Source organism: Sphaerodactylus townsendi, linkage group LG06, assembly GCF_021028975.2.
Source record: "Sphaerodactylus townsendi isolate TG3544 linkage group LG06, MPM_Stown_v2.3, whole genome shotgun sequence".
NCBI classification, from domain to species: domain Eukaryota; kingdom Metazoa; phylum Chordata; class Lepidosauria; order Squamata; family Sphaerodactylidae; genus Sphaerodactylus; species Sphaerodactylus townsendi.
Genome location: NC_059430.1, coordinates 60,925,209 through 61,047,104, shown reverse-complemented (window position 1 = coordinate 61,047,104; position 121,896 = coordinate 60,925,209). Strand labels below are relative to the sequence as shown.

At 40.9% G+C, this 121,896-nt stretch overlaps 1 protein-coding gene across 8 annotated transcripts; it reads left to right on the top strand.

The window, feature by feature from the left end:
• Positions 1–821: 821 nt before the first annotated feature.
• MSRB3 (methionine sulfoxide reductase B3) lies at positions 822–81,609 on the top strand. Of its 8 annotated transcripts, none has more exons than XM_048500167.1 (8): positions 919–1,051; positions 9,787–9,930; positions 28,575–28,683; positions 30,369–30,446; positions 38,128–38,154; positions 51,326–51,354; positions 77,613–77,710; positions 79,504–81,609. In XM_048500167.1, the coding sequence occupies exons 2-8, from the start codon at positions 9,819–9,821 to the stop codon at positions 79,666–79,668; spliced, it is 618 nt and encodes a 205-aa protein (XP_048356124.1). In that variant the 5' UTR covers positions 919–1,051; positions 9,787–9,818; the 3' UTR covers positions 79,669–81,609. The 8 variants fall into 8 exon arrangements, with proteins under 8 accessions (XP_048356123.1, XP_048356122.1, XP_048356124.1 ...); XM_048500169.1 differs by lacking the exon at positions 919–1,051 and adding an exon at positions 1,193–1,321; XM_048500168.1 differs by lacking the exon at positions 919–1,051 and adding an exon at positions 1,453–1,551.
• Positions 81,610–121,896: the final 40,287 nt, after the last annotated feature.

Below are 121,896 nucleotides of genomic sequence, written 5' to 3'. Positions count from 1 at the left end.
CTGAATGTGCCCAAATTTGCCCAGATTCTGGCCGAATCTGGTATTTGTTTCATCTGAATCTCCAACCCTCAAAAGTGATGCTGTTTCAGGGTGGGGGAGAATCCACCCCCAAACAGCAGCACTTTCAATTTTGTTTTAACTGGGGACCCCAGATTCTCCCTTTAAGGTGGATTTAAAAGAAGAATCTGGGCTCCCTAGTTTAAACACCATTGAAAGTGATGCTGTTTGGGGGTGGATTCCACTAGAGGTGTTTTGTGAGAGATGATGCTGACATTTGTTTGGTAAATTTTTTGCTGGGGGTGATTTTTGAGAGATTTACATGCTTAATACCCACTTGCACTGGCTTAGAGTTGTTTCTCAGGCTAACAACCTACCTCATAGGGTTGTTGTGATTAGGAAATTAGGAAAAGAGTTGGTGGGGAGAAAGCCATGTATGTTTTGATGGGAGTGGGAGGTGTTTTGTGAGCTGGTGCAAAAAATCATTGTTTGTTCATGGTGGGGGAGGGTGGCGACCCATACGCCAGGGGGGCACCAAACTCAGGTTTTGTCCCGGGGCTCCAGTTTGCCTAGGTACACCCCTGCTAAGACCAGACGACTGGAAATGGCCACAATGGCTTCTATGTCTGCTTTGGCAGCCAGGTTATTGATGTGGTCGTAGAGACTATTCTGAATTTGTCCAGGGCAAAGGAGGACAAGTGCATAGTTTGCTCTGCAGCCCCTACACTCGTAAGGCAGCTCTCTCTACTCCCCCCACCTATTTTGGAAATGGTTCCGGCCTGCCAAACGGCGGGCTATCAGCTGGCCAGACATGGAGCTGGCGGCTTCTCCGTCGCTGTGTCCATGCTCATATTTGGAGCTGCCTGGGCAGCCGGTGCCCAGGAATTTCCCGTCATGCCTCCCTGGGAGGGTGCTGGGCCTGTCACTTTGGTCGACCGTGAGACGGCTTGCCCCGCTGGCTTTTTGCTTGTCCTCCTGCTGCCCATACGCCTCCAGCTTTTCCTGCTTCTGCTGTTCGCCTTGTGCTTGCCGGCAGCCGCTTCCCTGGGAGCAGGTAAGAGGAACCCTTGTGTCAATCAGGCACTTTGCCTGCACGCCCGAGCCCTTTGGCTTCTGGAGCCTTCTCTCTGGCCCACACAGCTCGTTGCCTCCTCCCTCTCCGAGTTCCAGAATTTGGGGGCGGAAAGCGAAGGAGACATTCCCGGAGCAGCTACCTCGCCTTCCTTCTTGCAAGGCTTTGGGTTCCCCAGCAGAGTTTTTGATGGAGCATAGAAGGTGGAGGGGCCACGATTGTGGGATTTAGAAGGAACTGGGATGAAAGCGGGTGGGTCTGCGCAGCCCTCTGCAAAAGCAACGGGTCAGAATTCGCCTCTGTCAGCGCCGGCGCATGACATACAAACGTGGAGCTGAGGTCTGCAGTTATGGGTCAAGTGTTTTATTCGGCTTGCTTGCCTGCCAACGCCGGCACTGGTAGCGGCATTTCAGAATAACTCCCCGCCGAGGTGGGATGCTTTCCGCACAGGATTGCCTTGGGATCCTCTTTGTCAGCAGCCGGTACTGAAGGAGATCGCGTTTCTTTTCTTCTACAGTGGGGCGGTGGGAAACTTCAGGATTCTCTCTCTCTCTCTCTCTCTCTCTCTCTCTCTCTCTCTCTCTCTCTCTCCCCCTTCTCAGATAAACTGAATAATTTTATTTGTTGATGTTGAAGGTTATATGAACTGTGGCTCTTTTAAGATTTTGATTTCTCCTCCTCTGGGTGTCATTCTTCTTTGTGCTCATATTGAAACCAAACGCCAGGGAGGCTGAGGCATTGCATAAGATGAGTGGTAAAACTGGAACAGGGAATATATGTTTAAATCCCCCCCCCCGCCTTTTCATGATATTGAAGCAAGGAGACAAGTTTAGAGTGTCAAGAAAATATTGTGTAGATTACCATTTCCATAACTTTGTATTACAAAGGGAAAGCTCCAAGCTATGCAAGTACTTTCTTGTTCAGCACTCCAAAACAGGTATCTTTAACTACAATCCAAAGATCTTAGGTTCCTCTTTTCCCAAACAGGTGAAGACACTGCTATCTGGTAATATCCCAGGGATATTTTAAATGCCTGTAATCTATTTCAGGGAATCGCAATATTCCTTTACTCTTTTCCTTGGAATAGTATTACTTCCTTTGCTTTCCAGGGGGGGGGGGGGGGGCACATAATGATAATGTATATTTTTTTAAAGTCACATTTGAAGGCTCTTTTGCCAGTATACAATAGTACATGGTTTGAAGAGAACAGCAGTTTGAGTGCTGTTGTTAAACAAACCATGCTGTTAATGTTAAAATGCCTACTTGATTATCATGCGTGGACCACTGTCGATCAAAGAACTGCCCTTAATGTCCCTAATAATAAACTGTTTCCTTTAAGGAAACAGCACCTACTACTGAAGGTAAAGATCCAAAGAGGTGAAGCTACAGGGGATGCCCCCGTCCCCCATTGTTTCCAATGGGAGCTAATAGATGGGGGTTACACCTTTGAGGGTCTATAACTTTGGACCCACTGAACCAAACTTTACCAAACCTGAGTGGTATAATCAGGAGAGTCTCCTAAAGATACCCTGAAATTTTGGTGCTGCTAGCCTACAAACTGCATCCCCTGCACGCCAAAAACTGAACAAACACAAAAAATACAAAAAATCACAAACATGTCCCCCCCCCCACCCCAAAACTCAGATTTTGCACCGGACTCCATTTTCCCTAGCTACGCCTATGGTTGTATATTATTATTCATTCATCCAAGTTATAACTTCGTAGTCATGGAAATGCACAAAAATATTAGAGTTTATAAGCAGTCATTGAAATAGTTGTTTTACTGCAAAAACAAAAACAAAACATGTTAGTTTAAATTATGTTCAGCTGATGTGGACCATGAAGTGATAGGCATGTTGACTTGGAAGTATGTCCCACATATTTGAATGGAGCCTATTCAAAGATGAATGAATAATCACTGGAATTTATGGTGAAGATCCAGGCTAAAATTCCCATCTTGGTTATGGATGACATTCATAACATTAGGATACCGGCATCTCTCTTTATCTCTCTCACACATACTCTCCCTTTACCCTTGTGCCATAGCAATTTTGTTAAGAGGCTTAAAAAGTTCCTTGGAGGAAGAGCAGAATAAAAATATAACCAATAAAATGGCCCAGGTTAACCTGATCTCATCAGATCTTGGTAGCTAAGCAGGATAGGCCTTGGTTAGTACTTGCATGGAAAATCACCAAGGAAGCTCAGGGTTGTTTCACAGAAGCAGGTAAAACCCCCTGAACGTCCATCTCCTTGAAAACCATAAAGGAGTTACATAAGTTGGCTCTGGTTTGATGGCACTTTCCACCACCAAAATTGTAAGAAGCTGTTGCCCTGCTTGAGAATGCACAATGTATATATATAGAGCTGATACAAAAGTGGACTGCTTTGTTTGTGAAGTAGAGCCCAAATAAAGAAGTGTTTGTTTTAGGCATTATCTTGGTTTGTCAGTTGTGTAAAACCTGTTCTGTATTATTAGGACTCTTTAAAATGGCTACAGCCTATAGAGGTGGATGCGAATGAGATACTATGCTTTATCTAGCATCCATTTGTGTGCTTTTGCTTTTCTCTGTAGTGATGTGATGATCTCTCTGTGGCCCACAGTCCACCTCTTCACAGTGGAAGTGGATTCAGATCCAGTGTTTGACCCATGCAAGGGAGAGAGGAATCCACCTGGGTGGTGACATATTGTCAACTACTTTGACTCCAGGTCAAAGCCAAGGAAATTCTCTGAATGTGTTCTATTGGTGTTGACATGGGGCAGATAGTATATTTGACTACTGTGTATTTTCTGTTTTGACAGTGCTTTTCTGCCTGTTATTTGGCTAGTTAGGAGAACCTTTCAGATCTGTCTTTGGGTTGTTATGAAGATAAAAACACATCTAGAATTTTCTAGAATGCAGTTCAACCAGCATAAGAGGAAAATATCTGGATTCATTTCCCACCAATCTGCCAATAGTCTTCATACATTATTATTGATCTTTTCTTTTAGGGAGTATAACATTAAGTCTTTGTTTTGAAGAATAGAGATATTCTGTATTTTAGTATTTGATGTGGCATGTTTATATCTAACCAGCAAAATACAGGTTGTTGTGATGGCAATGCTTCAAGTGGAGAAGGTACAAAACCTTGTTGGCTGCTCTGTGCACAGATCTACATCATGCGACTCCCCCACTGAGATTCCTGTCAATGAGGCAATACATCAAGTATCACAAAAGTGGGGCAGTTTTTGCTCTCGTCTTCAAGTGCAGTGCTTTGTTCTTCCTTGCAGGAGTGAATTGAACCATTTGTTTGTGCGGTCAAAATGGAAGCAGGCTCATTCAGGGACATTGTTGAAATGGGACTACCTTTATTCTCTGACCTCAACCCATGTAATTTAAGCTTACTGCTGTTCCATCTGCACAACTTCTCTCTACAGTGTTGCAAAGGATAACATACCCAAAGTGTCTTTGCTTTTCTGTTTTGTTGCAGTTATTTACCAACACAGAGGCCACTTCCGCACACGCAAAATAATGCGTTTTCAAACCACTTTCACAACTGTTTGCAAGTGGATTTTGCCATTCCACACAGCTTCAAAGAGCACTGAAAGCAGTTTGAAATGCATTATTCTGCATGTGCGGAATGAGCCAGACTGAAAATCATTATTTATACTGAATTAATTGTACAGATTAAACTTAAAGAGCAGAATGAGTTTTGTGAATGGGTGCTTAAATCAGTTTTACTCTAATCTTACCTAAAATGGTAAGCAATTAGATTATGTAAAGTAATTAAGGCAGCCACAAAGCAAAAATAATTGCCACTAACTTTATAAAAACAAACTCTTATTTAAAATCATTTGAGATTACAAAAAGATCTTAGTTTAATCTAGGCTGTAACTATTGTTTTAAACATAGCATTAGTCCATGCCTTAGGTTATAGAAACTGAGATCCAGAAGATCAGAAACAGATCCTGTATTACCTTGTAGCAACTCCTATTATTCAATGGTATCAAACAAGGAGGGAGTATCCCACATCTTTGGTTTCAAACAAATACACATTTCAAATCCAAAAGTGCACAGGTAAACTAGCATCCCTAGCACACTTTGTGTAATTTCTTCCACCCTCTACTCCCTGTTTCTGCAACAAAACAGTTGCAAGTCACTGCAAATCCTTTCTACAGTTGTGACTTCTGTATGCTTTTACTTTTCTACTAGTTGTGGGTCTGCTTTTTGTTACACTGACAGCAAATGTGCTCCTTTTTGAGCCTCTGCCTGCTCTTCCTATACCAAGGGGCCTTCATCCTGAAAGAATGGAGGTTGAAATCTTGGTCTCTCTCAAATTCATCTCTAAAATGGTGGCACTATCACTGGCTCAGACATGTGAATGTCTTAGTGTCTACTTTGGCCCAATGAAGGGGAAGCAGGAAAGCAAAACTAGAAGAAGACCTAGACCTAGTAAATCTTCTGCTTCCTTTCCTACAGTTTAATTTTGGTTGTAACACAGAAAACTCTTTCCTGACTTTTACAAGGCATTTGTTGTTTCTTAGGAAATTTCAGATGCAGCTGGAGTTCCAACTTTCCTTGTAGTAAGAAGATACGACATCAATAATCGGGCTTTAAAAATATCCTCCATAACTGCAATGTCATTAGAGGACAAAAACAGCATTTCTTATGCATGAGTTTGTACTTTAGTATGCAATTTTAAATCCGCAGTGGAAGACATGAATTCTGATATTTGGCAAAAATGAGAGAAGACTATCCAGGGAACTGGTTTAGGTCATTGCCTAGAGTGTGAACTATGTGAGATGTTCTTAGTGCAAGTCCTTCTTCAGGCACACTTTGTTAGAGAACCCTAGAATTGTTCTCTTAGTTCCATCTGCAAAATGAGAACATTATTAAGCATTGCTGTGAAGGTTGCTAAGATACCAAATGTTTTGTACAAACACCAAAACACTACATAAGTGCTAGGTAGTACCATGTTATGAAAGTTTTTAATGTAATTACTTGCCAGAGTTGACATGGGAGTACTTTCCAGAACATTTCCTACAACTAAAAATCAAGACAGGTATTTTGTTTCTGTGGAAATGTTATGGACTGTTGCCTCCTAATATGTTGTCTCTGTACTTTAATTTACTTGATAATTTGCTGCAGCTTTGAGTGATGGTCATTTTTTTTGTTCTAATTGATCATTAACAAAGACATCTAAAAAGTTCAGAATTCTTAGAAACAATTTTCCATGCTGACATACACATATCTTGTCCAGACATTCCATTTCTGTGTTTTTCTATATAACCACTCGATGTGCAAGATGACTTTACAAAGCACGCTAGATAGCTAAACTTCTTAGGGATTTAATCTACCTCTTCCTGGTAATTTATCAGTCTCCTTTAAATGATAACACATCTTCAATTTTGACCATTCCATCAATTTAACACAATGTGTAAATCAAGTCTAATCTAAATGGCACCAAAGAGGTTGTAGAAAGGAAGCAACCCATACGAGAAGTTTAAGCCATAATACATCTTTAGTTTTTGAGGTTCCTTTATGTCTTTACTAAATTAGGAGAGAGTAAGTGGGCTTCCTGAATGTAGAGCCTTGGTCAAATATAGTTTCTTCCCACTATATGTCCCCAGCATTCTTGTAACACTCTTCTCTCTTTAGAAATGAGTGGCAAAGTTCTCTAGTTCCGAGGATAGGAAGGTCACATGGGAGTGACTACTCCCTGACCTAGATAGCACCAAGCTAGCCTGATCTTGTCAGATTTTATTTATTTGATTGATTGATTTTTAGCCCACCCTTTCCTGACAAAGTCAGACTCAGGGCAGCTAACAACAAATAAAATATACAATTAAAATAGAATATACTCTCAAAGATCCATTTCAGGCGCCCTTATACTAGATATAATAATAATGGGGAGGCACAATCAAGGTGGGGGGGGGGGAAGAAAAAGGAAGAGAAAAGGGAAAACAAGGAGAAAAGGGATGGGAGTAGGGAGGCTGAACTGTTTCTGTCCTCAGACATGGGCCTGGTGGAACATCTGTTTTCCAGGTCTCATGGCCCAGTTTCATTTGATAGGATGTTCCATTAGTCTGGTGTCAGAGCCACAAAGACTGCTTTGGTTGAAGAGAGCTAAGCAGGGTCAGTCCTGGTTGATATTTGGATGGGCTACCTTCAAGATACATAACAGTCCTGACATGGAGACAGGCAATGGCAAACTACTTCTGAACATCTCTTCCCTTGAAAACCCTACGGGGTTTCAACAAGTCAGCTGTGATTGGCAGCACACACACAAAGAGTCACTGTCTGTAGAGCTGTTGTAATTATTTTCTTATTGTTCCCTTTCAAGTGACCACAGCAATTTTCCACTTTTTCTTTCATCTCTTCCTCCTTCATACATGCATACACATACCCCATCCTTGCTTTGAATGGGAAAGAAGTGTCCTTTTTACCATTTTCACCATTTCCCCCAAAGCTGTTGTTTGCCACAAACACACACACTTTTTGTAGAAGCTGCCATTTTGTGAATGGCTCTACCCACTGAGCTGCCATCTTATGACTATTAGCTCCCAAGGCTTTTGAAAAGATTAAGTAGCTCTGAGAAACATAAATGTGCCTTCTCCTGCTACAGTCATTCAAAACTGCCCACCATGTATAGGAACCATGTGTTGGTATCCCACACAGCCTTCTGAAGACTATTCCAGGACAGCTAACATATCTGTTTTTAGAAATTCATGGTGCTTGGGGAGGATGGAATTTGGTGAGGGAAGGAGCATTATGGGGATGTGATGCCATAGATCTTGCCTTTTGAAGCCGCCATTTACTCCAGAGAAACCGTTATGTAGTGTTGATATCAATTTTAATTTTGGGAGAACTCCCAAGTTCCAGCGGGAGGTCGGCAACTGCAGGGAAAGATTCTCTGAACATTTCCACCCCCCAATTTAAAAGCATTCTCCTGATTGCAGTTGTGGGGTTCTAATTCCTGTGACAGAACCTAGAGACCATGTATCTCAGAATCATTAGGCTGATCTTGATTTTTGCTGTGCCTATAGCAGCTAACTTAGTAAAGAATGGGATAGTGGGAAACCACAACTTCAGAAGTAAAACAGTGCAGTATGTGTGAGTACGTGGTTGGGAATCAGGGTTAGAGCTGTCTATTAAGCTTGAGCAATACAAAAAAAATGGTAAAATTCATATTCGGCTTTATTGTGCTTTTAAATTATCGCTAAAGCCGAATAAGCCAAATATCTGATTTGGTAAATGTGAATATTTTTGGATTTTCCAAGAAATCTGGAAAAATTCAGGTCAGTTTGAATTTTTAGGTATTTTTTTAGTGTTTTAATGGTTTTCGGTCTGTAGGGGGTGCATTTTTAACCTAGCAGCAGGGTATCTCCAGGAAACTCTCTTGATGATACCACCCGGGTTTGGTGAAGTTTGGTCCAGGAGGTGTCCTTATTGTTTCCAAAGGGAGCTAATTAGAGTTGGGGGCTACCGCTTTGAAGGTCTAATAAAATTGCACCCCCTGAACTAAACTTCACCAAACCTGGGTGGTATCATCAAGAGAATCTCCTGAAGATACCCTGAAATTTTAGTGCCACTAGCTTAACCAATGAGCCCCTGACAAGCACTCCAAGAAATTTCAACCAATATCCAATGGTGTGTAGTGGATAAGTTCCAAAAACTCTGAGACCTAAGTAACTAGTGTCTAAGTCAGCCCACCTTCACCTGTGGCAAAGGTGGGACTGAATCCAAAATGGTCTGAATGGTAGATTTCCTCCGATTCTTACTTGTTCTGCTTCAAGTGTGCTTATTCTGCTACATTATGTGTAAGATGTACCCTGAGGTTCCCAGGCATGAGAGGCCTGACAGCCAGTGGGAGATGGGGGGCAGGGAAATGTGGGTGAGGGGCGTTGTCAGCAATGGTGTGACATTATTTCAATAGGAAACATGGAAGTGATGCCACACCTTTCCAGCCATTTCTTGAAAATCTGTGGTGATGACAGTGACAGTGGCTATGTGGTGCTCCTACCATCCAGGGTCATGTTTACCTTAAAATGGAGAGGCCCAAGCAATCGAGTTTAGAATATGTATCTTCGCCATTGTTTTTGCAATGCGGGATACCACTCAGTCTGCAGAACACAGGAGGGCATTGATGGGTTGTAAAAAACATTCACTACATATATGTATACTTCATACACACTACACATGTGCTTTTCCCCTTTTTTCTTTTGTGACATCTGGTCTAATGAAGAGTTCGGGGGAATTTGAAAGCTGATACTGTGTTATGTATCATTGGGTTGGTCCTAATAAAATGTATTACATGGATTGTGTTCTTGGCTTTTTGAATTTTTGTTTTGCACCAACATTGCAATAAATAACTTGCTCTACAGACATATGTTATTGCAAAAGAACTGATGCAGTTATGTGGGGATAAAGCATTTAGTTGTTTACTTCTTAAAATTTTGGAAAGTTAAATAGTTTATTGTCTAGTTTTTGCAACAATAGTTTTACCTCCTTTTTGCTTTCTCTTGATTTTCCTTGTAACCTTTTTGCTGAGCTATCCACACGGTGGTGCTCTGCCACTTAGCTAATAGGAAGAATCACATTAACCATAAATTACCAAGTAAATACATGTGTGAGGCCTCCATGGCTGGGGCACCTGGCTTTTTAAATGGTAGAATGCATCTTTGTTCTTTGCCTGACCTGAAGAGTGACATCACTGCCTTTCTTCCTGTTGCACTGTAGCTGCTTGACTCTCAGGCTCTGACACAAGCCAGATGGCTGCGATTGATAGGCGCACAGGCTCCCTGGTACTACAGTTGATGAAACAGAATAGGAAGACGTTTTACGATCAGCTGCGGGAGCACAATAAGACTGCAGCTTTGCTAGGTAATTACATTTTCACTGCACACTTTTGTTCCTTGAGGTGAAGGTTACTAGGGGAGAAAATATCTATTTTTTTATTTGTGGTGTTGAGTATGCATAGACCTTTGATCTTTTATTAGTCAGTAGTCTGCGCCAGAGGAATGTTCCTTTCCTTTTTCCTTTTTTAAAAAAAGGAAACAAAAATGCTGTTCTGCAGTCACTCGTGAAAATGACATGTTTATTTATGTTTAATGGTTCTCTGAGTAGTGCTTACCTCCCCGCCCCCCCGCCCCCTCCCCATCTCCATTTAGTAACTTGCAAATGTTTTGGTTTTTTAGTTGGATGAAGCCAGTGTTCAGGCATGCTAATACAACCAGTTTTTCTGTCAGACACACTCTAGAATGATTTAATAACACATGTACTGATACTTGCTATGCCTTAATATTCAGGGGACCAGAAGAGAGAACTCATGACTTCCTCTCTGCTTGAGGGGAGAAAAATGCAAGAAATAATTATCTGAGTATTCTTTTATGTGCATTTGCATTGGATCTCATGTATGTACATCTGTGCACCCATATATACACACTCATAGTTTTTCCAGATGGGCCACAAAAATCCACTACTATCCATTAGGATCTTGTTTTTCTCTTAGTTCAGCAGAAGTTCCACTGCAGAAACAAGTCTGAAACAAACTCACTAATCTGATTGCTGTTATCTTTTCCTTCATTCTTTTGAATGTAGTGAGATAATCAGGTTTGTGTCAAGCCATGCTCTCTTTTGGTGGCAGATGCTGATGATCAGAATCACCAAACTGGTTTGTATTTGCCCCAAAAATAAAATTTCAAGTTATGGATTATTTCCTGTTGATAATTGTGTTTTACAGGGCACATACCATATGCAGGTTGCTGACTTAGGTGTAAATGCAAGCTATGTTTTTCTACAAACCTGGTAGTATTTAGTGATCTCCCTGCTGGAGAAGGGAAAGGAGGAATTGTGTAAGAGCCAAGTCCCTGACTTCCCAGTGCTTACAGCAGCAAACCATGGTTTGTTGTTAAGTTTGAACCAAACATAGCATGTAGGTGCTTGCAGGCAGCACATTTCTTGAACCAGAGAATTTGTACTTCAAACCAGAGAATTTGTACTTCTTTAAATTATTTCCTGCAATTCTAGTTTGGCTTTGAATCATGCAGAAACCAGTGCAGCTTTATAAACATTTCTGTTGCTTTCAGGAAAAGATATGAGGTATGTGTGCATGAGCAATCCTGTGACTCTTCCAGCACAGACTTTCTGTGTCAAGAAAAGTAATTTTTGGTCCCTATTGAGAGAAGACTTCACAGAAGACAGTCATAGGATCCAACTCAAAGGGAGTTGTATAGGATTGCCAGCCAGGAGCCTTTTCAGGGCAACAGCACTAGGGGGTGGGAACTTGGAAAAATGATATTGCTGATTGGGGGAATCCCTGGAGCATAAAACCCACAGAGATTAGGACAATTTCTAGAGTGTCATGCAATCCCTGTCCCCTCATGTAGTTTTGCTTCCTCTTCTCTGCTGAGTGGGTGAGGTGAGGTGAGGTGAGGATGAGGTGAGGTGAGGTGAGGTGAGGTGAGGAGCTGTGGTACCCAGACTCTAGACTCATGTGAAGCAGCCGCATTTCATCTACTTTGCTACTGTCTCCACTTCATTGATCTTTGATAACTGCAGTTTATCCCTCTCTTTTCCCTTCCCCATGAACTCAGGGCAATAAACAGGGTGTGAGTCCACTTGTGTTTGAAGGTGCATTTTGCCACACAACTATTCTGTGTTGGGGGGAACTATTAAAGTAATCAACAGTTAAGCTACCAGTTGTCTTTGCAATGCTAGCTGCTCCATTATTTTGATAGTATCTTTTGCGCAATTCATATCCTACCACAAAATGACAGATCTCTTGTTTTCTTTTTGGGTTTTTCATTTAGTCCTTTTCAGTCATTGATCAATTACCATTTTTTGGTGGTTCTGTTTGGAGTAAGATATTCCCTTGTGGGCTAAAGTTCATATTTGTTGACTGTTTCAAACCATTTTACATTGTTTGTCCTATTAATTTAGTAAAGCATAAAGTTAATGTCAAGGAGTTAAGTCAACTTTGTTATAAATGTGTGTATGAAACATTAGTTTTGTATTTTTTTCAGTTAAAAACCCCCATAACCATTAGTTTTGTAATGAATTTTTCTAACATTTTTGGTATTTTAATTTTGTTTTCATCTTTTCTTTTCTTCCTACTCAGCTCTTGCCCCTGTTCTTTGCCTCTGTTGGTGAGGACATTACAGTGATGTCTGCATTCAACTTACTGCATTTGGTGACCAAGAGCCAGCCAGTGGCCCTGCGAGCCTGTGGGCTTCCCTCAGGTTGAAGGGGGGCTGCTTGTTGTGGTCATTCATATGGAAGGCCTGTTGAGGAGAGATGGTGCTTCTGCTACAGTAAATTAAATGAGATGGTTTGCTAAACATTTACATTTCTGAAAAAAAAAACTTTTTTGAGCAGAGAGTCCTTGTTTGTTAACTGTACTAACAAATACAGCTTTGTTAACCAAAGAAATGAAAAGAACAGAAACCTGGGAGGCGTTTTTAAGAATCTTATTGGCTTCAGTAACTTTCTAAAATTTGATGCTATCTTTCATTTTCCAAAATGGAAAACAAAGTAGTTAATCAGTAATTTATAACTGTTTGGATTAGATCCCATAACTCTATATTTCTATTAAGTAATTTTATATTTTAAAAGCACAGGGGCACCACAATAGCATGAGGGCCACAACCTAACAAAGATTTTGCGGGGCAGAGAAGAACTACAAGGGGATCTTGAAAGCTTCTCTGCTTTTATCCTTCTTTTGCTCACGGAGCTCAAGGCACTGTACTTTGAGCTCCAAAGTAGTGTAACCTGTAGATACTAATTTCAAATGGCAACAGTTCTCCATGTAACTTTCATTGCTGCAAATACAGAGGCTTTTGCTGTGGCAGCAAAGCATCCACACAATGGTTGGTTTGTTTGACTCAATACCCTTCAACACTTCAAAGGACTTTTTCAGTTTTATGAGAAAGTTGTAATTTACCTGATATGTCAGTTACTCAGTTGATGGTTAAACTTGGTAGTCAACATATTTCTGTAGTCTAGACCTCGTCATTATAGTTTAAATAGAGGTCTTTTTTAGGACTCTAGTGCCATCAGGGAATGCTGAGGCAAGGGAAATGGTGCTGAGTTGGTTGGGACCTGTAAAAATGTGCACCTTCCTATTCCCACAGTTGGCAGGCACACATTGATTGTGGTCTTTCTGGAAAGCTGATATCAAATCTTGTTTGGCAAGGGTCATAGCAAAGCTGACAGACACCTGGATAGTGGACAATTGGGAGATGATTTTGTGTTGATTATTTTCAGACAAAGTGAACAAAAATACTCCAGTTTGCATATGGAAGTGATCCCACTCTACTCTGGGCCTTTCCCCACTTACCTTCTGCTGTGCACTACTCGGGCCAAGTAGTGCGGGGTCCTGGGACGGCGACAACGCAGGGGCGGCAACAATGCAGCCGCCCCGACGCTTCCGCTGTCACGCCCCCTCAGCGTGCGTCATTCCTGGCGCTGGAGAAAACGCGGGGAAGCCAGGGCACGCGCCAGAAATGACGTGTGCAGTGAGTAGCACGCATCAACGGTGGTAGAGGGAAAAGTGGGGAAAGGCCCTTAGTTTCAGTGTGGTTGCAGTTTCACATGCCATCACGCCATGCCCTGGGATTTAAAATAATAAAAATGTTTACATAGGAATTAATAATAAAAGGAACAGAAAAAGTGTGGTACCATTGACCTTTTTGAAGGAAAATGTTGGAAGAAAGTTTAATCAGTTCATCTCAGAAAACCTAGCAGTGGTTTTACTAAAACTGTGCCTGCATGGGATGGCAAAACCTCTAAATGAAGAATGACACTGGGTTGGATCCTGCCAAGGATTTCTTTCTGCAAAAGTGCAACTTCCTTCCTTCTGTTGCAGCATTTACTTATGTAACTACCTTACCTTTCTTCTCAATGGGAACCCAAAGTAGCTTACAGCATTCTGCTGTTCTCCATTTTATTTTTATAACAGCCCTATGAGATAGTTTAGACTGAGAGCGTATGACTTGCTCAAGGTTACCCAGCAATTGTCCTTAGCACAAGATGGGATTCAAACCTGGGTATTTCAGATTGCAGTTCAACACTGTTAGCCACTATGCCACGCTGACTCTCCTTTGTGGTGGATAACCTCCAACCTTTCTGGATAATATACTTGTAGCTATTACAATGTTAGTCTTGTTGTCATTGCTGAGTATAGAAACTGGCCTATTACTACTCTGTACTTCTATTTTTCTGTCCATTCTAATAACAGAGATCAGCCTGGTCCTGTCTGAACAACATTTTGTTTCACTTGCCATTCCAGGTGGTAGTTATCTGAATCCTTTTCTGAAGTATGCAGAATCTACAACCCCCTGTGGTTGTTGCATGCATAAATCTTCCTCTCTTTCACCAGTAGAAATTCACTTTTTATATCTAAGTGCTCTGTCTGCATATGTTGTGGTCCTTTTATGCTCAGGAACATTCTAATTATGGAAAATTTTACAACTGGTGCTAAAGTTTGGTTCTGATTTGATGCTTCCCCTCCCCCATGCTGGTCCTGGGAGAGAGGAAATCCCCCAGGAAAAGCTTGGTGGGGGAATCAAGGAACATGTTGTGGTATGAGAGAATTGGTTACCCCCCCCCCCACTTGCACAAGCAGACATTTTGGAAGCCATTCAACCTAATATTTCTTAATATTTCAAGCTTAAATTCAATACACACAAACTGTTCTAAAATGTAAAAATCCAGAAAAGATCTACATCTGAGTTAAAAATGATTGAACGACTGTATTAAATCCATATTCCAAGTGCCATAAACACATTGGGCTACAATGGTGTCCTAGATGTTTACCATGTTAACCTCTTTACTACAATCCTAGTGACTTCTTTGTTTTTCCTTCATTGCAAAATGTGAAAAATTGGGAGGTTGTTGCTGGACAAAATGGAGGTGGGTGTATGAATTCACTAGTTGTAGGAAGACCATGAGAAGTGCAAGGGCAGACAAGGATGCTCTGGGGCAGGATGAATTAAGTGCAGAAGCACTATAGGGGCTGTTTGACTTGGACAGTGCATTGGCTTATACCCCAATAGTTGATTGGCATATCCTGCTTCTGGGGGCCGGCAGCCCTAGAGTATTAGCTTTCCTGAATATCCCCAGTAAGTTAAAAGACAATGCATCCCTAAAGAAGCAGCTTGCTACTTTTTGCACACTTGTGCTTGGACCTCTACTTTCTTCTGTAGACATGCACTTGTAACCAAATTATAAGTGCACATTCATTATATAATTAACAAGATTGAATGGCTAGTCTGTCAAGTTGGTTTATTCAAAAACACAAGTGTTTGAGCATATGCCAGTTTCTGTTGGGTAAGTAAGTCTAAATACTTTTTTGTCCTTTTTTTGTTTTATAAATTTACAATTTTGATAGCATATACATCAGAACTATTTTCTTTATGTCTCAGATAAGACCCAGGAGTTTCTGTGGTATAACAGTGAAAGTGTTGAAAGTCAAGTTCAAATCCCTACAGAAAAGTTTTTGATTTTTTTTTAGACTAGCCTACTTTACAGGGTGGTTTAACTATGCCAGGGGAGAAAGGTTATGTGACCCCCCCCCCCCTCGAGCTCCTGGCAAGAAGACCAGGGTAAAAAAATATTTTTTTTACAATGGCAGTCTGTGCCCCTTTTAATTCTCCCAGTGTTGTCAATAGTCTGCATTATATATGATTACTTCCATACTAAATTAATGGCCATTTGCATGTACATTTTATTCTGTAAGTGATTTTGATGGATACTTTTAAAATACAAATTAATTTGTTTTGAATTATGGCACAGTCTGTACATTTACAGCCCAATAGTTATATGAAACCGTTATTCTGAATTTCCAGTAGATGGCACTAACTGTGTATTCTTCTGCTTAAATTGAACTAACCCTGCATACTAAGAGTCAGTTGTGTGTAGGGAAAATGATGTTTAACTGTACAATCTGATATGAAAAGCAAATTTATTATGTAAATAATATCACTCTCTGGCAATTTAAAATAATTTCCAATTATATTTATATATTCACTGTAATTTTGTGCTTCAATCTTTTCTTGAAAATGTTGGCTAAATGTTTTCAAAATGTGAAATATGTACGGGAGGAGACAACTCTTAATTCCATAAATATTCTCCTTTCCGTCAAGTATCTAATGCAGACCATATTTATACAAAATTGAAAAAATATTTTCTGTAGCAGAGCACCAACTTGTTTATGGGGGCTGGGGGTGGGGACTTTGCTTTGCTGTGCTTTTGCATTGTGTGAACTCACATCTTTGAGAAATGTATTTTTAGCTTTAACACTTTGACTATTGTTGGGTTGCTTGCATCACTATTTTGCATGAGGTAGAAAGCTCTTTCTCTTCTGCTCAGCCTAGAAAAGTAGACTTGTGTGATTTAATTATATTCATGCTGAAGGTTCTAAAAATATGGCTGCTGTTAATGCTGAAGTGTTTGCTTTCCAAATAAAATTTTAGATAAAATATTGTGCAGCATTTTATTACTAGGGTTCTTAAATACCATTCATACAAATATTCCACTAAGTTCAGAATAGTAATTACAGTACATCTATATTACGGCATTGGGCATGTAATGTTTATTCTTTGTGTATATTTAATTCTAAATTTTGTTAACTAATTTTCGTAATAGTTTAATGTTAATTCTAAATTTTGTTAACTAATTTTCGTAATAGTTTAATGTTAACTATACAGTTATAATGTGAAAATTTGGTATCACATAATGGATACCCTGTAAATATTAATGAATGTCACTAATATGATTCAAAGCGTATAATTTAGTGCTTTTTCCTGACCTCTGAGTAGTGGGAATAGTAATAGTGTGAACAACTGGTACACATAATCTTAAGCAGATATATGTTCATGTACAAAGAATAGGTGTAAATGAACATTTTGATATTCACTTTCTAGCAATTAAAATTCCAATGTACTCCTTTTTTAGATCATTTGAATTAATTTCTCACTGAAAATTTGAATTAATTTCTCACTTTGTGGGGGCTTAGAGGTGTCTCATACCTTAAGATGCATATTATACTTGTTTTGTATTAGAGACCCTACAGAAAATTACTGTCTACTTGCAAAATTATTTAGATTAATGAGACAAATATTTGGTGTTCTCCATTGCAGCCAATTATGATGTCTTTCAGTTCTTAGAATGTGTCCTGTCCCTACTTTATTTAAATTTGAGATTCTATGCTATTATGCACTATTATATTTAGAATAAAGCTTAATTGTCTCCTAGGCCCAAACCAGATGAGATTTTGAGAGTTCTGTGGAGATTCTAGTATTTTTTAAAAATCCATTATCTGTAGCATTCTAGTCACATTTTGAGAGAGAACCTTTCCCTTCTGTGCCATTTTCCCAAAGTACAATAGTCTGAAGGTGCTGCTGTTTCTCTCATTGGACACGTAGTCATGTGTTTCCCAATGGCCAACTTGCAGTTCTCCAGGACTGTCTTAAACTGGAAAATAGCACAATTAAGAGGACTTAACTTATCCCTTGTACCATGGTCCCAATTGAAATAGATACATGAAACTGAAAACTATGTTGTATCTGAAAAACAAACTATTCTTCAGGTATATGGAACAAATATATCTGATCAACTTGGGTCAGAAGTGTGCATTTAGCTGTCCTTCAGAAAAATGTAGTTGATGGTGCGGTGATAGAAAGTTGGAAAATGACACAAAATTGTTGCATGCAGTGTCTTTCAACCAAGCAGAATGGGAATGCTGAAGCTACAGTAGCTATTGTGCACTTCCTTCTGTGAAGATTTTTCAGTGCTGGATGCAGTAGCAGCTGCTAGTGTTATCATGCAATGGATGGGAATCTTCTGTCTCATTGAATGTAGCTTACCTAGCTCTCCAGAACAATAGTAGTTGTGATTACCCATTAATGTAGCTGGTTTTAAGTGTAGATTAGGACAAATTAATGGAGGCCAGATTCATCATAAGAACATAAGAAAGAGCCTGCTGTCCAGAGTCAGACCAGAGTCCACACTCTGCTACTTGCAGTGGTCCATCACATGCAGGATGCAGAGGCATAGCTGGGCCATACTGCGCCCAGTGCACACTCTGTGTTTTCCGCCCCCCCCCCCGTGGCGCCCTCCCCCCATTTATCTTAATGAAACAGTGCAGGATGGAGAAGTGGCCTGTTCCGTTCAGGCTGAAAACAGCCTGGTGGGAACTACACTTCCCAGGAGACTATTCCTAATATTAGACTATACTTGATACCTGGTATTGATATCTACAGTGCTTCTGTAGGGGAATCAGCTCCCCTTGCATTGTTTATTTTATGTGACACTAGGCTCTCTTTGATGTAGAGGGCAACACCACCCCCAATACGCCCTGTCCTATCCTTCCTGTAGAGCCTGTAACCTGGGATAATAGTGTCCCACTGGTTCTCCTCATTCCACCATGTCTCTGTGATGCCCACTATATCAATGTCCTCCTTCAAAACCCTGCACTCCAGCTCTCCCATTTTAGGTCAAAAGCTTCTACTATTAGAATAGAGATACCTTGTATACCCTGTCTCTGTCCCTAACCTGGAATTTATGTGCTTTGCCCTCTAGCCCTTTGTAGGCACTATCACTTATCACATGCACATTGCTATGTTCCATGCTTGTATGTGCTTGATTTAGAAAAACCTCCCTCTCTGTCTGCATCCCCATAGATACTGTATTCCGAACTGAAGTCACCTCAGCTCCTGTCAGCTTTCCTCCAGGGATCAATTTAAAAGCTGTTCTGCCACCTTTTTAATGTTGAGTGCCAGCAGCCTGGTTCCTTTTTGGTTAAGATGAAGCCCATCCCTTTTGTACAGACCTGCCTTGTTCCAGTAGGTTTCCCAGTTCCTAACAAATCTGAAACCCTCTGCCTTACACCACCTTCTCATCCACGCATTGAGACCCTGTATCTCCGCTTGCCTAGCTGGCCCTGTGCGTGGAACAGGTAGCATTTCTGAGAATGCCACCTTGGGGGTCCTGGACTTCAACCTGTTACCTAGCAGCCTAAATTTAGCCTCCAGAACCTCCCAGCTACATTTCCCAATGTTGTTGGTGCCAATGTGAACCACAACAGCTGATTTCACCCCAGCACTGTCTAACAGCCTATCTAGATGAAGCGTGACATCCGCAACCTTCGCACCAGGCAGGCAAGTCACCATGCAATCATCATGCCTCTCACAAACCCAACTCTCTACATTTCGAATCGCCTACTACGAGGAGCCCCCCCTCTCCTCAAGGGGTATTCTCGGTGTGAGAGGATTGCTAATCACCAGCTAAGGAAGGGGTTCCATCTAAGGGAGCATCTTCCACCACCACAGACTGGCACCCTCTGTCCCCCAGACCCTCATTTTCCATGACTTCTGAAGAGATGTCACCCTGGGAGTGGGACCCAACTGTTGGGTCCCTGAAAGCCTCGTCTGTCACACTCTTCCTCTCATCTTCTCCAAGTATGCCACCTTGGCTTCAAGTTTCCTGAGTGCCAGGAGCTCATTGCAGTAGAACAACTTCTGTTCTAGTGGCAGATAGTCGTACATGTGACACTCAGTGTAAAACACTAGAAAGCCCCACACCCCTGCTGGCTTCCTGCTTTCATATCTAACTCTGTTTAGATATTCAAATATTAAACTTTTAATGAACGCCTCCCCCTTGAGCTCTTCATACCTTCTACTATCCCAAGATATGTCCTTATTCAGTAAAACACCTGCACGAGCAATAGAGGTAATAGCAAGCCCCACCTCTCAGAAGCCTGGAGCAAGCACATAATCAGAACAAAGAAAACAAGAAAAAAAGTCCCTGCTAAAAACACACTGTTGAAAGATTAAAAGATTTGGATTTGAGAAAAGCCCTCCAGAAAGAAAAACCAGAGCTCACCTAGTGCTGTCTGTCCCACTTCTCCTCTCCCTGCTACTCCTCTCCTCTGCTACTCCTCTCCACTGCTTCCAGAGAGTGAGCGACAGAGCTAATAGCAAGCCCCACCTCTCAGAAGGCTATCATCATCAGAGAGCCATAGAGACTAACCGGAATCTCCATGTTCAGAGGCAGTATTCCTCTGACATCCAATAGGGAGAGACTTTGACCTCCTTGCCCTGCTTGTAGGCCGTCAGGAAGCCTACGTGTGTGTGTTCTGAATTTTTATTTGTTATTTAAGATAGTTATGTAACCCTCTATTACACTTGGATCCCAGAGTGGTATCATTAAATATAACATGGTGCAGTTAATAGAGAGTTGGCTTAGGATAAGAGAAAGTACCATGGAAGCTTGTTGGGTAACCTTGGGCCAGTCGCTCTCTCAGATTAAACTATCTCACAGGGTTGCTGTGAGAATAAAATAGAGAATAGTATGATGTAAGCTGGTTTGGGTCCCCATTGGGGAGAAAAGTGGAATATAAGTATTTAAATAAATACATAATTATTTGCTGGTGTACCACAACAGTAATTTTACTATAGCTGTGCTGGTTTATTTGCCCAGAATATTGCCTCAAATCAACTCTCCAAGCTCTTTGTATTTGCCCCATTTTTGTTAGATGCTGATGGTAGAGAGTGATCCCCCCCCCCCCCCAGTCTGCCTGCTTAAAAGTTGGCTCTGGGGGAAGCTTAGTGGAGGAAGCTGAAACAAGGTTACTGGAAGGGAGAGAGTAATAGCAGTGTGGTTCAGCTAGTAGCATTTTTCAATCTGTGGTCAATCACTCAACAGGTCATCTAGGGATGATTTATCCATTGCCTTCCAAAGTCTGGAGTTGGTTTGTACCTGAAAGGTTAAAATGGTCAAGTGTAGCACCCACAACGTCTGAAGTACAGTTTTGTCCCTACTTCAGAAATCTTATGCTGGACGTCAACTGCATGTCCTGCTGCCATCCTTTCTCCTCCCCCCCCCCAATTGATAGTGGTTGAGTGAGGTATCTCTTTGCAGTTCATGATAATTCTGAGCAATATTTTCAGATCCATATAAGTTTGGTTTATGATAAAAAGGATACCAGTTCTCTTTTTAATATTCTATTAATTGCAGACTCAGACTTCTCTATGGTGTCTCAAAGTATCTTCCTCCAACTTCTTAGTTGGAGAAAAAGTTTTGAGGCAAATTAAAAATATGGTATTTTCAATTATGAAAGAGACTTATATGATAGTGACATTTGGAATCCATGTGATGAAAATATGGTGCCTTTCCCTAGCTATACAACCTATCAGGTATTATGCATGGATTTAACAAATCTGATCTGCTATGACACACTTTATATTATTCTGCCCTTGATTAAGAAATTTCAGTTGACCAGTAGTATTCATCATATATGTACCAGTTCAGGGCTTGCACAGATGTAGTCTTGATCATTGAATTCCTTTCTTCTGGAGATTTGGCAAATGTAAATGGTTTTTGGTTTCCAGAGATAAGGAAGGATAAGACAATAGCCTGAGAATATAATTCTTCACCACTTGACTTCTTAAAATAAGAACAGAATGTTATAAAGCATAAACCAAACTTACAGTCTGGAAACAGTATTTACATTTAAGTTTGAGAAGTCAGGATGTAGGAAAATCTTTCTAATTTGGAAGGTGACCTTTAAGTGCACCAAAGCCAAATAATTTGTCAGTTACGACATGGGGCACATTCCTGCAAAATTTCTGTGAGTATTCCTTTAGTGATTCTTGAAAGACAAAGAAACCTGAAATGAAAACTTTATACACCTCCAAAATAAAGTGTAGTGATGTAGAGGAGAGTGACCATGGTCATTCAAAGCCTCCTATTAAAATAAGGTCTCTGCCATAGTTAATGAGAACTTGCAATAAAAAATGGTGGTTTTTAAGAATACTTAGATCAAAAGTAATTTCTAATCTGTGCAATATAATTTTTTCAGTACTATGCATTCAACAGCTAAGCTTTTAATGTCTGCAGTATTTATTTCAATCATGTGGTTTTGATTTTGCTTTTTTCTGCCTGCAAATACTTAACAGGGTTAGTTGGTAGTGACCAGCAGTATGTTTTTTTCTGAAATAAAAAGATGGAGTTGGAATAAAGGGGGAAACATCTTGGGTTAAATTATTTTCAAGCATCTGTTCTTTAAGCTACTTTTTATGAACACTCTATAGTAATGACTGTAGGTAAAAAAGCAGAAAAATATCCAATGTTAGGAAATTGCAATCCAATACCATGTAATTTAAACCTGCCGTTTCTCCTCCTATACTAAATGACATACAGATGGATAGCTCTGGTCAGTCTACCTTGATATATGTCTATTTCTACTAAACTTTTAAAGTTAAGACTGTTTATTTCTAAACAAAAACGATTTTATCAGTATTTTTAAAAAACCCTCACTACTGAAAAAATGCTAATTTTTCAGACCCCGTTAGGAAAGAAAAACATGTTATAGTAATCTGTAGACAGAGTTATAGTTTTCTAAGCTCATTGACTTCAATGACCTTAGAAGGGGTAACTGCTTAGGATGGTTCTGTTGGGGAATCTGACCCTCCTGAATGCATTTCCACCACCACCACCCCAAAAATTTGTAACATCTGTTTTACACAGTGCAAAATTTATGCACTTGGCTTTGCTTCCTTATTCTTTTGGCCTATTTGCCTATTTGTATCAGTAGTAATTTTTAAATATTTTTGTCAGTTTTTTTTCATGTGATCAATTCTTGCAGAGTGAGCAACAGTGTCTGAAAGAGAGAAATGTTTGGATTAAGATTTTAAAATGTGATTAAGCTGGTACTAAGAGCAAGAAACAAATTATGTTCCAATCACATTTTATCCTGAGCTTAATAGCTTGCAAATATGGAGGTCACTATAAGAGAAGGAAGGAAGGAAGGAAGGAAGGAAGGAAGGAAGGAAGGAAGGAAGGAAGGAAGGAACGAAGGAAGGAACGAAGGAAGGAAGGAAGGAAGGTAGGTAGGTAGGTAGGTAGGTATAGTCCAGTTTTCAAGAAAAGGACTAGGCTGTTAAAGAACAAAATTATTTTTAAAGACAAACCCTATTTGTTTACTTAAATCACTTTATAACTCCCTGAGCTCAAGGATAGTTTACAATGAGCTACGAACTGTTACTGGAAAATCTCTACAACCCTAAAACAACAGATTGAAAGGAAATGTTTGGATGCTGCTGATGAGCAGGCCACCACTTGGATTTGTTCTCTTGTGTGAAAGTATTTTAGGTGCTATCACTGTAGAATAGTGCTGTATGGGTGTAAAATACATTCTGTAAAATAAATTACATGTTAAGGTATTAAACCTTGTTCAGATTTTGGCCTCCAGTTGTATGTAATGAGAGGCAGTAAATAGAGCAATGAGCCTATTTTCCAGGTTCAGTATGCAAAAACATCTATCCTCAAAACTCTGGGAATCTGATTGATTCTTTGGTGACAATCACCAAAATCATGTCTGACAAAGGCTATGACAAAGGTGTTGCTGTGAGACATACCACTTATCATATTTCACAGAGATGCAATATTTTATCCATCCTTCATGGAGCAAAAACACCCAATAGTATTTGGCTTTTGTGGATGTACATTGGAGTTCAGTCACAAGCCTTTATTGGCATAAAATAAACATACAAAATCAGCATACAAAATTTGCCCATTATTGCTCACAATTATAGACACTGGTACTAAAATACTAAATACTAAAATATATACATGGTCCTTCTGTAACTATAGGACATTCCTTCAGCTAAGTTAACTCACTTAAACGTCATCGGATACTGACAGAAGCTAGAAAAATTACTGCTGGCTATATGTGGTCATAATACATAGACATTGGTTGGTATTCATCTAGACTTACGTCTATTATTGTTAGCAGAAATTTTGCTACATTCTCACACACTGTGGGATCCATGTTGTTCAAAAGCATAGGTATCTTAAGAGCATCAGTTAGATTGTTATACAGAAATGGGATAAGTGCAGATTGTGACATTCTGATTTTGCAAACCTTACACAATGAAAGAGGGTATGATCGAGTGTCTCCACCTGACCCATATTGCATGGACATAGCCTCCTCTGTTTATCAATTTGTTGATATCTGCCATAGAGCAGCATAGAAGGCATTAGATTGAATCTGGCCAGTGTTAAAGCTCTTCTTAATTTAGGGTTGGTGATCCACTGTAAATAATTGGCCATGTGTCCTTGTTCAATTGGAATAAGCAGGGTCAGGGGGGAACACGTTTTCCTCGCAGCTGTTATCATATCCCGATACTCTTGTTCTAATAGCTTAGTTTTCAAGCAGCTATATGCTTCTGATAGGGAAAGAGGGACTAGCGACTCTAATGAAAAGCCAAGAGTGTTGATTTTTCCCTCAACTAGTTTCAGCCACCTAGAATTTGCATAGTCGGAAAGCATGAGGTGTAACAAACTGGAGTGATCCTGCAGATAGTGGATACGTAAGCCAGTATCTGACAGTTCTCAGCCAGGCCATCGTGGCATATGATATTTGCCCGAGTTCTACACATAGGGCTGCATATGAAGCACAATTTGGTAAGCCCATAATTTTGTGGGAGAAACGGGGCTGGGCTGTGTTTATATTTTGTTTATAGCTCCGATCCAAATAGGTGCTCCATAGAGGAGCTGAGAGTCAGCATTTAGCATTGAACACCTTCAATGCGGATGGTATATACTGGTGGCCCACAGTGAAAAAAAGAAACGCTGAATTGCTAGGGCACTGTTGTTAGCTGCAGCGAAAAGCACTTCCTATGTACTGCCCAATTAAGGTTGCTAGTAAGAGTTATGCCCAAATATTTGAACTGGTTAACTTGTTCTATGGGTCTGTTATTGATGGTCCATGTATGACTAGGGGTCTTCTAGCCAAGACCAATATTTTGGTTTTTTTCATAGTTAATTACCAGTTCGCTCCTCTTACAATATTCAGCACAGCAATTTAAGAGAGACGAGTGAGACCAACTTTAGTGTGGGAAAGAAGAACAGTGTCGTCAGCATATAGTAACGCTGGCACGTGTTTAGTGCTTAGTTTGGGAACATGCCCATTGGCCTTCTGGAGGGTTGGCACTAGATCACTAAGGAATATATTGAACAAAGTGGGGGCCAATGTACAGCCTTGTTTGACCCCTCTGGTTGTGATGATATTTTCTGTGAGCGGTCCTTTGTTGCGGCTCTTATTCTGCAGCTAGTGCAAGTGTGTAGCTGTTTTATAAGAAACAGTAGTCTGGGGTCCATGTGTAACGGCGTCAATTTTCTCCACAGTAGGGCTCTAGATATGGAGTCAAATGCCCCTTTTAAATCCAGGAAGGCTGCAAACAGTTTACGGTTATTATGAGTTATACTTTTGTTAGCTAAGTGTGCTAAAACTGTTACATGATCCAGTGTTGATTTATTTTTAGTGAATCCAATTTGCTCCGGTCCTATTACTTCTGCTTGCTTGACCCAATCTTCCACTCTCCTAAGGAGTAGTTTTGCATATAGTTTGCCAATTACAGATAATAGGCTTATAGGGCGATAGTTTGAAGGATTAGTAAAATCACCCTTTTGTAGATTGGGACAACTATAGACGCCAGCCACATCTTTGGGATGCGGCCCGTGTTATTTACATGGGTAAATAAGGAAGCCAGAGTTGTAGCCCACCACTCGGGTGAGGATTTAAGTATTTCTGGTATTATTGCATCAGGACCTGGGGCCTTACCGCTTTCAAACCACTGGATTTGTTTACTCACTTCTTGAGGATTAACCTCAGGCCAATCTGGTAGCTCCTCTGGTATTGAAGTGGAATCAGGGTATTCAGTTAGGCTAGCATTGAACAGATTAGAAAAATAACTGAACCATCGGTCTAGTGAAATATGGGGCAACTGGATACTGCACGTTTGGGCCCTTCTATTTATGATCTGCCAGAATTGCTTAATGTTATTTGTTAAAGTGGCTTGATATAGTTGTTCCCACTGCTGTTCGAATTGATTTTTTCGTTTCCATTGTACCATAATTTGAAAATCCTTTTTTCAGTTGGGTTATATTGCTGAGTAGCTTTTCCTCACCTGTGCTGCGGTAACTTCTATATAGTGATCGTATTAAGTTGTTAAATTCAATACAGTAGCGATCAAACCATTCTCTATGACCGTTTACAGCCTTAGATTTGGTCGAGGAGACGGCTTGAAGTTCCCCTGCTAAATTTGAAACTAGTTGTTCAAAGTGATGTATTCCACGCTCTGGTGTGTCAGCCTGTAATATATTCTCTTTTAATTTATTAAATGTAAAAGAGCTAAGTAGTGTTTCTGTAGCAGCTGCCACCTGAGGTGACCATGTTATTTTCTGATGCCTAAAGTTGGTGGGGTCCTCTGTATTAGTCTTTACCTCAAATGAAAAAGTTACATTGAGTGGAAGATGATCACTTAGCAATAAGTCCCCAACGCTAAAAGATGTGACACACTGGTGTAGATAGGGGGATATTAAGATGTAATCGATCACGCTAGCACCGAGCGAGTTTACCAAGGTAAAGCTATCTGCATTGCTATAGCGCGTGAGGCAGTTTAAACGTAGTTTGTGAAATTTGATGGCAAATTTGATTAACTGAATTCCTGCCGCATTCACGAGAGAGTCCTTTGAGGAGCGAAGAGCTGGGGTTAGAAGAAGCTGTACGAGATCGTCCTCCTGATTCAAATGGGCCAAAGTGGTAGAAAGGTCCGTACCCACTCTGGCATTAAAATCGCCTACCAGGATCACCTCCGTAGATGGTTGTTTATTTTCTAAATTTTCTACAAATGATGATATCCTACTCCATGTGTTGATTAAGGAGTCTCGTGTCAATCCAGCAGGTATATACAAGTTCACTATAATCATGTGAAGAGCTTCCCCCTCTACCAAAACAGCCTGTGCAAGAGGGGGACATGAGTCGAGAGGAGTTGCTTTGATGCTGTTGGCTACAAATAGTGAAAGTCCTCCAGAATAACGACCAAACTTGGATACTCTTGTAGCAGGAAGAGAGTATTGTTGGTAGCCATTTAAGGCAAGCTCTGAATTGGACCAAGTTTCTTGTAAGGCTATAAACGTAAATTTTTGTAGATAAGTGAGGAAATCACGATTATCGTGATTGGAGTTGATGTACATTGGTTATAAGAGAGTCTGCCATACAGGTGCTGACCAGATGAAGGTCTGCCCAAGCAAGATGGGAATGCATCATGTGCCTTCATAACTTGGTTATTCAATTCATGTAGCAGTTGCTCAGCTATATTCCTTCACAATCGTTGCAATGAAATGGGTACACTAGCTCCCACATTATGAAATAATCTGCCTGAGGATATTCGGAAGGCTCCCCACACTTCAGTTATTTCTCAAAATGTGCAACACATAATTGTTCAGGAAGGCATTCTTATATAGAAAGGAATAGAGCTGGGAGCTGTGGTGTAATACATCCGCTCAGGAGGCAATATCTATTAGTGATAAATAATTTATTTCTCCCTTTTAGTGGTTAAATTCCAACTCCACTGAATTATGTTGTTTTACTAGGAATATTGATGGTAGCCTCAAACTTAACCTGTTTGATGATTGTCTGAATGGCTAGGTGGACTACAAATGAAAATAAAATCAAGCATCTAGGATAAAAATTCTGTTTCCTCAAGTACAGATATCTAGTGCTGATAAAATGCTAATGGACCTGATCCAGCTATGGTTGCAGGCTGTTAATTTATAATTACATGTGCGGGAATGTCAGTGGCTATAATGAAGACTTATGACATCTTCATTCAGATGTGCATACAACGTGCATACAATGTATGCCTATTCTTTCCGGTCTAAAATGGGATAAGCACCATTCACAGTGATAAGAACACATTCAGGGTTACTACGTTGTTTTAAATATTTTGCATAAGAATTTTGTGCACCTTAAATAAAAAAAAATTGGACTAATAATAATCACTTGAAAGTGGATATTTATGCTGACGATATTTTAAAAATCACAATAGTTGTCAAATAACATATTTGTTACAACTCATTTTTTGTTTCTCAGGATGTTCTTTGATACACTGCCTTCTAAATGCAGGAAAATCCCATTTTGAATTAATTTTTAGTAAATTCTGATTTTCAGAATGATACTTTCTAAGGATGGACCAAGTCCAAAGGACTGTTTGATCTTAAATGACAATAACCAATTTACAATGTTTTCTGTCAGTGTTATTTCTTATCCTCGTGTTTTGGTTAAACATCACATGCCCATTAACTTATGTCTGCAATATAGATGTCTTGTATCTGTTAAATCCTAAACATATTTACAGAGAAGGTACGATTAAACATGTTTAAGATTATGATTGCCACTTACTGTGATCATTTGAATCCTAAAAAGGGTTTCATTTTTTTTCTGCATAGAGAAGGCTTTGGCTGTATCACATTATCACTATGCCAGCAAAGTCATGTGCTTTGTGAACCTCAGACTTGTTGGATCTGAAGAAGCAATCAGCTGAGCCACTCTAAATGCATTAGAACTGGACCTGTCCTTGGAAAAGCTAATGTAGAAGCTGTGCTTAGGCTGCCCACCAAAGTAATGATTCAGGTTTTGAACTTTTAAAAAGTTCCTTCTTCCATATGCTTTCCTTTTTCAGGGTCATGTAAGGATAAAAAGACCTATAAAGTGGTCTTCTCCCAACAAGATTTGAAGAAACGACTGACACCTTTGCAGTACCATGTTACTCAGGAAAAAGGGACTGAAAGGTAAGCAAGATGAGAGAAATATGGTCAGTATCAAATAAATAAGTCTTCCCAGTGCTGCTGTTTCATCTCCTCTCCAAACACAGTTTTGTGGAGTTCTTCACTTGTTTGGTAACTCACACAAATTAGCACCACTGAACAGACAGGAATTTGCTGCACGGAAAGTCACGGACTTTATAAATGAACACTCTTCTGTTCTAAAACTTCTCAGTTTACATTTAGGGTCTGTTTTCAGTTTGCTACAAAGTGTGTGGAAATATGAAATTTTGGGGTTTTTGTTTGTGTGTTTGTTTGTTTGGAAGATACCATATTAACCAGAACCACAAGGGAAATAAGCTGAAATTTTAGATGACATCATAGCAAGTACAGACATTTTGCTTGCATAAAGAAGGTAGCTTAATTTAGCTCCTTGTGATTTGGTCTCTTTTTAAAAAAGTTCATGTAGAGAAAGTATTTATTGGCTCATTTGTGCCTGGAATGTCAAATATTTTCAATAACTGCCCTGAGATGACTTTAACCCTAGAATGTGAGCTCTAAATCTTGGAGGAGAGTGAAAAGGAGGCAGGACAGACAGCTCACCAAGACTGTTCTAGGGAACATAACTTTTCTCAGCTGTTCTCAGCCGCATCTTTGTCTAAACCTGCATACCCTTTGGTGTTTTACTCATGTTTAACCATAGAGGTTGGTATCAGACTGTTGTTTCTACTTCAGAACCAATAGTATTAATGACATAACTTCTTGGCTCCCTTCCAGACTCCAAAAAGACATCTTCCTACATGTGGGGTCCAACTTAATCAGCAACACTCTTCCTGAAACTTGACTTTTAACTGGACTTTGTCAATAAGGATCACTTGCATATAGCTTATAACCTGACAAGAAACTGATGGTGAACTGCTCCTCCCAATTCAGGAAGCCTTTCAGCTAAACTGTTGTGTACAAGATTAGCAAAAATGATTTAGTACACATGAACAACCATAGATTAGGTCATTTTAAAAAATCCTATTTTATAAAAAAAATTTGGACCCCATAAAAAGGGTGAAAGGATAATAAAAACAAGCTGCAGAACACACGGACTTTTTGTTGGAGTAGCACAGCTGATTTGTATTAGATATATGACCTCCTAGCCTTTAAGATTGTTAACTGAGAAAAATATTCCCTTAAAGCAGTAATATTCTTCTTCAAATAAAAATGCGGAGCTCACACAGCTTGAAATCAGAGGTCATTTATTTCAATTTCAGTTGGATTCTTTCAGTATTCAAATATATTTTGGTGCCCTGTCTGGGACCAACAAGCAAATACTAACGCCATGATCTTGCACTTGTACTTTACCTGGTGTTACATGTAAGAAATCAGGAGGACTAACAAACAGGATCTGAAGAAGTAATATTAGAAAGATGTTTAGGGTACATTCTAAAGTATAGTCTTAATAGCAGTTGCTAATTGAAGGGTTAAACTAGGCAAATCTAGCATATCTGTAAAATATTTCAATTTTTTGCACTTAATATTTTTTCCAGTTGCTTCTTGTTTCATGTTGAGAATGATTATGTGAATTATTTTGGTTTTATTTTATAAAGAGCAGTGACGCTTAAATTATGAAATGTAGGAAATGCTAAGCTCTCATTAAGCCAATTCAATGTTAGTAGAAATATGACTAAAGTAACGCTCATTGCTTTATTATTTTTCTCTAGTGCCTTTGAGGGAGAATACACATATCACAAAGCTCATGGAGTATACAAATGTGTGGTTTGTGGAACCCCTTTGTTCAAGTGAGTAGATCAAATAAATTGCACAATAATGGCTTTTTGTGGTTTCTAAGCATTGCATATAAAGATTACATAAGCTTTTTTTTAGTTTGTTCTTATCTGTAAACAAAAATAGAACCGTAAACTTAGGGTTTAACTTGAAAATAATGTGTTACAAGGGATAAGTTTAGGACTCCTTGCTGGGCAGAGCAGAAGAGACTGCCATCCCTGGCCTCAGAGAGCTGCTTTTATAAGCACTGTGGTGGGGGACAGGGCTTGTGGAGGCCCCACCCCCTGAGCCCTGCCCCCAAACCCACCCAATAAAATATCTATACCTATGTCACTGCCTGGTGCACACAAACTGTAGTTGGAGGTTCTGTTTTGTTTGGCCCTTTCTTCATCATTTGCTGTTCATTCTTTGTATGTATTCTACCATCTCTGCTGGGTAGAGGATATATTCATAAAGCTGCTTCATGTCATCTCATTACTCTCCCCCAACTCTGAAATAACTGCTTTGATTGATAGTGGTTGTCCATGCTACCAGGCAAAGAAAGATCTTCCCCTGCACATTCTACCAGAGATCTTTTTAACTAAACATTATCAAATATTGAACTGGGTTCAGGCAAAGCATATTTACTACTACTGAAGACCTAACTATACAATTCATTTTTCCAGGTGGAGCCCCAGGTTAGGTCAACAGACATACTAGTGGTTTAATTCCATGGTTCCCAAATACATGGAGTATGTGATTTGAATTGGAACTACTGGGTTAGGAGGCTTAAGTCTCCCTCCTGTACACTTTTCCTGACTTGAAGCAGCTGAAATGAACTGCTACTTGCTTCTCTTAGGAAACTTATCCTGATGGGCCAAATAGTAGCTGCCTAGAGCTATTTCTGGTCAGAACTGGGGGAATTAAGCCCCCTCTCCCTGTGCTCATCATCTCTCATCTGAATTGGACCCTCACATGCCTTGGAAACTTAGAACATATCCAGGAAAAAATGTGTCACGTAGTTAGATCCTGACTTAGAGCTCTTGCTCTTGCTCTCTCTGTCTCCCTCCCCTTTAATAATCAATCAAGAACTTCAAATTCTTTTGCTTACTGCATGCCTAGCTGAACTTCCATTTACAATCCCATAGGATACAAAATGGCTAAGAGGACTGAAATGTAGTTGAGATGTTTTGTTTGTGGTGATGGGCCTGTTTTAAGAACTCAAATACTAGCCACATAAATTCAGGGGTTTAATCCTTCCATCCTTATCTGCTTTCATCAGTTACGTCACAACCCCCATCCGTCTGTTTTTTCCCCTTTTAGGGCAAATAACAGACTGGGGGAAGGAGGAATTTGTTGAAGCCATGCAGTGTGGAGTGGTTAAACTTCTTTTCCCCCTAAGCTGCAGCCCTAGTATAAACTAGGGTCCTACACAGCTGCTCTTTGACTTAAAAAATGGTCTGAAGATCCACCCATGGATCTTATTTTATCTTTTTGTATTTAGGTATACAAATATTTTGGAATACATATGATATTCCATCATGAAGATCTATACTGTGTGTTCCTCTGTGGATATGACATTTTTGTGTTTACTGGAATTGTAGACATTTAACACCTGTCTTAAATTGAATTTCACACCTTGTAAACAGGCGCTTATGTAGCAGTTGGTGAAACAGTATCTCTTTAAATTTCAAGAATGTTCTCCTTTGTCTCAAATGCTGGGTAGCTATAGCTACAGCTTCTGACACTGAATAAATTTGATAAAATTGAATGAGTGGTGATGCATTTATTTATCCAAACTCTGCTAATGGTGGTGCTTTTCTCTGGTTCAAGGCACTTGCCCTTGTGTAAGAGGCTTTTTTTCTGACATACTGGAGAATAATGCCAGTGTGAGCAAAATGGAGGCATGGCTCAATGATCCATTCAACATTTCAGTATTTCTGAAGGAGGGTTTCTTGGTGGCTCTTTGTGTATGTTCCGGTATACAGTACTAGATAAATAAATTAAACAGTAAGACAGAATTCTTACAGACAAAATTTTTATCATGGAAAACAGTGTTGCATGTATGTCCAATGTTGTTAAACTTAGATGGATCTGTTAATAGATTTGTAAAAACGTATATGGATGAAGAGAAATCACAGTTGAACGGGACTGGATTTGGGAAATGTCTGGTTAAGATTGATACTGGGAGGCTTGAGGGAAAGTTTTATATAAATATAGTTTTGGTGGTTCATTGCTCATCAAGGATTTATTCCAATTTATCCATTTATGTTAGATTAGCCAACAAATATTCACACATTTTAGAGCTGTCTAATGATTAGGAAATGTTGGTCTACAATTATTAAGGAAATTCCTAATATGACAGGATATTTATTATCATCCAATCCTAAAGAAATTGTAATATTTATGTGAAAGGGAGAGCTACAGAGTTATATTTGGAAATTAGTTTTATTTTACTAACAAAAGTAAAACTTGGCATAGTGACAAGACAGTAAAAATGAAATCCACCAAAAATAAAATGGAATTTTATATGAATCTGCTTACAAAAAACAATAATATACATATACAATTAGAACTAACAGAAAGAAAATATCAGTACTTCTGTCTAATGATTTGTGATTCATACAATTGATATACCAGAACAGCCAGTCATTCTATCCCACAAACCCATACCACAAACTCAATCCATTATATTTGACCCAAATACACAAAAGGTACAATCGTATTCTGGATTTTGTCATTCCAAAAACATAATAAACATGAACCATTCCTCCACAAATCTATCAGGTAGCTGAGTCATTAGACTTTGAACAATATATTAATTTTATCATTAAGAGTATTTCCATAATATCAGATAGAACTCTTTAATTTTTTTTAAAGAATCAGAGTATATATAGAGTATATATTTACCGTATCCTCCTGCTTGTCCCTCTACTGGGCATTGCTGTCAGACCATAGCAGCTATCACAAGGAGGTGCTGCAGCCCCTTGTTGATATATTGGATTGCAAAGAGTTTCTGCTCATGAAACAGTTGTTTTTAAACTTTCCACAAACTGGATAAATGGATATAAATTCTCCTGTGGAGTTGAGGAAGTGATTATACATTTTAGAAATGCATAAATAGCCATGTTTAAATGTTTGAAGGGATGCCATGTTGAAGAGAGAGCGAGTTTGTTTTCTGCTGCTCCATAGGCTAGGACAAGGAGTAATGGATTCAAGGCTAGAGCAATGGATTCAAGGAAAAAAGATTCCACTAAAACATTAAATTTACAACTCCATCTATTAGAAAGAAAATTTATCCAATGTATCTTATTTATATATATGAATGTATAAATGTATAACCAAATCATAACCAAATCTCTAGTCATTTGTCAATGAAAATATATATGACTGTACATTGTCTCCTAGTAAAGAAGAAATAAAAAAATTAGCTACTGTGTCCATCTGTCTTATATTTCTAAACGTGCTATCTCTTAAAATATAAAATTGTTTCATCATTCTAATATCTAATTTCTATAATAATCTTTTACTGATATTTATAATAAATATATTTCAAAGAAGTGAAAGTAGAAGGGTCATAAGAAAAAATGTTATGTAAGTTTCAACACAAAAATAAAATTATATTATCATTATTACATATTCTATTAATAATTCTTTGATGGATTCTGTTATTAATGCTTTTAGATACAAAGAGAAAAAATAAACTTAAACTTCTTAAGATATTAAGCCGAAACAACAAGAATTATTATACAAAGAACATAACAGCATTTCTATTTTGTTATTTCTTCAAATATTTAAAATATAATTCCCAGTTTTTTTCAAATTTCTCCAGCATTTCTTTCAGTTTCCAAGTCAACCTATCAACCTACTAACTGAGCCGTTCGGGGGAGGGCGGTATAAAAATCTAATAATAAATAAATAAAAATAAATGAATTGTCACTGTATTCTTCATTTTCTTTTCCCAATCTTCCATCATTGGTACCTCCTTCGTTTTCCACAAACTTGCAATTTCTATTTTAGTAATCGTTAATAAGTATAAGAACAAATTAATGTTTTGTACTACCAATTTCTTTCTGGACATACCCAACAAAACTGTTTCAAGTCTTCATTCAGTTTTCATTTTAAAAATCTTGTCCATTTCCCTTAATGTCTTATTCCAATAATCTCTTATTTTCTTACATTCCCACCACATATGAATAAAAGTACCTTCTTTCTTATTACACTTCCAACACTATTTCCTTTAGTTTTCCTAATTTTGGGTATTTTAACAGGGGTATAATACCATCTATAGAAATTTTTAAAAAATATTCTTTTAAATTTATTGCCAATGAAAATTTATTATATTTTTTCTAAACATCTTCCCACTCTTCCAAATAAATCTGTCTTCCAACATCTTTAGCCCATTTTATCATTACTTCTTTTATCACTTCATGTTCTGTCTTATACCTTAAAAGCAATTTATGTACTTTACTAACTAATTTTACATCACCTTTACACACTTTCTTCAAAATTAGTTGTTGTCAATTGCAAGTCCCAATCCTTTTAAAAATTAGTTGTTGTCAATTGCAAGTCCCAATCTTTTATAAATACCTCTCTCAATTGTCTATAGCTAAACCAATGGTTAATTATTCCTAACTGCTGTAATTCCACTCTATTTTTCATTCTTATTTCTCCACTAGTTTGTTCAATTAAATCTTCATATTTAGGCCATTTATCTTTCTCCTGACTATTTGATTTGCAATGCTTCTACCCTAGATATCCATGTTGGTATTTTATTATAAAATCTCATTTTGTATTTTACCCATACTTTAAATAGAGCTTTTCTTAACATATGGTTATTAAACATTTTCATACTTTTCTTCTGTTCACTTGGCCATAGGTATTAATGCCAACCTCTGGGCAGATAGAATCTTTTGTCTAATTTTAAAAAATCTCTTAGTTATATCCATTCCTTTAACCATATTATTATTGCATTAGCCTCATAATATTATTGCATTATTATTGCATTAGCCTCATTATTATTGCATTAGCCTCATAATAGGTTTGTAGATCTGGCACTCCAAAGCCTCCCTTTCTTTACAATCAATTAAATTAATATATTTTGTCTGTGCTTTCTTTGGGAAGAACTTCCTGATGGCAAGAACTGTTCAACTTTGGAATACTCTGCTTTGAAGTGTGGTGGGGTCTCCTTCTTTGGAAGTTTTTAAACAGAGGCTGGATGGCCATCTGTCAGGAGTGCTTTGATTGTGTATTTCTGCAGGGCAAGGGGTTGGACTTGATGGCCCTTGGGGTTTCTTTCAACTCTATGACTCTATAAAAATTGAAAGTTTTGTATAGGTAGTTAGCTCCCTTACAAAGGGATCCAAAAACAGTTTCTTAGTTCCCCCCAAATTTCTTGGAAGAAGCTCTGCAGAGACTTCAGTTTGTCTTTCCAGATACTTTTTAGTGTAATCTCCATGATGGAATTATAAAGCTTCTTCGATCTTCAGTTTCTCTTGTGACAAGGGATTATATTACTGTTTTGTTGTTTACAGGATTTACAATCCATTGCCTCAGTTAACTTTGCTCATCCCATTCTCATATTTTTAACTGTTACCCAGCATCATTAGGATTTACAACATTTATATGCTACTTTCCTTGACTGATGTTTGTGTTACTGTTGTTTTAACTTTACATCTAAGGTAATTTAATTCTTCTCAGTGAGATGTGATTTTTTTCTCAACTGAATCATCATGCAATATCATAAACATGGGTGTGCATTTGGATATTCCCAAGCCAAACTTGAATATAAAAGTTTGTCTACAACCCATTGCTAGATTAATGGGTTGCAGAGAAACCTTGTCTACCCATAGGAAACAGTAGCCCTATTATTTCTGACAGGAAATTATGGTCATAATAGTTCAAGTGGCAGTAGATTTGGCCTCTGGTTTACCCAACTGTCAGGTAAATACTTTTAAAATTTAAATAGATGGGGAACAATAACCACTATTGGATGGTGCCAGCTTCCTGTCCCCTTACCTCCTTGTTACTTGTGCCTGGGCAGGGGGCAGGGAGGGATATTTGGAAAATGGTTTGGACCCAACAAAGTATCACCCAAATCACCGGACAGTAACAAGAAAGTTAGGGATGGTGAAGAGCATTCCCTCCCTGAGATCTGAATCTGTAGTTAATATGAACAATTTTAAAGTGTTTTTAATCTGTAAATGGCCTTGGTGGCCCAGCTGAAGGCAGAAAGGCAGGGTATACATTTTGTAAATAAATAAATACCTCTTCCTCTAAATGGAAACATGATATTAAACTTGTCATAAATTTTAAGGATACTTCAAGCAGTGTAAAAGTTGAGATGTAACTTGCATAAGTAAGATGTGTTATATATATTCAACCCAGTTAAGATTCATGCAGAGCAGTAGATCAGCCATGCTTTTCGAAGATGTGATATTTTTAGAGCAGTGTTGTACAAACAAAAATGTTTAGCATTTTAGATCTAAAGAGCAAAACAAACACTATCAGCTCATTAATCCATCAGTAAAACTGAAAACCGAAGTTCAAGGCAACATTTGGCAAGTTTTTCCAACTCTAAGGCAGCCTCTGAAATATTAAATGCAACATCATAAGTTAAATTCAGGCAACAGAGTTTGGGGCTTCTTCCACCCTCCCTTTGATGCCCATATGTTTCTATTAGTTCCTGCTGGGTGTCAGACTGACTTCCATTGATTTTTTTCTTTTGCTGCATCACTGCTATCTGTAAATATATAATCATGACCTGTGAACCAGTTAGTTTTGCCAGGAAGGGGAGAATGGAACTCCAGCCTAAGATTAACAAATGTCAAGTTTTAATAGGTCTGATTTATGCTGTTTCATTACCATGTGACATGTAAGGTCAAGGAACATATGAATTTTGCTCTGCTGATGAAAGACCAGAGGTATTTTGGGTTCATAGTTAGGTTATAACTCTATCTTTATCAGCAAGACAGATTTTTCAAAAAATCACTGAAACCAAACATTGCTCTTCTTTTAACCTTCTCAGGGCAGCCATTTACAAAGCTACCAAGACTTAATAGGGGAACATGCATCTCCCCTTTTTTTAATGGTGGACTGTGGCACAGTCTTTAAAATATCAGTAGTTGATTTTTTTAGTTTTTCATTTGCCACAATACATGGGAATTATTGCTAAGAAAAGTTCCTCATGTCTGGCAATCTTCAAAAAATAGGCAATCTCTTTAATCTATAGGTGGCCACTTTTTAATGTATAGCCCTAATTGAAAGTTTCAGAGGGGAGGGGAAACTTGCTCACCTTCTAGAGTTTTCTCATTGATTTTTGATTGGTTAATTGGTGATTTGGAGTGGCCAGCCTATGCCATAAATTAATCACATTAGAGTTAGTAATTATCTTTGTCTTTTGTCTGTGTTCTGCCTCTCCTTTGCTTGAAGAACTTTGCTCATGTACTGAGTTCTTTTATTTTATTTTCTTTGCAAGTATTCTTTCTAGTACCGTGTTTTCCCGAAAATAAGACAGTGTCTTATATTAATTTTTGCTCCCCAAGATGTGCTATGTCTTATTTTCAGGGGATGTCTTATTTTTCCGCTCCACAGCTGCATGCTCTGGTGTTCTGTTTGACAGGCATGATTCCAAACAAAACCTTTGCTACGTCTTACTTTCGGGGGATGCTTTATATTTAGCACTTCAGCAAAACCTCTACTATGTCTTATTTTCAGGGGATGTCTTATTTTCGGGGAAACAGGGTAAGTAAACTTGAGTTTTGTTGTTTAATTGAGTATCTTAAATTCACCTTATGGTTATATGTTCACTGTGTATTTTTTTCAAACCTTCATTTTACAACCTTTCTTTTAATAAAAATATTAAAAATTCAGTTTTGTTTTTTGGAATACTGGTTTAGAACCCAGGGTTTGGCATTGCTACCACCCAATGACTGGTCAGGTCTTTGACAGATGACTATGCAGCTTCAGGCATTTTGGGAAGAGATAGATTATCTAGAAGAAGAAGAAGAAGAAGAGTTTGGATTTATATCCCCCCTTTCTCTCCTGCAGGAGATTCAAAGGGGCTTACAATCTCCTTGCCCTTCCCCCTTCACAACAAACATCCTGTGAGGTAGGTGGGGCTGAGAGAGCTCCGAGAAGCTGTGACTAGCCCAAGGCCACCCAGCTGGCATGTGTGGGAGTGTACAGGCTAATCTGAATTCCCCAGATAAGCCTCCACAGCTCAGGCGGCAGAGCTGGGAATCAAACCCGGTTCCTCCAGATTAGATACGCGAGCTCTTAACCTCCTACGCCACTGCTCTATATCAGCCAGATTCATGCCTTGGTTTGGGATGAAAATAACCTTGATCACTCTGATGAATGATCTTCATTGGGCAGTGCATTCTGTTGATTCTCATGGATCTCTCTGAACATTCAGTACCACTGAGAATGATGTCCTTCTGGACAGGCTAGTTGAGTTGAGTGTGGGGGATACATGGTTCAGTGGTTTTGTAGTTATTTGACTGATCAATTCCAGAAAGTGGTGCTAGGGTACTGCCATAGGGTTCTACAGGGGTGCATCTTGTTTGTCATGCTGTTTATCTTCTTTATAAAACTGCTGGGAGAGATTATCAGATGATTTGAAATAAGATGCCATCAATATTTTGTTATTTATTTACAAACTACAAATGTATTTACAAAATTTCTGCCCCCACAAGGGCCACCAAGGCAGCTAACAAATAAAACATGCCAAACAATAACATTTTAAACCTATTAAAATCAACCAAACAATACCATATCCTTAAAACACCAGAACCTTGAACATGATCTGGCAACAAGTGCAGCCAGGGTAGAACATGTACAATATGCTCCCTTGCTGTCGTTCCGGTGAGGAGTCTCGTTGCCACATTTTGAACCAGTTTTAACTTCTGGATCAGCCTCAAGGGCAGTCCTGTGTTCAGTGAGTTACACTAATCCAACCTGGAGGTGACCGTTGCATGAATCACTGTAGCCAGGTCTGGGTCGCCGAGGGGGGGTTGGGGATTTCCAGCCGCCGGTGTGGGAGGGGGTCTCATTGGTACTGACCTCCTCTGCTCGCAGCCTGGGGGTCCACCTGGATTTGTCTCTTTCAATGGAGGCCCAGGTGGCCCATGTAACCCGGGTTGCATTCTTCCATCTTTGTCAGTCCCAACGGCTGGTCCCCTACCTCTCCCGAGCTGACCTGGCTACTGCGATCCATGCAACGGTCACCTCCAGGTTAGACTATTGTAACTTGCTCTACGCAGGCCTTCCCTTGTGCCTGATTCAGAAATTGAAACTGGTCCAAAATGCGACGACTCGTCTGCTCACAGGAGGTGCCTTTAGAGACCATATTTTGCCTGTGTTGTGTAGCCTGCATTGGCTCCCAGTTGAGTTCCGAGTCATCTTCAAGGTGTTGGTGTTAACCTTTAAGGCTTTAAGACCTTCGTACCTTCGGGACCGTCTTACCCCGCATGTCCCAGCTCGGTCTCTGCGTTTAGCAGAGGCCAATTTGCTGGTTGTCCCTGGACCCTCTATGATGCGGCTGGCCTCCACTAGAGCCAGGGCCTTTACGGCCCTGGCCCCTTCCTGGTGGAACAGCCTCTCTCCATCTGTCCAGGCCCTGCAGGACCTTGGTGAGTTCCACAGGGCCTATAAGACTGAGCTGTTCCACCGGGCTTTTGGGGGGGTTGGCTGCTGAAGGTGCCCCCGGCCTCCTACCTTCCTCCCCCTTGTTCTCTGTTTGTTTCATTATGTGGCCCATTTTAGTGGGGGCCTTTTGGGTTCCCCTGGGGGGGTTGGTTTTAGTTCTCGGATGCTGGTTGTATTGCTGTTTATTGGTTTTAATAAGGAGACAGAGCTTGTATTATATTTGTACCGGTTTAAACTTTTCACTGTCTGTATATGTTTATTTGTACACTGTCCTGAGCCCTCCAGGGGAGGGCGGTATATAAATCCAATAATAAATAAAATTAAATAAATCATCTAAGCTGGAAATTCACAGCTGAAAACAATCTACCAGTCCCCCCTGACCTAGCCACAGGACCTCCTTCTTCAGTGAATTCAAGTTCAGTTTGCTCTTTCTCAACTATCCAGCCATAACCTCAAAACACTGTGCCAAAGCATCTGGGGTGGTGACCGGCTGGTCCTCCATCAACAGAAAAAGCTGGGTGTCATCAGCATATTGATGACAACTCAGCCCAAAGATTTGAACTAACTGTGCCAGGGGCCACATTAACACTGGGGAAAGGACAGCCCCCTGCGGCACTCCATACACAAGTACTATTTATCAGGCTGGTAGAGCTTGGCCATATCTCTATCTCACAGTAGGAAATCATAGCTGAAACTTTGGTTTCCTAACACCGTTCTGCTACAACTTGGGTATCAATGAGCGAGGATATCTGTTAAAGGTATGAGACATTGTGCTTCAAAATGACGCAGCACAAATAATTCCAGCTTGGTAATAGGGAACAGTAATAAAACTATGCCTCATCAAAGTATTATACCTTAGAAAACTCTAATTATCATAGCTTGACTCAATGCTCTTGTCTGCTTTGTTGGAAAGGACAGTATGCTCATATTTTCCATGTACTATGTTTGTGTCCCTGCCAGTCACAAATGATAGAAGCTATTGAGCATGTGCACTTATATTGTTGCTTGTATCAGAATATTCATATTGTATACATTGCTCCAATCTTGGTTAAATTTCCTGGCAGAGAAACCATTTTTATTTCTCCTTGCTGCTGAAACACTCTATAAAGTGGCAAAATTTTCTGCTGTAGTATACGAAACATTTTATTATATTTTATGGGGATCAATATCTTTATTGATTGTATATCTTAAAAAACTGATTCATAGCATTTCTTGTTTTAGTTTTAGTTTGCTGATCTTGGATCATAATAAAATTTGACTGACTGACTGACTGACTGACTGATTGACTCATTGACTCATTGATTGATTGATTGATTGATTGATTAATTGATTGATTGATTGATTGAGCTAAAACTTTGTGCCGGTGAATTATATTTCTGCTTTAGAATTTTCCATATACTGCAGAGCTTTCACCCTAGCCCATTTTAATTGCCTTGCCCTCAGTGCCACTGAAAGGGAGATACATATTCCCTACCCTCAACATATTTGTTCCTGCTAATTGAATGCAGTCAAAACAGTGAAACATGTTATTATATTGTCCATTTTATATAGACATCCGTTCCACATATATCACCCTAGTCTATCCAAGTTCCCAGGAAGATCTGAAGAATTCTACAAATCTATTTCTTGCAGACTGCTCCAATGAGACCTCTAAACCAACCAAATTCTGTGCTAAGACTTTCCTCATAGGAAAGTAGATATTCCAAACTTGTAAATAACATGTATGTATAATTAATTACAACACAGTAAGGCTAAGAATGTTAATCTCTGTATATTAATTTTAATTAATTAAAATGCAGCATGGTGTAGTGGTGAGGAGTAGCACACTCTAACCTGGAGAACCTGATTCGATTGTTCACTCTTCCATATGAAGCCTGCTGGGCAACCTTGGGCCAGTCACAGTTCTCTCAGAACTCACTCAGCCTACATGGGGGCAGGCAATGGCAAACCACTTCCGAACATGTGTTGAAAACTCTATGGGGCTACCATAAGTTGACTATGACTTGGTGGGACATTCCACCCCCACCACATATTAAGTTTACATTTGTAGAAGAACATGGAGAAGAAGGGTTGTTTTAATACCCCACTTTTCTCTTACACCCCTTCCGCACACCACAGGGAGAATGGGTTGCAGTTGGGATAAAGTAACCCGCTCTCCTGCTGTCCCTGTCTGCTATTATGTGACCACCCCACGCCCACCTTTGTCAAGTTCGATGCTTTTGTGCTTCACAGCCTCGTGCTGCATTCTATACTCATCATATACTTGATGCTTTGAAGATCGCCCCACCTCCAAATAAAAAAGCAAACAGAGAAATGACGTGAGGGGGAGCTTAGTGAGGGGGAGCTTAGTGAGCTCAGAAAATGGCTCTGAGGAGGAAGTTCAGGAAAGCAGAGATGCATGGGAAACATACTGTATAGATCACCTAGCAACTGAAGATACTTTCAAAACATTTCAGCCAGAGAATTGTTTTAAAAAGGGGTTCATTTAAAATATTTTGAGACTGGAAATGAAATGTTTGGGGATCAAAAAAATGGAGGAAATATTTTATTTCCTGTCTCAAAATGTTTTAAAAGGGTCAGAGTGTGTTTTTTTACTCAATGGCCTCTCACTCTTCATCCCAAGCCTCTACCACTGTGTGTGTGGGTGAGAGAGAGAGAGAGAAGTAGTGTGAGGGTGCCATGCAAAGCAATGTGAGGATTGGGGCGAACAAGAAGGGGGGGAATAGAGAGTGGCAGAGGAGTGGGTCTCCCCTTTCCTAAAGGCCAGTGTCTTGTAATTCAATAAACAACAAACTGGCTTTGCGTGAACATCACTGTTGAAATCCAGTAGCCAGACTGGAACACTGTCTTCTCAGGATAGGTGACCTTTTGCAACAAAATCTGGGAATTATCCAGATTGCAGAAGTCACCAAAGCAGCTGCAGTCATGTGCTATTTCTAGACTATGGATATATTTTCAGAGCAAATGAGAAGCTGCTTCAAAAAAGGTGAAATGAAGACACAACATGTGACTATATCAAAGGATAAACAAAACTTATTTGATCTCACCAAAGTCTGTTGCTGCTTTGTACCATCACAATAGTTGGACCTTAAGCTGAGTATCTTTAATGCAATGTCTTTAGTAGAATAATGCATGCTTATATTTATTAAGAATATGATTTATGAGGCTTAATGTCATTAAATTGTTGTATAAGAAGGTCTAAGACTATACATAAACTGAATAGAACAAATGGTCTTGTTTTACACGTATTTGGCTATTAAGTTAGTTGAAGCATATTTTAGTTGTCAGTGTTGCCCTGCTAATATGATACCAAATTATGTGGGGTGGTGAGAACCGCAAAGCATTGCGAAGAGCTCCAAGCAGACCTTGATAAATTAGGTGAGTGGGCTAAGAAATGGCAAATGCAGTTCAATGTAGCAAAATGTAAAGTGATGCACATAAGGGCAAAAAAAATCCAAACTTCACGTACACGCTACAGGGGTCAGGGCTATCAGTCACAGACCAGGAAAGGGATTTGGGTGTCTTAATTGATAGTTCCATGGGAATGTCAACTCAATGCATGGCAGCTGTGAAAAAGGCAAACTCTATGCTGGGGATAATTAGGAAAGGAGTTGATAATAAAACTGCAAAGATTGTCATGCCCTTATATAAAGCCGTGGTGCGACTGCACTTGGAGTACTGTGTTCAGTTCTGGTCACCACATCTCAAAAAGGATATTGAAGAGATAGGAAAAAGTGCAGAGAAGGGCAATGAGGATGATTGAGGGACTGGAGCACTTTCCTTGTGAGGAGAGGCTGCAGCGTTTGGGACTCTTTAGTTTGGAGAGGAGACGAGAGGGGGGATATGATTGAAGTCTATAAAATTATGCATGGGGTAGAAAATGTTGACAGAGATAAATTTTTCTCTCTTTCTCACAATACTAGAACCAGGGGGCATTCATTGAAAATGCTGGGGGGAAGAATTAGGACTAATAAAAGGAAACACTTCTTCACGCAACGTGTGATTGGTGTTTGGAATATGCTGCCACAGGAGGTGGTGATGGCCACTAACCTGGATAGCTTTAAAAGGGGCTTGGACAGATTTATGGAAGAGAAGTCGATCTCTGGCTACCAATCTTGATCCTTCTTGATCTGAGGTTGCAAATGCCTTAGCAGACCAGGTGCTCAGGAGCAGCAACAGCAGAAGGCCATTGCTTTCACCTCCTGAATGTGAGCTTCCAAAGGCACCTGGTGGGCCACTGCGATTAGCAGAGTGCTGGACTAGATGGACTCTGGTCTGCTCCAGCAGGCTCTTTCTTATGTTCTTAATATTAAAACTGTGGTTCACAATATTAAGTATTGTTGAGAATATTCTACAGTTTTTACAAAAACAACTACTACATTGTGGAGCTTCACAACATAGTAGCAGCAGCAGCAGCAATAAAGGTTAACATTTGTTGTTTTAGTATAGATTAATATTGTGCATCATTAAGAGTACCTATGATTGTAAAAGAACTGACCCAAGACCAGAGGCGGAGCGAGGGGAAACTCCACCCGGGACATGTGCATGCCCTGTACCCCTGACATAGCACTGCTGCCCCTGCCACACCCCCTCCGCGGCCTGGCCACAGCTCTGCCGCGGCTCCGCCTAGGGCAGGGGTAGGGAACCTGCGGCTCTCCAGATGTTCAGGAACTACAATTCCCATCAGCCTCTGTCAGCATGGCCAATTGGCCATGCTGGTAGGGGCTGATGGGAATTGTAGTTCCTGAACATCTGGAGAGCCGCAGGTTCCCTACCCCTGCCCTAGGGCATCACACCCCACCCTGCCCCATTGGCGCTATGCCTTTGCCCAAGACTGCTGTGGGTCTGGGTCAAATCCCCATGAAGCTCAGTGGATACTTTCAACCTAGTTGTTCTCCCTTAGCTAACAATCCTCACAGAATTGGATTGTGAAGATAAAATGTAGGGAGGCTATATGCTGTATGCGGCCCTGAATAAGGACCTTCAAGAATAATATTTTGTTCACTCACCTCCAAGCCTTGTCATTAAATGTTCCCTCATTGGTCACCTCCAATCCTAGCAGGTTAAATTAAATCCCATGCATTGATAGCTGTCTTCTGGGCATCATAAATCATTTTATACTTTGTCTCTTGGCCATATCTATGCAACTGTTAAAATGCTTATTTTTCTAGCATGCTGTCTCAAAAAGTCTGATACAAGGTTTGCATCAGTCTTTACATAAAGAAAAGTCACTAACTGTTTATCTTCCTAGTAGGTTTAGTAAAGTGGCTGGTCTCTGTGGAAATGATGAAAGCTGCACAACTGGTCACTGCAGAATCAAGAGATGCCCATGTATGCAGAAAATTCAGAAAATATTACTTTCACAGCAGGGAACGTGAAAGGAGTTGTGTGTGGTATCTCATTTCCCCTCCACCACTATTTCCTTGTCCCTTGCCTAAAAGCACCATACCTCACCTCTTTTCCTACTTCTTTCTCTCCTTCCTACTCACCAGCCAACCTGCCTTTATTTTCTTCCCACCTTTGTCACCAAGCTTATCATCTATTCGATTGTATCCTCACAACAATGCTATGTAGTAAATCAGACTGAGAATGTATAACTTGCTCAAGTTCAACTAATGGGTTTCCATGGCCGAGTGGTGATTCAAATTGGAGGCTCCTAGATCCTAATTTACAATATTTACAAATTTTATATCCCACCCTTTTGCTCTGCAAACATGGCTACTAACATGATTTAATGATTTAAAACATAGAAGTATACATCATCCTAAATTGAAAGTCTAACTGCTGTACACACTGGCTTTCATGTTCAACTTGTTCAACAGTAGCAAGCAGTCAAGCCTGGGTGAGTCATGCAAGTTGAGTTCATTATAGCCTGTCCTTTCTAATCAAATTATGATTTGATAAAACTTAGTCATTCAAACATAGTTTATTTTCGCATATGACCTACTTTAGGCTTCAAACGTTGCTGAGAGCAGTGGGAAAAGGATATATGGAACATAGCAAGTCCTCAGTTTTTTCCAACGAATATGCAAAAAAGGTAATCTGTTAGGGCTAATGTTTTTCATGACAGAGTCCCCTGATTTGTTGAATGATGGCCTGAGAATGGATGGGGGAGTCAGAATCCCTTCCTTCCCTTGTGCTGTGGTCCCAGTCCAAACTAGGTCTTACAGGACTTAGGGAAATAAGTTACCCAGTGTTGCTTCTGATTGTGGGGAAGACAGGTCAGAAGAATCATGACCAAACTTGATGGCCATTTATGTACTTAACTGCTTATCATGTAGCTGTGTGCTTTGCAGTGGGGTTTCCCCACAGTTTTCCATTTAAAAGGGAAGTCTTCTGTTGCAAAGTGTCACCAGCACACCAATCCGATCTGCCATTTTGCCCACCCACTGCTTTCTTTGGTCTTTGGTCTATTAATAATTCAATAGACTGTGTTAATTATCAATAGACCAGCAGCACAAAAATAAAAAAAACAGCCAGGCTGAAAGAGCTGATGGATGGGTAGAGGAAGGCAAAGAGGAACAAGAAAACCTGAAGAGAGCACAAAACATGGCCACATCCTTCACTTTTCCTGCAAAGGCAGGGGGATGGTTGCACTTTACTCACTTTTGGAAACCATGGAGATTCTCTGATCTGTGGCACAGTGAGTTTGAGAGTGGTGGACGTGTGTGCATAACTGAGAATCTGACTTGCAGGGAGTGTATGCTCACTGTGGAGCAGACCTCAAGTGCATAAATTGCCAGTAACTAAAATCTCATCTAGCTTGGTCTTCAGTCCAGTTCTTTAATAATAAAAGTATGCATGACAAATTGCCCTATGTTTATGGTGGCACAAGAAAGAACATAGCTTACTATTTGATAATGTTTGTGTAAAGTTATCAAATCATGTTCAGTATGGCATTATTCAAATTAGAATTACAAGCCATATTTATATAAGAAACTATATAGGCACAATCCAGTTGCCCTTTGTGTCTTTCCTCGTCTCTCCACCATGTTCACCATCTACAGCTACTGAACTGTCAGCCCGCTCTTCCCATCTAAATGTGTGAGGGGAGTGCTATGTTCTTGGGAGAGCTGTGTATGCCTAAGGGCACAAGTACAAGTCTGACAAGATCAGGTCATAAGTATGGTTAAAGTGTATCCTCCCGGGTATGATAAATGCTCTATTTAGTTGTCAATCAATCTGCTTTAATCATTGTAGTAATCAGTATGCACTTTCATTTAGGAAATATAGGAGGTAAAATTAGGAAACTTTATTTAAATGACATTCATTTCAATCAATCTACCATGCTCATTAGAAAGAGGCTACAAAATGGTCTTTCAGTGAGGTTTGTGTTAAGCAAGGGTGGCAACAAAATGAATAAAATATTCTGGGCTCTTGTGCTGCTTGATTCAGACTCCCTCTGCCTCTGCTGAGGCTCCATCTACATGTTAGAAAATCTTCATGGTTGCTAGGTAACAACATAAGAACTTTGTATCACACATGCAATGTGAGTTTTTGCTTCATAGAAGCCTATGCCAGGCCTTTTCTATTTATGACCACATGGAAAGAGGAGCAGGTTTAGCCTGTTTCTCCATGTTTTTGTGGCTGCAGACAACCACAAGGTGTTGTTGCTTGCTCTATTGTGAAATGTATGCATAGCCACTTAAGTAACATTGGCCAATTATGCACAGCACAAATAAGACGTCTTGAGGACATTAAAAAAAAAGCCACCTCCTAATTTTTTGTTCAGACAGCACTGACAAAAAAGGTGTCAGAGGAGAAAGATACCCCCCCCCCCGCCTGACTGTTAAAGCCTCTTGTCAGTTTTTTCTGCTGTTGGTCCCACTTTTTGTGCTGCAGGGATTCTCTGTATGCATGGCTATTTGGTGAAGTTTACCCTGAATGTTTGCTCTGCGGGATCCAATCTTGGCACCATTTCAGCTTGAAAAGTACATGGTTGTACTCAGCTGGTCCTGCTGATTCTGACAATATATAGCTTCTTGCATGTGTGTGTTCGTGTCTTTAAAGACGGCTCCTTGAAAATTCAAAAAAGGGAAATTTATGTATTGCTAGGATCAGCAGGACCAGATGAGTACAACCAGTGGTGGGATTCAGCAGGTTCGTACCACTTTGGCAGAACCGGTTGTTTAAATTGGTGCTTGTAAACATCCAGTTGTTAAATTATTTGAATCCCAGCACTGGAACTGGTTGTTAAATCATTTGAATCCCACCACTGAGTACAACCATGTACTTTTCAGTCTGAAAAGGTGCCCAGGATTGGAGCACGCAGAGCGAACATTCGGTAACTTTCACTAAATAGCTTCACTCACTCAGAATCCCTGCAGCACAAAATGTCGTGGAGGAAACTGACAAGAAGCTTTAATGGTCAGGCAGGAAAAATAAGACATCTCCTCAGCTCTTGAACTCCACACAACTAGCAGGAGATGAGTTGAAAATGATTTCAGAAAAAAGTCCACATTTTAGCAACTTCAAAAAAAGACAGCTTGAGCTGAAATAAGGTGTCCTGATGATGTCTTGGGGGAAAAAGCTGTGCAGAATTCCTCTCCAAGACACCTTTTTTTCTGTCCTCAGGATGTCTTTATTTGTGCTGTGAAGAATGGACGGTGATTTTTACATTGAAGACAATAGCACATCTATGAGGTGATTTGCTGGGGTTGCCAACTTCTGTGTGACACCTGGAGATCCCCTAATATTACAGCTGATTTCCAGACTATCAAGATTAGTTCCCCTGGAAAAAAAATAGCTGCTTTTGAAGGTAGACTCTTTGGCAAGATACCCTGCTGAGGACTCTCCCCTCCCTAAACTCTGCCTGCCACCCCTGAAATCTTCAGCTATTTCCCAACCTAGAGCTGGCAATAGCTTGATTTGCAGATGTGAAAACTGAATTGGTAGGGAGATTGAAGTGGCAGGCCATGAGAGGTGCTGTTGGGAAGTCTTCTGGCAACCCAGCCATCATCTGCTGCCCAGGGTGGCAAGCAATAGTTCTTTAGTGGAAGCCATTCCACTGTAGTAAAGTTGAATTGTGTCATTTGAGTGATAGGGACATCCGGCTGATTTGTTAGTGACTCAGGAATATCCCCCCCCCCCCCCGTTTTAACACTTTGGGATTTCACTTTAAGAAGTATTTTAAATCAAGGAAGTAACAATGAGATGGCATTTCCATATACACTTTCTTCTTTTTTCTTTCACTTGTTGGTTTAGATCCTGCAATCCTTTCCCCACCATAGCACCAGTCCCTTACCTAGGTTTTCTGAAGTGGGTGGGTGGGGTGTCAGAGTCCCAGATCCAGGTTGGGAAACACCTGGAGGTTTGTCGAAGGCTTTCACGGCCGGATTCAACTGGTTGTGGTGGGTTTTCCAGGCTGTGTGGCCGTGGTCTGGTGGATCTTGTTCCTAATGTTTAGCCTGCATCTGTGGCTGGCATCTTCAGAGGTGTATCACAGAGGGAAGACACACTGTGTCCTGTGAGAAGGGGATGTTTAGTGGGGTGTGTATATATATATACAACTAGGCCCTGTGGAACTGTCCACATTCTGCAGGGGTCTGGTCTCAGGTGGCAGAGAGTTCCACCAATTGGGCCCGGGCTGTGAAAACTTTGGGCCTGGTTGAGGATAATTGGATCTTTTTGGGGCTGAGAACCTCCTAAGGTTACTTACATATGAATATAATACCCTGTGGAGGTGGTATTGGGAGATGTGGTGCCCAAAACATGAGGGCCTGAGACTTTTCAGGGCTTTGAAGGTTAACACCAAAATTTTGAACCTGATCCAGAATTCAACCAGAAGGCCTTAATATGGTGGAGAGAATTTTTGAGATGAGACACAATTCCAGGTTCCTTATAGATGCTGTCATCACTACCCTTATCTTTCCCAGTTGTTCTATACTCCTCACTCCTGTTTGCAACACAGAACCTTACCTTCAAAACTTCGGCTTTATATGGAAAGGGTGGGTCCTTGTCCCAGGCATGTGCATTGGACTTTGGAGAACTATGAAATAGGAATGGTAGGTGCGGTGGGGGACTGGGCCAGAATAGAAGGGAGAGAGAGAAGGCATGGGTTGCAGGAAAGAGGGTCTCTGAACTTCCCTGTACTAAACAAAGAATTATCTCCACTGTGGAAAGGCCTGCTGTGCCTCTTCGCTCGTGAGCAAATTGAGACTGCAGGCGAGGTGTCCATTGTTTGCATGCCAGCAGCAGTTTCTTCCAAAAAGCAGCAACCCCCCTCCCTCCACCAACCCCCACCAGTTCATTAACCAGCAAGGGAGATTCCATAGGTTGACAACTACTGTCATAGAAAATACAACTAATGTCACATCCCTCATGAAGACTGCTAAGGATTATTATTTTGTATTTTGCAGTTTTGAAGGATATGATATGTAATAAATTCACATATACTCTGGTTGTTAATTTGTGATTATAAATCTGTCTGGAACATGATTACTAATTAGTTTGAGAGCTAGGTAGAGACAATGCTGTCTTTTAGCTATTTGTCCGTGGTGTCAATTATGCTTGACAGAACTTCAGCAGCATCTTGAAAGTAATTACCCAACTTAATGTTTTCCCACAGCTGAATTGAGAGCTGCAAAGGATTCTGAGTTTAGAGCCATTATTAACCTATATCTGAAACATAATGTTCCCACAAAGGCTAATTTTTCCTTCCCCTTTCTCCCTGTCTGCCTGTTATTAAATGTACAGCCCACTTGGGTTCATAGGTGATATGCTAAACACTTAAAATACTACTTATTAAACAGACAAAAACATGGAACTATACAATGAAGGAATTGGATAATTGTATGTTTTGTATGTACTGTTCTTTTGTTCAGTAATAATTCACATGGAGGCTAGATCTCCTTCAATTATTAAGGAAAAGCTGTTCATCTCTGTGAAAGAAAAGAACACTCAAGTGCCCATCCCATGATGGTGTTGAAGCATCTTAAAAACAAAGAACAATAAAAAGGGGGAAAACATGCTTCTGATTTGTTTGATTTAAATATAAATATATAACTAAAGGTATGTGTTTGAAATTGTATAGTCGTTGTGTTCTCATTTATAACATTTTCCAGGTTTTGTCTTTACCTATGTCAGTATTGTAAACTAAAATAGTTATTGATAAAGTTGTTAATATAAAAATGCATGGGGGATTCAAATATGTTTGTAGATCAGGTACATATGTAGATGCTGGCTGCAATTAGATCTTAGGTTTCTCAATGCAGTTTTAAAAAATTAACTAAAGGATTTTCTCTCTGTTTTCTTTCCTTGTTTTTAGATCAGAGACAAAGTTTGACTCCGGTTCAGGTATGTTTAGGTTTACAGTATGTTGAATATACTATTTGTATGTTACCCTCTAAAGAGTAATTTATCAGCTCAAGTACAATCTTAACTTTAAACAGTCTGGAACGGTCCAATCTTGAAGACTTCTCAGGTTTCAGAATGCCTTAAACAGTGCTATTATTGTTAATGGCATTGCTTTTATTCCTTCCATTGGCTCAAGTCTTTTTAATTTTACTCTTTCATGTTACAATGATTGCAAGGAAACCATGTCAATTCTGTATTAGGTTTTGAATGATCTGAAGAAGAGGGAAGTGGTCTTTGGGAATATTGGTCACTTTAAAATTATATTTTTCTTCCTGGAAGACAAAGCTGTTTCATGGTCTTGAAGCTAGAGCAGTCAAGTACATCAGGAAACAGGTTATTTGTCATCAGATTTTCATGACATGTGCATGTAGATTTGCATGCCAGACAAGGCGATAGGTTTCTCTTTAGGTGGTTAACTTTGAATGTCAAAATCTTTCAGATTTATAAGAAATATTGATGCCACAGACTCCAAAAAGCAGAAACATTCAAAAGTTAATGTAAATTCCAGGGAAAATATACATTATGACCAGTAAGTTGGCATTTTTAGATGGGGTTGGTAGTGTTAGAAACTTATTGTTGCTTTTTTTAATCGACTGTCCTCTCATGTTCAATGAAGTTAACCTTATGACAACGTATTTTTATAGTACTGAAACATGTTTTCATGTTGGGACATAAAGTTACTTCCCTAGAGCTGGTGTTGTTTTGCAGAAGTTGTCTAGATAAAACTTTTTCAGGCTTTACATCTATGCAAATTAGCAGCCTCCCATCTGTGCATAGATTCTCCCAACACACACGATTGTTATGTGTGTCTGAACAGGAACATGTGTGAAGCTTCACTATTCACAGACTAACCACTGGAATTTTTTTAGGATTATGGGTTGCTCATACTAAACATATTGAGAACACTGCAGGTAGTGCATGATCCTGATTCATCCAGTTATCAGACTTCCAGTAGATATGGATATTGGAGCAGTAGATATTGGATATTGGAGCAATAGATATTGGAGCACCTTCCTTATGAGGAGAGGCTGCAGCGTTTGGGACTCTTTAGTTTGGAAAGATGTCTGAGGGGGGATATGATTGAAGTCTATAAAATTATGCATGGGGTAGAAAATGTTGACAGAGATAATTTTTTCTCTCTTTTTCACAATACTGAAACCAGGGGGCATACATTGAAAATGCTGGGGGGAACAACTAGGACTAATAAAAGGAAACATTTCTTCATGCATGATTGGTGTTTGGAATATGCTGCCACAGGAGGTGGTGATGGCCGCTAACCTGGATAGCTTTAAAAGGGGCTTGGACAGATTTATGGAGAAGTCAATCTATGGCTACCAATCTTGATCCTCCTTGATCTGAGATTGCAAATGCCTTAGCAGACCAGATGCTCGGGAGCAGCAGCAGCAGAAGGCCATTGCTTTCACATCCTGCATGTGAGCTCTCCAAGGCATCTTGTGGGCCACTGCGATTAGCAGAGTGCTGGACTAGATGGACTCTGGTCTGATCGAGCAGGCTCTTACTTATGTTCTTATGGATATAACGTTTGAAAAGTACTACTGTATCCCATTAACTGGGTTCAGCTTTGCACAAGCTTCTTTCAGACACATACTGTTGTGGCCCACATACACATATTGAAACTAGTAACTTGCCTATAGAATGCAGCATGGACCTTGCACCAACGCTGTCACTTGAGGCCCAGGTCACTTAGACAGCCCAGATAGCATTCCATTGGCAGGCATGGCAACTGACCCCTTATCTCTCCTGTTCTGACCTGGCCACAGTGATCCATGCAACAGTCACCTCCAGGTTTGATTACTGTAACTCGCTTTATGCTGGCCTGCCTTTGACTGTGATCCGGAAACTTAAACTCGTGCAACATTAAGCAGCCAAACTCCTTACTGGAGCATCTAGCCAGGACCGGATTTTGCCAGTCCTATACCATCTGCACTGACTGCCCATTGAGTTCCAGATCATGTTCAAAGTATTGTTTTAACCTTTAAGGGTATAAGTGGCCTTGGGCCTGCATACAGAGGTACCGCGTCTCCCCATATTGTTCTGCTAGGTCCCTCTGCTCCTTAGAGGAGAACCTATTAGAGGTCCCTGGCCCGAAGGACATCCGGCTGGCCTCTACAAGGGCTAGGGCTTTTACAGCCCTGGGCCCTACCTGGTGGAACAGGCTCCCTAGAGAGATCGGGGCCCTGTAGGACTTACAAAGTTTCCACAGGGCCTGCAAAACAGACCTGTTCCACCAGACGTTTGGCCAGCCAGGTTGATGTAAGCCCCATTCCATCTAGGCCTCTTATGGGCATGGAGGAGGGTGGGGTTTTTTTCCGCCGTCTGTATTGCTTCTATTTTATCGTATCTTGTCCTGAGTATGGTTTTATTCTGGTTTTATTATTGTATGTATTTTTTTAGGATTTTATTGTTTTATTCTGCTGTTCACTACCATGAGCCCTCCAGGGGAGGGCAGTTTACAAGATAGATAGATAGATAGATAGATAGATAGATAGATAGATGGATGGATGGATGGATGGATGGATGGATGGATGGATGGATGGATGGATGGATGGATGGATGGATGGATGGATGGATGGATGGATGGATGGATGGATGGATGGATGGATGGATGGATGGATGGATGGATGGATGGATGGATGGATGGATGGATGGATGGATGGATGGATGGATGGATGGATGGATGGATGGATGGAGTCTAAATTTCTTTTAAAATGTTCCAGATATGTTGTTGGATTCAGAGAGGAACATAGAGACTGTCTTTAATGCATGAATTAAAGAGGCTTCAGGATTTTGGGGAATGTAGACATTACTTAATCTGGCCATTCTGACTTTATATTTATTTATTTATTTATTTATTTATTAATTATTTCAATTTCTATACGGCCGATCCCCCCCCCCCCAAATATTGCTTTTGTGGTTTCTTAGTTCTACAAACAGCAGCCTAGGAGACCAAATCAGTTTAACAAGAAATGTTTTCAAATATGGTTGTAGGTGAATGCCTGGTTGTATATTCAGTTATTGTCTTCCTCTGGAGGTATTGATTTGAAAGACCAGTTATCATTGCAAGGCCATATTACTCTTCTGCAGTGTTAGCACTGGCTCCACCTGAGCGGTGGAGGCTTATCTGGGGAATTCAGATTAGCCTGTGCGCTCCCACAGACGCCAGCTGTGGCTAGTCACAGCTTCTCGGAGCTCTCTCAGCCCCACCTACCTCACAGGGTGTTTGTTGTGAGGGGTGAAGGGCAAGGAGGTTGTAAGCCCCTTTGAGTCTCCTGCAGGAGAGAAAGGGGGGATATAAATCCAAACTCCTCCTCCTCCTCCTCCTCCTCCTCCTCCTCCTCTTCTTCTTTTTCTAGGGTTCCCAACCTGTATCAGACATAACACCATCATATGTGAGTGTGAATTTTTCCAACCTGAAACAGCCCTCAGGGCACTTCGGGGAAACCCATATGTATCTCTGCAGACCCAGAAATTTTCATGTGCATAACTCAGCTAGGAAAATTGCTTTGGTGAAAGGCTGAGGTCTTATTTCCATGTGAATCCTTATCCTGAACCTTAATTTGGCACTGCAGGTCTACACACTAATTAAGAAGAACCCAACGCATGTTCGATTGTATTACGTCTGACTTTAGGTACTCAATTGATGTTGTGTAGCAGCTCCTCTGCCAGTATAATGTAACAAGGCAGTTACAGAATCCCTTGTGGTTTTAGTATGGGTTAAGCAATCAATCAGATCCTGTGAAATATTACTGAAGGTCTTTTTTCCTTTCCCTGCATATGATGTCGATGTCATAGCAGGGTTTCTAAACTTTTGGACATGTTACTTGGTCTGGTATCAAAGACTTGCAGGTCATTTAATTCATGAAAAAGACTCATGGGTGAATATGGTTTTGTCTTCTCCATTTCTGCTCCAAAATGGACTTTGTCTTCTTCCTTGTACAATTGCTACATGTGTGAAGAGGAAATGTACATTAAACCTATTTGCAAAGCACAAAAACCTTGAGAAATCTTCAAGGTTCAAAAACACTGAAGAAATCTTGACCTTTCAGAGCATTTTTGAAAAAGAATAACACAGTTCTATTTCCTGCAATAAAACCAGAGCCTGACATGTAGTGAGTTTGGAAAAGCCCAATTTATTAATTTTTAGCTATAGAATCTGGAAACATCATAAGCAAGTGAAATACTGAGAAAGACATTGTCTGAGCAACATGACTTTGAACTTGAACATTTAAGTTCAAAGTGAAACTAAAATGTAAATTAATGCTCCATATTCATCATGTAGATGGCTATAACATCTGTACTGAATGCACATTCTTCACCCTCATGATGAGAAGTTTACTTATTTTAGACTGGTAATGGCTAGTTCTTTGGTTGAAAGAAATTCTCCTTTTACTGCAGGTACTCCTATGTGAAGAAACAATTATGCTTTTTATATTTGCAACTTGATTGCCGCAAAATAAAGTGTTCAAGTAATAGAATAGAACTTTTGACTAAAAAGGCTACTCTAAGAAATTGGATTAATTGGTGTTCCACAAATAGCTGGTTCTAGAAAAAGAAATTATTCCATGGAAATCCAGGGTTTTGCAGGAAAAATGGTGAATTACTGTAGTTGAACAAAGAATGTTTGTTGCCTAACAGCAATTGTACAAATGAACTCTTGTTAAAAGGTCTGCATTTCATATAGGTGTATCCATGCATTTTGTGATATTATGTTACTAAGATTTTACTGTTTATTCCAATTTTCATAACAGTATGACTAAAAAGAACCTCTTGTATTAAATCTCTTCCAACCGCATGGCTCGGCTCTGTATATGCTATTATGAGCTTATTTTCTTTCTCTGTGTTGGGCTGGGTGAACTATGAGTGCATGAAGTTGCCTAATACTGATTCAAACCATTGGTCTATCAAAGTCAATATTGTCCATTGTGACTGGGAACTTCTCTTTGGAGTCTCAAGAAGAATTCCTTAACATCACCAACTACCTGATCCTTTTAGCTAGAGATGCCAGGGAACCTTTTGGAGTTCTTTTAGAATGTTAACAAGCAGGTTGATAATAGTGACATGGTAGACATTATATAAATGGACTTTTAAAAGACTTTTGGCAAGCTATCTCACTAAAGATTCCTGAGTAAACTCAGGAGTCATGGGATAAAAGGATGGGTTCTTACGGATCAAAACTTGGTTAAATGACAAGAGGCAAAGATTAGGAATAAATGGATAGTTCTCACAATGAAAGGAAGTAAGTAGCAGGGTCTTGGTACTATTTAATTTGTTCATAAAGGATCTAGAATAAGGGGTGAGTAGTGTAGTGACCAAGTTGGCAGATTAAACAAAATTGTTCAGGATGATGAAAACCAAGGATGGCTATGAAGAGCTCCAGAAAGATCTCTGCAATTATGTGAGTGGGTAACAGTTTGACAGATCAAGTTCAGTGCTAGTAAGTGTGAGGTGATACACATTGGAACAAAAGATTCTAACTTCAGGTGTAGACTAATGGGTCTGAACTTGCTGAGGCTCAGAGGGTTCATAGTAGACAACTCAATGAAAGCATCAACCAAGTATGCTGCAGTGATGAAAAAGGCAAACTCTGACCCTTTCTGCATGGGCAATATACAGCGACCCAGGGATGGCAAAAATGCAGGGATGGCAAACGCAGCAGCGCCACCCTGGCCACCCGGGAGCAGTGTGAAGCCACCGCTTTTGCAAAGAGGCGTCTTCTTATCGGCGCGGTGTGAACTGCACCGCTGGGAAGACGCCTCTTTCCCCATCGCTTCAACTCACCGTCATGTCCAGCATTGCTCTGGAGGGCTGCAGGGACCCGCCCACACTGCCCTCTGACCCCTGGAGGTCGGGCAGCATGGGCGGGGACCTGCAGCCCTCCAGAGCGACGCTGGACATGACAGTGAGTGGAGAGGGCTGACCGAGAGGTGGCTCTGTGCGGAGCCGCCTCTCCAGCTGATGGGGGGGAGTGGAGGCCACTTGCACGCTAGCATGTGAACGGTTCTCGAGCCTCCACCCGGCATAAATTCCACGTGTGTGTGGAAAGGGCCTAAGTTAGGGATTATTAGTAAAATGGCTGAAAATAAAGCAACAAATATTATAAAGCTCCTGTATAGATCTTTCTGTGTCCTCATTTGAAATACTGTGTACAGTTCTGGTCGCTGGGTGAATCCCCACTGGGAAAATAAACCTAGTTTCTTCTGGTTCCATAAGATACAGCACCTTTCATCCCAGTCTGTGCCTCCCCAGCACAACTTTGACCCCACTGTTGAGGGGGTCAAAGTTAATCCAGGATCAAAAACTGTAACTATTTCCACGAGACTGCAATCTGCTCTGTGGCTCTTTTCGATTGGCTGTTGTGTTGGGGCAGGAATGTGACCCTGCAGCCCCTCTCCTCTTCTTGAGGAAGTTTTTTTAAAAAAAAAACACATAGGAACTTCTGTTTTTAAACTTTTTGGCTGTGCAGCTTCGTTGGTGCACACACTCTGTGCTAGCTCTCCTTCTCTTTGAAGGATCATGCCTACAATGCCATGACCAGCACAACCCCCCCCCCCAACCCTTCATGCACTCTGTGCCCAGCCCAATGCGCTCTAATTGGTGCATGCCTCCTAGGGCGGGAAAAATAAAACATGTTGTTTTTCTGCTGCCTCCCCACTGATGCGGCCTTGGCCCGCGTTTTTCAAAAAGGTGTACCTTCCTGCAGTTTTTGAAAAACACGGGATGAGGGGGAGAGCGTGCACCAGGGCCAGCATGGAGCCGAGTTGGACACTGAAGCCGTGGGGACTCCTTGTCGATACCAGGACTTTTACCGTGAGTATCATACTATTTTTTGATTGTGGGGATTTCCCCACTGCATCTCAAAAAGGACATCACAGAGCTGGAAAAAATACAGAAGAAGCAATGAAGATAATCAGAGGTTGGAGTACCTTTCCTGTGAGGAAAATCTAAAGAGGCTGGGACTATTTTTTTGTTTAGAAAAGAGACACCTAAGGGTTGACATGGTAGAGGTTTATAAAATTATGCATGGGGTAGAGAGAGTTGACAAAGATAACATTTCGTCCTGCTATCAAAATGCTTGAACTCAAAGGAATTCAGTGAATCTGATGGACAAAACAAAATACTTCTTTACACAGTGATTGATTAAAATATGGAATTCACTTCCAGAGGATGTAGTGATGACCACAGGCATGTACAGCTTTAAATGTGAATTAGACAGATTCACAGAGGATAGGTCTTTCAGTGGCTTCTAGCCATGATGACTAAGAGAACTTCCACATTCAGTAGCCATAAACCATTACCAGCTGTAAACCATTACCAGTGCCAGGATGCAATCTCGGAGGAAGTCCTCAGCCACTATGTCCTGTTGTAGAATCTTTAGAGGAACTGCTTGGCTGCTGTGTGAGACAGGATGCAAGATTAGATGAACCACAGTTTGGGTTCAGCAGGGCTGTTCTTGAGTTCTGTGTTTTTAAGTGCCAGATAACAGATTTACCACCTTAATGACTGCCAAGTCTTATGTATAAGCAAATCCATTGAACTCAGTGGGACTTCTTTAGAGTAAATGTAATAGGATCAAGCAGGTAAGTCAACAGAAATCAGCTATAAGTATTATTTTTAGGACTTAGGTGTTTTCCTTGTTTTTAATATCACTTTTTCCATGTATGTACCACTTCATTTTACTGTAGCATGATTTGATATTTAAAACCTGCCATGTTAAAAATTGTTCTAAAATATCAACTTTTCAATTAAAAATTGTCAAGCTTGGCATATGAATTAATAAACACATACTGGCAGCCATTAGTGTTGAATGCCCTCTTTAAAGAATTGCTTTGATAATTTCATAAGAAAATACCCTTATATATTCAGTTTCCCAGAAGGTATTATTGTGCTGTCAGTTGTTCACTCAATCAGAATTCTGAAGATGCCAGCCACAGATGCAGGCGAAACGTCAGGAGAGAATGCTGCTAGAACATGGCCATGCAGCCCGGAAACCACACAGCACCCCAATTATTATTATTGATTAAACTTGTACCCCACCTCTCCCTGCCAACAGAGACTCAGAGTAGCTGCCCACACATACATTCAATTACAATACAAATGTAAAATTATTGAAACAATAGAAATGCCTTACAATTAAAACTCCACGTGGTGCGTAAATACCCGTGGTGGAAAGAGAATAAAACAAAAGGAAAAAGGAGAGAGAAGGCTAGTAAGGTCTTAGGAACTCAGCCAGGGTTGTTTCAGCGCCACGTGTCTCGCTGGAAAAAGTGCGGAGGAAGCCAAATTCAAAAAGTGAAAAGCATGGAAATGCTGTTCTCATCAGATGTCCATGATCTTCAGCAGGTGTTTGAGTAGCTAAGTATTCAGCAAGATACTCCTACAGTGTGGCTATTCCAGCTTTAGCTGTGCAGCAAACACCAGTTGTAGTTTTGAAATGGTGAGTAGGATGCCACCCAACCTGGCAGTTCATACATTTGGGGTTTTTTAAAATCTCAAGTTGTATTGCTGCACAGCTGAGCAGGCATAGCTACACAGCATAAATATCTTGAAGAACACTGTTTGTGGTGGAAGTCTCTTTCTGTACAAATGCACAGAGATTACTAAAACAGCAATTTCAGGTAGAATACATATTTCCTCTAAATTGAGTGAAGGCAGCTTAAAATTTGTTCAAGTTGTTCTGATTTCCTGTTGTGCCTTAAATTCTTTCTCCTCTACACTAAATGCATCAGCTTTCTTTCCTGGCCACAATAGCTCATTAGATTAGTTCAGTATGCATGGGGATTTTCATCTTTTGAGTCATACAACTCCTTTATTCGCTGAAGAATTTCCTGTGTCTAACTGGAATTTCATGTCTTTGTAGTTTTAGCTGGGATCATTTTCTGAAGCAGTTACTCTCTAAAGGGACATTGTTCCTGTTTTTTTTTCTTTTTGTAGTATCTGGGGACGCAGGTCATCGATTGACTCTTGCTTCTCAAGAAAGTTGATCCATTTTGGTGTCTCTCTCATTGTAACTATATTCAGATTTTGTCTTAAACTTTTTTCAAACACTTCTTTTCAATGATGTCTTGATGGGTGCCTAAGAATTTTTGAGTACCAAAATTTGTCTGATTCCATGAATTGTACCACAGTTGTTATGGTTAGGGTGTGGCTTTCAGACTTGCCCTGCCAGGGTTTTGTCATTTGCTTGCAGTAAAGGAAGAAGATAAAATACACATATATTGAACCATTTAGCAATCAATGAAGAATGTCTATCGTACTCCTTCCTTTCTATATTTGATATATATATATTTGAGCTGAATAAAATTCAGATGATTTGAATAGTAAAACAATTTTTGCAAGACTAGGTGACTTGAAAGTGTGAGTTACTGAATGTATAAGCTGATTGTAATATGAGCAAGTCTTGCATGTACAAGGAATTTTGTGGATGGGCTTCTCTGAGTGCAGGGGTGGTGAACATCCTTTATTTATTTATTTATTTATTATTTGTACTTTAGGTTTATAGACCACCCTTCCCCAAAGGGCGAACAACAGAAACCAGAATAACATAAGATTTAAAACAGTATTAAAACCCATAGTCAACCCAATAAAACTATGGTCAGGAACCATATAAACATAAAATACATGGAAATAAAAAACCCACCCCCTCCCATCCCAACTGTGCCCACCGGAGACTTGGTGAAATGGGATCACATTTAACCTAGCTGGCCAAATGTCTGGTGGAACAGGTCCATTTTACAGTCCCTGGTGTAAAAGCCCTGGCCCTAGTGGTGGCCAGCTGGATGTGTTTTGGGTCAGGAACCTCTAATAGGTTCTCCTCCAAAGATTGGAGGGACTAGCAGGGCAATATAGGGAGATGCGGTCCCTCAAGTAAGCAGGCCCAAGGCCACTTATAGCCTTAAGGTTAAAACCAACAGCTTGAACATGATCCGGAACTCAATGGATAGCCAATAAAGGTGGTACAGGACCGGTGTGATCTGGTCCCGACTGGACATCCCAGCAAGGAGTCTGGCTGCCGCATGTTGGACAAGTTTTAGCTTCTGGATCACAGTCAAAGGCAGGCCAGCATACAGCAAGTTACAATAATCAAGCCTGGAGGTGACCATTGCATGGAGTACTGTGACTAGGTTAGAGTGGGAGAGGTACGGGGCCAGTTGCTGTGCCTGCTGTAGATGATAGAACGCTACCAGAGCTGTCTGAGTAACCTGGGCCTCGAGCGATAACGCTGGGTCCAGGATTACTCCCAGGCTCTTGACGGACGAGGCCAAGTGCAATGCCTTGCTGTCCAGCAGAGACAGGCAAAAGTCCCTATGACCCAGCCACAGTATCTCCATCTTTATAGGATTCAACTTCAGCCGGCTTGCTCTTAACCAACAATGCCCTCTTGATAATGCTGGAGGACTCCAGGGGCTGAAGACAGGCTGCCCTCCATCGTGAAAACAAGCTGGGTGTCATCAGCGTATTAGTGATACCACAGCCCAAAACTCTAGACCAAACTTGCCAGGGGGTGCATGTAGATATTAAAATGCATCGGGGAGAGGATTGCCCCCTGCAGCACCCCACGTACTGGAGTTCTCCCTCTCCCTGCTGTCCCCGGTCTCAGATAAATGAGGCCAGCCAACACAGGGCTGACCCCTGAACTCTGATATAGGCGAGGCGATGGACCAAAAGGTTGTGATCTACTACATCGAATGCTGCAGTGAGATCTAACAGCACCAGCAGCACCAAACTGCCTCTATCCAAGTGGGGCTGGAGTTCATCCACGACTGTGACCAGCTCCTTTTCGGTCTCATGGCCAGCACAGAAACTGGACTGGAAAGGATCCAATACGTTTGCATCCTCCAGGAATCGCTGGAGCTGATCCACCACCGCTCGCTCACTCAATTTTGAGACTGGGTGGTAATTGGCCATATCCAAAGGAACTAACTGAGGTCTTTTCAGATGCGGGTTGACCACTGCCTCTTTAAGCTGACCCAGAAACACCCCTTGCTCAAGGGAGCTACTTATAATTTTCAACAGGTGGCTCCAAAGCTCCTCCCTGGCAGCTTTTACCAGCCAGGAAGGGCACGGGTCAAAATGACAAGTGGTAGATTGTACAGCTGCCAGTGTCCTGTCCACATCCATCAGGTTGAGCAGGCTGGAGTGGTCCAAACATGGACCTGAAGAAAGCCAAGGGGCCTCCAGTTCACTTATTGTATCAATTAGTGACCGAATTACACTAAACAATTGTCCGGTCACGAGCTAGCTGCTGTGACAGAGGAAGGAAAATACGACCTTTTCGCATCCTTCACAACTCCCTTGTAGGATCTCATAAATGTCCGGCACAAGTGTCTTGACCCCTTGTCAGAAGCCCACTGCCACACTCGCTCTAGCCAGCTCAACTCCCGCTTCATCCATTGCAGCTCCTCAGTATACCAAGGAGCCGGTCTGGTGCAAATGCAGAGAGGGTGCCTTGGAGTGCAACCTCAATGGCTTCAGAGAGCCTGGCATCCCAGCTGTCTACTGACTCATCAAGGGAGGCACCAGTGGGTGTGGTCTCCTGTAGAGCATTCTGGAACTGCTCCGGGTCCTTTAGTCTCTGCGGGCGAGCCAAAATATCCCTGTTGCCTAGACAGGGGGGCACAGCAGCATCTATCTGAGCCTTGAGGATGTAGTGGTCAGACCACAGCACTCTATCAATAGAGGATAAGCCCACATTCACACCTACTGCGAAGATCAGGTCCAGAGTGTGACCATGCTGATGTGTAGGACTCCTGATGTTCACCAGGAAGAGACCTAGTGTCGTCACGGTTGACACTAGATCAGCAGCTGCCAAAGAGCAGGCTGAATCAATGTGGATGTTGAAGTCACCCAACACTAGTAACTTAGGGTACAACAACTCCCACTCTGAGACGACCTCCAAGAGCCGTGGCAGGCTGTCTGCTGGCACACTAGGCGACTGGTACACCAGCAGGACAGCCAGTCTCTCCAGGGAGTCCCAGCAAAAGCCCAAACACTCCAATCCAGTGATCAGCAGGACAGGGGACATCCTAAAGGAGATGGAATCTCGGATGAGCATCGCCACGCCACACCTCGGCCCTGTGTCCGAGGTTGCTGGACAAATGTGAAACCATCCGAGGTGAGATCATTGAGGGCCACTGTCTCCCCCCTCCCTCACCCAGGTTTTTGTTATGCATGCAAAGTCCTTGAATTTAATTTGGTGGAATTACAAGTAATAGCTAATACATTTTTAAAATGTCTAATCCAAATTATCTTGACAAAAGAAAACTAGTAAATGGACCATAACATTAGCTTCATATTGTATCACTGCTTTGCTAGGCAAAGCAAAGTCAGTTAGTTGACTCAAGTACCAACAATTGGCTGTATTTTCATCAAAGAGGTGAACTTGCCTTGAAGCCTTCTGAAAGACACAAAATCTTAACATTATCCAGGTCTGGAAAGTATCATAAAGGCTGTACATTTTTGCAGTTGTTTGGGATTTTAAGATATGTTTCTCCCTAGAAACACAGTAGAACCAGCATACAACTGTGATGATGAGACAGCTAGAAATCATACCCCTTACGTTTGTGTTTCTGTACAAATATTATTTGATGTATAATATTTTTCTTTTACTTTCAACTTGTGATTGTTGTTTATTTTTATATTATGTACATCCTTTTATCGTCAAATAATATTTGTACAAAAAGTAAAAGAGACCTATGCACTGGTGAAACTAATTGCCAACCATCAAAATAGAGATACTCTCAGATTAGACTGATTCTGGTCAAAGATAATTTAAGGAATGGAACTTGTGGCAAAATGTGAGGAATAGAATTCTTAATTTTAGAGTGTTTTTTAAATTGAATGGATATGTTGGCCTTGTACCCCTTACACTTGTGTTTTATGTTCACAGCATTCAAATGGCTTTCTAAAACCATGGGTTGGATTCTGTCAGTTTTTTTCACTCAGTCTCACTTAATTCACCTCATGACTCTAATCCCTGTTGCACTTAACATTTGTCTATGCAAGTCACATGATTTCCAGTGCAGCTTTTTCAGTGGTCAAAGACCCTGTCCTCCCTTTTTCATGAGCAGACAAGTTTGTTGGATCTAAACCTTACAACTATATCACCAATATATCTAGTTAACAACATGGCCAAATCTATGGATATTGAAATCCAGAGACTTGAAGCCATTAACAAACAGGACAGATCCTTCTACAAATTTGAAAAATATCCCAGGTTTGCAGAAAAATCTGAAATCTACAAAAAAAATTAAAAATGGGAGCTAAATCATTCAAAATAATAGAAGCAGCATCTGTTCCCTAAAGAAACAAATGCCTTAAGTAGCCATTGCTAGGTAAACCCAACAGTATTGCCCACCTTCAAGGCTTGGTTTTTGCTAGTAAATGTGGGGCAGGGTTTTTTACAGATGGCCTGGGGGCAGGGGTGGGGGAGCTCAGCAGCTAGGCAGAAATACCCAGTTGATTTGACTTGACTTCACAACATGCATGTTCTGAAGCTTAACTGCTTCAGAAAGCCACTGGAGTGTTATGATTAGAATTTCAGACTAGGATTTGGGAGACCTAGGTTTGAATCATCACACTACTGAGGAAGCTTACTGGGTGACCTTGAGCGAGTCACAAACATTACCTAATCTACAGGGTTGAGATCCATAGCCATCTACTTACTGGAAAGAGAGCTTTTCCTCCATTGGAACTGTGAATTAATATTTGTTGCAACTGATTAATGTTCATTCAAAAACTTAGCTGGTCTTAAGTGAGACAACTTTTGGAACATACTCTCCCCTGCCCTGTGTATTACTATGTCATTGGATGGGACCTATTCAAAATGCCTCAATATTAAGAGGGTTTGTTCAGTAGAGATGAGGAAGTGGCCATTTTCTGTGTTGACTTCTTCCCTGAAGAATTCATTCCTGACAGAGGCCTACACAGCTCTCTCTTTGCAAGTTTTAAGGAAGACAGCGAGGGCCTTTTCTGGGTCCTAATACAGCTATTTTAGCTAGAAATATATTATTTTATTTTGTTGCTTCTTACTTTTGTTTTTCATTGCTAGGATCTTCAACTATTTTAAGATATTGCTTGTAATATACTAACTGAAATTAAAGCTGTAATTCTTGAAAATGTCTTGGAAGAGTAGTTTGGGATCACATTTGGGTTTAAAATCCATAAGTGTTTCCTTATGACAATAAATGTGATTTAATGTTATTCCAGGTTGCAAACTTGTTTTAAAATATTAGAATCTGGGAAGAGGTCTAAATGTTGTTATTTTGTGTGCTTTGATCTATTAAATTAACTGAATTGAACTAAACTGTAATAACTTTCACCTATCATGATAATCTTGCAGACATGTCTGTCTCTCAAAGCTGTGTGAATTAAAATAGTGGTGAATTAAAAATCCTACACTGGGCTGGGTGAATGGATTTTCTTTCTCTATCAGCAGGTGGAGACAGGAACACAGACATTGAACACTAGTCACCTTTTGTAGGATGCTTTCATTCAGAACTGTTATTAGCTATTTATGAAATGATGAAGTATTTTTAGCTTTCAGATTAAGCTACACAGCAGTGTCTCACTTGCTAACAAAGTTCTGCTTAGCCCTCGGTGGTAAATCCTGCAGTTGGTTCAATTGACTATAATGCAACCAAGAAGCTGGCAATGCTGGCAGAATCACTTTGGAATCTTGTGTCCCCAGTAATAACCTTACTGGAGACCTTACATTGTAGTTAGGCTACAATGCTACAACCAACAAAACAACAACAACAACCCCAACCAATCAACAAAACACTTTCCTGAGAGTAAACCACATTTAGTATAATGGAACTCACTTCTCAGTAGGATTGCCTAGGATTTGCTCCCATAGAAAATCAGCTGTACATTTTTTTCTCCCTTTGTACTTGAAAAAGAACTATTCCATCTTGCTTTGACCTTTAGTGGAAATTCACCCGTTTTAGAGAGAATTATGAGATCATCCCAAACAGATGACATAGATTAATTCTACAGTATTTGTAAATCTATGGGCTGCAAGGTGGTTATTCCTAGCCCCATCATAATACCATTTTTTTGCAGTTAGTTGTGTTAATATCCAATTAATGAGTAGTTAATTTCAATAATTGTTTTTTACTTTAATGTTACTATACATTGACTTTAATATCACAATGATTTTGGGTAGTCATTGGAAAAATGCTAAACAAAAAGAGGGTCAAAGATTTTGACACACTGAACTGAATCTTTAAATTGGACACAGGTAGAGGGTTTTGAGATATATAAATGTTGCGTGATTAGAAGTACTATTGCTTCTCTGGTTAGCATACTTATTGCTTTTGTCTCCACTTGTCATCTGTGATCAAACAAGTTTTGTAGGTTTTTTGAAGCACTAGAAATGAGTGCTTCAAAATGTATTTTATTGAAACTGATTTAATATATACTAGAAAACCTATAGGCATTTTCACATCTGTTCTTAAAAACATTTGTATTTATTAAATTGGTCTATAATGCAAACATAAACCATATTGGATACATTATACAGTTGATTAACACAACTTGAACACTAAAGAAAAATTCTGAAAATACATAATTTCCTCATCAAACAATTTAAATGTGTGATATGAAATCTACTTTACAATAAGTACTGACATTCCATCAGAGGAAAAACTAAGCCACATGTAGCCAGAATTCAGGTTGTATGTAAGTTGTTCCTTTCCTGTTCTTGAAGCCTAAGATTGGGCAAAGGTGAAATGCAATAACAACCAGGAATTCATGTCTGAAGACATGTCCGAAAACACATGCAATATAATACATGATTCAAATGCAGAGGCCTATGAGTTGGTTGATCACATTTGGTTGTATGTTGTATTTTACATCAACAGCTGTTGCAATTGTAGATATTGCTATTCAACATAAGTAGAAAAAATATATCTAGACCTCAATTAAGAAAATGACCAAAAATCATCATCCTAGTTTGTCAGTTAATCCAAACTAAAAATCTTCCCATTGGTCCAAGCTTTCCATTAAAAAGATTTTTTTCAAAATATTGGCCCATTATATTAATTTAGCATGTGAAAAGGGATCAAATTGATATTGTCATGGCATTATACACCATTGCTCTCTAGCTGCAGACACTGTAAGAGGAACAGGATCTACTTTAGCACAAAGATCTGCAATGTGGCCCCTGTAGATGTCACGGCACCCTATTATATGTTTTTGGCACGTTCTAAGTGAAATAGGTGGAGCCAGATAAAGCTTTTGCCAGCAGAGTTTCTGTTTGGCTACTGAAGGTTTGATTGGGTGTGCAAAAAAATTTAGTGTTGCTTTGGCATCCCCTGCCACCATAGCACAAGAATCTAGACCATGTTACAGAAGTAAAGTTGTGACAGTCATTTTGTGACTGGCTCCAACTCCTCTGGAAGTTATTTTGTTGCTATGTCCACTATGCCATGTCAGAATTCCAAATGTGCCCCCAGACTCAAAAACATCAGGGTATCTCTGATTTAGCTTAAAGAGACCCTAATGCATTCCACTTAAAGAGAGGCATTGGGCAAGAAGGTTCCAAAAGAGTGAAGAATAGTCCAACTGTTAGGAACGATCTTAGTAATTAGTACAAGTTAACAAATATGCCTGATGGTATAAAGATCAACTAAACAAATTAAAAAGATTTCCTTAAAAAGGAAGTGATAAGGAACTCCACATATATTTCCAAGCTAAAATTTAATTGTATGAATATATTTGTAAGCTGCAAGCAGCTGACAGAGTATCTGGGCAAATCACCTTATAGTTATGGCTGACTTCAAATTCTCTCCCAAACTCTGTTGAGCATCCACAGTCATGCAACTTCTTACCTGCCTGGCAAAAAAACTTCCTTTGTCACATGATGGAGAAAACTAAAAGGGGCTTGGCCATACTCAACTTCATATTAACCAACAGGCAAGAATTCGTAGATGGTGCGTATGTGGGGGTGCCCTATGAGGAAATGACTGTGTTCTTCTAGAATTTCTTTTGCAGCGAAGGACCAAGGAAGTTTGTAGGCAGACATGTATGTTAGATTTCAGCAGGGCAGACCTTAATTAACTGAAAGGCATGATGAGAGTCATTCCATGTGCAAAAATTCTGAAAAGAAAGAATGCATGTGAAGGGTGGTCTCTCCTAGTGCTCAAGCCATTGCTATTTCAGCAAGATGGAGACATAGTAGGGGATCCAAGAAGCCAATGTGAGTGAACAGAGAATTCCATGATGAGGTAATTCAAAAAAGGAATTCCATGATGAGTTAATGAAAAAAAAAAGGAAACTGAGGCAAGGACATACCTCTTAAGAAGTGTATCTGAGGCTTGCTACTTACTGGAGAATTAGATTTATCGCTAAGTTGTTTAGATTAATAGAAGCTTTAGTTTGTCTGCTCTGTTGTGCTGTGTCAATAGTATAGCTCACAGATTCAAATAACTGCATAGTCCTGCAGTCAGTGTTTAATACAGACACTTTTAACTACACAGATCGCAGTTTTACAGCAACCTGGAGCTAGTGAGTAATTTATTAAAAAAAACATAGGCAGTGTGTGAAAATTTTATTGAATTACTTTTTGGGATAGCAACAACAATATTATTCAACATTGAACGCTTTTGGATTGAGGTTACTAGGTCACTAGTAAATTTTTAAAACTATTTGAAACATTTTTAAATGGCATTTCAAAATTATAGCTTAAGGTTATACTTCTGTGCAATGCCATTCAGACCCTTTGATGCTGAAGATCTACTACTGACTTATGTGTTAGAAGATCTATTTCCAAAAACATTCTCTGTGATTTAAAGGAACATGGATCAAACAGAGGTGGAAAAGGGAAAAATAAAATGTTTCAGATGAAGCAAGGCATGTTCAATCGCTTTATTCAGCTTGAACTATAAAGAAATATTATTAATGGCAGAATTTTAACTAGCAAGCTATTTTTCCCTCAACTTGATTACTCCATTTTAATAAAAGTTGATGTTTGACCCATCTGAGAAATGCTTTAATAGATAAAATTTTCAGAATGTTTATTAAGGGCTCTCGAATAGCATTGGCTCTTTTCAGGCACACTGTGTTTTCATGCTCTATAAGAGCTGAGTTTCTTTGTTTAATGTTGTTTTCCTGAGTAAATTAAATGTAAAATCTTACATTTTAAGTTACTTTTAAAGCAAGCTGATCATCCTAAGAGCTCAGCAAGAAAACAGTCCTGACAAGCTAGCATTGTAAGGTCTTTTTGTGTGTTCATTAGGAAACAAGGAGATGACAGAAACATAATCTGAGCAATTGTTTCCTTGTTTCTCAGAAGATGCTAAAATGGAAGTTCCTTGTGAAATCTAAGATCCAAAAGTATAGATAAAATGTAAGATTGGTTCTGGAGGGTTTTCCGGGCTGTGTGGCTGTGGTCTGGTGGATTTGGTTCCTAACGTTTCACCTGCATCTGTGGCTGGCATCTGTGGCTGCCATCTACAGATGCCAGCCACAGACGCAGGTGAAACGTTAGGAACCAAATCCACCAGACCACGGCCACACAGCCCGGAAAACCCTCCAGAACCAGTTGAATCGGGCCGTGAAAGCCTTTGACAATACAAATTTTAGATTGTTTCTCTTCCAGTTCAAGTCTCAAGAGAAAAGCAGTTTACCTAGTTCTCACTGCTTCCTTCCAATTCAAACCTTCACATTCTTTTTCAGAGTGATTTTATCTGTTGTGGGATTAATAACTTTGGAGTGAGATTCAGGATGTTTGCCATGCAACTATCACTTAAGCATCTACCAGTCACAGTAGGGGCATAGTCCAAGTTTCCTAGTGTTGCATGGGAAGTGCTGAATGATTTAATAGTGTTGTGCTCAAGCCTTGGAAACATTGCTGGGTCTAGGGTCTTGCTGGCATTTGTAGGCTCACATTTGCTTATCAGTTACACAAGCAGGTACTATGCAACTGAGATAGTTCAGGGTCATGTCTCTTTCCTCATGTGACAGAACTGAATGTGTACCTTGGTCTTTAAGTACAAGGGTAGCTGCCAAAGTGCTACACTACCCTTTGCCCTGATGAAAGCTCTTGTGAGCCTTCCTTTTTGAATGGCCATAACAATTGCAGGAATGAAACTCATAAAGGTGAAAAGGGGGAACTCTGAAACTTGCTATTTTCAGCATTGGAGGCAAAAGAACAGGGGCAAAAAGAACAATTCCCTTCTCAATCTCTGCTTGTACTTACAGCCATATACATTTGGTCACAATGGAAAATTCATATTCTGAGCTGTAGAGGAAATAGATTACCTTAATCCTGTGCAGGGGACAGAAGGCAGAATTATATAACTCAACAAATCTTGGAAGCTAAGCAGGAAGAGAGACTTGCAGGGAAACTCTGAAGGCAGTGGCAAACCACATCTTCTTGCTGGGGTCACCATAAGACAGTTATTTGATGATACTTTACACACACACAATCCTGTGCAGAATGGCACAACTTCTATTACAATCTGAGACTTCATGAATTTGCTATTCAATCTGTATACAAGGAACACAAATTATTTAAATGCTCATATGGAAAAATTTCAGAGACCACCATACTAGAGCTCCATACTGTTGGTACAGCATTTGAGAGCTCCCATTCAAGCATTACTTTTTATCCTTGAAACAAAGCAAATGTTGTGTATAATTAAGAAACTCTCGACCATCATACCTGCCCCAAGGAGCATCATCACAGAGAAGATGCTGTTTCTCCATGAGGGTAGTAATACCAGAAAATGAGTGTTAGATCTTCACAATCATCCCATTGTCATGCAAGATTTAGGTCAAGAAAAATTAAAATAGCAAAAGCTTTCAAGATCAACTTGGGGCCTTTCCCCACTCCCTTCCATCCCCCCTATGCCGCGCGCTGCTCTCAGCGCGCGGCATCCCAGGCGCACGCCCAGGCGTCCCCACGACCCCGCGCTCTGTGTGGGGTCGTCAAAACGCGCCGTTCGGAAGAGCGCCTGGGATGCCGTGCGCTAAGGGGGCGCGACAACGGCAGCGTCGGGGCGGCTGCGCTGTGGCCGCCCCTGCAGTGGGGAGGGAGGAGGAACCCCGCGCTACTCTCCTCAAGTAGCGCGGGGCTTACGGTAAGTGGGGAAAGGCCCTTGGTGTTATCAAAGTGAGTTATATTTCTATTTAAATACTGTCCTTGGTGGTGGAAAGTGCCATCAAGTTGTAACCAACATGGCAACCATTTAGGGTTTTAAGATAAGAGATGAACAGGTATGGTTAGCCATTGCCTGCCTCTGCGTAGCACCTTGCTTGGTGCTCTTACATCTAAGTACTAACAAAGATCAACCCTGGTTAGCATCTGAGATCTGATGAGATTGGGCTAGCCTGGTCATCCAGCACAGAAACTACATTACTCAAATCCTTCTTTTTATAAGTCCAAATATTTGAGTAGACACCAAGGATGAACAGGCTGTTTGACTCATGTGGAATTTAGATGTTGGGCGGGGGACACATTACAGGGTTATGCAAAGGTGGGATCCCTGAATGATCCCAAAGGAGGAATCCCTTTAAGGGACACAGAGACAATGGCATAGTGGCCAACTTCTGGGCCAGCATACTGTCCCTAATCCCAAGAGGTTGGTGATAGGCACTGCTTCTTGCCTTGTAAACTAGTTCTCTTTCCCTGGTTACCCTCAAAAGGAAGGGTGGAGAGTTTACTGCCAACAATTGGTCTGGCAGCAGCACTGGCTGACCCCACCCAAGCTGCCTGCAGACCTTAGAAATCTGTGATCAATAAAGTTGTAGCCTGACTTCCCACTCTAGTGTTCTTCTTACCATCCCTTCTGGTTGGTCTAAGCCCCAGGAATAATTTTCTGTATTGTGGATGCCATTATCCACCATTCCTTACCACTTGAAAATAGTTTTCTCTAGAATATGTTTCTAATAATTGCAGAAAGTGGAAAAGATAGACTGAGTTGCTTTTTAAAATAACTTAAATATGAAACTGCCAAACTGTGCCTTAACAAGCAGACTAACTATTTCCAGCCCTCAGGTTTGAGAATAGTTAAGAGCATTTGATATTCATCACAACTGTGTCAGTGTCCTGTGGTGTTATGATAAACCCACTGTAAATAATGTTATAATATTCTTTTCTAATTAAAAATACCAAAGTGTGATACACTAAATGATTGGAAAAGGGACCGCATCAAAACAGTTTATTTGAACATGATGGATTTTGTACCAAGATTTCCTACCTGTGTTGTAAATCATGCCTTGAAAGGGTAGGTGCCTCATTAACTGAAGAAAAAGAATATACAATAAAATATGGAAAAACTACAATGGAAAATAATGGGCTAAATTCAAGTTGTTTTATCAAAGGCAATGTGGAATTGGACAAGGCTATTCTGATAAAGGTTTTCAGCAGATTTTGCTTTCTGTACATGGGATAATAAATGTGCTAATAAATAATACATTTTCTTTATGATGGGGGAAACAGCCTGCAGGAAGGATGATGAATGATTGATGATTAATATCAAAACTAGAAAGGAATATCCCTCCATCCTCTTTTGTACAATATAACTTTTTCCATAAGGCAAAGGGTACTTCAGTCTTTTCAAACCTGACTTTGTAGCTTGCTGCTTATTGTTGTATAGTGGGAAAGGGAGGATCTCTGTGAGAATTTCTTCAGCAATGAACAGTTCTGCCTCGCAAGGCTCTTGCTAATGATAACGTTCTTCATCTGAAAAATTGTTGACTGTTTATAGTGATAAAGCATGGTCCACACTTTATCCTTCCAGAAAATATGAATGTTTACAGAATATTCTTTTCTCTGGTTTTCCTTTATTGACTTGGCAGGAAGACAAATCTCTAAGCACGCTGATATTGCAAGATGTTTGTTTTGCCCAGTTATTCATATTTTTCTGCTATCCAAGTGATCCCTCTCTCTCAGTCTGGTGTGTTTGCACCAAAATGTGTTCAGTGGTACACAAAAGTTGTTCTAAATAAAATTTGTGATATTCTAACAGAAAATGTGTGTAGGGGATTAGTAGGCAAAGAAAGAAGCAACAAACAAATTAATCAACAAACATCTCATGCAGTGACTGCAGTGGTCATATCGCTTTTTTTTTGGCTATGTAAGCCTTCCAAATAACTTGCCTTCTTAAACGTAGAGTTCCACCTAGCCAGACCCCCGGAGGATGGCTCTGGTTTATCAAGCAATGGTATTGCAAATATACCCTACATCCCCCCCCCTTGTCAAATAACAGCTGACGTATGGTGATCCTGTTACCCAAAATGCTGGGGTCAGCCCTTTTTAGAATGGGGAATTAGTGAGGACAAGCCTTGCCTAGTGAGTAGGAGCAACTAATACAAGAATTTTTCATCTGTGTATACATTAGGTTTTTCTCCTTAGAATCTGCAAGAGTTACAGAAGTAAAGTCAATAGTTTATTTGGACAAAGTAAAAATAATAAATGTACAAGCAGATAAATGATAAATGCGGACACACAGAGAATTCACACAATCCTAGGATTTTTAAAAGAGGTAAGGGGAAAGGTCTGGAATAGATCATGGTTTTGGGGCAATAATTACCTGATCATGAAGAAGGGGTCCAGACAGGGACATAGGTATAGATTTTTTATGGGGGGGTTCGGGGGTGGGGCCACACCCCCACCTGCCCCTAGGGCATGGCCACGCCTCCCCAAGCCCTGCCCCCAGCCTAGCACTTATAAAAGCAGCTCTCCAAGGCCGGGACGGCAGACTCCCCTGCCCTCCCCTGCCCCCCACCAGCTGGGCTCCCAGCCGGCAGCTGGCAGTTCCTTCTGCCCTCCCCTCTGGGCAGAGGCACAGAGGGAAAATGGAGCCCAGTGCAAAATCTGAGCCCCCCCCCCCCCGGCAGCCGCTGTGATGCTGGAATCCAGCCCAAACAGCATCACTTTCAACGGTGTTTAAACTAGAGAGCCCAAATTCTCCTTTTAAATCCACCTTGAAGGGAGAATCTGGGGTCCCCAGTTAAACAACATTGAAAGTGATGCTGTTTTGGGGTGGATTATCCCCCACTCTGAAACAGCATCACTTTCAATGTGGCGTAGTGGTTAAGAGCAGGTGCATTCTAATCTGGAGGAGCCAGGTTTGATTCCCTGCTCTGCCGCTTGAGCTGTGGAGGCTTATCTGGGGAATTCAGATTAGTCTGTGCATTCCCACACACGCCAGCTAGGTGACCTTGGCCTAGTCACAGCTTTTCAGAGCTCTCTCAGCCCCACCCACCCCACAGGGTGTTTGTTGTGAGGGGGGAAGGGCAAGGAGATTGTCAGCTCCTTTGAGTCTCCTACAGGAGAGAAAGGAGGGATATAAATCCAAAACTCTTCTTCTTCTAAACTGAGGACCTCAGATTCTCCCTTTAAATCCATGCCGAAGGGGGTGGATTTAAAAGGAGAATCTGGGGAAATTTGGGGAGTGCCTGCTGTCAGGGGTGCAATTGTTAAGCTAGAAGCACCAAACTTTCAGGGTATTTTAGGAGACTCTCCTAATGATACCACCCAGGTTTGGTGAAGTTTGGTTCAGGGGGTCCAAAGTTATGGACCCTCAAAGGTGTAGTCCCCATCTCCTACTAGCTCCCATTGGAAACAATGGGGGATGGGGGCACCCCCTTTGGGAGTCCATAGCTTTGGACCCCCTGTACCAAACTTCACCAAACCTGGGTGGTATCAGTACGAGACTCTCCTGATGAAACCTCCCATGTTTGGTGAAATTTGGTCCAGGTGGTCCAAAGTTATGGACCCACAAAGGTGTACCCCCCATCTTCTATTAGCTCCCATTGAAAACAATGGAGGATGGGGGCACCCCTTTTGGGAGTCCATAGCTTTGGACCCCTTGGACCAAACTTCACCAAGCCTGGGAGGTATCATCAGGAGAGTCTCTTACTGATACCACCAAGGTTTGGTGAAATTTGGCAGTATCATCAGGGGAGTCCCCCAAACAATCTCTGAAAGTTTGGTCCTGCTAGCCCAGGGGTAGGGAACCTTTAACACTCAAAGAGCCATTTGGACCCGTTTTCACGGGAAAAGAAAACACTTGGAGCCGCAAATAATTTTTGACATTTAAAATAAAGATAACAATATAGATATATATATATAGGGTTTTTTTAACCTTTTACTCCACTCATTCTGAGAAGCGCATGGATGCGCCCGCCCTGCTGCCTGCAGGGTGGGCAAGGAGCCGGCCGCTGGGAAAGCGCCCGCCCTGCTCCAATGGGGCGGGCGAGACGGGAAGCCTGTGGCGTGGCCCAGCCGACCACAGGCAGTTGGTGTGCCTGCCCTGCTGCCTGCAGGGCAGGCAAGGATGGGGCCGGCGGCTCGGCTCATAGAGCCACAGTGCAAGGGCAGAAGAGCCGCCTCTCGAGCCGCAGGTTCCCTACCCCTGTGCTAGCCTAAACAATGCGCCCCCTGCAGGCCAAAAACCTTAAAAACACTAAAAATATTTTAAAATATTTTAAAATATTTTTAAAAACCCACAAACGGGTGGGCGGAGCTTCGGACATGAATGGGGGGGTATGAACCCGAGAATCCCCCCTTACCTATGTCCTTGTCCAGAGAAGCAAAGTTCAATGCCTGCAAAGAGACAGGGTGTAGGTAGCTAGTAGGCGGTGTAACTGAACCAGGGCAACTCAGAATACAATGGGTGCAACCAGGTAAGATCAGAGGTTTAGTCCAAAAACACTGAGCACCAACTGACAATATAGCCTTTGTTTCATGGAGACAGGTGTGCTATGGTTGTAATGGGAACTTGCTTTCCTGGGCTGAAGGCTTTGTCTTTTCCTAATTGCTTTAGGAAAGGCGAGCCTGGCTATTTGCTAGTTAATGGTTGCAGCAATCTTGTCCGGGCAGGTTCTTGTCCTTTTTGGTATCACTGAGCCAATGCAGGGATGGCATGGCATCCATCTTGGCACTGCATTGCTGGCTATCTCTAAGGTTGGCAGAATAGGCAGAGGCATAGCTAGGGAAAATGGTGGCCGGGGCAAAATGACCTGAGGGTTTTTTGGGGGGGGTGCCCATGGGCAGCCACCCTCCGCCACCACAATCAAACAAAGTTTTTTTGCACCAGGTCATCTCAAAGTCACCATCACTTTATAGAACATGCCCCAACTCACAAATCTGGTAAAAACCAGATCCAGATGATTTTAAACTGATCCTCATGAATTCATATAATTTTTGCATTGGAATGAAATGAAAACATCATGAAACTATAGAACATGTTTTAGTCTATAGGCAGCACTAAAACAATCATGCATCCCATGCTCTGTGGCACTGCAGTGGCGCAAAAAAGTGCTTGAAAAACACTGTGAATACTGAAAATTTGATTTATTTGTTGTTGGGCATTGATTCATAACTAAGTCACACAATTCACACATGTTGCAAGGAAAATTAGATTAAGAACATAAGAAAGAGCCTGCTGGATCAGACCAGAGTCCATCTAGTCCAGCACTCTGCTACTCGCAGTGGCCCACCAGATACCTTTGGGAGCTCACATGCAGGATGTGAAAGCAGTGGCCTTCTGCTGCTGCTGCTCTTGTAAAGTGACCTGAATGTTATATCATTTTACTGTTTCCTTAGGTACATTTAACCCATTTAGTTGTTAACGTTTTTATAGGATTTTAGCTATTAGAGTACATTTCTTGTTGTTATTTTCCCTATTTTGCCATATTTATGGGATTGTATTGTTTTGTATATGGGAAGATTGTGGAGACCTATGGCCAGTACAATAAAACATTTAGCTTTCTTGCACAACTAACCTGGAGTTGGCAATTCTAGCACATGCAGACAGAAGTTGTAGGTGAAATAATGATGGCTGGCTAGAATCTGCTTAAGGTAGTAACTTCTTGTTCTTTATGTTTGTTACCCAGTTCTTTTCTGGGATCCTGTTTACTTTCTATTTTTTTATTAGTTTTTTTTTAAGTGATGGAGTCCAAAACAGTTCATTTCTTGGATAAACTGCTTACAAGACGGAGGTTTGTAAACGTTCAGATTACACAGAAATCTTTTTTTCCTGGTACATGAAAGTATATTTTTACAACTTGCTGCTTCACTTTGCCAGCATTAAATCCATCTGAAGTATTCATTTCTCTGACATGACATTTGTGGTTAAAATTTTCAAAATGTTATTTGATACAAGAATCTTCCCAGTTGATTTGTATTCTCGTATTCCCACCCACCCCCTCGCCTTTTATTTTTTCAGGCTGGCCTTCATTCTACGATGTGATGGCTTCTGACACAATTACATTCACTGATGACTACTCCTTCGGGATGCACAGAGTTGAGACAAGCTGCAGTCAGGTCAGTTTAGAGAAAAAAGCCCATTCTTATATTAAAGGAGGCAGAAATTGTTGTACTCACTTACTGTCTCTCTTCTCATCTAAATACCTTCAAAAGCTTTAGTTGTTCAAATACTAATTAAAGTTTTATGATGGGTCACAGCTTGACAGCTGGTGGATATCAGCGGAAATCAATGTGCTAATTAGTATATGTGTTACTATACCCTGTTCAGGATAAAAATGATAGGAGATTTGTGAATTCATCTGACATTTCCTGGACCATTTTTGTTTTAGAATGCTCCACTTAGGTCCTGGTGCCTTAGGGACAGAACTAGGTAGGCACTAGGGTTGGGACAGATTTACACCACCTCTGGTCCTGCTGCTGAGGCACTGTTAAGTGCACTCCAGTGAGAAGCCAGACAGGGTGACTGGCATATCCCTGGTGCCCCCACACTATCCCTTCCCACCTCTTATTGGAGCAGGTGCTTCCCTCTACCAGCTCTGTTTAATCCTCAGATATTCTCGTATCTTCCTGCATTGCCCTCATTGGTGAAAGAAAGTACTTCCTTTTATTTTACATTTCCAACAAATTGGTGAACAATTCTTATATATTTTAGACAATGTTACTGAAGCAAGATACCACTTATGAAACATTTTATAGAAGTTTTCTTTAAGATCCATGCTCAATGTGAATTTGTTAATATTTCTCTATAGTTCAGTCCATTCATCTAGTTTAATATTTTCCCAATATTCTTAGTCCATTTAATCATAAAACCTCTTCCTGTTCAGTTTTAAACACTAACAGATGTCCATATATTTTCCCTATTCGACAATATCTTTACATAATATTTCTTCAAAAGTTGTTCTATCTTGCCTAAATCCTCATTTTTTATTGTCTACTTTAAAGCATACTATCAATTGGAAATAAATGAACCAATAACATGATTTCACTTGTATTATAATCTGGTCTCTAGGTTTCAGTCTGACTTCCTTACCCAGCCTCTCTATAATATCTCTAGACCTTAACCAGGTTTTTTCATCTCCGTGTTCCTTTATTTGTATAGCTTCCAATCTTGATAGCCACATTGGAGTACTATTATGAAACCTATCTTTATACTTCAAACAAACATTTAATAAGGCATTCCTGATTAAATGATTCCTAAAATGTTTAAAATACTTATTCTTTTCAGGCCACAAGTCATCATGCCAACCTTTATTATTATTGTACTGCTCTATTTTCAATGATTTAATCATTTCTAAGCATGATATATTCTTTTAGCAGCACTATGGCACATGTCTTCAAATAAGTCTGTAAGTCTAGTACTGCTGTTCCTCCTCTCCCTCTATCTGTCTGTCTGTCTGTCTGTCTGTCTGTCTGTCTATCTATCTATCTATCTGGTACCCATCCACCAAAGTGCTCAGTGCAGATGATAAATACTTATTGATAAATACTTATCAATGATAAGTATTTTCATCTGGGCTTTCTTCCACACCAGATGAATTTTACCAGATTCTTCCTCCCTTGTTGAAATGGTTTCTCTGTAAGAATTAAAGGAATATTTTAAAACAAAAATAATATTTTAGGCAAGATGTTTGCAACACACACATACAGCCCATCACCATAGGAGGGAGGGCAGTGACCAAAACATAGTTCTACTATTATTGAGTAACCTTAAAACTTAAAAAAACCCTTCAAAACAAAAGTCTCCCTTATGTGTCTGAAAGACTGGTTCATACCCTTTAGGTTACAACTAGAATCTTTGTTGTTCATAAAGATTTTATTGAATGCAAATCAATTGTGCTCTTTCATTTCAGTGTGGCTCTCATCTTGGGCATATATTTGATGACGGGCCTCGTCCAACTGGTAAACGATATTGCATAAACTCAGCTTCACTGTCTTTTCAGTCTGCTGACACGAACCAGCCTGGAGAAGGAAACATTAGCTCTACTCCTGTCCAAGTAGATAAGACCAAGCTGTAGAAGGAAGTAATTCCTTAGAAAGCTCATGTTACTAGATGAAGAATGTTATTTTCAATCACCTTCTATACCACATTTTTTTTATTTTGAAGATCTTCTGTACTACTGTCATATTTTCCTGAATCAAAATGGGGGCCTTGTGTGCCAATATACTTTTATTATATTATTGCGTCTAAATAATTGTGAATTCCTGATCTTCAGAAGAATCCCACAAGAAAAGAGACTTGGACATTATGGAATTCTGCTTGCCTACTGCGTTGTTACTGAAGGTTCAAACAATATCTGTTTTTGTGATTGAGAAGAAATTGCAGTTTCTCAGAGTCAATGCAATGTCAATGCAGACTGCAGTACAAACAGCATTCTGATATTTTTTGTGTGATTGATTCTGATTTACATGGCTATGGACATGAATAGTCAATTATTTGTTTGAAAACAACCACATTCTTTAGTGATGGATTATATCCATTCCATCTGCGCTAGCAGATTTTTATCTTTTTTGTGAGTCTTTGCTTTTCCAATATAGAAGATTAAATTAAAAGTCACAATTTAAATCGATATGAATAGAGGGAACAGTAGGTTGATCTTTGTAGAGCCCAATCTTCCAGAACAAATAGGGCAGCCACTAGTGAGGCATTTGTTTAACTGTGCCCCTAGTAAGGGTCATGAAAAAAATAAACAATATTCAGAACAGCCAAAGATGATTAGCAGGATAATCTGAATTAGCTTTGTGGGAGGGGTGGGTCATGACACATGGCATGCAGTAAAAAACTGATGTGATATATAATATTTCTGATTCCTAAAACCGCACTTCCCAGTTTATCCTGGGAAAGTTAGTACCTCATGAGAGAACTACTCAACTTCCCACAATTAGAAGAGATTCTGGTTTCCTTTCTTTCAAGCTATGGCCAGTGTGCCATTTGAAGCATCCAGCTGCTATCCCTGTTTATATACAAGTCTATGACACAGACAGCAGTGAGCTTCTTGAAAGATAATCATTTATCCTCTCCTTTGTTACTATTTGAGCATCTATGTTTGCACAGTCGTCTTCTGATACGCTTTATTTATTCAAAAGCGATATGCACAGACAGAATTGAGCAAGTTTGAATTCAAAACTTATGCACATTGTAGCTGGATGAGAAATGAGATGAAAACAGTTCCCAAGAAAATAACTGTTTTTTGTGCTGAAAGATGCCTTTTGCACTGCAGTGCCATTGGTACAATTGCTCTGAGCATTTGTCTTTAAGTGGTGTTATAATTAGCATTGTTTTCTAAAATGTCGCACTACACTACCATTTAATACCATTTTGCTAAGGATACTACCTTAAATAGAGCAAAAAGTTTGATAAGCCTCACTACGCAAAGGATGAAAACTGTGTGGTGAAAATTAACATATACTTGAATAATAGATAGATGTAGATCTTCAGAATGTAATGTAATACAACAGAGAACAAGTACTGCTGTGAGCATTGCTGTTCTTTTATGCAGTTTATTTCCAGTTAGTGAAGTCCTTATTGTATAACAGTACAGCAATTTCTACATGTTATGTCACTCTTGGTTTTATTTTTCATAGAAGGGCTGTTGTTGTTTCTTGCCTTTGTTAGAAGAGAAGTTTTTCCTAACACATTATCTTGACATAAATCTCTGAAGATTCAGCATCAGTACCAATGTAGAGGCACACTATGCAGTTTATTTTTCAAATGGCCAGTGTAGTTGTGGGTTATCAAGTTTCAGCATGTTTCTGCCTTGCATTAAAGAAATGTATTTTGAAAACTTCAATAAGCTGTGCATTGGGAGATTCATATTTGCAACATTGGAATGTAGATAAGTTAGTCAATCTGCCTAGGTCAGTGATGGCGAACCTTTTCGAGACCGAGTGCCCAGACTGCAACTCAAAACCCATCGCAAAGTGCCAATACGGCAATTTAACCTGAATACTGAGGTTCTACAGGTTCTGGTGGGTTTTCCAGGCTGTGTGGCCATGGTCTGGTGGATCTGACTCTTAATGTTTCACCTGCATCTGTGGCTGGCATCTTCAGAGGTGTATCACAGAGGGAAGTCTGTTACACACTGTGATACACTCTGTGACTTCCCTCTGTGATACACTCTGAAGATGCCAGACACAGATGCAGGCCATGGACCCTGTGATCCATGGGCAGAAAAAGCTGGATGGGGGGGGGGGGAGGTGGATGGGAAAGCTGTCACTGCCCATGGACCCTGTGATCCATGGGCAGAGAAAGCTTGATGGTGGTGGTGGGTGGATGGATCAAAGGCAGAGGCGTATCTATGCAAACTAGGGCCTGGCGACAAAGCCTGAATTTGGTGCACCGCCTCGGTATGGGTGGCCACCCTTCCCCACCACAACCAAACAATGATTTTTTGCACCACCTCACAAAACACCCCCCACCTCCAGCAAAACATACATGGCTCTCTCCCCACCTCTTTCCCAATTTTGTCCTTACACCACCCCTGTGAGGTAGGCTGGCTTGAGAAACAGCTGAGGTAGGCCTGAGAAACAGCTCCAAGCCAGTTCAAATGGAAATTAACTTTTAAGCATGTAAAGCTCACACAAATCACCCCCATCAGAAGATTTACCAAACAAATATCAGCATCATCTCTCACAGATCACCCCTCACTCCCAGCAAAACATACATGGCTCTCTCCCCATCAACTCTCTTTCCTAATTTGGTCCTTACACCACCCCTGTGAGGTAGGATGGCCTGAGAAACAGCTGAGGTAGGCCTGAGAAACAGCTCCAAGCCAGTTCAAGTGGAAATTAATTTTTAAACATATAAATCTCTCACAAATCACCCCCATCAGAAGATTTACCAAACAAATATCAGCATCATCTCTCACAGATCACACACCCCCACTCCCAGCAAAACATACATGGCTCTCTCCCCATCAACTCCCTTTCCTAATTTTGTCCTTACATCAACCCTGTGAGGTAGGCTGGCCTGAGAAACAGCTCCAAGCCAGTGCAAGTGGAAATTAACTTTTAAGCATATAAATCTCTCACAAATCACCCCCCATCAGAAGATTTACCAAACAAATGCCAGCATCATCATCAGTTCTGTAGCTGCTGGGCTCCCAGCTCAGCTTCCCTTCTCCTGTGCCTGTCAGCGTGTGACTTAAGGGAGAATAAGGCATGCTGGGTCAGAGGGAGGGGAAGCGGAGTTCCCCAGTCCTGTTCCTGGGAGCACAATGGGATTTCTCCCCTGCCCCTGGACACTCCAGGCCACCGTACAGAGTGTGTGGGGCTACAACAGGCACTGGCAGCAGTTGGCTGCCTCAGTGCCGGGCTTGCTAAGGCCTGCTGAATCAGTCTGTGTGGAGGGACGTTTTGGCGCCCCCACGTGACCACAATGGATGGGGGAGGGGCAAGAGGCCTCCGCATGCCACATGGTGCACGCGTGCCAGAGGTTCGCCATCACGGGACTAGGTGTTTGAGAATCTGTAGGAGTTGCACCATTAAGATAGGAAAAGCGCTGTTCTTTGCACAGCAACACTAGGCTGTGTTTTTTTCCTGCTAACATTTATAAAGGATGTAAGCACAACTGGTACTGAAAAGCCAAAACACAGGTCACTTTGTTTATGGCCTTAACAGAGGATCTTGAAAGCTGAGCACAATATATAGGTGGGGGGAATATTGCTATATTTTTATTCTTTGAATGGTGTGGATATGGACAACTACTAACTGAAAATATTGTTAGAACCAGAGAATTATACTTTGTCTCTTGTCTATATTATATTGCAGAGCACATACTATTTATAGAGAGATAAAGGGAATGAATATTTTATCATTCAATACCATTTTAAGTATATGAACCTTTCTTCAGAGTTGTTCTTTGCTTTTTAAGATATGATGGATTTTTCAATGTAGATGTCTTTTGATATGTTTTTAACATATAAAGCTGCAATATATTTAATTACCAATTATAAATAAATGCTCTTCTGTTTTAATTGTTCTGAATCTCAGCATTTCTGGCTGTTACGCTTTACCGCCCCTCACCTGACACAAACAGTGATTTGTGGTTTGGATACTATACATTCAAATAATCATTTTCAGCATATTTCATAATATGAAAAGGAGAGAAGAGATAGAGTATACTTTCTGGGTTTAAAATGGCCCTGGGAAAATATTTCAGAGATCTATATTTTAGCTGAGGGGAAGAAACCTTTACAAAAGTGCTTAACCTTGGTAAACAAACAAAAAACAAACACTCCGCCCACCCACAAGAACCCTTAGCTTTTTGGGAATGTGTTTTGTGGAAAGATCTGGAATGTTCTACAGAGGTTGCACATTGCATAATATATGAATTCTGTCAAAGTTTTAAACTACAGATGAATAATTGGGCTAGAAACATTTTTTGAGGATTGGTGTCTAGGGAAACAGGTTTGGAATTCCCGATTGTGTTTGCACATAAGCTCATGTTGATAAATCAGCTAAACAAAAATGGGGTGAAAAGGGAGCTTTCTATTGCTGTCAATTCAGGTTTTTTGTCGGCATTCCCTGAGAATTCTTGGTGCTGCCATTCAGTTGTTAATGGTCAAATATTGAAGGGCTAACAAGGGACGTCTAGGAGCAAAACATACAGCCAGTGATTGTAATGCCAGGTGATGATCTGGCTCACTTTCCAGCTTCAGGATCTGTTAAGGCAATAAAAGCAGTTTGTAAGCTCTAACTTTGGTTAGTAATAGTACTTCTTTATGCCAGCTCTTGTGCAGGAGTACTGGTGCATATTAGACCTTCTTTATGCTGTAGTGTTTGGTGAGTAGATGTAGTAAAAAATAAAGATGATTCTTGCTTATTGTTGGGAACAATTCGTAGACCATGTGCCCACCATTCCTGAATGGTAAATCTACTCCTGTCTAAACTACAACCCTTCATTTTTTTAATTATTATATGATTTTCAGTTTTATGACCAAGCTAATCTAATAATAAATAATACAATAAAATAATGATCAGTCTAACTAGACCAGGGGTCTGCAACCTGCGGCTCTCCAGATGTTCATGGACTACAATTCCCATCAGCCCCTGCCAGCATGGCCAATTGTAGTCCATGAACATCTGGAGAGCCAGGTTGCAGACTCCTGAGCTAGACACATATTGAAGAGCAATATTTATGACCCTTCCTTGAACAACCATGGATGAGAGAACAGGGAGTAATTAATCAAGCTAATAATAAAGGACTAAAAGGAATATATCCTGGATAAAGCTGAACTTTGGCTACAATATAGAAGTTACTGGTAAGTAGAGTAGTAATAGTAATCTCTCGCAAATGAGGGATATATTTTTATGGGAAGTATTTCACTATATTAAGTGCCAGTTGGAATCCCAGTTTCGTTTCATAAAACAAAAGATGTATATTCAGACCCTCGGAAGTACTTACTATATGCTGCTGTATGCCGTAGAATTATAGAAATTGTGTTTCCTTGTTTTTCTTGGTCAGCTTCACAACATTATTTAGGAATCTCCCCAGTACTCAGTGATGGTTTCTTTGTCACATAAATGTAGGCATTTCCCTTGGAAGAAATGTTTTAGCTGCATTTTCTCAGCAAAACATAATTGCTGTCTGTCTCTTCACCTTACAACAGTGATGGCGAACCTTTTCGAGATGGAGTGTCCAAATTGCAACCCAAAACCCACTTATTTATCGCAAAGTGCCAATGCGGCAAATTAACCTGAATAACCCCCTCAAGCAGGGGCCAGCCTGCTGTAGCCTCCAGCAAGTCCCACATGTGTTGCTCTGCACCTCTCTGCCACCTCCTCCCCCAGGCAGCATCCACCTGCCAGCCGAGTCCTCCCTACTCGCTGAGGTGCACGCACATCAAGTCCAGCAGCCCAGGCCAACCTAGATGTGTGTGGGGGGAGCAATTCCCCCCCCACACACAAGGTGAACTCTGTGCGTGGGTGCCCACTGAGAGGGCTCTGAGTGCCACCTCTGGCACCCGTGCCATAGGTTCGCCATCACTGCCTTACAAGATCTTTGGGCTTTGAAGAGTTATCTGAAAAGTGGTAGAGTGTGAAGCATTGACTGGTTACTTTGTCACTGCTGAATCTGTTTACTCCTATTCAAGAACCTCTTGAATATAATGTGCCTCTCATATGCCTGCAGTAACTTTGCTATGTACGGCATCATTATGCCTATTGTGACATATTTGCTGAGCACTTCTCAGATAAAATCACTTGCATCTTCTCTGACTTGGTAGAAGACAGTATACCCTGCGATGGTATAGTCAGCAAGTTTTATCCAGCATTGGAATAGTCATGTGTTTTTTTCCAGCTTCAATGCAGAACTTTACTTCTCCTAATAGGAACAATATAGGAATACATGAAACTACCTTATGCCAAGCCAGGTCATTAATCTATCTTGGTCAGTATTGTCTGCTCTGACTGGTAAAGGCACTACTAGTGCCTGGGAATCTTCTTCACGTAAAGCAGATGCTCTATCACTGAACCATCCCTCTCTCCAAAATAGAATCCAGTCACTAGAAGAAAATAAAGAACAGATTCCAGTAGATCCCTGGCACATTGCACCTTCCCAGCTTAATCACTATTTTAGCATGATGGTAAGATTTTGATGGATGAAACCCTGGCAACTGATGTATGTACATGTATATCGTTATAATAGCAAACAAATGTATTGTTCTTGTGTTTTGTTAAAAGTTTTATAAAATTATTTTTTATCTTCGTGGTACAGTGTACCATTATCTTTCTTCTATAGAATATAATTATATTTTTAAAAGTCTTTCCTTGTTTCCCCTTTACTTCATGTAATAAGTTTGAGAAACATAGTAGTAATCCAATGATTTAATCTCAATTTGAAATTTACTGCAGGAAGACAATTGAGTAATGAATGAAAAAGGAAACTGCTTTATTTCAGAGCCCAAATGTCTTGGTTTACTTTTAGTACCAAGGAAAGACTTGCTTATTTGTGGCTTTTTACTGTGGCTTTTGCAGAGGCAAGTCCTGTCTTACAAACTTACTAGAGTTCTTTGAGAGTGTAAACAGGCATGTGGATAAGGGGGAACCAGTGGACATTGTCTACTTGAATTTCCAAAAGGCTTTTGACAAAGTTCCTCACCAGAGACTGTTGAGAAAACTCAGCAATGAAGGAATAAGAGGGGAAGTTCTCCTGTGGATTAAAAACTGGTTGAGGAACAGGATACAAAGGGTGGGTATAAATGGGAAGTTCTCACAATGGAGAGATGTAAGGAGTGGTGTCCCCCAAGGATCCGTTTTGGGACCAGTGCTCTTTAACTTATTCATAAATGACCTGGAAGTAGGGTGGGTAGCGTGGTGGCCAAGTTCGTAGATGATACCAAATTATGTAGGGTGGTGAGAACCACAAAGGATTGCGAAGAGCTCCAAGCGGACCTTGATAAATTAGGTGAGTGGGCTAAGAAATGGCAATGCAGTTCAATGTAGCAAAATGCAAAGTGATGCACATAGGGGCAAAAAATCCAAACTTCACATACATGCTACAAGGGTCAGTGCTATCAGTCACAGACCAGGAAAGGGATTTGGGCGTCTTAGTTGATAGTTCCATGGGAATGTCAACTCAATGCATGGCAGCTGTGAAAAAGGCAAACTCTATGCTGGGGATAATTAGGAAAGGAGTTGATAATAAAACTGCAAGGATTGTTATGCCCTTATATAAAGCCGTGGTGCGACCGCACTTGGAGTACTGTGTTCAGTTCTGGTCGCCACATCTCAAAAAGGATATCAAAGAGATAGAAAAAGTGCAGAGAAGGGCAATGAGGATGATTGAAGGATTGGAGCACCTTCCTTATGAGGAGAGGCTGCAGCATTTGGGACTCTTTAGTTTGGAGAGGGGGATATGATTGAAGTCTATAAAATTATGCATGGGGTAGAAAATGTTGACAGAGATAATTTTTTCTCTCTTTCTCACAATACTTGAACCAGGGGGCATTCATTGAAAATGCTGGGGGGGACGAATTAGGACTAATAAAAGGAAACACTTCTTCACGCAACGTGTGATTGGTGTTTGGAATATGCTGCCACAGGAGGTGGTGATGGCCACTAACCTGGATAGCTTTTAAAAGGGCTTGGACAAATGTATGGAGGAGAAGTCGATCTCTGGCTACCAATCTTGATCCTCCTTGATCTGAGATTGCAAATGCCTTAGCAGACCAGGTGCTCAGGAGCAGCAGCAGCAGAAGGCCATTGCTTTCACATCCTGCATGTGAGCTCCCAAAGGCCCCTGGTGGGCCACTGCGAGTAGCAGAGTGCTGGACTAGATGGACTCTGGTCTGATCCAGCAGGCTAGTTCTTATGTTCTTATGTTATTTTCTTGATGAGTCACATGCTGATACTGAAAGTCTTTCTGTGATGTTCCTTTCAGTTCACCAATGTTCTGTTGTTGTTGCTTCTTCACAGTCACACAGACTGGATCTGGCTATGGGTGGGTGAAGTAAATAATCATTGGATACTGGCTACTGGGTTGGACTTTGTATTGATTGATAGCTTTGGCAACGTTGATATAAATTGTGAGAAATGATTAGATTTAAACACTAGTATTAACCTAGAAAATGATGAGTCAAACTATTTCATCTTAGGTGTGACCTAGTATATATTGCTATGTAGGCAAGGAAAAGGCTCTAGATATTTATTTCCCAAATGTGCATGGTTTCCTGGGCATATAATCTTAATGTGTTTACCATTATGCAAAGAACAGTTGCAATTTTACTGTGCTTATCTCAGGAATCAAACAGCTTGTTCTTATCAGTTTAGTAGACAGCTTTAACAGTCTTGTAAAATGTCATATCTGGAACTGGTTACAAGGTACTATTTTGGTATCTACTGGAATAACCTGAGAGAATCAATAATTTACATGACCAGACATTGGCTAAGAATACACTTTCTGCCTGTGAATAGCAGGGTAATTTAGCATCACATGTTTTTTGGAATCAACTTTATATTCTTTCATAAGAACATCTGAGAGAAATAACTAATTTGGCTGGAAGACATGCATGAAGATATGTACTGTAAAATATTTATTTTGGTTTTTTAAATTGAAAACAACGAAAACATTGGCCATAAAGATATACAACATTTTTCAAGAAGCTTTGTTCACCCTGGACAAATGTTTTCATAAAAAATAGTCTGTCCTTCATAACCACTGTTATTGAAAAGACCTCCCAAGGTTACTTCATGGAAATACTTTAGATATTTTCTGAAATTCAATCTAATATAATTTCAACATTAGGGCTCATTTATAATATTGTATTAAAAGCCAATGCAATTTGCATGAAATATATCTGCCTGCATAATCTTGAATGCTGAATATTGACATGGTTTCCTAAGAAGTTTGAACCTTGGCGCTTATGTTTTTAAAAAACCCAACTGGCCTTTAAAACCACTAAGGAGAAGTAACAACTCAAATTTTTAAATAAACATTTCTGGAAAAATACTGTCCTTAAAAAGAGGCAGTAATCTTAATTTAGTGCTACCTTGAACATGTCATAGAAGCCTTGGCTGTGTACTTAATTATAACCCTTTGTTTTGTTTGGACTGCAGGCACATAGATTCAATGAAGGATCTGTTAAATCAGATCTGCCACTTTAAAATGCAGAAACAAAGTAATCTGAACAGGCATATGAACTTTAAAATGTGATAATAGCTATGTATGATCATTTAATGAAATTATTTTGACTTTGAAAAGCATTAATCTCATCAAAATATTTACAAACAAGATGTTCTGACTCAGAAATAATATGAATTTAAGAACTGTAATTTTGTTTGAAAGAGCTTTCACCCAACACTAAAATCCAGCTGTATTTACTCAAATACAAGACTAGGATTTTTTCAGGTATGCCATTAAAAATAAGTGGGGCTGTCTTTAATTCTTATACAAGTTTCAGTTATGCCCAATAATACATTTTTTTGTCAGTATAACATTTTTAGTAGGGCTGTGTTACATTTAGGGCAGGGGCATATCTATGGAAAATAGCACTCATGGAAAGCACTGACATTGTGCCCGTCCAGACATTTTGACACCCATCTTTTAAATAACTTTACCATAACATCAAAAATACACTCTTCCACTCTGCTGCTTGGCTTGTACTTCCACAGCTTTGTTGTTTTCAGAGTATGTATTTTAGATGTTCAGTCTCCTTTCAGAGGGGAAATTTAAGCCTTAGTTTTTTGCAAACACTGTTGCATCAATGTCCATCAAAAATTATTTTCTTCCTGCTCCCTCCCTTTTTTCTTTCTTGGCTCATTCATCTTCCAAACACATATTCTGTTCCAGAAAAGAAACAATCCAACAATGAATTGACTTGGAACTGGCCTAGTTCCACAGGCAAATAACCAGCCCACTTCGCAATACTGGATTCCCCTTTCAGTTTCTAAGGATGAAAACCAGGATTGGTGGAGTCTTGAGTGTAGCAACAATGTAGCATTACACTGTTCCAGTTATAGGAAGTGCAACCCTTGACAAGCCCCTCAGGTACCTGGCCAGGGGGTCAGTCCTCCTGCTGTGCAGTTGTGTGTGTTGCTGCTGCTTTAAGGCAGAGGCGTAGCTGGGTAAAGCTGCGCTGAGGACAGCCTCTGCATTTTCCGCCCCCCACAACCCCCATGGTCCCGCACTGCCCCCGCACCACCATTTACCTTACTCTGTATGATGGGGGGGGGTGACTGTGGCACCCACGAGAATGCAGAGGGGGATTTCCCTGCTAAGTGCTGCCGGTTCCTGCTGAGTGAGAGCCGGCTGCACCAAGCGAGTACCATTTCCATTTCCCCCTCTATCCATTTCCCCCTCTGCAGGGCAGAGGGTGTTCCCTGCTAAACGCCAGCAGTGGCACCAAGCGGGGCGCCATTTCCATCCCCCTCTCTGCCCTACAGAGGAGGCGGCCTCCTCCTCTGCAGGGCAGAGGGGGTTCCCTGCTTGGCGCCGGCACCAAGCGGGGCACCACTTCCGTTCCCCCCTCTGCCCTATGGAGGAGGCAGCGTGGGGTAGAGGGAGTTCCCTGCTTGGTGCCCCCGGCTCCCATGGCGCGAGAGCCGGCAGCACCCACCAGAGCACCGCCACCATTCACCCTCTGCCCTACAGAGGAGGTAGCTGCCTCCTTTATGTAGCAGAGAAGGTTCCCTGCTTGGCAGCACGAGAGCCAGCGGCACCAAGCAGGGTGCCACTTCCATTCTCCCCTCTGCTCTACAGAGGAGGTGGCTGCCTCCTCTGTGGGGCAAAGGGGGTTCCCTGCTCGGCACCCCCGGCTCCCATGGCACTAGAGCCAGCAGCACACCAAGCAGGGCGCCACTTCCATTCCCTCTCTGCCCTACAGAGCCTGCTCCCTGGAGCAGAGGGGTTTCTTTGCCCACGCGTGGGGGGCATTTTTGCGCCCCCGTGTGACCGGGCAGGGGTGCGCCCAGGACAAGCCGCCCCAGATGTTCCCATGGGCACTACACAACTGGTTCAAGGCAGCAGAAGCTTCTCTCCAAAGTTTGGCATAAGGTAGGTGTGGCTGAGCTGCCAGTGGCTGAACAGTGCCAAAAGGCTAGACAGTGAGTGAAGCAAGATGAGGCACACAGATGGCACAACTGCAGTAGGTGGGCAGGCAGCTTATAACATTAATATGAGCCTACCGCTAAAGAGAAGAGAAAAACAAACAGCTAGCCCTATTAACTAGAGTGCATTCAGAACAAAAGTATGGTTGCGTATGTTGAGCTGGTGCTGACGCAATGGCACAGGAACAATCATTATACTCACATAGTGTAAAGCTTGACCAGCCCAGGCATCACCATCAGGTTCACCTTGCATGGGCTGAGCCAAGTATCACCACTTCCCCCATCTCATTTCTTGTGTGGGACCCAGTGGGCTGGGTTCTGTCTCTCCTCCGAATAAACCTCCTCAGCCCTCCCATTCCATGTTCCAGTACCAGTCCTCACAATCTTGTTGTAAAATCGGCCAATCAGTGGTCAATTTTAAACAACTGTTTAGTAAATCTCTCAGAAGTTTCTCAGAATTTGTATTCATTGATTATTTTTATGTATATCAAATTGACTAATAATTTTATTTCTTTTCCTTTACTTGCTTGCTTTTGTCTGTTGTAAAAATTTAATAATTGTAATTTATAGTCTGAAAGCTAAACACTGTATTATTGTATTACTTTTGATGACTGAGGAAGGCCAGCAAACTGAAACACGTCTGATTTTGTGTCAAAAAAGTGTCCCAGAGACCCCCTTCGTGTATTGTAATTGTGATATTGGTTGAATCCCACTGCCATCTTAGCCAGGTTTCAGAACACAAACTAACCAGGTTTGAGGTTGTTTGTGTTCTGAAACCTGGCTAAGACGGTAGTGGGGATTCGACCTTTGTGTACATGGCAGGCTATTATGGGTCTTTTTATAAATGTGGATGATTTTAATTTAATGTAGATGGGAAAAATGTGTTTTTGATACTTATCAGTTTTATGTTTAGCATAACCAGCAATCACTGAACCAGCAATCCTTTTGCAAAATCCCAGGCTGGAGCTGCTCCTGTGTGAACAGCCAGGCACGAAGCACTTTATTTCCCTCCCTTCCGCCATGCCTCCACAGCCAGGGAGAATTCACCTGCCATTGCCCTGCCCATGCAGGAAGGCCCCTTTTTCTTTTAAATTTTGCATGTTACACAGGTAACAGGTGCAGCCAATTGTATTGTGGGACGATCGGCATGGCCGTGTGGGTTCATTTGTGCATTCCTACACAACTACGTATGTGTTGAAGGAAATATTTTTTAAAATAAGCGTTTCTATGTGAAAGTGCAAAAGCAACCTGGATTGTTTCCGTGGGCTCCAATCATTGCCCGCATGGTGTGCATGTGAACAGGAAAAAGGAAAATGGGTTCCTTTATAATGACTTGCCAACATTATACATTTGCTGATCAGAGTTGACCAATGTCCTCTATTATGTCCCACAGCTGTCACAACCCCAGACTCGCTCAATTAAAAGAGTCAGTACTTTGAAAGCAGAATTCACATTTATTGATAAGCATAGAAAGCTAATGACTTATATTGTCTGAAGTGAATACAAGCAAAGCAAAGCAAGGCCTTTATTGGCATAAATAGAACAACACTGAAGTGAATACAAGACAACAGGAGAAGGATTGTATTCCCCAGAACAAATATGTCAGGCCCACCCTTATCCGCGTCCTTCTCCAAAGGCGAGACTGCACACACACATACAGGCATTTCTTTGTGTGAAGTGGGAAAATAGTCACACACACATACGCACATATACAGAGAGCGAGAGAGAGAGTGATAAGCAGGAAGGAGAGGGCTGAGAGCCTAATGGTTCCCCCCCACACACACACACACCCCACACACAGCTGCAAGGAGATAGCAGTACCTAGTATGAGCAAACTTTCCCAGGCCTGTTTGATCAGGAAGCTTGCAATAGCTAGAAATATCCAAGCAGGATCCAAGCCAAGACATTAGAGGGGTCATGACAACAGCTTTGCTCAGGTCTTGCACTCTGAGGGGTGCAGCTTCCTTTACAGAGTCAATCTATGGCCCTTTTCTGCACAAACCAACAACAGCACCCCAGGGACAGTAAAAACACTGTCCCTGGGGTGCTGTTTGCATGGCTGCTGCCTCTGAAGCAAGATGACACCATGCTTCTTCTCGCAACCGGTGGGGAAACACTGTTTTAAAACTCACTCAATGAGCGAGTTTTTTGGGAAACAGCGTTTCCCAGCTGGCACCGTGCAAACAGCACCAGGATGGAGGCACCGCTTTTAAGCGCCTCTGGTTATTCTCTCACTTACTTTCTGTCCCAGCCAAGTTCTGAAGGGACAAGGGGGCACGCCCCCACTGCCCTTTGACACCTGTGGGTTGAAAGGCAAAATGGGCAGGGACAGAAAGTAAGTGGGAAGCAGAAAAAGAGGCAGCTTCAGGGCCGCCCACACAAGATTGGGCAAGCGGTCCCAAGGCTCTACCAGCATAAATTATGCTGGTGTGCAGTCGCTTCTTCGGTCCGTGCAGAACAGGCCTATCTCATTTTGGGTCTTCCTCTATTCCTGCTGTATTCAGTTTTTCCTAGCATTATTGTCTTTTCCGGTGACTTTTGTCTTTCATAATATGATCAAAGTATGTTTAGTCATTTTAGCTTCTAGGAAGAGTTTGGAGTTGATTTGATCTAGAACCCACTTATTTGTTTTGTTTTGGCAGTCCATGATTTCCTTAACACTTTCTTTCAGCACCACATTTCAAAGGAATCTCTCCCTATCAGCTTTCTTCATTGTTCAATTTTCACTCCAATAAATAATAACAGGAAATACTATGACATGAATTAACTTGATCTTTGTTGCCAGTGACAGATCCTTATACTTAAGAATCTTTTCCAGCTCCTTCGTGGCTTGATCAGTTAAATTCTGGTATTTTCAAAGCTAGTTAAAAATGTCCAAAAAAAAATCCCAAAGGCCACGTAATACATTTTGATAAGACTAAACAAAATACTGTATGACCTTTGAAGTTTTCCTGAGAACCCTGAATAGGGTAGGATATTTAGAAGGGCAGAGAGATGGAGATGTCAGCTTGTGAAAATAAGTTAAATGGTTCTTGCGTGATATTTTGCTTTTTTCCTGTAGAGGGCAACACCATTTGCTTGATTGATTTTGTTCAGTGAGAACACTACAGATTTTGCTCAGTTAAACATTTTGTTCAGTTGTTAAATATTTACAAATTTTCCTCCATATTTCAGATTCAGTGGCTGCCCCACTTGATATTCAATTTGTGTGTGCTGGGGGGGAAAGTCCGTTTACTAAAATTGTTCATTAGAGAGACAGAGATCAACTCAGAGGTACAATAATTTTTCTAAGGAAACCCAGTCACACATTCTTGTATGTTCTTTTAGTCATGGTCATTTTCTTTTGCCAGTTCAGACTGAACGTGTACACAACATAGAAGTCATCTGTTTTTCACAACTTTGCACTTGCTCCTATATACTAGGGTAAGTGCCAGGGGCAAATCTAGGCAAACTGGAGCCCAAGGACAAAATCTGAGTTTGGTGCCCCCCCCCCCCCAGAATGGACGACCCACAACAACCAAACAATGATTTTTTGCACCAGCTCACAAAACACCTCCCACCACCAGCAAAACATACATGGCTCTCTCCCCACCAACTCTCTTTCCTAATTTTGTCCTCACACCAACCCTATGTGGTAGGTTGTTAGCCTCAGAAAGAGCTCCAAGCCAGTGCAAGTGGGAATTAACTTTTAAGCATGTAAATCTCTCACAAATCACCGCCTCCATCAGAGGTTGCAATAAGAGAGCCCTTCCGCCAAAAAGCAGTTTGAGCATAGAAAGAAAAGACAACTGTGAGTTGCTAAAGTGCCTTGGATAGCAGGCTTTCCCCATTTATCTTTGTGGATCTGATGTGGGGTAAATCTGCCACCTTGCAGTAGTGCCTCTACCTGTGCTCTACTCATTTTAAAACAAGTATCAAGGTTCCAGTGTTCTTGTTACCAGACAAACCTGTAGTAGAAAGGGTGAGTGGGTGTTTTTTAGAAACAGTGTTTATCATTCCTGCAAATTCCCCACGACATGCCCAGGTGGAGACGGCCTGGCAAAGATGCAGGGCCTTCCGAGTTAAACATGGGGACTGGGCAGCCTACCCCCCCCCCCCAGCTCCCAGAGTCTGGAGTGGGGAGCCATGGCTTCTGAGGCGCATAGATGGCCCCCATAGCTGACAGGGAAACCGTAAGTGGGGCTTGATGGGGGGTGGAAAAACCAGGTCTTGCACCCAGTGCTGGCTGGGCACAGGGTGGCGGGGGGGGGGGGGGGGACAGGGGTGGAAAACTCTTGTCTTGCCCTGGGCATCATTTTCTGCCAGTGTGCCTCTGAGTTTTTCACATGACAGTATACTGAGAACAGGGACTGCTGTAACTCACAAGGTCTGTTCAGGAGTTGGTCTGATGTATTTGGCTGGCTAATACTGGAAACTAATTGCTGGACTAGATGGAGATAGGTCCCCTCTTGAAGGCCACAAAGAGTAAGCTCCACCACCACATGTTGCAGAAGATCAGAACCTCATGCTTTTGTAAAAAGCCAAAGCAGCTGAGGAAGGGGAAAAACAAATGGATGTTTGACCAATTCCCCCATATTTTTTTCGGACTACAAATTGACTTTCTATCAGAGCTTCTATTTTGCTTTATTGACCAACCTGTCCCCTCCAAATTAAGAAACCAGTCACTGCTCTGGAGAGGACCTGCTCCCAACACCCTGTGGCAACAATCTATCTAAAACAAACATTCAAAAGAATCATAAGAGACCCCCCATAATTGATGTTATAGGTAAGAGCTAAGTGTATGGCAAAGATGAATGAATGTGTTCTTTTCAGCCAGGTGGCATCTAATATGGAGAACTGGGTTTGATTCCTTACTCCTCCACATGAGTGGTGGACATTTATCTGATGAACTGGATTTGTTTTCCCCCTCCTACACATGAAGCCTGGTTGGTGACCTTCAGCTAGTCAAAGTTCTCTTTGAACTTTCTCAGCTACACCTACTTTACAAGGTGTCTGTTGTGGAGAGATGAAGGGAAAGGAGTTTGTAAGCTAACAAATGCCTTCCTTTCCTCTCCCCACAACAAACACTTTGTGGGGCAGCAGGTGGGGCAGAGAAAGTGGGGAATCAAACTCCAGATTACAGCCCAGCCCCACAGCAAAAGTTAAGAAGCCAGGCACTCCATCCCCACCCCCCATTAAGACCATTCACAATTGCAAACAAAATTTTAGGAATAGAAGAACAGTTTGGATTCATACATTGCCTATAGGGAGTCTCCAAACAGCTAACAAACACCCACCTTTCTTCTCCCCACAACACACTCTTTGTGGGGCAGAGAAAGTGGGGAATCAAACTCAGCTTGCAGATTACAGCCCAGCCCCACAGCAAAAGTTACCCAGCCAGGTGCTTCATGCGCCCCCCCTCCCCATCAAGGCCATTCAGAATTGCAAACAAGATTTTAGGGATAGAAGTGCAGTTTGGATTCATACATTACCTTTAATGAGTCTCCAAACAGCTAACAAATGCGCCCCCCCTTCCTCTCCCCACAACAAACACCTTGTGGGGCAGCAGGTGAGGCAGAGATTGTCTCCCTAGCCAGCCTATGGACTTCTCCTCTGCTCGCCGGCGCCAGTCTGCTGGGGAGAAGGCTTGAGAGCAATGGCAAGGACTTAATGGAGAATAAGGCACTGCACTCTGGGTGAGAGAGAGGGGAGGCGGAGCTCCCCAGTCCTCCTCCTGTGGGCACAGTGGTATTTCTCCCCCGCCCCCTGGACACTCAGGGCCACCGCAGAGAGTGGGCGGGGCTACGTCAGGCTTCCTTAATTCTTGCAGCAGCCGGCTTCCTCAATGCTGGGGTTGCTGGGGCTTGCAAAATCAGTCTGTGTGTGGGGATGTTTTGGCGCCCCCCACGTGACTGCAAGGGATGCGCCCGGGGACATGGGGTGCCCCTTGTCCCTAGGCAAATTTGCCACTGGTAAGTGCTCAGATTCACTTTGAGGAAAGTCCTCACATTTCACATGTTCAAATTGTAATCTCAACACACCACAACATTTGTGAATGCTAATTTTAGATGCTAATTTATCAAAATTCACATGTTGGGAGTGCCTCAACTGATTCTTATGGCCAAATTTTCTTCTACTGGAACTGACTTCCTAGAGGGAAGACATTGGTTTCAAATTATGGTTGCCAACTCCCAGGTGGCAGCTGGAGACTCCCTGGGATTGCAACTGATCTCAACACAACTGAGATCAGTTCTCCTGGAGAAAATTACAGCAAGGGTAAACTCCATGGCATTTGCCTTGCTGAGCTCCTTTTCCACCCTAACCCCTGCCCTTCCCTGGCTCCCAAAATCTCCAGGTATTACCCAAGTGGGAGTTGGCAACTCAGTTTTGGTTCTCCAACCATCTGTAATGGAAGTGTACATCATGACCAATTTAGTATGTTGCAAACATGTTCGCTCAAAAATCTAGGGTTCTATTTTTGTGTTCCAAAGAATCATGGAAAATAAGCACATTGGTTCATTCATACAAATGATGACTGTGCATAGTAGGACTGCAAATAGGGCATGTTCCTATTAGATATGATTGGAGTGCCAAACCCACAGGCTGAAAAGTAGTTTTTTGTAGCTTTCCTTTGCAAAGCCTATAAATACACACAATTTCTTTTCATGGCATTAGTTAGGCCAGCGTATGCAAAACGCTAGCTTTATGGCTGAGATATTTTTGCTAGGCTGTTTTATATCAACTTCTTTTTGCAGAGGCTGACTTCAGGCATACCTTGCAACATGGAACAATGAACACTAGTACACACTTGTGTAGAATTTTCAGAGCAAGGATATAAATCACCAAATGTCATGTGCATACCTGACCATGCCAGCATTGTATTTACTTTACACTTCTGGAATCTGGGCTTGATGTTTCCTAAGCAATGGCTGACTTGTGCTGGAGAATCAAAGGACCAAGTCACTTGGGACAGTGTTTTAACCGTTTTATCAATGAATAGCTGTATTCCAGCTGGCAGTTATTTAAACTGATCCAAGCATGAAGTACTTTTGCAAAAAAAAAAAAGAAAAAGAAAAAAGGAGGGGGCAAGGGGCTTCTTTCTCATCTGACAGACATAAGAGAGTCTTATGGGGAGCCCGATTAATGGTCCATGTAGGCCAGTCCTGTCAAATCTGAATTGCGGGTCCCCAAGGTCTTGAGCAAAGAGATTTTCCAGCCGTATTGCATAACAGTGTTTAATTGGAGCCACCAGTGATTGGACATAATGTTTCAAATAATGAGATAAAGTCACTCCCTGGTTGTTTCCCCCAAAAAACTAGATTCTGGGCTTTAGATTTTTATCCTTGAGATCAAAGGCTTTTGTTGTTTCCTCAAGCAGATTTTGAATGAAACCTACATTGGTCATAGTGTATGTTTAATTTGTTTTAAAAATGGTTCACCAGGTGCCAATTGCATTGGCAAAGACCCATCTAATCCTCTCCATGTGGTTGTGATACATACATTCCTCACCAGCTGTTTGGCATCACACTATAGAAAAGTGACTCCCATATGGCTCTGACACCATGTGAGAAGCACCTAAGTTTCACAGCATTTAAGCATATATGCAGCACAGATTGTAACACTATTTATGTAAAGTGCAAGAAGAGAAAAATATTTTAATTGTTGCATTTCCAGCCTCTTATCTCCATTCAGAAATAATGAATCCCACTGATTACAAGCAATTAGGGCTGGCGTATTAATTAGCAGCTCAGGTCTCATCAGGTTGCCGAAAGAAGCCATGGTATGGCCGTAGGTTCTAAATCTAGACTGTTCTGCAGGAGCAGGAAAGGAGAGAGAACAAGCCCAGAGAAGGCAGCAGCAGCAACAGTGGTTTGGCCTCTTGGCTACTAACTCATGTTTAAAACTTTACTGGCAGTGACAGGCCCAGATCTAACCAGATGTGCATGATACTTTTATGTATCTGTTACATGTTACATCTGTTACATGTGGAAAATATAACATCTAGTTCACCCCCTATGCAGCCCTGATCCACGGTGTGTCTTTGTGTAAAAAGTATTTCCAGGCAACAACTCCTTTGTTTGATGAAATAGGAGGCCTTAGAAGAGGCAGATCTTTAAAATGAGATTGTGTCCTAAAATAAAGAGCAGTTAGTAAACATAAACAGCACTCTTAACAGCTCCAGTGTGCCCTTTAATAATAAAGGATAGTATCCAAAAAATGAGCTTACACTCATGAAAGTCATGGCATTTTAAACTTTTTTTGAATGGTAAATTACCTCCCTCAAGTAATTTCATAAACCATTCACAACATTCTCTTAAATTTCTAAGGAGGCTTACTATGTGGAAGCTTGGGGGAAAAAACCACTCCAAAATTACTTTGATGCATAGAACTCATAATGAATCTCACAATTCTTTGGAATCAAGCCAGGTGGATCCATAATGATACTTCGATTCCACCAGACATCTTGCTTACAAGATGAACTGCTTTGTGTTTTACTTCTGTTTTATGAAATGTTTTGTGATGATTTTATGATGCTTTGTTATGACTTAGTGTAAGTTCTTTGGAACCAACTAACAGCCAATACATAATTTTAAATTCTGTTCATTGTTGGGCTCTATAAAAATATTTAATCCTTTTGATAATATTCACAATGTTTTCAAATGGGTTACATTTCCCAAACTTTTGTTCTTGTTGGTCCAGTTTTAAACACATCCCATGTCTGCCAAGTATACCTGTTTACAAGATTCCAAATCTGTTTTTAAGATGTCTGTACAGACTGCTGATGTGTGCTCCATTTGTACTGTTTTTTGAACTTTGGCTGTATACCAGCCTGGTTTCACTTGAGAACTGCATGTTATAGTTGTGCTTGAGTTGACTGAAACTTTGAAATTCTTCCTTGTGAGAAGGAAGGCTAGATAATATCACTTTATCTCCACTAAATATGAGAATGCATATTCTAGATTATAGGGAAATAATATGCTATAAACGTTTTAAAATGTTATTTAGTATACTACTATCTCTGCAGCTTATTCGTTTGGCTTGCTCACTGGCATTTTGGGAATCCTGCACACTGATTTAATTTGAAATATACATGTATTTTACTTTATCAAATATTCAGTGTACATTTATTAATTTAACTGCACTGGCATTTGCCTACTCCAACCCCTATTTCTGTCCTATTTGTTATTTTCTGGTTAAAGTTGTTCCTACTTTTGCCTTTGGCCCTTTCCCCACTTACCTTAAGCCCCGCGCTACTCGAGGAGAGTAGCGCGGTGTCCCTCGGCACTCCCCACTGAGAGGGGTGGCGACAGCGCAGCCGCCCCGCTGCTGCTGCTGTCGTGCCCCTCAGCGCGAGGCATTCCTGGCGCTCTTTCAAAGGGCGCCTTTTGATGACCCCGCGCAGAGCGCGGGGTCATGGGGACGCCCGGGCGCGCGCCAGGGATGCCGAGCGCTGGGGATTGCACGCAGCAACCCTCGGAAAAGGGTAAGTGGGGAAAGGGCCTTTGTTTTCTTGCCCTTTTTTGACTGGTTATCTCTGTTCCTGCCTTTCAGTATTAAGGGTGCCAATTGGAACATTTAAAAGTTAATAATGTTTTAATTGTGTTTTATATATTGTAACTACCATTTTATTTAATTGTGTTATTTGGTTGTTACCTGTCTTGAGCCTGGCTGTAGTTGGGAAAGGGCAGGATAGAAATGGAATAAAAGCAGATTCTAGAGACATGAGAGTACAGGAGAAAAAAGGGCAGGAAAAAGTGATGATGGAAGCAGAAGAGGAATGGGAGAAGAATGTCATGTGGATGGTCCAAACAGTTTGAGAGTTGGGACATAGCAAATCCTCACTCACTGTGGATGCAACCCAGATCTTAACATCTTTATGTGGTTGCTATTATGTGTGCATGCTTTGATTGGCTGTTTTGATTCTTGCTTTCTGCCACTTCAAGGTTCCACCCACAAGGATGCTTTTGGGTAGGCAGTGATATTCCTTCTGTTTCTATGGAGGGCCAGTCAGGGTGGAAAAATTCTGGAAAAACACTGTCATAACCAGACAGGTTTTGCAATTAACAAAAGGAATGCAGTGACAAGTATTGAAGAATTTCCCTGTTCTTTCTGTTAATGCATTCACTGTGGGTGGCTTAAATGAACAAGGGGGTTTGGTTGGGGCTGGGAAGCTATCAAGTGTCCTTGCTACCAATATATCACAGCCTAGAATTAATAGCATTATATTCTTGCTTTGTATACTGTAACTCCTAAACAATTACCCCTGACAAGAAAGGGCCCTGTTTTCAATCAAAATGTATTTAAAGCTCAGTTGTAAGCCAAACACCAGGAAAGATACCTTTACACCTTGAGCACACAGTCTGTCTTTACATTCCTATCCCACACCATTGTCTGATCTCCTCCACCTGCCATTGATTTCCTGTGTGAAGACCTTTGCAAGTTGATGTTCACATGAAATCTTTTTGAAGACTGCATGAGGTGTAGATCGTACTTCATAGCAACATTGCATATCACCCCTGTTCATTTCTCCATTTGATAACAATGTAGTACACTGTATTCAGCAGGGCAGACCTGGCAAGTTAATAGAAGGATTGATGTTGACTAACAACAGCAAGAGGCTGGCTGTGAGCAAGCCATGTATATCAATTATCACTGAAAGCCCAGAATATTTTTTAAAGTGTGTAGGTAAGTGGCTACATGCTGGAATGTCAGATAAAAGCTTGACATCATCATTATTGTAGATTTCACAGCTGCTAGATCTTTAGCTGGTTGTTGGCCTTCATTACAATTCGAGCCTCACCCAGAGGCCTAGGAAGTTGTAATGTATCGGAGTAGTATTCGTGCAGATCCCAGCAGAGCTGCCTTCTGAATTTGACAGATGTTAATTTTGTCAATTCAAAGATGTTTCAAGTGCTGCCCTAGTATTTTGGGGATGGTGCCCAGTGTGCTGATTACCACTGGGATGACCTCAGCTGGTTTGTGCCATAGACGCTGAAGCTCGATTTTGAAATCGCGCTATCTAGTGACCTTCTCGTGTTCTTTTTCAATGACCCTGCTGTCTCTGGGGACTGCTATGTGGATGATGGTCACTTTCTTGTCCTTGATCACGGTGGTGTCTGGTGTATTGTGTTTCAACACTTTGTCCGTTTGGATTCGAAAGTCCCACAGGATCTTGACCTTCTCATTTTCCATTGCTTTATCTGGACAATGTTCCCACCAATTCTTAGCTGTTCTTATGTTGTAATTCTTGCATAAATTCCAGTGGATCATCTTGGCCACTGAGTTGTGTGTCTGTTTGTACTCAGTCTGGGCAATCTTTTTGCAGCAGCTGAGGACATGATCTACAGTTTCATCAGCTTCTTTGCACAATCTGCATTTTACATCATCGGAGGATTTTTCAATTTTGGCCTTGATCGAATTTGTTCTGATGGCTTGCTCTTGAGCAGCTAAAATCAGGGATTTAGTTTTCTTTTTCAAAGTTCCAGTTGTTAACCACAGCCCGGTCTTTTCATTATCCACCTTGTCCTTGATCTTCTCCAGAAATTGGCCGTGCAGTGCTTTGTTGTGCCAGCTTTCAGTCCTCATTTTAATCAATTTTTTTCTGTATTCTTGTTTGGTTTTCTGGGTCTGCAGCAAATGTCTGTTCTTCACTTCAATCAATGCCTGTTCTTCACTTTCCTTCACATCATCATCATCATCATCATCATCATCATCATCATCATCATCATCATCATCATCATCATCATCATCATCATCATCATCATCATCATCATCATCATCATATTATTATTATTATTATTATTATTATTATTATTATTATTATTATTATTATTATTATTATTATTATTAATTTGTTCAATTTACGAACAATCAACAATTCAGCTAAAACTCAATACAATCAATAAAATCAGTAGCAAACATTAACCCATTCATGATTTAGTGGATGACGTCCGGTCCTACCCTTGTGAAGGGACTGAAAGCCAATGACCAGGTCAGATGGTACAGCGGGTGTCAAGGTGGGGTGGCAACTCCGCAGCCAGCCCTCCCAAAAGCCCAGTGTAACAGCTCAGTTTTACAGGCCCTGCGGAACTTACCAAGGTTCTGCAGGTTCCTAACAAAGAGCTTCCACCAGGCAGGGGCCAGGGCCGTAAAAGCCCTAGCCTAGGTAGAGGCCAGCCGCATCATGGAGGGGCAGGGGACCACCAGTAAATTGGCCTCTGCTGAGCAGAAAGGTCAAATCAGGACATATGGAGTAAGGCGGTCTTGAAGGTATGAGGGCCCCAGGCCACGAAGAGCCTTGAAGGTCAACACCAGTACCTTGAAGACGATCTGGAATTCCACTGGGAGCCAGTGCAAGTGACTTAACACAGGGGTGATGTGATCTCTAGCTGAACCATCCGTGAGAAGACGGGCCATCGCATTCTGGACCAGCTTCAGTTTCCAGATCAGCCACAAGGGAAGGCCCACGTAGAGCAAGTTACAATAGTCTAACCTGGAGGTCACCGTTGCATGGATCACTGTGGCCAGGTCATCTTGGGAAAGATAGGGAGCCAGCAGCCGGGTCTGGCAAAGATGGAAAAAAGCAAGCCGAGTTACATGTGTCACTTGGGTCTCCATTGAAAGAGATGAATCCAGGTGAACTGGTTGTGAGCCGAAGAGGTCAGTGCCAAAGTGACCCCTTCCAACACCGGTGGTTGGAAATCCCGCCCCCCCCTCGCAGCCTAGACAAAGGATCTCTGTCTTCTTTGGATTAAGTTTTAACCTGCTCTGCTTCAACTACCCAGCGCCGATCCGCCCTGGTCAAGCTGTATGCGGAGTGTATCTGTGATGGTGTTATGGAGTATTTTCAGATATCCCCAATCAAATCAATACTCACAAATGCAGCAGTCAGCAGTAAGCAGTTTATTCAGGAACACGTCTATATAGAGGTGGAGAGAACCAACCAGGTCAGGGTGTGGCTCTCTGAAGTCTGCATCGCAGTGCAGTTCAATTTAAAGCATCCCCTCTCTGTCTCTTGCACCAATCCCAAGACACCACATGGCTCTCAGGGCTGACCCAAGGCTCACAATCTTCCTAAAAAGGCAGTATTACAAATTTTACTAACCCACCCCAAAAATCCCTGTAACTTGTTATTCTGTTAGTTTCACCCGCTTTAAGCAACAGGTTATTAAGCAATGGTTATTTCCAGCCAGCACAACGGTTATTTCCATTTTACGGCAACTTTGCACCCATGTACCCGTGTACACCTCACATGATGGTGTCAGTTCCCTTTTTCCCTGCACGTAGGCACACCACTTCTTCTTTCCATGCGAGCTAGGAGCATCCGGTTTAATAAACAACCTTGAAATAGCTAGGGCAAAGTTTGCACTTATATCTGAAGCATGTTTGAAACATATTTCTTAACACCACACAAGCATATAGCATATAGTTTGCATATATATCTGAAAACCTCACAACTTATCAATATATTTCCCATAACAACGGTGACAAGGACGGTCTCTGTCCCATACCCGGCACGGAAACTGGACTGGAAGGGATCGAGTACCGATGTGTCCTCCAGAAAGCCCTGAAGCTGCTCCAACACCACTCTCTCAATTACATTCCCCAGAAACGAAAGATTTGAAATGGGTAATTGGCCTGATCAGTAGGATCTAAGGACGGTCTTTTTAAGAGTGGGGGGGGGAACAACTGATTCTTTCAACCCACCGGGAAACACTTGTTGCTCAAGGGAGCAGTTGATAATATTCAACAGGTGGGGTCACAACTCCTCATGGCAAGCTTTAATTAGCCAAGAGGAGCATGGATCCAGAGGACAGGTAGTAGGTCTAACAACAGCTAGGGCCCTGTCAACATCAGCCTTGGCAAGCAGGGAAAACTGGTCCAGACAAGGACCTGAAGACAGCCACGGAGCCTCCAGTTTGCTAGTTGTATAAGAGTGGCAGAAAGGTCACAGCGGATCAACATGACTTTTTCCAAAAAAAGCTCATGAATGCCAAGAGCAATTTGAGAATTTTTTGAACCCTCAGTTAATGAGGAAAGTGACCGAATAATAAGAAACAATTGTGCTGGGTGAGAGCTTGAGGATGCGAGAGAGAATGAGAAATGATCCCTCTTTGTCCTCTTTATCACCATCTCATAGGCCTTCATAAATGTCCTATAAGATGTTCGTGTAGCCTTGTCTTGAGACTTCCTCCACACTCGCTCTAGCCGTCTGAGCTCCTGCTTCATATGGCGTAGCTGCTTGTTATACCATGGAGCCAGCCGAGAATGTGGGTGCAGAAGGCGCCAGGGAGCAATTGCCTCAATGGCATTGGAGAGCCTGGAATTCCAGTCTTCCATCTGCTTATCAAGGGGGCCAGCGGGTTCAGGATCCCACAGAGCATTCAGGAATCCAATAGGATCCATAACTCTCTGTGGGCGGGCCTAAATCAGCCCGTTGCCTAGACAGGGTTGACATGGCAAGTCTACCCGAGCCTTCAGAGCATAGTGGTCAGACCATGGCACTCTATCAACAGAGGATACGATCACATCAACAACCGACCCAAAGACCAAATGCAGAGTGTGCACAGCTTCATGGGTGCGACCAGAATTTACCAAGGAGAGTGTCGCAATGGATGACACCAGATCCACAGCCACCAAACATGAGGTGGTATCAACATGGACGTTGAGATCACCCAAGACGATAAGTCTGGGGAACCACAATGCCCAGTCAGCCACCGCCTCCAGCAGCTGTGACAGGCCATCCCCCGGTGTGCTAGGCAACCGGTACACCAGGAAAACAGCCAACCTCTCCATAGCCATTCACTCTAGACCAACACACTCCATACTGGTGATCCGTGGGACAGGGACAGGTCTGAAGGGGATCAAATCTCGGATGAACATAGCCATGCCCCCAGCCCTGGGTTTGCCCCTGGTGGAGGCACGCAAAACCTGGGGGCAAGGCTTCATCCAATGCCACTGTCTTGCCATCCCAGGTTTTGGTGATACAAGCCAGGTCCATTTGCTGGGCTCTGAGATAATCTTGGAGTGTGGTGGTCTTATTGTTAACGGACCTGGCATTCATTAACACCAAGGATGAAGCTGGGAAAACCTGAACCTCGCAGCCCTCATTCTTCAAGATAGGCCAGAGGTCAGAAGGCAGACGAGCATAACTGCTTCTCAGCTGCCGTCTCTCATATGGCCTCCGTCTACCATCATACCTACCCCGTCCCGTAAGAACTGGGATCCCCTGCCCCACAACTTCTGCCCCTATGCCTATACAGTCCCCTCCCATAGCAACCTAGGGCAATCTATCCTATAGTTAGTTACTAATACCAAATCATCTACAAATCCTCAAAGCTAACCCACAGCTAAAAAATTTTTTCCACCCGGCTTAGCTACTAGTACAAACTATCCCAACCTAAAGCTAGCCCAACACCCACTATACTATAACTAACTAACCAACCGCCTATTCACAAATTAATGAAAATAATATTAACCTACTATCATAACTAATCTACTCCTTGTAACTTTAATGACTAAGGACAGGGAAGGATTAAATCAAACAACAAGCCTGGAGGGCAGAGTGAAATAATAGTTCTAGAATGGTCCCACAAGGGGGCATTAAACCACTGCGCCGGAGCTGCTGCCACCAGCTCCTGGCTCCCCTTAACAACTTCAGAATAGAAAATAAAGGCAGTAAAGGCAACAGTCCCAGTGCTCTCACCACCACAGGAACTGTTGCTATTGCCACTCCCAGTGTCACCAGTGATGGTCCATGTTTTAACACAAGGCACGTAGATGTTATTCCATCCCCAAAACAAGGTGTCTTAGGAGGGTGGAGCTGGAAAGCCACTTTAAAATCAAACAGTGTAGGGCAAAAGGCGCTCTGCTAGGTTGGTACATTTATTGGATAGGTATGTATAGAATAGAGAACTTCTGCTCCTTCCCCTGTTTCCCTGAAAATAAGACATCCCCTGAAAATAAGACGTAGTAGAGGTTTTGCTGAAGTGCAAAATATAAAGCATCCCCTGAAAGTAAGACATAGCAAAGTTTTTGTTTGGAAGCATGCCCATCGACCAGAGCATGTAGCTGTGGAACGGAAAAATAAGACATCCCTTGAAAATAAGACATAGCGCATCTTTGGGAGCAAAAATTAATATAAGACACTGTCTTATTTTTGGGGAAACAGGGTATTATCTGTGTGATTCAGTTTAGTCCTACTGGGTGGAGCTAAGTTTAAAATCAGTGCCAATACAAACATACAGCAGGGTGCAGTGCTGGAATACCTCCAGAGTGAATAAAAAGAAACAAATAAACTCAAAATCCAAACATTTCTGTAATAATTGCATGAAAAAAGATGAAGGAAGCCAAATGCCTGAAGGGGTTACAGAGAGGAAGAGAACACATCCCACAACACAAGTGTGTCACTGAAGTCTGTAATTTGTTAATTGCTGGAAGTGAGAGAAACTGGAGGAGGTGACCAGCCCACCATGAACATCCTTTGGGAGCTAGAACCAGCTTAATTTCTCTCTCAGCTTCTTGTAATAGAATAGAATAGAATCTTTATTGGCCAAGTGTGATTGGACACACAAGGAATTTGTCTCCGGTGCATATGCTCTCAGTGTACATAAAAGAAAATACATTTGTCAAGAATCATAAGGTACAGCACTTAATGATTGTCATATAGGTCTAGTAAGCAATCAGGAAACAATCAATAGTAATAAAAACATAAAATGTAAAATCATAAAATAAAATGAAATGAAATGTCAGCACAGGCTATAGTCATACAGTCATAATTGGGAGGAGATGGGTAATAGGAATGATGAAAAAAGTAGTGCAGTAATTATATAATAAATATATAATAAATAGTTTGACATTATCGAGGGAATTATTTGTTTAACAGAGTGATGGAATTCGGGAAAAAACTGTTCTTATGTCTAGTTGTCTTGGTGTGCAGTGCTCTGTAGCGACGTTTAGAGGGTAAGAGTTGAAACAGTTTATGTCCAGGATGCGAGGGGTCAGTAAATATTTTCACATAGTGAAAATATAATAGTGTGGTTTTGAGAAGCAGACAGAACTAGAAAACAAATATGACATCAGGACAACTGAATTTCATTCAAACAAATTCAGTGGTCAACTACAGGCTTATTAAGTGTGTTAGCATTAATCATGTGTGGTAGCTCCTCAGGGTTATAAAGCAGAGCCCTGTTCCAAATGCTGAAAGGACCCTTTTACCAAGTTTCCATAATGATGGGTGTGAATATTTTGAATTTCAAATGTTTTATTACATTTATATCCCACCCTTCATATGTTTCAAGGAGCCCTAAATCCCATAGAGACCCAGACATGGTTTGCTTTAGTATCATTGCTGCCTCATGAGCCTACCTTAGAAAGTAATACAATTAGAAAAGTGGTGGCATTTTTAGAATGAGAAGAAACCTTTGTCAACATGCTGTAGCATTTCCATTGCTGAATGTCTATGTCAGTTGTAACATCTTTTTACTTAATAGTTGCAAAATGTTTTACCTCACATCTTCCCACCTATAAGCCTCTGAACATAATGTCAAAACAAAATCATACCAAATACAATAAAATAACAACAAGGGCATACTAAGAAAAAATACAAAAATAAAAATGATCCAGCTAGCAGTGATGCTAGACGTTAAAAGCAGTAATGTCAAACAGATGAATCATAAAGAAGAGACCATTAAATAAAAATAAAGTATTTTATTATACAAATGATAGTGAATATAATCCATGCCAAATGGATCTCAAAGAGTTCCTGAGTTCAGATGTCACCACGGAGAAAGTTTATCTCTTGTTGGTTCTGGTGGGTTTTCCAGGCTGTGTGGCCATGGTCTGGTGGGCCACACAGCCCAGAAAACCCATCAGAACCAGTTGAATCTGGCCGTGAAAGCATCCAACAATCTATCTCTTGTTGTTACTCAATGCAGCAGGTATCAACTCACAGAGAAGAACTCCAGCAGAAGTTCTGAATGGCTAGGCACATATATGTCCTGGTAGATGGTGCCAGAACACAATGGATGTGGCTATAGGCAAGTACAGCTACATAGAATAACTGAGCTTTGCTTTCCCCAGCCCTGAATGTAACTCTTTGTGGTTTAAATGAGGAATAGAGAGCAAAACATACAACAAAAATGTGCCCATCAAAAGAAACAACAATACAGAATGAAAACAAAAATTACAATGACTTCCTAAGAATACACAACAATGAATCTCATAAAAATAATACAAGTTTTTATGTAGTGAAAAGCAGAAATAGAATGATACCCTAGAAGGGAAACATCCCCATCACAGAGATGCCAACCTTCAGGAAATTACAACTCATCTCCAGACTATATAGATCAGTTCCCCTGGAGAAAATGTCTGCTTTGAAGGGCGGACTCTGGCATTCTGCCCCGCTGAAGTCTCTGTCTTGCCCAGGCTCCATCCTCATATCTCCAGGAGTTTCCCAACGTGCACCTGGTAACCCAACCTGCCACTACCTGCTAGTGGCAGGGAACCTGGCAACGCTACCCAATCATTATCCAAAACCTTCTTAACTGCATCTCTTTCCTTATCAAGCACATGTAAACAGCTCAAAGAAAATGGTATGATTTCCTCCAGTAAGGCCTACACTGCAGTTAAAACTATGACTACTTTGTTAATAGTAATAGCAAGAAAAGTGTTTGCCTTCTTTGGTTCTTTTGTCATAACATTAGAATGACTGTGGTCTCAATTCATCCGCCTTCCCCCAAAATGACACATCCTGTGCTTTAAAATATATGCATAAAGACATCAGTTTTTCTAGATAAATAGAAAATGAATTCCTTTGTGCCCACACGAAAGGCATCATTGCTGGAAATGCATCAATGGCCTGGGTTTATGGCCACCTCTATCCAATAATCCATGATCCATGATTAGGTTAGGTGAGTGGACTAAGAAATGGCAAATACACTTCAATGTAGCAAAATGTAAAGTGATGCACATAGGGGCAAAAAATCCAAACTTCACATACATGCTACAGGGGTCAGTGCTATCAGTCACAGACCAGGAAAGGGATTTGGGCGTCTTAGTTGATATCAACTCAATGCATGGCAGCTGTGAAAGAGGCAAACTCCATGCTGGAGATAATTAGAAAAGGAACTGATAATAAAACTACAAAGATTGTCATGCCCTTATATAAAGCAGTGGTGCGACCGCACTTGGAGTACTGTGTCCAGTTCTGGTCACCACATCTCAAAAAGGATATTGAGGAGATAGAAAAAGTGCAGAGAAGGGCAACGAGGATGATTGAAGGATTGGAGCACCTTCCTTATGAGGAGAGACTGCAGCATTTGAGACTCTTTAGTTTGGAGACGTCTGAGGGGGGGTATGATTGAAGTCTACAAAATTATGCATGGGGTAGAAAATGTCAACAGAGAGAAATTTTTCTCTCTTTCTCACAATACTAGAACCAGGGGGCATTCATTGAAAATGCTGAGTGGAAGAATTAGGACTAATAAAAGGAAACACTTCTTCATGCAATGTGTGATTGGTGTTTGGAATATGCTGCCGCAGGAGGTGGTGATGGCCACTAATCTGGATAGCTTTAAAGGGGGCTTGGACAGATTTATGGAATAGAAGTCGATGTATGGCTATCAGTCTTGATCCTCCTTGATCTGAGATTGCAAATGCCTTAGCAGACCAGGTGCTCGAGAGCAGCAGCAGCAGAAGGTCATTGCTTTCACATCCTGCATGTGAGCTCCCAGAGGCATCTGGTGGGCCACTGTCAGTAGCAGAGTACTGGACTAGATGGACTCTGGTCTGATCCAGCAGGCTCTTATGTTCTTATGTGAGCTTGGCACAACAGCCTTAGCACTGCTTCTCATCAACTGTGTTTTTCCTCATGTTTCCTGTATCTTAAGATTTAGATAGGAACACTGCTATGAGTCATTCCAGTGTCCAGAAATGGTTTGTGAAAATACTTGATGTATATAAATTGCTTTAAACCAGTTGCATAAGATAATCAAAGCTATTTGATTATAACAAAGGATGTTATGCCTCACTTATGATAGTCTTTCTTCAACATGCATACTTAGTTCGATCTTTGTCACCAGTCAAAATCTGTTTTGTTTGACCTGGCTATTAGGGTTTAAAATTTATTTTTGTTAGCTTGAGAGATAAGGATTCTACTATTTTGAAGAGTTATTAGCTATAATGATGCTTTATTTTATTCATTAATAAAGATTGAAATTAATAAAGAGGACCAGTACTCTTGTATAAATGCATGGAGCTGCCTTGTGACAAGTCAGATTGTTGGTTAGTTCCACTATACAGTGGTACCTCGGTTATCGTTGACGGGTTTTCGTCGGTTTTGTTTTTCGTCGACTTTTTCTGGGCAAAATTTGTCTCGGTTTTCGTGGTTTGCCTCGGTTTTCGTCCTCAAACCCAGAAAAAGATTGCCCAGAAAAAGTCCACAAAAACTGAAACTGACGAAAAGTCCATGGAAACCAAACTTCTGCCTCCCGGCTGGCTAGGCTTTGAGGAAGCCCAGCCGGGAGGCAGAGGGAGCTCCTTATTTGGGCAGTGACACCCCCTGATGTCACTGCCCAAATAAGGAGCTCACTCTGCCTCCTGGCTGGGGTTTGAGGAAGCCAATTAATCAGTTCCAGGCACTTTTTGGAGTGCCTCAAACAGATTAATTGGATTTACATTGATTCCTATGGGAAATGGTGCCTCAGTTTTCGTCGATTTTGGTTTTCGTCGATTCCTTTCAGACCAATTATCAACAAAAACCGAGGTACCACTGTATACTGTGACTGACAGAATATTTCAGGGTCTCATCCATTACATAGAGATGCCTTGGAGAGAACATAGCACTTTGTGCATGCAAAACTTGAGTTCTATGACTGAGTTACATCCCCATTCCTGATCCTTAAATATACATAAGATATTTGGCAAGTCTAACTGGTCACACAGGGAAGAAAATTGAGATATTTGCTGAAATATTCTTCCTCTTGGAAGAAATTCCATTCCTGGAATGCTGCTGTCTACCCACCTTCTTTAGTTCTTTGAACTTTTTGAACCAGTAGGCCAGACAGAAGGAAAGTAGATCTGTCTGCTATAAAGGTCTTAAGAAGACCAACCTGTCACCACGAAAACTACTTAAGGTTGTTAGGGTCCTATTTGGGGAGATGTACAATTCCTTCTTTTAATTTATTGCATACCTTTCCTGGAGGGTATGTGCACTAAGGTCTGTGATTGTGTCTGGCCCATGTCATGCTAAGAAAGACCTTACATCAGAAGAATAAAAAGTAATTGCTCTTCTTGCAGAATGAAAGACACAGTTATGTTTCTGTTATGCTTCTAGAAGTCCACCTCAAGCCTGAATAAACACGAGGAAACAGTGCAGCCCGCCAAAGGGTTGAGTTTCTAATAATTCTGAGATTCTTAACACTGAGGTTATGCAGTACGTAAGACTAAGATGTTAACTTTATGTTCTTCTATCAAAAAGTTACCATTACAACAACATGCTTATGAAATTTTTGCAATGGTAGTCTGGGAGTCTGTTTCAATTTTCTTATTTCCTAATCATTGTAGATCAGGTTGCAAGTAAGAATTGATCCCATAGGAACACATACTGGCTTTTACTGTCAATCAAAACCCAAGATGTTTCCTTAAGCAACTGATCCTCTTTGAATTTACTTTTTTTTTAAAAAAAAGAACTAATAGAATTTCAATGCATTCAGCTCACAAATGGCTGTGATCACATACATTACCAAAGCCACTTGAAGTCTGGTCAGAAAATGTGCAATTGGAGCCAAAGGAAAGATTTCTGTAGACCGTTTACTTTTTGGTAAAAGGATAGGAACATTTTCTAAGTCTGTGCTTTCCTCATCTGTTTGCTCAAATCCTCTCCCTATTTAATCATGAAGGAATGCTTCTCAAAAGATGTCAGGTCATAAGTGCTCAATAAATCAATCCAGATTCACCCCTAATGAGTGGCAAATTAAACAGCATTTGTTTTAAGTTCAGCAGTCCCCCTGGGAGATTCCTTTTTAGTTGCAAGCAATGTTTCAGTTGCAGGTATATGGGGAGGATGGGAATTCAGGAATGTTGAGTTTGAGTCTCGGCTCTGTGAGATATGCCACTCTTATCCAGCCAGCTGGGACTACTAAAAGAAGATTCACTTCTTCCACTTTACTACCTCATTTGCAGTGGAATGTTTCGCAGATTCAGCTTATCTTCACCACAGTCTTTTATTTATTTAATTTGGTAAGCTTCTAAAACCACTATGGGTGTACCATCTGTCTGCATGATGGTTTGTACATATTTCAAAAGAATTTAATTTTGAATTCAAGGACAAAGGTGCCAACTGCAAGGGTTTATTTTTTTTTTTTTTTATAGTAGACTAACACTAGGGCCAGGCCAGGGAGAAGAGTACCTGTCCCAGGTGGCATGCAGAAAAGTGGCAGCACATCTTGGTTGGGACCTGGGCAAAGAGAGCCCTGCTCCCGGGGGCGGGGGGAAAGCTCTGTGGGCAGCCCCTATGTATGTCTTCAGCACCAACCCACTTGGAAGTCCTTCCCTCCTCTCTCCTGGCAGGCCCACCCATAGCCTACCTCGGCCCATCCCTGTAAACAGCAGATGTCTTGCTGAGCCACTGAAGAGCACTGAGCATTGATCAATTGGCACAGCTTGAACTGCTGTTGACCTCTGGGCAACAGAGATAGTTGAAATAGGAGAGGTCATTGTGGGAAGGGTGATAATTACCAGATTTAGAAAAAAAAGGTCTGAGGAGACAGACCCCAAAGCCCATGTTGGCTGCAGATAGAGACAAAGTCGGGCACAGTGTAAATGAATTAAAGGCAGTTCAAAAAGCACTGGACCAGAGGACTTTGTTTGGGTAGACTAGATCTTGGAAAATTTGACCTTTTGGCAATACTAAGAGAGGCAATCTTAGTGGAAAAAGCTGAGTTCCTGTTCTTGGGAGAGAACAATATAGTGGATAATAGCTTGATGAGTCAGAGCTGGGGAGCATCCAGTTAGTTGATTAGATTTTAGATAGAGTTGATGAATCTACAACTCTGGGTATTCCAGTTCAGTAAATTTTGATGGTTTGCCAGTAGTTGGGCAGAAAAGGCATGCTAGGATCAGCTAGGGAAGAAAGGACTCAGGAAAGCTTTACGTTAGGGCTGACTGGCATTTGCATAGCCTTTGTGGGCTGGAGAACAGGTGTGCCCTTCCCAGGACTGGGCTATTTATCCAGATGTCAGTTATCAAAGCAGCAGGAAAGGTGTTGCTGGTTGCTATGCATATGATTGGGAGTGGGCAACATGTTCAAGTGAAACCCATCTCTTAGTACCAAAGTCCAGAATTAAGATTTGGCATCCATCTTAGTCTGAACTGTTCATGACACCAAAAGAGGTGACTGTTCAAGCACTGTCCAGATTCCTGACAGCAAAAGGAATTTGAGGAGGACATGGTCATTTCCCTCGCCCCAAGCCCCACCAGATAGATAAGATAGTGTAAAGTGCAATTATTAACAATTCACAGAGGTCAACATTGTTCATTATATAATTTGAAAGAGTTGTTGATTATGCATGTTGATTACATACATATATAAAAAGACATATAAAAGCATATATAATATGTATATAATATATGGGAGCTCATTTTGTACTCTCCCCTTCTTAAAATGTAGATCTAGCCCTGGCTAATACAGTCTGAAAAAAATTCTAAAAGCTAAATTTTAAAAATTTGAATAATATTGTCTCTGAAAAAGAAAATGTGAATTCACATGTTTTCGTCCATGAGATTCACAGAGTATCTGTTGGCGTCATTTTAACTCAAACAAGCTAGAGGGCCTGCAGTAGAAGTTTCTGTTTATAGATAATTTCAGGGTAAGGACTGTAGTGCTGGTCCTAATAAGTCTGTTTCTTATAGAGGCCTATTAGCACTCAGCATGGCAATAACTATTCCCTGTTGTTTGTACCCAGTATCCAGTAATCAAAGAAATCCCTCCAAAGATTGATGTCTCCACATATAATTTGTAATTGGTCTGTTAAAAACAGATGAATAGGGAAACCACCAGATTTCCAAAATTAACTAGTAATTTAAAATTACACACAAAGTAGTACGATTATGGCCACAAAGTGGAGAGGCTTGTCATTTCCAGTATGTTCTTGATGACATCTTCATTTATCATGCTAAGGGTGAGGCACGAGTGGGTGGCAAAGAGAATCCATGCAGGCTAAGTTGCTGGGAGGCATAAATATTCTTGCACCTGCATGGTGTGTCTGAAACACCTGGGATCATGTGTGTGCGTGTCAAATCACACTGCAAATATAACTTTATCAGTGAAGGTAGAGAATTTAGAGAAGATTAATTTGTGCTTGTGCTTCTTTGGTGGGCAGGGCCATTGATCATGGCTTTTCAGTCAGGGTTTCAAGTTAATATAGGTGTTCCTTCCTAAATATAGATGCCTGAAGGATTTCAAGGAATATTTCATATTTATTTTACTCATGGCTAAGGTATGGGTAAATCTTCTGGCAGTGACTTTAAAAATCCCAGCTGTACCCACTTCCCTTTGCTGTTTGCAGATATATTTGTCCCATGTTGTTCATTATAGTTTCTTTTTAAATCCTGGTTTAAGGAGATGTACTGTCAGCACTGTTCCTACATAAAGTGATGTTTAGAAATACTGAATGACCAAAGAGTTTAAATCTCAATCAGTAAAGAAAAAAATTGGGTAAAGATTAAAGGAAAGAAACACAAACAACTTATCTGTTAAACTACTGCCTACTCTTCAAATTTTACACTTGCTACAGACTGTCAGATATGGTCTGTCTCAGCTTCAAATCTTTCTTGCTGGAACAGGTCCCCACGGAAGGTTTTTTTTTTAAAAAAAAGATGGCTGAATTTTGAAAACTGGACTTGTAGTAGATAATAGGAATTGGATAAGAGAATTATGAGTTATTCAACTGTTTTACTTATGTTATTGTATTACTGTGTTCTAGGTTTAGGACACAAGGCCTACTATGCACTTGTGCTCTGCCCTGCAGTAAGCTCACATTCCCTTTGGGGCAGAGTTTCAGTTGCAGACATGTTCTCCCCTCCTTCAACTCATCTTGGTACAGATCCAATATTCTCCACTGTTTCAAAAAGTGGGCAAACTGCAATGTTTTCCCTGTCTGCACAGGGAATGCAACCAGACCAGCATCCATGTGCCTTCCTTCACAGTTTCTGCTTCTCTCTGCCATCTCCCATCCACTCCTGGGCAGGTGTTTCCTGGACAGGCATTCCCTTCTTTTAAATTTTAATCATATTGTTCTATTGCAGGGGTGATAGAACATCAAAATGGGTAAAAAATATTAAAAATTAAAATTTTGCCAAAAAAAGTGGCAATGAACCCAGCAACCTGTAATGATCCAGAAGAGGGGCAGGCAAAATAGTTGCCAGGATAGGAGCAAACAGTGGGTTGTCCTTGCTTGTGCATAGAGAAGTATGGGGAGACCCCACTGTGGACAACCTCAAGGTAAGTGTTGCATGCATAATGGACCCTAGCTAGTTGAAGGGAACTAATTCTGGTTAAATTGTGTAACTGCATTCATATGCCACAGGTAAATACAGTAAATGTTGAATTGTCTTTGTACAAGAAGGGAGAGTAGAGGATGAGGTTCTTGCAAGCCTGGCTCCACACATACCCCCACACACAAAGATTTGCACACATTTTTACTTAACTGTAGCTAATGATCCTGCAAACATCTTATTGTGTCAAGTCAGTACAATATAGTATATTCATTGTAAATCTTAAGCATTATCAACTGCTGTATTACTCAATAAACTTGGACCAGTCCTTGACTTGCCAGGGGAAATTGGGAGAAGCCATAGACTTGCCCCATCATCCCATTTCCTATACAATGACAGCACATCTCTCAGCAGTAGACTTGCCAAGTTTGGGTTAGGAAATACCTGGAAACTTTGTGGGTAGAACCTGGGAAGGGATCTCAATCAAGAGAAGAGCTTGGAGAATCTGAGGAAGTACAACAATTAACAAAGTAAGCATGGGGGGCAGGATAAAAGACTTTAAAACAGCACTCCAGACAATAACTTCATTTATATAGATACATTTAAATAGATTCATTTACAGTGGAACCTCGGTTTTCGTTGGTAATCTGTCCAAAAAGAATTGATGAAAACCTAAACTGATGAAAACCGAGGCAAACTTTTTCATAGGAATCAATGTAAATCCAATTAATCTGTTCTAAGCACTCCAAAAAACATATCAAAAACACATTTTTGGTGAATAAACATAGTGTTTAATGTTGAAAACAGTAACAAACGATAACACTAGGACCAGCTTCAGAGCCAGTGGACCAATGTCGCACGAGAAAGCTGTCCAAAGAGGTCTGTTTCTGATGCCTCCTTAAGATTTGTTTGAAATGGGGCAAGATATTGTCATTAAACAAGTTGCAGACACGGCCTGCAACAGCTTTGTCCAGGTAATTTTTCTCCACAAACCCTTGCACCTTACTGCAAATAGATGAAAACCGAGACAATTTTTTCACTGAAAAAATCGATGAAAACCAAAATTGATGAAAACCGAAGGCAATGAAAACTGAGGTTCCACTGTAGCTACTGTAGCTACACTGTAGAAAACTGTAGCTACAGACTCATCTCAGGCATGCATTCAATGGTTTGAATCCTAGTTGATATTTGTGACTTTTTTGAGATTTTGGGGAAGAATTCTGGGATGTTATCCTTAGGGCAGGGTAAAAAATATTTAAAACTTTCCTGTAACATATGTCAGAAGCCATAGCAAGTGGGAAAAACCCTAATGCTTGGCATTTGCCAGCCAAAGTACTGAATTTTCCACAAGAGTTCCAATTGCCCTTTAAAAGGGCACATGGCCTGTTAAGAATGCATGCCTGGGAGTTTTGATTCTTGGATTAAGTGCTGCCATAGCCCTAAGCTTCCATTCAGTGTAAAAAGAGACTGTTCTCTTCCTTGGTGAGAACTGCAATACCACTCTATATTCTGGTTCTATCTGGCAGCAACAAAAGTAAAAAAGAACCTATGGTGAACCTAAAAGAGTACATAAGATAGATCAAAACATTAGAAAAATGTATTATGATTTACTTTACTATAATGAATGACTTAAAAAGTAATAATCATTTGGCACCTGTTAAGAAGAGCTGGCAGGAATGTTTTTTAATTCCCGACTTTTATGTTTGTCTTATATTGAGGAAGGAGCATTACATCTTATCTGTGGAGGAGTTACTTGTAAACCTTAGTAAATGGATACCTGAACTTTACTGTTGGAAAAGGGATATTATAAAACTAGAGCAAATATTGTTAGTCATGTATCCACACCAGTATAATAATGAAAGATGAAACACATACCAGTGGGATTACAGAATCAGAAAACACCTTTTATAGGAAAGTCAACCAAGTGAATCATTTTAAGGGGGAGAAGTGCTGACATACTAAACAAGTGCTTTCTTGATAGAGTGCTGTTGTTAATTGTAGATGGAATTCATGAGAATGGAAACAAGTTAAGGCTCATGATGATGTTAGAGAACAAATATTTTTAAAAGAGAATAATGGAAGTTGCTAACATTCACTGTCCTTCAATGAATTTACACTCACTAAAGATATTGTTGTCTTCCTGCACACCCCACCATCACAGTAATTTACATATTTCAATCTAACATTGCAATTGTGTTGTATCTACTTTATTGTTAATGTTGTCTTTATCATGTTTTAGATATTTCAGCTATTAATTCCCTTCTTAAGCTGTTCTGCAAGTCACCCAACCAGTTGCTTCAGGGAAGACCTACAGAACTCTAAGACTACAGCATGGATATTTGTAGGGTATATAAGCCATCAAGCACTTTCCATGATTCATAATAACTGCTGATAAATGGGATGAAATTGGAGTAATGCTTGTGACTTCTTAGGAATGGTCAGTGCTGGTACTCTCTTCTGGAAGGATAGATAGCATACAACCTTTGGTTTTCAAAGAAAAAATGTTGTGCAGGACATTATCATTCTCACAATGCTCTAGAAGTCATAGAATTACACACAGATCTCATTAGGCTGGCTAATGTGTGGAACAATATATGAATGTAAGAAAATCCAAATATGGATGTCTATATCTTACTTGAACTCTGCCTCCATTTAAACAAGCTGTTAAATATGTCTAGTTTGCAATAATGTTCATGGGGGTTGCATTTGAACACTCAACAAAATGTACATACCTTTCAAAGCAAAATGGTGCTCATAGATTGTATTCTTGCTGGGATGTATGTGTGTGTGAAGTGCTGTCAAGTCACTACCAACTCATGCAACTCTACGAATCAATATCCTCCAAAATTGTTAAAACAGCCATGCTCATGTTTTGCAAACTGAAGGCCATGGCTTTCTTTATGGAGTCATCTCATGTTGGGTCTAACTCTTTTCCTGCTGCCTTCTACCTTGTCCAGCATTATTGTATTTTCAGTGACTCTTGTCTTCTCATTATGAATCCAAAGCACATCAGCTTCAGTTAAGTTATTTTAGCTTACAGGAACAGCTCAGACTTGATGTGATCTATAACCCACTTTATGCTGGTGTAAGTAGCCTGCCAGATGTTTCAGGTTACAGCATAAAGTTTGTGTGGTCTGTGAGGGCTAGCAAACAGGAACAGAGCAGAGAAATCAGAAGTCAAGTTAGGACAGAGTCAAGTTACCAGAACAGAAGGCCAAAAGCCTATAAGACAGAGTCCAGAAGAAACAGCAAGGTAAGTGTCAACAAGGCATCAGTCAAGTAGTACTGTTGCATCCACAGTCTGTTTCCCAAGCAACCATTGTATAGGTCCTCACAGATTAGCCCTCATCCTGTAAGGACTCACTCCACCCCTGCTCCAGTAGATGCCTGCAGCACTATGCCTTTTAGTTGCATTGCCTTCTGGAGATGCTGCCTGTGAATCTCAGCAGGTTTAGATGATCTCCCGGAACTCATTTTCTGTGTCTCTTCAACAGGTACTGAATTGGAGGCAGGTGGAGGAGCTTCTGCAAATTCTTCAGGCTCTGAGCACTGGCTATCTTGCCTTTCTATTTCCTTTGCTCTGACTGGTCTAAGCTTTCACCTTGTTGAAGCTCTGGCTGGACTGAGCCCTCCAGACCCTGAGGATTCCTCACTGTCCCTTATTTGTTTTTTGACAGTCCACAGTATCCGTAACACTGTCTTTCATTAATTTTGTCTTTTTGATGTCCTATTGTAGTCCTGTTTTGACACTTTCTCCTTTAACTTTCAGCGGTACGATAAATTTCATTTATGAAATATTAATGATTCCTAATCCAGAAAGTAATACATGTATGAAAACCTGTTTTTTTCATGAGCAGATATCATCAAGGCAGTAGGTTGGTTTTATCAAAGACCTGGTTCTGGGCTACTGGACAACTCATGTGATCAGTACCACAGATCCTGCTTCCATGACATTTTGGATTCTGATGATTCTGTTGTATACTTGCCACTTCCTTGAGTGGTGAAAAGTTCCAGGGACAGTACTACTTGTGTTGGCTCCCTGAGCGTGCTGGATTCATATGGTATTTTTTAAAATCTCCTAACAATTAGTCCCCACTGAAGAACTTTGGTTGATCATTCTGAGTTAGGTCAGCTAATAGCTGAATTATTGTTTTGTCCAGTGCTATGTGGTGTTTCTCCATATGAAGCCTCTATCAGAGTTCACTTTTGACCATTTGGTCTATGGCTGAAAAATATCTCCGATTAGGCACTGTAACATTTTAAAAAGTCATTTGATTCGCTACCCAGGCAGTTCTGAACAAAACATGAGCTACATGTCTTAGCAGAAATTCATTCCTCTCACCTACCTGTGTTGCACCTCTGATGAATATGCCTTCCCCTTCCAAAGTTAAAAAGGAACTCTTGTACTTTTTGTTATTTGTGTTAAGTGTCTGTATAGTGACATCACAGTTGACCCATTTGAACTATTGCTCCAGTCAAATATAAAAACCAGCACTGAGCAGGGCTGCATCATCAAGTTGTCTTTAAGAACCTAAGAAGTCTTGGCTAGTTCCTGGAGCTCATTTGTGTAATCTGTGTGGCCACCCAAACTGAAAAGGAACTCAGTGGAACAGCTCCAAGACCATTCCTTCAGAGGGGGACCAGTTTCAATTCTGCTCAAGTGACAGCTGTCAGCTCTGCAAACCAGTTAGCCACTGGACACAGTGTGTAACAGCCCGGAAAACCTACAACAACCAGTTGAATCTGGCCATGAAAGCCTTCAACAATACAATTAGTCAGTAAATTCCTACAGTTGCAAGGAGATTTTTGGCAGATGGTATGGCCTGGTATTGATTTCTGTGGCTCATAGCCCAGATTTCTGCCTTCTATTCCAATGACAAGATTTCCCAAAGTCTTTCTGTTTTCAAATGGTTGTTGTCATCACTCTAGGATGCAGTGCTATGCAGCTGGCACTGTGTGTTAACACAGCTTGAACTTCCTGCAAAAAAACAGCAGATATGTAAATTTGGTCAACTGGTAGTGACCAAATGTATTGAATAACTGTTCAAAAATGGAATCCAAGACTTTATTTCTATGTATTGAATCTATCAGCTTTTCTCCTGGTACCAAGACAGGAGGAGTTCCCTTTAGCATTCCCCTTATTCTGTGCTAAGGACTGGAATGATGCATATATTACCTATATCCCTAAAGGTGACAGTAAAATTAAAGAAGTTCAAAACTGTAGGCCA

What these genes read in the sequence shown, in the direction of transcription:
- MSRB3 (XM_048500166.1), top strand. Translation starts at nt 841, where the DNA reads ATGCTCATATTTGGAGCTGCCTGGGCAGCCGGTGCCCAGGAATTTCCC. An exon ending in CAGGAAAAAGGGACTGAAAG is followed by an intron (nt 28,684 to 30,368) that starts GTAAGCAAGATG and finishes ATTTTTCTCTAG; the next exon opens with TGCCTTTGAGGGAGAATACA. An exon ending in TGTGGAACCCCTTTGTTCAA is followed by an intron (nt 30,447 to 51,325) that starts GTGAGTAGATCA and finishes CCTTGTTTTTAG; the next exon opens with ATCAGAGACAAAGTTTGACT.